Source organism: Plectropomus leopardus, chromosome 15 (assembly GCF_008729295.1).
Source record: "Plectropomus leopardus isolate mb chromosome 15, YSFRI_Pleo_2.0, whole genome shotgun sequence".
Lineage (NCBI taxonomy): Eukaryota > Metazoa > Chordata > Actinopteri > Perciformes > Serranidae > Plectropomus > Plectropomus leopardus.
In genome coordinates this window covers 26333309-26457717 of record NC_056477.1, presented here as the reverse complement: position 1 = coordinate 26457717, position 124409 = coordinate 26333309, and the positions used below count along the sequence as shown (strand labels likewise).

Genomic DNA, 124409 nt, shown 5'->3' with positions numbered 1-124409 from the left:
TCGTCACTTTGTTATTGGTCATTATTCTATCCAATATGGCTGTGACTTATTTGACAAAGCTGTGTGTGGAGGTTGTGTGTGTGTCTCAGGCAGCCATTAAAGTACAGTAAGTACTGAACACTTGACACCAGTTGCTCCCAACCCTCATATCATACACAGACAATGTTGTGATGCTCCGGCGTAACCAGAGCGACACACCTGGGTGCTCTGACATCACGATGACGCAGGCGCACAAACACAATAAGATTAGCTCATTGACACCAGGTGTATATACTGTATATATTTATGTGTGTGTGTGTGTGTGTGTGTGTGTGGTGACGCTCGGTCCAGTGAAAAGAGCTTCCTCTTGTCATTCTGAGAGGCTTTGCAGCAGGCTGCTTCCTCCATTAATCTGTCTCCTTTTACTAGAGCTGTCAAGACCGTGGCATGTGTGTGCGCGCACGAGTGTATTCAAGCATTTGTACTGTACCGCACAATGTGTTCATGTGTCTCTCATTGTCAGTGTGTGTGTGTGTGTGTATTAGTGCATGTGTGAGCACACCATGTAATATTTCACTCCTTACCCACAGGGATTAGACCATTCATCTCCCGAAGCCCCTGTGTAGGTGTCACACACAGCGCTAATGAGGAGAGGATGGAACAAGGGAGAGCCGGTGAGCAAGGAGGGAAAAAGTAAAAATAGATTTTTTTTTTCGGACGGCAGAAAAGAGGCGACAATGATCGATAATTCCTGCATGGAAATCGAAGTATTGACAAATGGGAGGGACTTTTTTAAATGCCTGGAGCGACAGGGACGTGGGCGACTGTGGAGTTTAAGGAAAAGACAGAGAAGGTAGGGATTAGTGTTTGTAGCCCTGCAGGGATAGAAAGGGTTAAGAACTGGGGCTTTTGCTGGGAGCAAAGACTCTTCCCATAACACAAATCAATTTACACCATCCTGAGACATTGATTATAGCTGGCTCATACCTCACATGGTAACAGCAGACATCAAACAGACACTGTCAAGCCTGTAAAACCACACAACGGGGGCATTATCTGCCGAGTGTGTGTGTCTGTGTGAGTGTTGTTCAGCAGACCAGATATCTCTCTGCTTCCCCAGTTACTCAAACAAGGGGATGGCTGCTAGGCAACCAAGCCACATCACATCACATCAGGCAAGCCGGGAGAGAGCGAGAGACATCGAGAGAAAGAGAGAGAGAGAGAGAGAGAGAGAGAGAGAGAGAGAGAGAGAGAGGAGGAGGCAGAAAAGTGTGCTGGCAGTATTACATAAGCCGGCAGCCCAGTCCCACTGCTCACATTAATGTGGTTAGGCACTCGGAAGTGATGTCCATTAGTCACAAGTGACAAGGCAGGTGAAGACGCGGCATCCAGCAGTGATTTTTAAAAGCCATTGTTGTTTATAATGGAGAGCATTACGAACAGATGAGTCAAAAAGGAATAACATACACACACACACACACACACACACACACACATTATGAGTGTATGAGTCGCCTACTGTACCGAACAAACAGAATAGCGACTAATAACACCCCAGAGGGATGGTTTAAAACAAACACGCATGAGTGAAGATACATAAAATGAAGACATACTGCATGCACAAACAGGCTTACACATAAAACAACGACATATGGAGTGATATTGTCCCTGCTCGAAAATATATGAGCTCTTATTTGAAGATGAGACAGTGGGGGTGTTTGTGTGTGTGTACATGAAAGCTGCGTCAATCAACATGATCATCAAAAATACATCAAGGGCTAAAATAAAGATGAAGTGGAGCTGCTGTTGTGACTGACAATAGCCATATATATATATATATATATATATATATATATATATATATATATAGAGAGAGAGAGAAGAGAGAGATATGTATATATATATATATATATATATAATCTTTGTGTCTGCATAACATTCTATGTTGTCAGGATGCAACCAGCACATCTCTGCTATTTATGAACCATTAAATTGCTATCACATCATTCTGATTATTACAAATATTACTCATTTGTCACAAAATTGCAAAAGAGCTATTACTTACGACTTATAACTCCATAGGAGATGTACATTGTTACAGTACTTACATCACAACATTATTCTATCTATACAGTACATCACTATGACATCTGAATGCCCCTGTTGCTTTTTCTGCACAAACAGTATTATTGTTCAATATTAATGTCATTGTTTTTGTGTAAATACATGAAGAAAAAAAAAAGTAATTTTCTGCGATTTTTCAACTGATAATTTGTTAACAGTGAATAATGGATGCTAGGACTGCTCATATATAGTATTTGGACAATAAGATTGATAATTGAGAGAATGACAATGAAATTCACAGAGACTGACAACAAACATTAAATAAATACTTGTTAAAGGAATGCCTTCAAATTTGGAAAATACACTTCAGTCACTTTCTTGCTGAAAGTTGTGTAAAAAGATTGATACCACATTCATATCTGCTCTCTAAATATGAAGCTAAATCCCGAGGTAATGATGTTAGCTTAGCGTAAAGACTGGAAATGGGGAAACAGCTAGCCTGGCTATGTCTAAATAATACAAGAGATCTGCATACCGTAACAATGGTATTTGTGGCCCAAAGTCAGTGATGACTTTTTAAAATAACAACGTAGCGTAGTGTATTAGTAGCCTATGTGTGGCATACTACGCTAGTGACGTTAGATTAGTAACAAAGGAAAGTACTTATTCAAAGCCAGACCATGCTTTTTCTAAACCTAAACACAAAGTTTTCAAGTAAACTTTGATCATTTCATTACTTACAGGAAATGTTTAAAACTGCATTATGACGATGATATATGTCGTTTCGGAAGTGGGTGGAAATGGACCTTTTATTTGTGAGAAAGTCTTGATTGGAACCCCTGTTATCACCCTCTGTCTTAGACGCTAAACTAAAGTTTGGGTAACATTCTCCATAAACGCCAAAGAATCTTAAAAATGTTTTGTTGTCGTTAACATATCATATAACAATCTAAATCTCAATCTCAAGCCTTAATAACATCCTGAAAACATTTTCTGATGTTGCTTTAAAAAGTGTTTTTCCTTTGTTCTCATGTAACATTGTGGGAACATTTTATAAAAGGGCATTCTATGATCTGTCACTTCTCAACATCAACAAAACATTACCAGAAGGTAAAGTTAAAACTTTATGTCTTGGTTGGCATTTGACCTTACAGGAAGATTATTTAAAATGATAAACATCCTGAATAGAGTCTTTGAAAATTACATCAAAATATTTCTTTGAAACATTATTACAACTTGGAGGTAATGTTTGCTAGTGTTGTGGGAATGTTCCCTGCTAACTGGGCAGCATGTCTCGAAAGCAGAAAAAAAAATTGTTGGAAACAGAATATACAGAACAGTTTTTTGAGTTTTTTGCTGACGGAGATTACTTTTACATATGTTTATCTCACTGTTTGAAACTTTGACCATGTATAACATGAACATCTGATATTGTAACATTTTCTATATTTGACAGAAAATCAGGAAAAGTATAATAGGCTGGCTGTTACATTATATTTAACTGGCAGATATGAGTGGTATTGATCTTCTCATTAAGTTTTTGGCAAGAAAGCTAAGAGCCCAAAATGTCAAACTTTTCATTCAAGGAATATTTTGTCCCCCCAGCACTACTTTTAAATGTATCTGCATTAGTGTATAATTATCCAACAACAGGTCATTTCCTTAACCCTATAACCCAAACCTCCACCCCAGCCCTGGCCCCTCAAAGCTCCCTGGGGATGATGGTGAAGGGGCGGATGGGGCAGGAAGCCTCCAGCTCAAGGGCAGTCAAGAAGCAGTCAGGGGCCTGGCTGGCTTCCCGAGACTGCAGGGCCTCGCCCAGGCCGCTCCATGCCTCATGGGAGGTACTGTGGACCTGAACAGCATCACGGAGGACCTTCTCTCCGAGGTGGACACGCCCGGTTTTCACCAGCAGCCGCCCCTGGATGGACAGAAGGATAAAAGGGGGAAATATAAGAAATTTAGGTTTGTAAGTAACTACAAAAAAGTCAGTAAGTAGATGACCGAAATGGAACAAAGTGTTTTTTTTTAGGTTTAGAGACAATCCACTTGCTGATAGACCCATTTCTGAGCTAAAAGTTGACCTGTGGCGTGCTCTCGTTTTCACAATACATAACGGTAATATTGCATTTAACTTCAGTAACTCCTCCCTGATGTTTTTTTTTCATCCTAAATGTCTACCATTAAAACATTTTTCATAGCATGATAAGCTCAAGTAAGCAGATGGTGGCTTTTTGCAGAAAAAAAAAAAAAAGCCAAATCTTGGATTATAATGCCTGCTGTCCTGTGCACTGGAAAAAAAGGAAAAAATGCAGCAACAACAGCCAACTGTACTACACTTTACTAGAGTCATATTTAACTGGGATTGTACAACTGAAGGGAGAAAATCCACAAATCGTGAGATTAGGAGCAGTTGTCTGCTGAGAGATGATGTTGGGAGTTGTGCACACAGACACGCTCACAGTAATGAAAGCTGATGCTGTGTTTAACCTTTTCAAGTTGGAGGACAGACTGCTGGTCAAAGGGAACATTTAAGTGCAATCTAATTATTTAGAAGTATAAACTGCATCATTGCATAACCAACATTTGCTGATCACCAGCAGCTAGTTTAACATTACCAATGGTAACTGCACATAGTCAGACTCCTAGGAAGAGTGGCAGGCTTTGAAGCAAATTTTTGTAGTGGCTAAACAGTGGAAAAGCAACTACCCAGTCTGTTACGTAATTTCATTGGGCCCAAAAAGACTTTTTTTTGTAACCCTTTTATTGTGAAAGAGACATCTTAAATTAGTGGACACATTTTTGAACTTCAAAACCCTGTGAAATGACTTTCACTATCAGAATTGGAAAGTCTGGAAGACCTGCACAGTTGATTGATTTTATCCCCATTCAAGTTAGCAAAGTGCTAAACTGGAAGTAGCTGGAAGTCTCTTGGGCATCTGCTGTATTGGCCACACAGTGCGGAAGCACTGCCAATCAACTGCGTAGTTTTATATATGGCAGCTGAACTTTTTTGGCTTCACATTTCAGTGAGCTACTTGTATAAAAATAAATGGGGGCCTGCCTCCAATAGGCTACTGTATCCAGTTCTCTTAATACGTCCATGGTTCCAAAACCCTCCAAGTTTGAATGAGACAAAACAATTCTAAAATGTAGGTTTACTAGTGGCTAACATTGGCAAGCCAGCTAAAACACACAAACATGTAAATAAGACAATTTTGTAGCTAACAAGCTAACAAGTAGCTACCAGACCAGTCTGTCCAATGCAGAGAGACCAAACTGATATCAGTGATTCATCAGTCTCTCAGTAAGAAAGTGAAAAAGCTGACACCCCTGTCAAAGTCGAAATGTGATGTATTAATTGAATTCCAAATTATAATGCCTTACACTACTCATTACTAACGAATGTAGCAGTGCCTAACACTGCTCATTACCAATCTTAAGAAAGTTTCTTACATATCAGAATGACTGAACTCTAGCTATATTGGAAGGCTGAAAAACTACTAAAATTGTATAAAAACGCTTGGAAATAATGAGTTTATTGCCCAAAACATTCAAAGACAGTGGCATGTTCCTTAAAAGGACACGTTATTCCAAAGTCTTCATTTGCAGTGGCGTGCTAGGCGATTACAACTTGCCCAGGGCTCTGCCAGGGAAAGTGGTGGGTATGCATGCAATCTCTACACTTGCTGATTTTATAGTGTATGAATGTACAGTACTGTATATATGTTGTTTAAAAAGCTACGAAAGAAAGCAACAAGAAGTGTGTCACTGGCACTATCATGTAAACTGTTTGGAAATGTGAGTTGGATAAATGCTTGTTAAAGCTGATGTGTAAGAAAAATAAGTGTCGCTATGAGGGTGTGTGCATGTGTGTGAAGGAGTATATAGTATGCAAGACAGAGAAGGAAATCATGGATGATATCTGCTGTCACCGCGTTAAAGGTCGTGCAGAACTTTGTGTGAATGTGAAAGACTGTTGTGTCTCTTCGGAGCTCAGCTCAGTTGGGGTGCGGTGTGTTAGAGAGCCCGGCAGAAGAGGCTGTCACGCAACTGACCAACAGCATGGAGTCAAACCCCCCCCCCCCCCCACACACACACACGTATACAAGCAATTGTGTCACATGCACACTCAAGGTGACAACAGGCAGCCTCTCTTGCACTATATCATCCTCTCCCTTACTTTGACTATCTGTATCACACACACACACACACACACACACACACACTGAGCTGGCCTGAGGTCAGACAGACGAGTCTTGTTATGCAGTCTCTGCTCACAAGCTCCAGATTAATTGGGCTGAAATTCACATAGCTGTCTAGGGGCTCTGATGCAACTTTCAATAAAAGCACACACACACAGCACACACACACAATATCACTCCGTTCTCCTTTTCCTCACTGCTGCTGTCAGGAAAACACAGAGGAAGATGGATTGAAACTCTTGGGTACGAAGAAAACCTGTCACAGGATGTGCAAACAGGGTTGCCAGCTTGTGTGTGTGCATCTATATGAGTGTGCATGCATGATAGTGTGTGGGTGTATGCTCGAGGAGGATGATGTATTCCTTGCCGCCGGTTTGGCCACTAGCTTCCACATCTTACTGTCTGTGCTCTTGTCTCCAGACTCACAGGGGTTACATTGTTCCAACATTTCTAGCATAAACAAGCCAGCTACTGGGATAACACAAACACACACCAACACTCCCACCCTTCCATCTGTGCCACATGTCAGTTATGCTGGTAACTATGGAAAAGTTGATCCTTCTAGGCCAGCAGCTCAATCAAATAAACACTACCGTACACTGTGGTCTGATTGAAACAGAGGAGAGGCCCAACAAGACAAGCTGACAGGAAGGCACACACACTCACCAGTGGCTGTCTGTAAATTGCTAAAAGGAAGAGTTCAACACTGTCTTTTTGAGAATGAAATTGAAAGAATGATATTTATCTCACATCTGTGCATTAAGTACAAAGCTTGCTAAAGGACATGGTTAGCCTAGCTTAGTATTGGGGAGACAGCCAGCCTTGTTCTTGTCTTAAACAATATTATCTTGTTTATTTTTTACATGAACAAAGATGTAAAAAGGAAAATTTGTGATTCAGGAGAAGTTATACATTGAAGCAATTTCTTGACAAACCAGAGTTCATCCACCATCCAAAAAGGCTACTCTCATTTAGGGTCTCTGACTATAATGTGGGTTGTGTGACTTTCAGTGGTCTGTATGTATGGCTCGGATGTACTGTATAGGTTTTGGTTTTAGCTTGGTCACACCAGCATTTAAAATGGCAAAATTATTAGCAACATACGAAATTCCAATGGAATCACTACAATAACTGGATTCACTTGTTGGGACTAAGCATTAGCAATTCTTTTTTAGTGACTTTGTTTAGTGATAATTGTTGCACCTTATATTCACCACTTTAACCAAAAGTAATCTGTCTCTGTCTCGGCCACACTGACATTTAAAGTAATTAAATGCCTGAATATCCGAAATGGAGGAAGCTGTCGTAGCTTCGCTGTGCTCTACCATTGCGTTTTATTTCACCTCATCTGTCAAAGTATAACCTCCCCCACCAAAGAGATATGGCTAACAGACAGATATAACACAGTAGTCGACAGTACAAATATGTCTTTTAAATGAACTGGATCAACTTATTATCCTTTTAGTGATCAAGCTGATGAGTGAGCAATTGGTGGAACCATTAGCTTGTTTCCCTCTTCAGTTAAATAATTGAATCAGATGATCATTCCTGTAAACAAAAGGGAGTAAACAGCACTGTATGGAGAAAATAAAAAGAAGCTCAGGGAGCTTTTGTGACTAACTCGGGGTGGACTGCCCATTGTTCCGACAGCCTATAATTCTGAAGACCCAATAGTCCAATAAATAAATGATCCACTGAGGAAAAAGAGGATGTGTCCAAAGGCCCATTATGCCAAAACAACTGTGCATTACTCCTAAGAATTTTTGTCTCAGCAAACAGACAACAGGCTCTCCCAAAGCACATGGCTCACTGTCATGCTGAATGACATCATAGGACCTTTCTACTAAGTTAAAGACATGGCCCGGCCTTCTCTGCACTCTGCTTCTGATTGGCTTGTACTCGTTGCCTTCAGTTGGTTGGGTTTAAGCACGAGGACTGATTTTGGTCTGGGTAAGGGTAAGAACACCAGGGTAAAGATCAGGTAGGTCCAGCGATGTCTCTCTGCATAGTAATTAGCCATGTGCTTTGGTCTGAGAGAGTGCTATTGGAGAAAAGGTCCTTCCAAGCAATGAACATTTGTTTTCAGGATACTGGGATGTTGGACTGGCCCTTTAGTCTGATTGGATTATAGGGGCCTCAAAATTATGAGTTGTCAGAACAATGACATGTTCTAATTTGTCCTGGTGTTGTGCTAGCCCTCTCACTGTCAGCAGTTAGTATGTCACTAATTTTCAAGAATGGAATATTCCGTGGCGATATGCAGATTTCTCTCACTGTGCTACTGTTTGGTAAGACAAGGCCTTTCTTGTGGTAAGACTGGGAAAGGGTTTGCGTTTTTTTTATTTGCATCTGCACACAAAGTTGTTGCATTTTTGTTTGTGTAGCGGCAAAATAAACTAAATATAACATGTAAGTACGCTTTAGAGGTTTTAGTTAGATGTTTTTTTTTCATTTTGGATGAAGCCTGGTTAGTGCCCTGCCTCCAGTCTTTATGCTAAACTTGGATAACAGTGTCCTGGTTTTAGCTCAGTATCTAACCCCATGGATCTTCTTATCTCAATCTTGGTAAAACAAGCAACTTAGCATTTTGCCAAAATGTTGAACTATTCCTATAAGTTTGACAGAAAAGGGTATTAGAGAACGTTGAACATGAACTGAAAATGAGTAGGAATGACAAAGTAGGGAGAAAAATGTCCAAGGGAGTGAGCTGATAGGAGAAGTGAGTGACCAAATGTGTGCTCAAGAACATTTAGTTTGCTACCAAGTGAGTCTGGCAATGCACTGATAAAACTGGTATCTATTGGTTTTTCTTTAATTACTCTCAGCCATCTGTCTCCAGTTTTACCTTAGCTGATCCCATGGTGCTTGGCAGCGCAGGTTTGTTTCTTGTCGTGCCATTAAAGCACAACTGAGCTGAGCTGAGCCAAACTGAGCGAGTGGGCAGTGGTGTTTTCATCCATCTTTCAAGCTACATTTAAGCAAACTTTTGAAATGCTGCAAACAATACACAACGTTTAATTAAGCGTATTTCCATCAGCTAGATTGAGGGGACTGAGAAAAGCTTCCTGAATGTCACAAACAAACACACCCAACAGAGATCTGATTATGGAATTGATTAGCATTGGGGAAATTAGTTTTTGTTCTTCAGTATCAGCTGATATTATTCATATTTCATACTGTGCAAAGACAAAAAGGACTACTTTGTAATATTCAAACGTACCAACTACAGCTAAGCAGTAACCACAGAGATTTATTTATGGGAAAAATATTTATTGGATAACTTCTTTATGACTAAAAACTTTTTTCTGCCTGAAGTCAGAATAAAAACTTTTCATTATAGTTTGCATTATTTAATACTTGGATGCAAATCCAGCAAATGCATAAAGGAACACACTCAAAGCTATAGCATCAGCTGTAAACAAATGTTTGAGTGGATCCAAATGTAATTAACGAGATACTGACCAAACCATTGGTTAGCTAGATACACGACATAACCACAAAATCAGTCAGTAACAAAATGGTCATATGGATTAGTTCCCAGAAATTAATGTCTTCTAGACAGTGTAGCGACAGCTGAACTCTAAATTTAGACTTGCAATCTGCTGTTTTCAGCCATGCTACTGACAGAGCTGAAGAGCTGTAGCTGTCGAGACAATTAGGACAATAAGAATAACAAGTTAGGTTTGGGTACATGGTATAACAGTTTTAGTCCAGAGAGGGTTAAGTGTGTGCTTGGCATGGTTCAGGTCATGAGGTCCATAATCATACAATATGGCAACCAGAGGACGTTATGTCATCCAAAAGCCGTCTCTTAAACCGCTGTAGGCTAACATCTAATACACATACACAGTGTAACCCAGTGGCCCATTGCCCCGCCACTGAACCAGGTCGAGGGCCTCTACCTGAACCTATAATCCCATCAGTGGTTAAGTCTGAGCTGGCAGGGAGAGGTGAACCAAGGCTGTTGTATTTACCTCTTACCTCATATTGACTTGAACTTTCCTTTCTTATTAACCCATTCATATACCAAAACCAAATCTGTTTTTTTAGTACAAAGATACAACAAGCAGCTTATTTAGCATAGACTAAATCAGAAAACAGCTGGTCGGGCACAGTACAAACTTAACTGGAGATCTTGAGAGATGTTCTTAAGGATATTAGACTATTCATAATGTGGTTATACAACTGGAATAATAATCTTATAACATCTGTCTGACATTGTCATATATTCTTGCTCGTTCAAACTCTCCATTGAAGCTTCATGTTGTTTGTACTAAGTGCAATCTTCAAAGCCCAGACTCTATGTTTCTTCTGCCTGAAACTTAAAAAAGAAAACCTCTTAACACTTTCATTGAATCTGCTGTCTACAGTATGTTTAACCCAACAGCCAGAAAAAACTGTCGAGGATACATTGAAACTCTACAGAGAAACAACACTATGCTTAATGTGGGGTTATAAATAGGCATAAAAACTTCTTGGTTATAGATAGGAAAAGATTGTTTTGCTTTAAAATACCTGTTTTTTCAAAGCACATCACCACTGGAAACACAGCGTGGTAAAAACAACTGTTTTTCATCCCTCTATCGCCCCGTGAAACACAGCTTTGTCTCAGTAAAAAAAAAAAACATTAAAAAAAACCCAACTACTTTTCATGCCACTATCCCCACAACAAAAAGCAGGGATGTCTCCCCTAAACTACCCCTTTTCATGCCACAATCCGGGCATGAAACAGTGATGTCTAGGTAAAAAACATTTGCTGTATGTAGCACTATCCAGCAGCGACAGTTACCTATGAAACACACATTCAGTGCGTAAAAGGCCACTGGAAACAGTTGGTCTCAAATAGTGGTCTGTAGCAAAAGAGGCATCTCACCTCGGTGACAGGCCATCCACCATCCCCTCCTTTCCTGAGGACAAAGTCATCTCATAACCGTCACTTTAGAAATGTTGATATGATATGTATGAAATGTGCCGATGTAACATATTCATGGTTTGCAGAAACGTACAATGCCAATATTTTCTTCTGGTGACTTGGCTGGTATTCTTTGTTTTTGTCAGCATATGATAAGGACCATGCTGACCTTTACATCTTAAGCATTTCCAGCATGTAACGTCAGCATGCACCTGAACGGCATGTTTACATGGCAGATAGGAGTGTGTATGTACGTATTCAGCGTGCATGAGACAAAATAAACAGCATACAATGTGTCTGGAATCGAGTTCTGCATTGCAAAGTGCATCCTTACCTTCCCTCAAATTAGAGCTGATATATAAATATACAGCAGTATAAATGCAACGCGGCACGCACACACTTGTATACACTCACGTGGGAATATAGCAACAGGAAGGGGAAGAAGAGGGAATGAAAGGAAGGGGTGATAGAGGAGCCACCGGAAAGGAAAAGGAAGAAAGCAAGGAAAGAAGAGTGTGAGCGAGCGAGAAAAGCTAAACTGGGAACAATGAACAGAGAGGGGGATGGAGAGAGAAAAAAAGAGAGAGGTGTCAAAGAAAACGGAAAAAATAAGTGAGCCCAGATGAGCCATACATAGCAACGGAGGCACCAGCCAACTCCCAATCGTCTCTCTGCCCCCCCCCCCCGATTTTCTCACTCCCTCACACACTCCTTCCTTCTCTCTCTCTCCCCTCCTCTCTCTCTCTCTCTCTCTCTCTCTCCCTTTCCGTGGTTATCAGAGGTCTTGCTCAATAGAATATATTTCCCTGGTTGCTAGGCAAATCCCATAAAGCGGCAAGAACGTGCAAAGTGTTATAAATAATGTATTTGCATTATCTAATCAGCTGACAACCACCCCCATCCACACAGAGAGAGGAGAGGAGAGAGGGCAGAAAAAGACAGAGAGAGGGAGAGAGAGAGATGGGGGGCATTTGATAATTGGACTGCGATTAATTAAATGAGCAAAAGTCCTTGTCCTTGAGAGTATACATGCATATGTGAAGCGGTGTATGAATATGCTTCAGCTAGAGAGGAGGAAAAGTAAAGGGTGTGTGTTAACTGTGTGTGTGTGTGAGGCTGACTCAGAGCAGGCTCAGCTTCAGAACAGGAGGGATGAGATGTGGAGGATGTTGGGAGTGGGTCAGATTAATTTCATGCCATCACCGGAAGCCAGGTTGGGCCGTGTTTCAGGATCAGCTACCCATCAGAACACACACACACACACACACACGCACACACCGCATGCCACACATACACACACGTCAACTATACACTTACCATAATGAGGTTAACAGCACAGACAGACAAATCTGTAAAAGCTGACATTGCTAATACTGTGATAGATGAACAAAATAGACTCCTGTGGACTAAAACAACCTGGCTGTGACATTAAACTATAAATCTGTAGGTAGCCATTAGCACAACCATATATCACACACACACACACACACACACACACACACACACACACACACACACATACACACACATACACACACATACAGCATGCCAACATCCTATACTGGTTCCCTTCACTACCACACCCTTATCCATCCAAAAATACTCTGAAACCAGCAGCTGACCAGAGCTGTGAGTCACTGTCTGATCACTGCATTTCTCTCTCACTCTTACGCACACTCCTACACACACACACACACACACACACACACACACTCAAAGACCATGTGGACATGGTTGATGCTAATATGTAGAGGTGGAGTGAGTAAAGTGGTGTGCGGTGAATAAGGGAAGATGGTGGTGGTGTGTTATTATGAACCGCACCGCAGGGGCTGCTGAGCTTCTGTATGGCTTCCAGTTATGGGTTTCCCTTACTCACATTTCCCTTTCCTCATCTGCTGTGGCGACTGTGGAGAAAATTACGACTTCCCTCCACTCTGGTTGGCTTGGGTGATGCTGTGCATAAACCTCAGGAAAAAAATCCTTTTACTTTATTTCTTGTTCTGCTTTTACAGGGGGAAATTTAGCTGTCAGTGTCAGTCAAAATGCTCTAAAATCTAAAGGAAATTTGGATTTTCCATTGTCAACGGCCATAAAAATGGCTGCTGTATTAAAAGAGAGAGCAGCAGGCTAATTGTCTAGTGGTGCACAGAGTGGTGCATATAATCTTTTTCTCTATATATTTTTTGTCTCTATCTACACTGTAAATGTTGAATAAAGACATTATGCTATAAAAATCTGAATAAAATGTTTAAAGTCTAAAGCTCTTGAGGCTTAATACTGTTTCATAATAATAATAATAGTCAAGATCTTGGGTTTTCTCTTATAGTGTGGACTTAATTTTGGGTTTTTATGTTTGTGTTTACCTTGTTATTTATGATATGTTCCTGTTTTTTTGTGGCATCACTCCTCATGGTTAATGTTTGGTTTTACTTCCTGTCTTTGTGTGTTTTCCTGCTTTAGCGTTTCCCTGATTAGTTTCACTTGTCCCTCACTAGATGTACAGTCCTAACCTGTTCTGACTGTCCCTTATGTTTTTCTGTGTCCTCTGTTGTCCCTGCCTTTGTCTGTTTCCCTCCTGCTTTCTATCGCACCTGTCTTTTATCAGTCTTGTTTGTCCTTCTCTGTTTTCAGTCCTCCCTACAAACCTGTTCTGTTTTAGTCTTGTTTGCTCCATGTTTGTGTTACCTGCTGCACCTTTGGTTGTTAGCCAGTCCCTGTTTTTCCCTCCTTTTCCCTGTGTCCACCTGCCCCAGCTGTGTCTCGTTCATGTGATTGGCTCCCTGTGTATATATATCAGTGTGTCTGCCTTTGTCTCAGTTTGTCTGTGGTCCTCCCTGTTGTGTCCCCCACATTTGCTGATGTCTTCACCCCTGAGTTTTTCCTTGTGATCCTTGTTGGTTTCAGTTTATTTTATTTCTGTGTTTACTTCTATTTTGGACATTTTCATCTGCCTTAAAGCTCGCTTGCTTTTTGTTTGTACACCTGTCTGCCCTTTTTGTTCTGCATGTGGGTCCTCATCTGAACGCCTATGTGACAAATAATACGTGTCCATAAAAAATATTCCACAAAGAAAATCAGAAGGATTTCATTGTGAAGCCACAACAGGAGCACATCTTGTTTTATGTGTGGCCTGAATCACGACAAAAAAAAAGATCTTAAGGACAGTCAAGGAAAGTACAGTATGTACTTTTGCAGAATAATAGCTCAAGTGTAAGAATACCAACCAAGAATATCACCAGAATTCCCCTTAAGGCAGAGCAGAATAAATGGGCCACCGGCACACAAAGTGTCCACAGCAGATACAGTGTAAAAATAAATGCATGAATCTAGAGCCACAGAGCGGCAGCAACTGTAGGTTGTATTCTGGCAGGCTGATGCGAGCCAGAAATATGGGGAGCGATCCAAATAAAAATGTCCCACACACTGTCCCACTTAGGCTCCATCACAATGCAAAGAAGTATTTACCCTACTGTTCCATTAGCATGTCTGATATGCTGTATAATCCACAACATGTAGTACTCAAGATAGCAGTGTTTCTGTATTTGGGCTGTTAGTACCTACTAAAATGTGGACTTTAATGCAGGTTCAAGTCAAAAAAAAGGTCCATATGTGCCAAATCCATGGTGGAAGGCACACGCACACACACACACACACACACACACACACACACACACACTTTCAGACTAAGAACACATCTGCCCTGTAAGAGACCCAGAGTATAGGACACTGCCAGCTGGCTTTGTTTCAACTTCTCACCCCCTGGGATTGGTTCTCCCACAGGCCAAATATGGAAGAGTAGCGTACCTCCGTCTACCCCAATGGGACTGCACTTCCACACACACGCAGACACACACACACATCCACATTAAAGTGCACAGTCGGAGCAAAAGCATTAGCCTTATGTGGTCACAAGGTGGCCAGCACTCAAGTCAAAGAGATATCAACCAGCACATCTATGGTCACTATGGAGACCACAGACATTGTGTGCATGTGTGGTTGTGAGCGTGTGTCCGGCATTGTCAGTGGATTTAGGAATATCCCTCTCTGGTCCTTTCACCATGACAACAGTGAGAGTTCAAAGGTCATAGCAGCTGTGGTTAATCCAGTGGATCATCTGGAAAACAGACTGGGAGAGAGCCGGAGCGAGGGAGTGGGTGGAAGTGGGCGAGAGAGGATCTCTTTAGTGCGGAAGTGAGAGAGAGAGGATCTGCTCGGATGAAAGAGATGTGGGGGAGTGATCAGGAGAGAGAAGGCGAGTCTTTGAGCCGAATTTATCATTTGTTGGTTATGGACCAAAGTCTGTTTGTTTCTATTTTGTGAAATTTGAAGTTTGCCCACAACAAATCAGCACCAGCGCCATAATGTGATAATTTGAACTATAATGACCACAATTCTGACACTGACACAGCACAGCACTGCACAAGTGACAAAAAGATTAATGATTATGAGCAGCTGCCATCGCTACTGCCAACTTGAGAGCTAATATTAACAGTTATTAGCGAGCTAGCCTAATCATTTCTGCTGAATTAAACAGGAAATATTCTAATTTTATCAGCCAACCTTTATGTTTCCCCTCAGAAAGGGATAATACTCATTACTACACACAGTGTAGCTGAGTATATGAGGCTAACTTACTCTGTAGCCTTGTGGAACTCAACTCTATTTTTTTAATGTGTTGATTATAAGCAGCTGCCATTGCTCTTGAGAGCTAATATTAGCAGCTGACAGCAAGCTAGCCTAATCATTTCTGCTGACTTACACAAGAAACATGCAAATTTAATCAGCCAACCTTTGTTTCCTCTCAGAAAGAGACAACACTTATCACTACATACAGTGTGGTTGAGTATATGAGGCTAGATTACTCTATAGTCTTTTGGAACTCAACAAATGTTTTTCCAAAAACGTAAGGATTTTGAGCAGCTGCCCATTGTTACTGCCAACTTTTTAGCTAATAGTAGCAGCTAATGGCAAGCTAGTCTAAAAATGTCTGCTGAATTACACATGTAAAATGCTAATTTTAGCTACTAATCTTGCTGTTTCTTTTCATGGGGACAAAGCCTACTTACTACTACATACAGTAGCTGAGTTTATAGGGCTGATAGACTTTTAAAAAAACAGAACAGATTTATTCAGTTCCAAAAGAGTAATGATTATGAGCAGCTGCCATTGCTACTGTCAACTTGTATTAACAGCTATTAGCAAGCCAAACTTGTTGTTCCTGCTGAATTGCACAAGATATAAGCCAACTTTATCAGTCAACCTTTCTGTTTCCTTTCAGAAAGTGAATACCACACAGATGAGTATATGAGGATAATTTGCTATAAATGACTATAGGTACTACAGCAGAGAAAAAAGTTGAGTATAGGAGGCTAACATTCTCTGTAACCTATTAAAAAAACAGAAGAATTCAAAGTTTGTTCAGGTTCAAAAGAGTAGGCTAATGAGTGGCTGTTTTTACTTCCATATTGGAAGCTAAAATAAGCAGCTAATAGCAACACAGCTTCAGCATTTTGATTGAATTGTGTTCCGCTCTTCCAACACACCTGATTCAGCCTAATGAAGTATTGATTAGATATTGATAAAACATGCCAGGATACATTAATGCTCTGATGAAGAATCACAGATATTCCAGCTGATATTGATTCGTCAACCCTTTCAAAGCAAAGACATTGTTATCCATGTGATTTATTCATATACTTGTTTAGTATTATCCTGTTTAAAATAAGGTTAGGTATTATGGTATTGATTTTCAACATTTTTACTGCAAGCAACCACTTTTTCCATCTTTTAAGGGAAGACTACTGCGGTAGACCACTTCTTTTTCTCTGCAATATTATAGCAATGCATCACTGCCTTCCACATAACAGTGGGGTGTCATTAATTTCTAAAGATGCCAGGTTTTTAGCCTACCTGTTGAGATGCAATCACTTGGCATGGAAAGAAAGATATTTCTCGAGATGACATCATGTGAAAGTACACCTTCTTAACCAACTGGCTGTGTGTTTGTGTACTGTTTGGTGGTGTGTTTGCAGTAGTAAAATGTAACATTTACTCAAGTACTTATGTACAATTTTGAAGCACCTGTAGTTTGCATGAGTAAGTCCATTTATATTATGTTACTTCATACTTCAACTCCTTTCCATCTTAGATGCTAATTTTGTACATTTTACAATACAACACTTAGTTGATAACTTTACTTTGTGGATTCAGAATATAAATACAAAATCTAAAAATATTTTCAAAAAAATATATAAATTATGATGTAATATTATAGTTGAAGCTAAGCAGCAGCATATAAAGTAAATAAAATTGTCCCAGCTTTTACCAGCTGCAACATTAAAGCGATGTAGTGGCATATTAGTGCATCATTGATCATAATTCAGTAATATAATATATATAATTCTGAAATCAGCCATTCTGCACAATGAGCACTTTTACTTTTGGTACTTTAATACTTCCTGACTTTTACTGATTGTGATTTTGAATGCTGTACTTCTACTTGTAATAGAGTATTGTTACATTGTAAGTATTTAAGTAACTTATTTTCTGAGTGCTTTCTCCCCCACTGTGTTTGTGTACAGTTACGAAGACCTGACAAAATGTATAATTTTGTCCAAGTTCTGATTGAATTAAGTGGATTTAAGAACAACATTTAAATGTTTGCATTCCTACATGACTGTGTGTGTGAAGATGACTTGATTCTGAAGTTCTTGTGCCAAAAACATTGTAATGCAATTCAGTGAAGTCAAATAAAGCATTAAAAATGTGTGCATGGATGTGTGTATGCACACACTCGGCCTGCATCTTACATCAGCGGTAATCTAATAGAGTCAAGTAATGCAATTAAAATCTGTTTGCGTATCCACGCATGTTGTGGGTGCGTCTGTATGTGCATACTGACCAATGAACACAGTGTTACATCAAATTCAATTTATCAGCCTCTAAAGCTTTCCCTGTCTCTCACCATGTGCACAAGTATGCGCTCTCCTGTGGGATGGATGGCTAGGGCCTCGTCGTACAGGCCTTTGGCTTCGTCCAGTTGGCCCCGGAGCTCAGCCAGACGGCCCCGCTGCAGCAGCACGGAGTACGAGTTGGGGAAGAGTGCGCTGGCCTCGGCTAAGCAGAACTGGGCTTCCTTTAGCCGACCGTCTGCCATGAACAACTCCCCTGGAGGAGAGGATGGGGACAGAGGAGGGAGGAAGAGGGGTGAGGATGGTGGGAGGTAGGGAGTTAGGATGTGAGAAAAAGGTGGCAAAAGAGAGAGAAAAAAGAGTGATGCGGGGAGGATGGGGCAGGATGGTAAGGGGCAGAAAAGAACAGAGAGCAAGGAAGAAGAGGGATGGGGAGGAAAAGAGGGTGAGAAAATGAAAGATGAAGAACGATGGAGAGAGGATCAGGGAGAGGGAGAAATGAGAGAAATGTATTAATCCCATCAGAAACATGTGAGAGTGACAGAGATGACTTAACTGTGAGTTCAGCGGCATGACATTAATGTAAACTGTGCAGTACTCAAATACAAACACAAAACACTACACTTGGATGGAACCCCCCACAAAACACACACACACACACACACACACACACAGACAGTGTGAAAGGGAGAGTGGGAGCAATGAAGTGTCTGGGAAGTCATGAAAGTCTTGCCTAAATATGGCCATCGCATACTAACGCTGCCTGCCTTCTTTCTTTGCCGCTGGGAAGATGAGGACAAACCCCAGGCACACACACACACACACACACACACACACACACACACACACACACACACACACAGACACACACAATCACGCCTACATGCAAGTCATTATCCAATAAGATTTGAACACAGAGCTGACCAAAGGACCCGCCCCTGGGACCTCAGCAAACCAATATCAGGATGGGATGCTGACGCAGGGAGCTGCCAGTCATCCTCCTGAGTGGACGCTGGGTCAACACCCAGAGAAACCCTGAGAAAGAAACTCTTCAGCTCTGACAGCAGTCACAGAGAGATAGTGAACTGTGTTGCGTAAATACATTGTACACGCCGTCTGCTCCTGAGCGCTGTGTGAACCCATGTGTGTGTTTGGTCGCGGATGTTTAGTTTGTTTACCTGTATCTCATAGATGCACAGATGGGAAATACTTAGTGCATGCATGCTACCATGGCGAGATGAAAAAGAGCCATTTCCCAGCCTCAGGGTTCCTTTTCATAGCTACACTTCGGGGAAAAAGGATTCAGTGAATGCTTTCTGGTTATGTAAGGCCGTTTCCTGCTCCTCACCTGAGCTCTCAGAGAAAATATTTCATTTCATGCAGCCTATTTACATGTTTGAAGGTATGTGCGCGTGTGTGTTTTGGCATGGATATATACAGCTAAATGTATTTAAAGTGGTTTTTTTTTTTTCTCCCTATGTGGCTGATGAGGAAGTCAGATTGTGAGAGGAAGTGACCGATGAGAAGAGGAATGTTGGGAAGGAGAGAGGGGGTAAAACTGGCTCGGCCCTGAGTAAAGAGACCCGACCCTGGTCACACACACACGTAATTTAGTTCAAATCAGCAACGATCAGATTCCATTTTGCCTGTTCTCAGCAGAGGAATAGCACAGTTCAAAGGTTGGACATAGAAAATAACCTTCGAATTACAGTAGGCCACAGGGGACTCAACCCCGCGCCCCCCCCAACCATCCCATCCTGCACTGTAACACGCTGGTATGCTGGTTGCATCACTGCCTTCGCTCGGCTGCTGTATGGATTCCCGTTCTCATGCCTCATACACTCCAGCTGAGTGGATGGATGGAGTGTTTGTTTGTGCGGAGCATCTCTGCACTCTCTCCCTTCATTTCCTGCTAACGCTCTGCTCCTGTAAACTTCCACAGGCAGACTGAGGCTGAAGGGGTGGAAGTAATAGTGGTATGCATCACTGCCATTCTGCCCTTAATAGAACAGTGGCCACGTGCATGCAGGTACGCACTCCTATAAGGTATGCACCCTTTAACAGGGCTGAAATGGTTCTACCCACTAAATTGTTAAACATGCCCTTGTATACTGTTGTTTGCAAAAGCAGAAAATGGCTGCAGTAATGACATTGAATTATGTCATTTTACACTATACACAAGTATATCATCTCTGGCCAAAATTGTTTTGTTGTACATATGTGACCCTTATTTATGCCACGGGATTTTACAGCCTTTCATTTATAGCTGACCTGAAGTAAATTTCTGTGTCTGCAGTGCTCAGAACATGATAAAATGTGTGCTCATGTTGTACTAAGTGAATAAACGATACCTCACTCCCTAGAGATTGAGATTCAACTGAGCTCGTAAGCAGGTCAGAACGCTGCGTAAGACAGTTACACAGTAGCATCTGCACAGTACAGGCTGTGTAGAGAAGATTCTCATTCAGAAGTTTCCATCTGATATTTTTATTTTAGACTGTAAAAAAAAAATGGATATAAGCACCATAACCATCACCTGTTGGTTTGTGGACTCGCCATCTTGGATTTTTAGAACCAGAAGTGACCACATTTGGACCAGAGGGTGGAGATATCTCTAATACTAGCTGCTAGCTTGGATAGCATATTACATTTATACTTAAGGTTAACTGTAATAATTCTAATGTTAATCTTCACTAACAAAAAAACAGGGTTAAAACCATTAAAACAATGTACTCACTGGAAAAACTAAGCATCTGACTCCTGAGGGTCTGTTAGTAAAACTAAATGCTGAACAAGACTTTTTAGGCGATCGAAATGTTACAATTAAACTTCATAAGCAACAGTCTATGTCAATTCAATTTGAATGTGGCCATTATTATTTAAAAGGCTTAATGGCAATGAGACCCACAAAACCGTGGAATCTGATTACTTTTAATTGCCAGTTTTCAAACAAACATTTCCGCATAGTCAACTTTTTACATTGCAACTAGTTGACTTGCACCGCAGACAAGAGTGAACATAAGAATATAAAATTCTTCCAAGAGATTCCAACTCTAAGGTTTGAAAAATTGTTGTTATACGGCAGCTGTGTATGCGGATGTCTTACCAGCTTGCAGCCAAATGCGTTCCAGGGTGTTCCAGATGTAGGTGGGTCCTTGGCGTCGGATGGAGCTGAGGTCTGATACCTCAGAGAGGGCTGCTTCCAGACGAGATGCTGCAACTGACGAAGGGCTCAATGAACCTGTGAGGGAAAGAGAAGGAATAAAAAACACTTACTTTTAGAGCTAAAAATGACTGTTTGTTTTTTTTTTAGGTTACTTGAATAGATTACAAATAATGAACAATAAAAACAATATTTTGTTGTAAAAACACTCAAAATCTATTCAAAAGCCTCAAAACATGACAATATGAATCATAAAATAAAACATTTGCCATCAGAAAATAATATAATGACAGTAGACAGCCATTCTGAGAAAAACAAACATTAATTATCTGCTCATTTTCAGAACATCAATAGATATCCTGTGGCTGAATGGCAAGTGAACAGATCCTTGACCCTGCTAGAAACACAGGTGTTAAGGTGAGTCGGATCACTGATATTTAATATTTCAGGCAAACATAGTTTCAATCCACAACAGGTCAGATGCTGACCCACACACTAATTTTCATTTACACAACACCAGAGAAAATGGAGGAGGTGTTTAACTTAAAATAATCGATTCAGCATGTTGAAATCCAAACATGTACAGTGACAGCTGCTTATTAGAAAGACTTTAACCAGGGAGAGAGCAGACCAGTGGAGGCGTCCTGGAAGTCAGGCAGGGTGAGGTGGATAGAGGGTTTCCTGGCTCCGGGGCTGACCTCTGCCCTCTCGGCCATTGGTATACTGCTACTGTCATCTGTCTCACTGCAACACACACACAAACAGTGCAGCACAAACATGATGAACAAACACACGCACAAGCACTGATGCACACACTGCATACACTGTGCTGACCTCAGAATCATAAGGTTCAGCAAATGCTTCATATTAAACTTTTCTTTCAAGTGTTGGAAGTTTAGTTTTAGATTTAAACATCGACAGCCAAACAATTAAAAAAGAATATGTTCTGTCCAAGCCACTCTCTAGCTTGGTTCAATGAAAACATTTAATAAAAAAATGAGTCCATATGGTTAAATAAATAAATACTTTAATTATTTAATTTAATTTTTTAATTTTTAATTCTTAAAAAAATGACTATTTTTATTTATTTCAGAGGACTTTTACTTTAAAATTCCATATTTGTTTATTTCATGGGACTTGTATATCCAAATGCCACATTTATTTCCCAGCTGTTTTTTTAATTTCATCTGTTTTGTTTAAATGAATGGTGTGAGCTTATCTCAAGATTAAGACCAAAGCAACAGCACCAGAGCAGCACTGAATCACAATCTCTTGCTCCACACTCATTCGGCATATTTATTTAATTATTTAATATTGACATGAATGGAATTCCATAAAACGCACATTTTGCTCGCACACACCCACCTGGAGCGGCTGACATCATAGCGGCTTTGCCACTGTTGCAGCATCTCCTCACAGGTCTGCAGGGCCACAGCAGGGCCAAAGAGGGCCTCCTGAAGCTTCACCTTTGTGAACAGCAGACTGGACCAGAAAACACACACACACACACACACACACACACACACACACACACACACACACACACACAACCGTCTTAATTAATTGTTATACTGCTTGTGCACCACAAACAGTATCAGCTGTTTTTATACCCGTATGGATTTTAACCTGCAAACTGAGTAAATCAGCGTGGAAGGATGATACTGTTGGCCTGAACCCAGTCAAACCTGTTCTTATTATCACTGATCACACTGGTTAAAGTATCAACATACAACATAACATTCAGTGAAATGAACTGTGCTATAATGAAGTAAGGCTTTCAGTACTTCTTACTGTCGACTTTTGATAAAAAATGCATCTAACCTGCAAACAGCTCTATATTATCCCATGCAGCTGACGGTTACAGATTTAGTTCTAAAAACAAAGAAGCATATGAATAAGCATGTATGTACATAGTCATGTTCATGAACAAGTGTTTGAGCTTCTACATTAGCTTTGTAAGTGCTTAGAACCCATCAACATCTCACTGATGCATGTGGTGAGAGGCACACGTGGATCGATACAAACAGAGGGGGTAAAGATAGTCATCAACAACAAGCTCTGAGAGTGCATAAGCCACAGTGTGTGTGTGTGTGTGTGTGTGTGTTTGTGTGTGTGTGTGTGTGTGTGTGTGTGTGTGTGTGTGTGTGCTGTAGTGTGTTGAGAGGTTGATGAGTACAGGCCATAGAGTGTTTCCGCTCTGCCCTTTTAGTTGAAGACAACTGGTTAAGTGATGCGGGAGTCTCTGATGTGAACATGTGTGTGTGTGTGAGTGCGTGTGTGTGTGTGTGTGTGTGTGGTAATTGCCAGAAGGGGCTCTCAGAGGATGCAGTCTGTCATGGGCATCACTCATCCATGAGTGTGAGGAGAGAGAGAGCCAGAGAGGCAGAGAGACTATGGTGTTGGGCCCACTGGACGCCCGCCTGCCTTGCCTGTCCACTGCCTCTCTGTTCTTGGAGGCTCCTCCAGAGGTCCAGGGGGAGTAGGGGAAAGGTAGAAAGGAGGAAGGGAGGGTACGCAAAAATGGATGAAGGGATGGAGAGAGGGCGAGGATCAATAGCAGAGCAAGACGAGATCGTGTCAGGGGAAAAAACTCTCAGTGAAATGTGCCTCGTTACGGACTCACGGGTCGGTGGACGATTGGGGGAAGGGTGTGTGTATGTGTGTGGAGGAGGGTGTGTGGGGAAGATGGAGGGATGTTGGAAAAGAAAAAAAATTGAAAGTGCATGTGTGTGTGGGAGGAAGGGGGTTGGATTTTCTGACGTGCGGCTGACAAGTGCTGCCGAGGGACGCTGTGTTAAGGATACGCCTGCCAGTAGGGGTCCACCAGAGTGTGTGATTGTGTGTGTGTGTCTCTAGGCTACCTATTACCAGTGTGGCAAAGCATTTAGAAGCACTGTGATGGTACAAATCCGTCCTAATGTTGAAATGTGAAAAAGTGTGTATGGGTTTGTAACATACGCACAAAGACCTGACTTCGCTGACTCTGTATCCTGCATGTGCAACACAAAAAGCCACTGAAATTGAGTGTACTACAAATTTCCAAAATAAAAGTTGTTGTTCAAGGAATGGCTGAGTTTTAAAAAAAAATGTATTGTGCCTGTTTTTTCACAAACACTGGTCTCATTCAAAGATGAATTCTAATTGTATCAGCTCTGTGTTGGTTTTTCTCTTAAGCTATCATCAGTGAAAGTCAGCACCTCCTGGTGAATTTTTTTCTTTCACAAAAAGTAGAGGGCACAAGCTTCTGTATGTCAACATTTCTAGGGAAGAAGTTAATTACAAAGCTACATATTATGCTGTTGAAAAACATACATTTGTAATCTGCATCTTAAATCACTTCACTTTTAAACTTGGGGTCAACTTTTGAGGCACTGTGTTTGCCTGGTTTCCTCCCCTTGGCAACAGCTCATGGGTATTATAGTTTTTAGAGCTGTCCGCCAAGCCAAAATTATGGATAGAACATGATTCACCAAAAAAAAAGTTGAAATAATTGAAACAACAAACATAGAAGTAATGGTTATCTTATCCAGAGGAGACCAGTGTATCTGGGATACTTTGCTGATTTCCAACCTGTTTTGTAAAATAGAAGTGTCAAACAAATCTTCCTGCTGATCTTCACTGACTTTAGGGCTGTTGCCTGAATTACAAATTGTACTTTTGCACTTTCATATTGCCCACCACCACAGACAACTAGAGTATAGAAGCGGATCAAGAGAGAAGCAAGTCTCTTTCTCTCAAACTCAAACAAAACTGAAATCAGACGGTTCAACTAAGCATTGCTTATTAAATACAAACCAAGACTGCGTTGACTATTTCTTTACAGAAACATATTTTAGCTCACTATTTGACTGTAATTTCAGATTGTTTGTTACCAGCCGGCTGCCATGTTATTTCCTTGAAAAAAAAACGGACAATCTGGCATCAACATAACTAAGCAGTGAGAGTGTTTATTGTCCACTGCGGCACAGTACAGTCTGGTACTTGTGAAGCAAATGCCACAGACCTTTTTCTTTGATTTCTCTGGTCACTGGTTTTTGTCTTTCTACTGTTTAGACAACCCCGTTTTATTCAAAGGCCATCTTTGGAGCAGTGAAATACTTCTTTAAGCATTGTTGAAAGACAAAATTAAAATGTTACAGAGCAAATGTGAAGGACGACTTAAGTTTGTATTGATAGTGAACAGTATTGTTGGGAAGTAAAGCAGAAAATGGGATAGACTGTACAAAAGTATTATAAGATATACTTATAAAAACTGGAAAAACTACTCATGAAACTCTTCTCTCATTTCAGGATATCTAAAAGCCCTTATTCAAAATGCAAAGCCACTATCTGAGAATTTAGACCTACCCATTGGCAGTTAAATTACATATTTAAAACTCCCTGAGTTTAAAAACTGTGCATATAACAGTATTATCAAACTGATCTCAATCATCCAAGTATAGAGTATTTTCCACCTTGTTATTCAACACTCGATCACAGCCAGTGTTTCCCTTGCAGCGTCACGAAAGATAGATTTCATCAAGATTACAGCATTCAAAACTACACATCAGATTACAAAGGCTGTCATTTCGAGGCTCCTGAGAGTGAGCCTGGTGTGTGCAGAGCATAGTGTTTGAGGACGGATGGCATCAAGCAGTGTAACTCTGTGTAAATGCTCGGCGGAGGCCAGCTAAGAGTGGTGAGTGCCAGCGTAAACTCCATATAAAAATAGCTAATAATGTTCCCTTGAAAAAGTGGTATATCTACAGTACTACTCATTCTGCACTCCCACAGATCAGAGAGTGTATTCTCTACACGCACATGGACGCATGCATGTAGTATATATATATATATATATATATATATATATATAGAGAGAGAGAGAGAGAGAGAGAGAGAGAGAGAGAGAGAGAGAGAGAGATAGATATATATAGAGATATAGATACAGCATATACAATGCATGCATAGAGATTAACACACACAAGCCTGTGCAGACATGCTTGCTTTGTGTAGCAGAGCAACAGCCAGGCATGCATGTGCACACTAATACACATGCTTGCACAGATGCACACGCATGCACAGCACACACACTTGCTCATACTGCAACATCCCGTTAGATGAATGCAGAATCAAAGGCTGGGATTAATCATTCTCTTTAGTACAAACTACGAGACCATGATCACTCTCTCTCTCTCTCTCTCTCTCCCTCTAACACTCACGCACACACGCACGCTCCCACACGCACACACACACACACACACACACACACACACACAACCCTCCCCCTCTCTCCCTCTCTCCCTCTCTCGCCTTAGCTCTCTCAATCTGCAGCAGAATCCCATTTCACATTGAAATGCATGCCTGTTTACTGGGTGATTAAAATTTCAAAGAAAGGGGAGAAACAGACGTAGAGATAAAAAAGATGAGAGGCAAGGAGAGACAGGGTGAGAAAGAAACAGAGAGTAAGGAAGAGAAGGAGAAAGAGAGACACAGGAGCCGGGGGTAGAGAATGTGGGAGAAAAGGAGAAAGGAGAAATTCAGTGTGCTACAGTGAGCTGACAGTTTGCTGTGGTGCAGAGAGGCAGTGGCTAACAAGAATCACACACATGCACGCACACACACACACACACACACACACACACACACACACACCCATACACACATACTCACATTCTGACACACAAACATGTATGTGCCAGATTACAATCTAGCACACACGTACGCCCACATCCCCACATCACTACACAAACACATACACGACTGTCGCGGCATGCCCAGCTCCATGCACGATGCAAGCTTTGATCTCTGATGCTTGCTCACAAATCCAAAGCAAATGATATTCAATGAGCTTGTTACTGAGAAAACACCTCCTTTCTCTCTTTCTCTTTCTCTCTCTCTCTCCCCATCTCTCTTTCTGTCTCAGTCTCTCATTTTGTGGCTCTGAGGTCTGCAGCTCGGCCTCAGTGCGATGATCCTAAGGGTTTTGATAAATGCTAACCGAGTTTCGATTCATTGTCATATACATATTGCAGGTTTCGGGTTCAAATACTGATGATAATTAAATGTTACAATCGAGTACTTGTCCAATTTTCACTGGGAACATTCTTCTCTTAACAGTGACCTACTATTAGTTGTAACTGATTAAGTTTACATTTTATGTACTAAACAATGTACACTAGCAATGTCAGTTACTGAGTCATTCTGGACAAGTACAAAGCAGACTAGACCTTGTGTTTGTTACACTGCCACCAGGGGCGTAGCGGTGGGAGGAAAAGTGAGACTGATTACTCAGGACCCCGATGGGAGGGGGCTCTTGAAAAGCCTATAATTAAAGTTTGGGTTTTTTTGGTGTTTTTTGCATTTTTAAAATGTTATAATAATATAATATTTACTGTCATAACTAAATAAAAATTGGCTCTGTGACTGATTTTTGTATAAGGCAAAATAGTGGAGGCTCTCTAAGGCCCCTCTTACCCCTTACAAGAGGTGCAAAATGCTTTGGTTAACCCCTTGAATGCATCTAGAGCCGACTGATTAAATTGCTTATGCAGCTAGAGCACCAACTAGCTAAAATATTTTAGATTCGATTATTATTTTGTATGCATCTTATAGCATATTTGCATTGTTACATAAACAGTGTCATAAATTAGCATCATAGCTACAATGTTGTATGATTTATAGCCTTTTTTTTGTACGTCATGTTATAAGCAGGTTGAAAAGGCTAATATCAATCATACATGTGTCATGCTTGAGTAATGTTGATTGCTAAATTATCTGTAAAAAAGAAATCAATTTTGAGGAGGGGTGGGGACACAGAGACTGCTAATGGATAGGGCCCATAATTTGGCGCTACGCTGCTGACTGCTACACTCAAACAAGCGGTCCTACTTTGAGAGAAAGATAAAGGGATGAAAAAGTGTGTTAGCTGTCAGTCCCAGGCCAGTTGGACCCAAATGAATTGGGCCAGGTCAGGCTAAGGCTAACATTTCAGGCCTGCGGATCTCTGCTGTCTGTCTCTCTTCAGCTTTCAGTAGTCTCCATGCTTAACAGGCATGATAGATTGGTGAAATTATGATTAGAAACACAGGTCAGTGCATCTTAGAAGTTATATTGAAGTTAATGGACACTCAGTAAGAATTAATTGTAATTCAGCTGTTTCATTCAGTGAACCAGCAGTTTATAGATTTGTATCTCTCTCTCGCTCTCTCTCTCTCTCTCTCTCTCTCTCTCTGACTCAATGTCTCTCTGTCGCTCCATAACAACAGTTTGGGAACAACAACTGATGCTGCCTGCTCTACCCATATGACCTCATGGTTACCGGGGCGATGGGGATTCCTGGCGCAGAGAGTGATGTGATTGGCTGGGCTCGGAAAAGAGCTCTTAAATGGGTCAAAGCAGTCAAGTGTCTCTATGGAGGAGGTGTGTGTGTGTGTGTCTACGTGTGTGTGCATCTAGATAGAAAGAGAACAGATTTCATCTTCTATTTGTACATACAGTACTGATCAGTAAAGCTTGTGTAATTATAAAGCCATCGTCTCTCCTGCATCCACCCACTCCGTCTCTGTGTTCTCTTCTTCCTGTCAGGCTCTTACATTCTTCCTTCCCTTCGTTGTTTCATCAATTTGCTTGTTTTTCTGCATTTCCTCTCTTTTCCTCGCCCTCCTGATGTATGGTCGTACCCCATCTGTCTGTGCTGGGACCGTGGAGGCCAACACTGACCCCAAATGGCTGCATTATGAAATGCTTTACTGGGCTTTGAAATGGAGAGAAAACACATCAGAAAGATGATGCAACACGCTTCCATATTATGGTTAGTGTGAAATAATTGGCCTGGATAGTTGATGTTATCCACGCATGGTGCCACGGAGCTTCCTCCTCTGCTAATGAATGTTTTGTGTTTGTTCAGGATGACGGACTGGAGTCCTTCCTATGAGATAATGGGAGCATTTTAAACCATGCTCGGGGCCTATACTGCTGCTGACCTGCTATTAACAATTTCATTTCAAGCTGGATTCTCATTTAAAAAATTGTGACATATGACTTAACTTCTTTGAGTCCTTTCAGCCGAGAAAAAAAATTCAATTTAGGAAAAAAATAATGCAATAATTTTCACTGTGATTGCATTTTTTGCCATTAAATCAAATACAAACGCAAGGTAATAAACCTCTATATAATAAAATTATCCCTTTCCTTTTTAGCAATTGTGATATACTTTAACGTATAACATGTATCTGCATTTTGAACTTTGGTCAAGTGTTACACTAAAGGGGATTATGCTGGTGAAATGGATGCATGGTAAGAAACGCCAACCTATATCCAAAAGGTCAAAGGTTCATTCAAACCCTGCAACATGTCTTTTCAAAGTGACCAAAGCAGATCTCTGAATCTCTACCTGCCCGAAAATAATTAAAGTTTAAATGTTGGGGTCAGTTTATGTGTGTTTTAAGCTTTTAGTGCAACAGACGGGTGGGTTTCTGTGTCAGATGACTCAGTTCTGTCGGAAAGGCTATGGCTCGGGTCAGAGCTGCAGTGTTAAAAGGGTAAGGGTGTATGACGGGCATAGGTACCGCAATGCAGGCCTCCACTCTGGCACGGCTAAATAAGGCGTCAAGTTTGTGTGTGTGTAAGTGTGTGTGCGTGTGTGTGTGTGTGTGTGTGAGTGTGTGTGCTTGGACTCCAACACAGTTGAGCTGAGACACCCTATCCCTATGGGGAGGACTAGTGTTAGGACAGGGCCTCACTGCACCACTCACTTGAGCTACTCTTACACAGACACACACACACACAGAAAAAACACCCTAGTCTAAAAGTCCATCTGTACAGCCATCGATCAGTGCCTCATCATCAATTCACCAACACTTCCACCAACATTTTCTGTTGCCTGTGTGAGTGGGACAGTTTAGTGGGTTTTACTTGAAGTTGCTGGGGTGCTGGCTGAGGGCCAAGCCCAGGGTGTCCAGGGCGTGACGGTGGTGTTTCTGGGCGCTCAGCAGCAGAGTCAGCAGGTGGAGGGAGTGTAAGTCGTCCCCACGGAGAGATAAAGCTGCCTGCAGGGGCTCTATGGCTGCCGATACCTGCCAGACGTACAGACCATCTCAGGTCTAACTTAAAATCTGAAATGTTTTCTAATCATTCATAATATTAACAAAAAAATTTAATAACTTTTCTATTTTTCTGCTTATACCTGGCGTACAAGGGCCAGCTGGAGAGCCAGGTACATGGCAATCTGAGCATCCTGGGGGTCTAACGAATGAGCTCTGTGGAGGAGAGAGAGAAAAGCCTTACAGCAAACTTGATCAATATATGAAACTTCAAAAACCTGGGTCTTAGTAGCATAAAATACGAACCAAATCTAAAGCCACAATAGCTGTTCTTTGAAGCTAAAATGCTCACAACAACAATGCTAACATGGCTATCCCATGCAGATCTCCTGCAAACATGTTAACCACCTTTGTCTATTTGGTAAGGCTGAAAATAAAATGCTACACATATGATATGAGCAAACTGTGAAACAATACAACATGATGGAGAAGAAAAGAAAATTAACCTACTTGCTTAAAGCTTGTAGTGCTCTTTTGTTGAATTCATTACGATCAGCTTTCAGAGGTGCTGAGGAGAGATGAAAGAAATGTTTATTTGCCACAGTGGTAAAACTATATGTCATATAAAGTATATAAAGTGACAGCAAAGTGGGGTCAACTAGTCCTCACACTTCAACAGAAAAAAGGTGCATGTTATGCCCTTCTAAAAAATGAATCCTTAAAAGAATAGTTTAAAATTTAATTGATTGCTCTCCATTTGTCAAACATGTAGCTATAGCCAGGAGACAGTTAGCTTAGCTTAGCATAAAAAGTGAACAAAGGGGCAAACTAGCATGGCTAGTTTGAATGTCCTCACCATCAGAGGCCTGTAAACTGCAGCAGAGTCCCAAGGACAGATAGGCTCGAGGTAGAAATTCTCCAGCTTCTTCCCCCATAGACACCACAGTCTGTGACAGAGCCTCAGCCTCCTCGAACTGGACACAAAAACATACACTTAATTAGCAAACAAAGAAACTTGACTTCTTATACTTCACTGGGCAGATGAAAATTAAATCAAAAATTAAATTAGAATAAAAAATTAAATCATCCCTTAGCATTACACCTTCATTTTGCACAATCAAAATGGAGTGTGAAGAGAAAACATTAACAAGATGGCTACACGCAACAAAAGAAACCGATGAATGTATTTTCTACATCAAAAAAGATCTAAAAATTACAATAACTATTGTATTTTTGCTGTTTTAATGTTATTCAATGTAATATGGCCTTTATAACAAGCATAACAAAAAAATAGCTAATAGTAGGCTGATGTCTCGGTAGCTAACTAACATTGTTATTTCTGATTTGTGTATAACAGTCCTGCATTTTGACATATTTCCATGTCATATTTATGTCCTCTCTTTGATGGTATATGATGCCTGAAATTTAACTAAAGTCCAGCAGCAACACTGCTTGTTACCGCTCCTCTAATATCAGTGCAGACATACTGGGTAGAAGCACAGGTTGCTAATGTTAGCCTACTGAACTAGTGATCTCTTTTATTTGAGGGCTCATTTGATCATCTGATAACATGAAACTTAATTTGTGAACAAATCGCGAGCGTCCATGCTTTCCTATCTCCATCAGATAAATGGCAAATGTAATTGTGAGTATACCAGAAGATTTCAACCACTACCCCTTGTTCTGAGGGGCAAAGGGGCACTTGAAAAGAAGGTGTAGGGATAAAAATGTGAATTCTGATTGGGCCAGTAACCAGTTATATTAAACAAATAAATCTCTTACGAGCAATTTGAGAAACTGTACTGTACACAGGACCTGCAACAACCTCTGATACATGACCGTGTGAGAGGAAAGACTTTGCTGCACTGAGCCGTAAATGTGGCTAAGGTGCAGCAGGGGAACGCAGTATTGATGGCTGAACCCCATGTGAGTTTAGTGTGAGGACAGTCCGAGTAGATTCAAGGACGACGCAGAGTTTGCTGAAGGACACACACAAACACACACACGCTCGCCCACACACGCAGCAGTCGACTGCAGGCGCTGTGTGGCCGAGCCGAGCCGAGGTGCTCTGAGCCGAAGAGAAAGTGTGTCACTCTGTGTGAGGTATGGCTGGTGCCGGGCGGGCAGGCAGTTGGGTAGGTGGGCGTAGGGGGGTAATGCCTTTGACGGCACGCCAGCACAACAGCAAGCCAACTGCTCTGACACCCTCCCCCTCCTCCTCCTCCTCCTCTTCTTCCTCTCTTCATCCTCCTCCTCTGCTCTCTCTGCCTCTCTCTCTGAATCCAGCCCTTGCGAGTTCAAAGCCTGCACACAATAGCCAGTCTTTTAAACACACAGCTCGTCCATGCACATCTTAGGAGGATTAAGTTTTTTTTTTTTGCCTCCCTTAAATGGTGTGAAAGAAGAATGTGTCGCTGTTGTCGGGTGAAAACCTTGCATCTGCAAAACTGCTCTTCAGGAATTTATAAAAGCAGCTTTGCTTTCAGTTCGCCGGCCCTGCAGTTTTTAGTGACGTCACGAGTTTGGAGAGGGTTGCATGTGCCCTGAGATCCTTTTTCACATGTGTGGGAGCGCGCTGAAAAATATGAAGAAATAATCACGAGTTCTGGTCTGTTCTGTGGGCTAGTGGACCAATGCAGTGAGCAAAAAGAAAATGTTGCTGGGTAGATAATAGTCCAAACTATCCAGTGGAGCTGATGGTGGATAATGGTGGCCCATTTTATGTAATGCCCCACTGCACTATGGCCATAGTGTCCCATTGTGATTAAGGCTGTAAGCTCCTTACTGTCTCCGGCCTGCCATGATCTCCAGCCACTGACAGATGTGCTCTCTCCGTTCGCCCCTGTTAGCTCCTCTTTTCTAATCTCTGACCCCTTTCTCTCTCTTCTCTCTCTGTCTCACTCATTCCCCCTCTCTCTCCGTCCACCATAAATACTGCTGCGGATTTGACTTTCCTCCTCCTGCACAGATCATGAACAGGACTATCCAAACTGGTTGGAGCTTCACGGTGATGTGTATCTCCCTGAGAGACCTCGGTGTCAATCCTGAAACATTAGCCACACACTGATGCTGTGTTGTGACTCTATGTACACATTAAACATTCTTTAAAGCTGCCGTCCGTGTGGTGCAGAATTATGTGACCCAACATCACCTTTCACCATATCATCTTATGAGTGTTCGCCGAAGCTGAGGGGGCAGGTGTAACTAAGCGAAAGTGAACATGCACGGATTATAGAACTGATCGTCTGCGATACTGCGTTCGTCTGCAGATTTATGATATCTCATTAGTTCCGGATAAAGAATGGATATGTGCCACTCTGTCTGTAATCCTGTGAAATTTGATCCTTTACATATATTTATCTGGATTTGTAATAAGTCATTCGCCTCTAATTTTAAGTCCTTATTTAGAATATTACTCAGATCTGCTACTGATGATAGAGCAGCATATAAAGTGGAATCATCCACAGACATAACAGCTCGAGCCCTTTTTAAAAACTAATGGAAGATAATTAACAAAGACAGAAACAATAGGGGTGCCCAACAAATGCCTTGAGGTACCCCACATGTAACCTGTCTGATCTTCGACAAACAGCCACACAGCTCTGCAGTTAGAAATCGCTGGAAAAAATATTTACATTGCTTTTATGTAAACCTCCTTTTATGTAAATTTCTCAACAATGTTGTGGTGAAAGTGTGGCTACGTTTAGGAACAAAAAAAGGGAAAAGATCACATTTTGGCTAAAACATCCACATTTGGTGGCACAAAAGTTGGTGGAAAAGCAGGGATGGTTTGGTGAAAAATCACTAGGGTTTGGTGGCTCAAATGCTTGGAAACGTTGCAAAGGATCAGTAACACTTGGTATCAGTTGCTCAAACAGTTTGGAAATTGAAACTAACTGTACTTTTGGAGAACCATGAATTCTGCACAATGGGCATTTATTTTTAGGATAGCGGGCTGTCAGAGAAATGGGCTTGAGGTCTGGTGGGACATTTTTCAGACTAATGGGACTTCAGAATTCTGGCCTGTTGCAACACTGGCATGGTGCTGACCAACTTTGCCATATGGCTCTGAGCTGCTAGCATGGCTAAACATGAGCAAATATTAGATAAAAGCCAGAAAAATAACCTGTCAGAATTTGATTTCTCCTTATTTTGTACCTGGTAATTATCTCATCACCCATGTAGGGATCCCGATTCTCACATTATTTCACGGATTTTCAGAATGCCGAAGAGGTTAATGTGTCCAAGGTTTCACAAGAAAAAAATAAAACATTAGCGAGTTGGAAAAAAAATAAACCTAATTTTGTGCTGCAGCAATGAATACTTTCTGTTTTTTCATTTTGATCGTCTCATGACCCCTCAGAATTATCTTGGGAGTCTTTTATGGGGATGTAAACATCTGCTACTGTGTATCTACTGTATCTACTCTCTAAATAGAGGTGTTAGCAGGAACGGTATAAGCCACCACATGACTAACTAGACAGGGAGAACAGCTCCACCTACAGACACTCATCCATAGAAAATTCAGAGGTATCACCGCAACAAGTATCTCTGGGAAATGTAGAGCACATACATCACAGCAACTAATGGCATGAAAGTACATTCATAGATCATCATTTTAATGTTAATTTCTGTACATGACTCATTCACATGGCTATGTGAATGTCAGTGTGTATTCACCCAATGCAGTTGACCAATGCAGACTTTAGCAGCCAATAGGGGCAATGAAGGATCCTCTGGTCTCATCCTGGCACACTCTTTAAATACAGACACAGCACCAACCCCCTGGAAGGAATACACACACACACACACACACATACAAAAATGTCAGTGACAAATGATTCATGTGCACACAGCAGCCAGTTATCATGCAGCCACAGATGACATGGATCGCTTTAAAGCGAGTGTATCAAACACACATCAACTGTCCTTACACAGCCCTAATAGACCCATTTAGACACACAGTCACTTAATACATGTAGGTCAATCATTAATGGACCACATGCACGCACACACGCACTCGCACACATGCACGCACACATATGCACGCACACACGGCTGGCCCTAAATAGAAAGCGGATCTGACGACACTGAGGCGGCCCCTTCTCCTTCTAGGGAGCAGCCTATTTCTAGAGCTCTCCATTGATCTGCAGTGTCACTTTATCCTGCAACCCAGATCAATTTTTCTGTCACACACACACACTAACACACACAGACACACACTGAGGGAGACAGAAAAAGAGAGAGGATTGTGACTTGTGCTGGCCTCGGACTCCCATTTGAAGAACGTGAAGTGTTTTTAACATTACAAGAGTATTCTCTTAATTTAGCAGCTAATGGTTTCAGAAGTGTTTCCCAATCATTTCAGTTTGATTTTTGAGGTAGCACATGGGAGTTGCCACGACAGACCACGTATGCTGTACTAAATGGGTTGGGGTAGTTGAATGCCCTTTCAGTGTCCTTGTTTTGCAATTAATTTACTTCTTAATATCACATCAAATAAATTTCAACCTATCTGCACCTCCAAGCAGATCGCACTTATCTGCGAATACTATGTGTTGCTGAACACGAGTTTGATGATGGAGCCCAGCAGTGTACAGGACAGAGGTATGGTGGAAGATGGATGTCGCCTTCGGGTGTGGCGTGACTGTTGCTGGTATATAAGAAGAAATGAGCTCACCTTCCCGGCTGCCATGAGTGACAGGCCCAGCTGGTGCCAGAGGTGGAACTCGTTAAATGAAAACTTCATGGCTCGCTCCAGACACTGCAGGGAGAAATGCAGCCACACACAAATGTTTTAGTGGCATAATTCATACAAGTGGGAATGCGTAGGCTCAGGCAGAGTGTGGCCAGGTAGACCCAGACTGAGCCCAAAAAAAAGATGTAAAATGCAAATGAAAAATGTGTGCTCAAACTGTCCTAAGCCATTAGGAGAGCAATCTTTAAGTCAGGAAAGCCAGGGTTAGGAACATTAAATTTATTCCCTCATTTTCCCTCATTTACATAGTCACTAAACTGAATGGCCACTCTTCCTGAATACATTTTTCTAGCTTGAAATGACTGTCAGTCACCACTCACCACCCACTCAGTGCTGTTCCAGTACATAATGATGTGATTGATGTGTGTGTGGACGAGCAGAGGATGGCGTGGAGCGCCGCTCAGTCAGATGTTGTCAGTCATGCAGAAGTGAGCTAAACCAGGAAAAAGGTCTGCCAAATATCCTGATTAAATAATGTGCGCTGATTATAAAGACTGCTGACCATTAACCATGCAGACAAATACGCCCTGCTGTATAGAGCTCAACAAAGCAAATTGCAATAATGAAAATACTGCTAATATTTATTTAATGATATAATGACTTAGCTCAGTGTCAATTAAACATACATGAAATTCTGCTAAACTTTCACTGCTGCTGCTGCAGACATTATAGTGCTATCCCTAGTTAACCCTGCTAAATTACACATAACAAATCCCAATTTAACCCCTGGTAATGAGGATGATATGCAGAGTCAGAGCAGACAAACTGGGAAACAGGAAACAGCTAGGCAAACTGACTAAAGTGCTGTGTTTAGTGTAAGTTCTTGACAGTTATACTACCAGTGTACCTGTCTACCTATTTTATAGTTTTAAATTTTAATCGCGGTCATGGTTCATTGACCCACAAGTACATAACGTAGCACTGCTAACAGGACCAGGAGTCTACCAGGCCCCCGGGAAGTGCACCATGCACTGAAGCCAATTTTCGTGAGACGTGTCTAGCTGCAGCCACATTCTGTTCAAAGCAATCCCAACATGTCACTGTAAACCACTTCAAACACCAGTAAAAAACAAGCCCACCGATTCAACAATTATTTTAACCCTGCAACGCGATAATGCATTTAATAAATATCAGACTAAATGTAGCAATAATTCACTTAATTCATCTACATGACTGTGTGTACCAAATTTCAAATTGTCAAGATATTTAACTCGGCAGCAAAATTCCAACCTCAAGGTGGCGCTAGATGGAAAGTCAATAGACCACAGATGCCATTAGGAGTCATTCACTGGGAACCTTGAATATATTTACCAAATTTCATGGCAATGTATCCAATGCACCAAAATGGTGGATCGGCTGTTTGACATTTCCATCCTTAAAGTGATGCTGCTAGCCTAGCTAAACTGTCCCCGTACCTCAACCAACTACTTTCACATTAATGCACTCATATTATTAATTCAGTGATTTAACATTTATAATAAGACATGACTCTGAAAATTGTCATAGAATGAACTTTTATTTAATACATTCATAAAAACAGGGCTTTTACTCATAATGGACTATTTTTATATTGTGGTTTACTGCTTTTATTTATTTACAAGGTTTGAATACTTCCATTATAACCATTAGCTCATTTTATTCAGCAAAAATGTCAAATAATTGTAATTTTGTTCGTACAAGCCTCCAGCCTTTTTTTAAAAAAGAATTATATTCCTTCATGGATGTAAGATGTACAGGATGCATCTGCGTTATTCAATCTTATAAAAATACATATTTGTGTATCCTCCTTCTGAAATTTGATATAAGAATCAGAACCTGCTGCAGACATCTCATGGATTGATTAATGCTTCAGTAAGTCTGCAATCAATCAATGTGAATCTTATTCATCACATCAGAGATGGATGGCACTGACTGGCTGACATCTAATTCTTAACAAATGGCCCATACTGGCCCCATATATCAGCAAACCGATCCACTGGTCCAAGTGGAACTACGTCGGGGTGTATGAGTGTATGTGTGTGTGGTCGCCCTTATAGGATGACTGATGCTATCTATGAATCAGTCAGACAGGTAGACAAACCTAATTTTAGACAGCTCCTCTAACCTCCGCCTCCCCAGCTTCCTACATCTGGGTAGAGGTCACATCAGGAGGGGATAATAGAGTTTGTGAAGAAAAAAAAGCAAGAGAGAGCAAATAGAAGAGGAATTTGGAGTGAGACACTGAAAGAAAAATTAGAGGAAAAAGTAGAAAAAGACACATAATCCCCTTGCTCAAAGTGATAAGGACATTCATTAAAAAGTTTGGCAAAGGCAAAGCTCTCACTAACACATCTCATCTCTCACGCCTTTGCGCTCCTCCCCTCAGACCTCCAGCATGGAAAGTGTGTGTGTGTGTGTGTGTGTGTGTGTGTGTGTGTGTGTGTGTGTGTGTGTGTGTGCGTGTGTGGCCGCACCTCAGAGAGCATGCCGTACTGCCCCCTCCTGGCCATGCCAATGGTGAGCAGGTCATAGACAGAGGTGGCATCCTGCAGGCTGGCCTGACGAGCTTCAGCCTGGTCTGGCAGACGACTGATGACCGCCTCGCCGCTGGCCTGGACGAACACAGATGCTGAGTGAGGAGGAGGAGGAGGAAGGAGGAAGAGGAGAACTAAGGAAGGGAAAAGTGATGCTGATGGTAAAGAAAGTGTAAATTCCTTATATGTCTTTTGAATGAAAAAAGGCTGAGAATGTGGAGAGAATGGGAAACACGAGAAAAGGCTGAGAATGTGGAGGCGTGTGTGTGTGTGTGTGTGTGTGTGTGTGTGTGTGTGTGTGTGTGTCTCACCATGGACTCTGTGATGAGCAGCAGCAACACAGCCTCCTCCACCACGTCCTGAGGACAGAAGCAACTGCCAGGACACAGGAAACAGGAAATAGTACCAATAACAGGAAGTCTATCCCTCACACACACACACACACACACACACACGCACACACGCACACACGGTTTTTCATGAGGTAGATTGTTAGATTGCTGCAAGTGTCCAGTTTCTGTCTCACTTGTGGTGCTGTAACACAATCCGGACCACCCTGGCTGTATCACTACACAGCTCTATCTCAGATGTCACACACTCTCTCTCTCACACACACACACACACACACACACAGAGACATATTGGCTGCTCATTTTCTTCCATCTCTACCTCTCCCATCCCTCTCATTCATCACTTTCTTTGCCTCTCCTCCCTCTCGGCTCGGCTACGTGTCCTATTAAAGGACACATTTACCAGACACCGTCATGGCCTTTTCAATAGAGGTAACTGGTGACAAAAGCCCTGAACAATACTCAAGTACAGCTATTCCTCGGGGTGAAGTCTCCTGTTCCTCCTCTCCTTCTAATCTCAGACATGGATTTAGATCTTCACTTATGATAGTGTGGGCAGGATTAGTCATGTGGTGGTGACTAAGTATGGCTCGCAGGGCCTGAGCAACGAGCACAGGATCCCTGCAAAGAGGGGAGTGCAGAACGGAGGCAACAACACGTTGATATAGTTTAGCGTGCCGATGCAGATAACCAGTTTGTCATGTTGGGATCGTGCGATACAATTTCATCCCTTGTGAATATTTTGTACCTTGATATGTCACTTCATGATATGCTATATTCTGCCATGTAATGGCATTTTATGCTGTTCATGGTCATGCTATAACACAGCTTTGCTCAATACTCGATTCTGATTGGTCAATTACAGCACTCCACAGTCTGTTACTCCTGTAATAAGTGAGACAATGTATGGCGAGCAGGTCATTATTGTGAAACAAGCCCCTTTAGGGAGAAGTAATCGTGTCAGGATCAACATGTTGGGGCTTATTTTGCAATAATGACTAGCTCACTATGCAAAATGTTATGTCATGTTATCTTGTTACAATATGGTATGTTATTTTGTCATGTCATGTCATGTCATGTCATGTCATGTCATGTCATGTCATGTCATGTCATGTCATTATGTCATGTCATTATGTCATGTCATGCTATCTTGATGCCATGTCATGTTCTGCTTAGTCATGTTATGCTATATTATGCTGTTATGTTATGCCATACTATGGTATGTCACTTTATCTTGTTATGTTATGTCATGTTGTTATGGTGTCATGTTATCTTGTTACATTATGATATGTTATCTTGTTATGTCATGCTATGTTATTGTGTCATGTTATGTTATCTTACAATGTTATGTTATCTTATGTTATGTTGTTATTTTATGTCGTGATATCTTGTTACGTTATGCTATGATCTTGATGCCATGCCATGTTTTGCTAAGTCGTGCTATGCTGTCCCATGCTGTTATGTTATGCCACGAATCACAATGACAGTTAATTAATAAGGAGGCTAGATTATCAATGTGTTTGTAGAGCCAAAATTTGCCAATGAATCCAACTCATTGCCCTATGCATATTCACAGGTATGAAGCAGGTGGGTGTAAAGGTGTGTAGTAGTTGCTTTTTGCTTATTTTTGATACAAGCACAGTCCTACATCACACTGATGAGAGGTGTGTGAGATTATTTGGGTGTGCTGGGATTCCTAACCTTGAATGACCCAGTGTTAACTGCTAGCCTACGAGCACTCTCAGGAAAGTCTGTTACCTGACTTTCCATGTGAACAGGCAAACTTTTACTTTGTAGAGACATGACTCAGATTCAAGCCTCCCTGATGATGACTCAGTTAGTACAAAAAAAAAACACTTGAACAAAGAGAATCGATGCCAACTGCCAAGTGCTATGATTTTTGGGAGGACACTATCTTGGACAAAGCTGATGGCACATTGGCTGAAAGTGCAACTTGGACAAAGGAACTTGACACCTAGAGATAACTGCTGTGGGGCTGACACAAAGAAGTAACAAAACACAATCCCAGGAGGCTTCACCCTTCTGAAATTTTGAACTTGGCTAAAGCATTTAGCACACAAACATCTGGATCACACAGACACAAGAAATAAGAGGATGAAAACAGGTAAAAAAAAAATTAAAAAAAAGGAAATGGAAAACAGTAGTAATATAGAAATGAAACAAACAAACCAGTCAGTGCTGTAACGTTGTGGCGGTTTAACAGTGGGGTAGATGGCGTCTTTGGAGGCTGCGGCTCCCTCTCTGTGGAGCCAGGCTGAAGGTGGGGGGCCCAGTGGGGGCCAGTAGCTGTCCTCACTCACAGAGCTCAGCAGCACCTCTGCTAGCTTCCTCGCCGCAGACTAATGGGAAACCACATTATATTACTTACATACTTCTTAATGCATATTCTGTGTTCAAAGCAGTGTATTATTTTCTCATCATATATTGTGTAGATTTTCCTATGATTCACTAAATTGCCTGCCGGGTTAACTTGTTCAAAGTGTAGGCACGCTGATCTGCACAACCCCTGATACACTATAGAATCATGAATGTTTAGCGGCTAGAAATGCAAACGACAGCAACTGTGTGTGTGTGTGTGTGTGTGTGTGTGTGTGTGTCTGTGTGTGAGAGACAGCTCACCTTCCTGAAGCTCTGAGACCCTCGTGACTCCACCACCCTGAGCACCCTACGCAGTTGGTGAGCACCCTGTGCAAGATGACTAATGAACACACACACACACACACACACACACACACACACACACACACACACACACAGTAGGCGTATATCTGTGTGATGTATAGATTGTGAAGGTGTACCTTTAAAAAAATAAATATATACGTAGAAGAAGAGGCTAACAGTAGATAAAAGAAAAAATAATAATACACTTCTGACATCAGACTTTTAACAGAGGTGTAGCTGTACAGAACGACGAGAGGCCACAAAGAATATCACTGATATTCTGACTGCAGGCTGCTTTATATTCCCCGGGTCTCAGCAAGCCATATAAACAACAGAGAAATTCTACAATGGGTACAATGAGAAGTTCACCCAAATGCTGGTGTTTTGTTATATTTGATCCACCCCATTTACATCAGTGATGGTAGAAGTATCTAAAAAACACATCTCTGTAACAATATTATAGAGGGTCCTGGATATTTTAGAATACATTTATTTATAATTTGTCATGCTGTTGTCTACATTAGCATATATTTACATTTTTTATGTTGTTACTATTACTATTATTATTATTAGTAGTAGTAGTAGCAGTAGTAGTAGTGGTAGTATAAATAATTATTTCATTTCATTTATTTATTTATTTATTTTTATGCCTTACTTCGGTCTCACTTACAAATAAGATAAATGACTTCCTCATTATATAAAATATTAGTATTTTAAAACCGAAACATTTTAATCTTCACAAAGGGATGTAATGTCATCTATTACTGGAGGGCTTTGTATCAGTTTTAGTGAGGAGTACCTAATAAACCAGAAACCAGTGCATGTTCAGACACTGCTTGGCTTTTCTGAGTCTAAGAGCAACACTTACACCTGCTGGCCACAAATCAAAGTGCATCTCTGCTGCACCTACGTCAACGGGTGTTTAAAAGCTTCTCCTAATTTATTCTCCTTGCAATTTAAAAAGCCTAGGGTTCCCTCCGTTACTGTTTAAGGTTAAGTAAGGAAAGACTGCAACCATTCATCACAGTGAATAACCAGTGATGTAATGTTAACACGGGAAGAGGAACTCCAGCCAAAAACCAACTATATAACAAAAATTTATTTAAGGAGATTTAGTATTTTATTATCACCAAATATGCATCCTTGCTATGTAAGGTCATGTTTGTTTTTTTTACCTGACATTGTTCAACCCCTGAATATCACGGCAAAATTATTTAAAAAAAACCAAAACAATAAATTAAATTTTTTAATAGCGCAGGCAAATAGTGGAAAAGAAGGCACACACTGTGAATGTGTATGTGTTGTGTGTGAATGTGTGTAGGAAAGTGGTGGAAAATGAAAATACCAATACAAATATACCATACTGTAAAAGACATTCTATAACAAGTAAAAGTACCACAAACTACAGGGAAAAGGTAGAAAAGTATTATGGGGAAGTATTATAAGGAAAAATCTAGGTATCACAAGTAAAAGTATTCCCTCTAAGCGATTAATGATACACTGTACAGTATATATACTTTATATTATTATTATATAGCACAATATTAGATTTATACTCATGTGTTATGTTAAAGTAGAATTTTTGTTGTAGATAGTGTAAGAAAAAAAATCTGTCTTTTAACTGTTTTATATTAAGCTGCAGTTAATGATTCTTTTATTGTGGATTAAGCTGCTGTTTTTGGTTTTTCTTTTTTTGTCATCAATAAATTAAATGTCTTAGCATCATTATTAAATAGAGTGCAAAGAGACACTTTCAAATGTCTTGTTTTGTGAACCAACATTCCAAACCTCAAAATGTTTCAGTTAACAGCAATTAAAGACAATAAAAATGCCGAGGTGTTTGGCCAGGGTAATGTTGACTCACCCTCTCTGCAGCAGACAGAGGTACGCACTCTGTAATGACGCCTGCAGGAAGTAGCCCAGGTCGATGTCCGCAGGTGGAGGAAGCAAACTGGCTTTTGCTGTCTTAGCGTGGGGTGTTGTTACCATCTGAAAAAACACACACAACCACATTTGCATTTCATTATATTGAAACCTCTAGGTAGCCTTGAAGGGACAGTTCACCTCAAATCAGTTCAGTATTTTTCAGTGGAAATAGTTTTGGTGTGAGTTGCAGAGTGTTGGAGATATCAGCTGAGAGATGTTGGCCTTCTCTCCAATGTAATGGAACTAGATGGCACAAAAGGAATACATCTTTCCAAAAATCAATACATGGTTACTAAAGATAATAAACAAACCACGTTGTGAGCAATTTCATGTAGGAACTATTTTATTTCTACCAAACTACACCCGCCTGCCGTATTACTTTTGCACAAAGAAGAAGGACAGTGATGAACACCGACATGCACTCTATAAAACTCCACCTTATCGAGCTCCTGCAGGAAGGATAGAGAAGCGTCGCAGGCCTTCAGGTAACAGGACAGACTCTCCTCCTCCCTCTCTGACAGACGGACACGAGACACTGCAGAAACTATCTGGTGGTCCAGAGACAGACCTGAAACGCCAGCAGAGACCATTAGACCAACACTGGTTAGAATTCATGAACAAAATTCTAGTTTCTATCTTCAGCTGGCAAAGTTAGCACTGAATACCTCGCTGACAAGTCATGCAGTTAACACAAAAAAAGACAGTGACAGGTATGATTTATTTTACAATATAAAAAACAACAACTTTCAGCTTGTAATTAGTTAGAAGTCAAAAGTAGCACAAGGATGACAACATCTGTATTTTGTATGATTGAAAAGTAAAGCAATTAATCAGTTGTCGTATTTGGAAATATCAAAATGAATGAGAAAAGAAGGTCTGATTTTGATGAGACTTCATCTTCAGATATTACAAATAGTAATAAGTCACAGTAAGTCATACATTTTACATTGAAACCTGATTTCTTTTGAAAACTTGGCTAAAAATGAGAAATGTTTCACCAAATGCAAGAAATTGGGAAAAGGTGACAAGAAAATAATCTGCAAATTAGTTTTAAAAGAGAGAGATGGAGAGTGAGAGATTAAGACATTATTATACGTTAATAATTATTAAATATATATATATATACAATATATATATATATATATTATATATATATATATATATAATATATATATATATATATATATAAACATATATACATATATACTAATATATATATGGAAAATGTCTGAAAACTACATTTAAAATAAAAATTAACTAATCATTCTTAACCATTACGTTTTTATTTTTTTAAAAAACACAAACACTTTTTTTTTTTTTAAACTCTTTTTGGGTCAAATTTCAGGTAATTTTTTTGTAATTCATATTTTTGTACCCTCTTCCTGTGTTTTTGAAGGAAATTTGCCAATTTGCTCAGGTTTTAAAGGGTTAAGACGCTGCATATGACACCACAGAGAATAAGCATAAGATTAATGGTTACGATTATTTTTTGGCATTTTAGCCTTTATTCGAAAGGACAGATCAATAATGTGAAAGGGGGAGAGAGAGAGGGGCCACGAGCAGAAGTCGAACGAATTCTTATTCTTAAAATAACATACATGAAGGCCGCAGTGGCCTCCGGGACACTGCCTTCATGTATGTTATTTTAAGAATCAAAGAGGTAGGAGTCTTTTTGGATTAATTTTTGGTACTGTGACCATCTCCCCTCATTTTGGAAATGTGATATTTTATCATTGTGCATACACTGTGATATACTGCTAAATCCTGGCATTAGTTTATTAGTAGAGACGACAGCAGTGGTGGAGTATTCATGTAAAGGCTCAGTCCATGACCCCACTTTTTCCTCGTGTTCCTTGCGTCTCCCTCATGTCTCCTCCTCCCCTGCGTGTCTCTGTGTTGTGGGCGTGCCTTTCCCTCACCTGGCTCCTGATTCAACTTACACTCCTGTCTTCAATCGTCTCATCACCATGCAGTATAAGAACCCAGGCGCATCTCTCACTCATCGCCACATTGTTCCTCCAGACTCAGTGGTACTAACTTTTTGGCTGCTCAGAAGCTTGAAACCAGAGGGTTTTTTTCCTTGTGTTTTTTGAGCCTGCTAATTGATAGTTTTCTCCTGAGCCTCTGAACCACAACACCCTGCCAAGCCCTTCCGCTCAGCTGCTGGCTTTACACAGCCCCAGCTAAGCACACTTAGTACATAAAAAAGCCCACTCAGTCCTAAACACACTTGGACTAAACCCGAGCCACGAGGCAAGAAATCTAGGAGTCATAAATCCAATTTTGATTTTAAACCACATATATGCTGGATCACAAAATCAGCATTTTATCATTTAAACAATATTTCCAAAGTCTCTACTTGCTCTACTTTCTGGTCGACCAAAGTTAAATACAATTAATCAGCTGCAAGTAATTCAGAATCCTGCAGCATGAGTTTTGCCTAAGACCAGAAGGAGAGCACACATTTTTGTAAAACATTTTTTTTACACTGGCTGCTTGTTAGTTTTCACATTGATTTTTTTTATAAACTTTTATGAGTTTATAAAGCACTGCATGACCTTGCAACAAAATACATCTCAGAGATGCTTTTAGATTATGAATCAGGAAAGCCCCTTCAATCCTCTGACTCTTCTTTTTTAGCTGCTCCACAGAGAAGAGCTAAAACATTTGGTGATTCTGCTTTTAGCCATTATGCTCCAAAATGCTAAAATAGCCTGCCGGTGGATCAGAGAGGTGCTGGAAATATTAATAACTTAAATCTAAACTAAAAATCTATCTATTTAGTCTGGCTCTTATATAGCATCTTACTATCACTATTTTATGGCTTATACTCATTCTATTTCTTAAGATCCGTTTTTGTTAATTTTCTTTGTTGTTCTTCTTTTTGTTTCCTCAATCAAACTATGAAGCACTTTGAATTGCATTCAGTTTGTTTGACAGGTGCTATATACATAACATTTGATTCACTGATTGATTAGTTACATTCAACCTCTGCAAGACAGGTGGAGTCCACATGATAAAACATATATTGATCTCTCACTATTGGCAGCCAGGAAGCAGTTTGTGCAGCAGATTGATGCCCTGCTGATCATAGACTGTATAGCTGCTAATGCATGAATATGGAGGAAGAAGTGAACAGGGTACTTCGGGTCCAGATGCCGGCTCTGATGTCTGTTATCGGACTTATTGGTACAAATATACAGAGCTTCCAGGAATATTACGAGACTGCAGCAGCCTTGGGCCAGACTCCAGGCCTAATCAAATAAGCAGACAGCTGCCGATAGACAAGACATCATCATCCAAATATTCACATCTGACTTCATGCCCACAACAATATGCAATATGTACACAAAACACCCCCCCCCCAAAAGGATCTGGTCTGTTTGCTCACTGCAGCATGTGAAAGTCCACTGTGAATATCTTTCCAACAATCAGAGGAAATCAAAATCTTCTCCTACAGCAATAAAAGTCTCCTCAATTCCATGAGGTCATGTCCGATTATCAGGAAACAGGGCGTGTAATGACATGATGATGATGATGATGATGATGAGCATAATAAGATTATCCAGAGCTCAAAGGACTAAAGACATTGTAATCTTGTGTGAATGTGACCTTTGACTTTTAATGATGCTGCTATTCAATGTATCAAAAGAGACAAAATGCTTGATTCTATCTGACAGGGGAAAAAGAAGCACACATTTAAAGTCAACCCGAAATAATCTGCAATAATAAAAACTACATTTTTGGACTTCAGACAGCTTGCGAGCATGTGTGACTGTGAGTAACACTTCCTCAACATATGACTCACATCGAAATCTGCTAGTTGCACTAAATATGTTCCCTGAAGGGCTTACTTCTTAATGTTTACTGAGCAAAAATGTAAATGCAACACTTTGGTTTTTGCACTCAACTGATATATTTCTCTAAGACTTTGGTTGCAAATTTGCTAATTAGTGAGCACTTCTCCTGTTCCAAGATAATCTATCAAAGTGACAGACTTGACACTAAAATGTGCAGTTTGATTACACAACACAATGCTGCAGATGTCTCGAGTTTTAAGGGAACGTGCCATTGGCTTACTGAGTGCAGAGCTGTTGCCTGTGAACTGAATGTGCATTTCTCTCTTTTTGTTCTTTTTTTTTAATAATAAAAATAATGTTTATTATATTATGTATATTTTTTTTTTACCTCATGTATTGCAGCTAAAACAAAACATAACATTTATAGCGACTTATCATCTTAATAAAACTGCTAAGACAGGAGATAACACTGAGTGCTTTTTAAGGTCTGACATAAATAGTCCACTGTAATAAATTTTCCTGTAAAATTACAGTATTACTGGTAGCTGTAGTTGCAGCCACCATACATTTATTTTACAGTGCCACTACCGTAAGTAGCATAAGCACTATAAGAACACAAATATTTTAGTACTATTTTAGCTTTAAATTTATAACAGTACTCTACAGTAGAATGTGAGGTTTACAGTATAATATTAGCTGAAAAAGGTTTCAAGATTTTTTTCTGTGTTTCACTGTATTTGGTAATACTACCCATTACTGTTCAAATTCAGCCGTATTTTTACAGCAATTTCACAGTTACAAATTATCCCTTAAAATGACGATAAACTACTGGAAGCTGGAGTGTCAGGCATCCTGACTAAATATTACTTGAACAGTTTTTTTACCATTCAATTTATTACAGTATTGTACAGTAGAATGTGAGGTTTACAGTGTAATATTGACTCCAAAAAGCATCATGATTTACAATGCTTTACTGTAGTTTTTTTTAAACTATATTAAGTTTGGGTACATTTTTCTTTTATTGCCTTCTCCCTATTTTTTAAGAAATCAAGCCACCTTCCTTACGTTTCAAAGGGTTACACATGTAAAAAAATGAGAACAAAAACATAATGCGTTTAAAGTTTTGTTCAGTACAGTTACTCTACTGTATATCCATCCCATTATAGACGTTATGACTTAAAGTGTCTTTAAGCAGCTTGGGAGAAAACACGAAAGTCTTCTTGTGGACCAAAGTTTCACATTTCTCCCTTTGCAGCATCAGTATCATCCACAAGCTGAGGTTAAGACTCTTGGGGTCACGAAAGAACTTTGCGTCCAACAGGCTGATGTTTTCCAGCCGTGTTACATTTATTTCCACAGATTTAATTTCATCAGTCTGCCCCGCTGCCTCACTTCCACATTCAAACCCCATACAAGGTCACTGTGATTTTAGTTGTGTGATAACTCCTAGCAAAGAGATTAGGAAGGGGATCGTCAAGGAAATGTATGCAGGCAGCTGTTGAGTCTCGCCTGCGGTGTTTTTCAGGGCATCATGCCAGACCACAGTGCTGCTTCAGCTTACAGAGGGCTCAGGGTGACAGGTAGGAGATCTGCTGTAAATGTAAACTGTTCAACACTATAATGGTCTGAAATCCCAGTGAGAGGTAACATAAGGTTTGTCTTTACATTCACTATTTCCTACCACAGCGCAATGTCTATTCCTCAGGTCTAGACGCGATTTTGGACGCATAATTGTAAGCAGCACACATCCGAGAGAAAGCTGTGAAGGTCATAGACACAGCACAACAAAAAAAAATACAACGCCAAGTGGACAAAGCTGGTTCCAGAGCAAGAGTGAAACTGGGTTTACTGGTGAGCACTGAAGGAGAGGATGGGGATGAAGAGCGATTTGGAGTTGGCCTGTTTTCCGTTGGACATTAAGGGTTCCTGACCAGCATCTCCTGTGTTCAATGATGTCAAATTTCTGTTTTTCTAAATGAAGTCTGGCTTTGAAGAGAGCGATACAACGGAAATGTATGTCTAGTTAAAGTGTTAATACTCTTAATATATACACTTAAACTGATGTTGGTTATTTTAAAATTGTATAAATATGTTTTTTCTGCTACCTCCATCCACAGCAGTACATTGCTTTTCTTCTGTGGTGACACTCCAGCCTGCTTGTCTAAACTGGGGGCTTGCTGACAAATATCTACTGTATATAATAGACTGACTTTGGATAAGTACCTCATACAACTCCACTTCAGAAAATCCAAGCTATCCCCTTAAAGTACTGTGAGTCAAACTGAACCTGGAGGTCCGTCTATAAACTGTGTTAAATGTTAACAACTCACGGTTTGGGGTAATAATTTGACTGTTTGCATTTTTTTTTCTCCTCAGAAGAAGTTTGGCTTACTTGAAGGTTAGTTTACAGTCTACATGATCACCTGACTGTGAGTGTTTTTTTTTGCCCCATCTCACTTTTTGTGACCATGTTTGCAGATTTCAGTAACCACTTAAGAAGTGCAATGCTTTTTCTCTCCGATGGCAATGATGGGAAAAAATGTAAAAGTAACCCAGGTTGTAAAAACCTGGATTTGCCTTTGATTCCCCAGAAGTATCAGGTACCTTTGATGACAAAAGCCTCAGCCAGCAGGCGGAGGTGGTAGGTCGGCTGCTCATCCCGCGTCAGCTCCTCCAGTCCCACCCTGGCACACATACCCTGGGCATCCCTGTAGCGACCCTGCACATAGTGCACCTTAGCCATCAGCAGCAGAGCCTCATTCAGGTACCTGGGCTGGAGGACAAGAGGAAATCAATAATTTGGCAATAAATGACACAAGGTATTTGTGTTAAAGCTTTCCGTGAGAGAGGAATCTACAAGTATCGAGTGACCTGAAGGAACCTGGATGATACTGACTGTGAGACGGCCTCGGCTGAGGATGGTGTTGAGGTGGCCTTTGGCCCGGGACAGTTTGGGCTGGGTCTTATCCATCAAAGGTGTTGAGCTGCGTAACAGGTCCATGTTTTCCTGCAGACACTCCTCCAGCAGCGCCTCGGCCATCAGCAGCATCCCATAGTCATCTAGAAAAGAAAAGTCAAAAGTGTTCTGAGTTTGTTGGGATAGGTCTGAGCTCAGGGGTCATAGGTCATTTGTTTCTGTAGCCAAAGCAAACCTCAGTCCATCCATAAAAAAAAGCATTTCCCAGCAGCTCATGGAGAAGAGTTCAAACATGCCACAGTCCTGACGGCTATTTAAAAGCTACAGTTTCCATTTCCCTCATATTTTCCTTAAATAGCTTTAACATTGTAATCATATGATAAGCAATCCAAGTCCACCTACTGTACACTAAAGATATTACTCAAACTCTGGTCTGACTTGCTTTCAGAGTCTAGTAGTAAACCTCAGTTTTTGTGTACACATTCACTCGATTAAAGCCTTCCTGTTTAGCTTTTCCTTTCTCAGTGCGTGTGTTCTGTCGCCAACTTTGTGAGCAGTGTTTACGTCCTGATATACTTGACATATTTGCCAGTTAGTTTTATCAGCACAGCCGAGGCTAAAGCTATCAGTGAGGGGAAGGTGAGGGATAAACAGCAGGACGTGTCTCAGCCCATAACCACAGCGAGAGCTATTTAATGATTTCACACAAGTTGGAACGTAGACTTTGAAATGAGTCTGTGTTGCAATAAATAACCAGGTAGTTACAGTGTTGTTGGAATAAACAGGTTGAAATAAAATATTCTTGTTTCCATGCAAGACGAAATAAAATCAAAGAAAATTATTCTTTAAACTGTGATCCTCTGTTGTCATTTTGTGATGTACTGTTGTGTGTATGTAGGTGGACAGAAGCAATAACCATATTTGTGCAAAAGCTCATCAATTGAGAAAAAAGTGTTAAGAGGCTACAGTCACAATTTTTACATTAGCAACGGAGCATGTGACTATTTGTGAAAGGGGTCACTAGCAGTCATAATCCCACGCAAGCATTAATACTTAAAAAAAAATACTTTTAGCATGTTTTGGATGATTCGTTTTACAGCCCACAAATGTATTTGTTTTGATTTAGTGGCATATCTCATCAAGTTCAGCAGCTGTTAATGTTAAACAGCTCTAAAACTCATTTTACACTTTACATGGAATTACATAGACAAAGTTAACAGCTAATGTAAATTAGCGGAGCATTTAGCGGCTAAATAGCCAGAAATTTCCTTCAGGAATTGGTGGAGAATAGAGCTAAAAGGAGAGTGAATATTGGACTGACATTCAGGTGGATGAAAAAACATCTCCAAACGAAAGCTAAAAAGGAATACTCCCTGTCTGCTGGTTATGTAAATAAGCAACTGTCTGCTAACATATTGGCTCCATCAACTGGAAAGTGACGAGTACGTTTTGTTTCTGCTGCCCCCCAGTGGCCAAAACTTTTTATTGCCGGTTTAGAGTTCACTGTGGAGAAATAGGTGCAGGGCTGATACCAGGATTTTAGGAATTCTGTGGTCAGGATTCCCCTATAAACACTCCTACCCTTAGATGATTTTGACCAGATGCTAAAAATGATTTCTTGAAGTTTATTCCTCAATCATATTTTCTGTAAAACATACTTCCCACTTCCCATTAAAGGTCCTATATGTGACATTCAGAGCATTTATATAGCATTGATTGTATTTCATTTGTTATTTACGACATCTATTATCCTGGAAGTGGCGAAATGGCTTCCTGAGCAGAGAATGAGGTCACACTAGCTCTTTGTGTGTGTTGGAATCTGAGCTTCTCTGTTCTTTGTTGTGGTAAACCAGTCCAGCCCAGTCTGCATGTTAGTGCATGTGTGTTTCCCACTGGTTAGCTCAATGCTGCTGCTGCTTTGCACCGCACACGTGGCTGTTTTGCTGCTATCGGGACGGCATAATTGCGAAAAGTGTAGCGCCCACCTTCTGGTTCCTCCCTGGTTCACACTGTTAGCTTTGTCAGCATTGTTGCTGCTGTTCAGCGCTGTGTATGGTGTTAGCATAGTTAGCTGCTAGCTGCTAGATTAGTCACTTCCATGTTGATAACCGTGATAAACTCCCACTCTCTGAATTTATAGAACCCCTTTAATAAAGAAAAAGCAATTTCAATGCCATGAAAACAATTCTTGTGCGGAAAACACTGAACCCTAAATTGTATGTATGAAGAAAACTGCTAGCAAACGTGAAAGTAAACTTCGCAAAGGTTTTGTGAGGGAGGAATTGCATTCAACATGTTTGTAAGACCTTAAGGACACACAAAATACTTTTTTTTTAGAAAAGAAACATTGTCACTTTTTTGTTTACAAGACAACTTGACAGAGAATCCTTAAATGCACTGAGTCTTAAAATACTGGAATCTGCCTATAAAATAGCCACCAAGTTCTTGAACTGTAGAATGTTATTTCCCACGGGAAGCTAACCCCAAATTCCCAAAACAAATACAGCGGACTGCCACGTATGACCTCAGTATCCTAAATGAGAGCTATGAATTGGTGTATTTGCAAGGACTAGGTCTATATTTGATTCATCCATGTGAGACTGTTGACTAGAGGGGCCAAATATCAACCGTGCTCTTTCCTTTTCTGACTTTGACTGACATCAAATTAGATTAATACATCTTCTCACTGTATCACCTAACTATAAATTATCTAAGGTAAAATACTTCAAACAACAACAGACCTAAGAATGTAGAGTAATCTTTACTGTTTTACAGCAAAGTGGATTTTACACCAAGTTTAACCCTTTAACAGACTTTGTAACTGCGCGTTTGACGTTTTTTTTGTGATCAAGCAGCTTCACGAAAAACTTTGCAAAACCCAGTTTCATTTCATACAGATGTTTTTATACGATGTAATTAAGTACTTTGATTATACTTTAATTCTATTCAGTCTTTTGGTATTTTTTCTTACTGGATTCATTATTATTTGTATTTATTTTTATTTCTTTATTATTTTATATTTTTTTGTTTGTGTGTTTACTTTATTTGCTTTTTAAATATTTTTATTACATAACACTGACATTTTTTAAGCATATATTCTATACAGATTTTTAAATATAAATTATTTTATTTGCATCTTTTTATTTTTGTTTATTTATTTTTTTCCTAATAAATTGATGCAACATATTCAACGGTCAATAATTTTGTAAAAATGTTTGCAAAGGTATTTCTTAGTGTGACTGTATAAGGGTTAATTCCTTATTACTTTACCCACCATGAAGTTCCTCTATTTCTAACTGAAAACCACCTCTTCTGTCTTGATGCAACATACCTTCCATGCACACTCATCGTCAGATCAGCTAATGTGACCCATGCATGCGCACAGTAATACCACATTGATTTAACACTTGAGTGCATGTGCAGGCAGGGAGAAAGTGCAGGTCGGCACTATCAGTCAGTTCTGGGCACGATAACAGCGGACATGCAGCCGAGTCACCTGAACCCATATTTACTCTGCTGAGGTGAGAGGTGGAGGCAGCTCCATTAGCGAGCTGGCAGAGCAATGCTTTATGAGGCACACAGTGATAAGTGTGTTTGCATTTCTTTGAGCGAATTTACAGTGTGGAACGATTTCAAGGTTGTGTACTGGAAAATCATGTTTGGTATAATCCATAGTTGGTGGTGCCAGGCAGGTATATCCTGTATGATGGCTGTTAACAATGTGCAGGGCCACAGAGTACCTTTGATCATGTACACACTCTTTCAGTGTGTGTACTGTAAACTTTCAGGGAGTGACATTTTATTGTTGGAGCAATCCTGCAACCCCTCTCTGACCCCTGCTCTCACCCAGTAAGACAGATGTAAGCAACGTATTATTGTGACCAGTGGTGGAAGAAGTAGATCCTTTACTTACGTAAAAGTACTAATACCACACTGTGAAAATACTCTGTTACAAGTAAAAGTCCTGCATTAAAAATGCTACTGATGTACATGCAGTTAAAATATACTTTAAGTACACTGTAAAAATTAACTATTTGTTTTAACTTAAAAAAAGCTCATGTCCAGGCTGCTGTAATCTTTTTTAAGTTGACTGAATTTGAAAAGACAAGTTCAATAATTACAAAATTACCTCAACTTTTCTTTTCATATTCAGTCACTTCAAACTTTAAGGCAGCCCAAACAGTAACTGTTTGAGCTAAAACAGTTTATTTTTTACAGTATATTGAAAAGTAACCACCTTTTTCATTATTATTATTATTAATATTATTTTTTTAATTTTATTTTGTTTTATTGTCTATGGACCTCCATATGAACTTAGTCCTTAATACAATTTTTGAATTGAGTTGAATTAAATCAAACTGAGTTTAAAGTAAAAGTACCCAATGCAGAAAAAAAATTCTTTGTCAATTGTCTAATATTTTCTTTGTTGTGTTTTTTTTTTTAAACAACTCTTTAGCTTTCAGATAAATACAGTAAACGTACCTCTTGAATGCAATGGAGTAAAAGTCTAAAGTGGCCTTAAATAAAATACTAAGGTAAATATCAAAGTACTTTAAATAGCCTATGTACTTAAGCACAGTAGGCTGCTTGGGTAAATGTACTTAAATATGATAATTATTGATACTTGTAGAATACATGTGCAGAGGAAACCTAAAGTACAGAAACCCACTCTCTCTTGTGAAGAGTCCAAAGTCCAACTAGTGTACTTGTGCACTGCAGAACATATCCTCTCTTGATAAACACTTTTGAGTCTTAAAATCATACTTTTTACAAATCAATTTGAAAGAAAAATACAAAACCCGTTGAGATGCAATAACTCATCATTGATCCCAGTGCAAATCAACTCATAAATAGCATTTTTGGTCAAGGTTTTCTTACATCTATCAGACTCAAAAAGCAATTTCCTGAAACTTCCAAGAAAAAGTGGACTTTACACAACTTCTGAAACTTACAGTAGACACGAGATTCATCCTGTGACTTTTTCTCCATAGTTACTTTTTTTTACAGTGTGCAGATCAGTCAAGCGACAGAGACACCTCAGCTTCACCCCCTCCAGGTGGTCACGAGTCCACTCACCGTCCTCGTGAATCCGCGCCACCTTCATCTGGTCGATGATCATCGGCATCTTGTCCCACTGGCACTCGGCCCGGTAGCGCTCCAACTCCGCTTCCAGGCGAACTTGGGTGAAGGAGACCCGGGCTGCCATCGCTGCTCTGTCCCGGTGGTGACTGTATTCCCCGGACACGATGGGAGTAACTGCAGACTAGCAGGAGAAATAAATGTGTAATCTTTGCAGTGCGGAGGGGTGGGGTGAGGGTTACTACAGGAGCAGCAGGTCATCACACATAACATACACACGAGTAAATACTGAAATACACGGTGGTTTATCCTCACTGTGAAAATATGTTTCACAGGGGCGTTTGTAGGATTTGAGGAGACTGGGGGCCCAGCCCGAATCTCAGAGGGGGGGGTTCCAGGGGGATCATCCCCGGGAAAGTTTTTGATGGACAATCTTTATTTTGGTGCTTTTTATATGCACTCTGGCAACTTATTTACCTTTAAAACAGTTGGGTTTTTTTTTTAAAACTTTACTGAATTGTGATGACAAAAGTATTAGTTTTCAGTAATGAGTAATGACTACTTGCCATTAATGAATATGTATGGCTGGAAAAATATTTAAATGTATGTGTTTATGTTAATGTTGGTAGAATAACTTAAGACATTTATTCAAGTTCAATTATGAATGGAATAACAAGTTATTTTATTCTTGGCTGTTAAAAAAATATTATTAAACCTATTCTTTTTCGGAAAAAAAAAATCTACAGATGCGGGGCTATTATTTTGATGTTAGTGTAATTACGGTAAATAATTAATTAATTTGTAGTAAATCTAAAGCAAAACTGAATCTTCATTTTTATTTACAATATTTAAAAAGTAAAGTCATTTTTTCAGCATGAACCCTATTAACTTGCCATTTCTTTACTGCCATCTTGCAGCACTTATTACAGTGCCTGCTATTAACTTATGCATAAATTGTCTGCTCTAGCATTTGGCAATGCATTAGTGACTCCTGTCAGTATTTCTTGAAATGAGTGTGGCATTTTGAGAGGGCTTGATCTGTGGCTGTTAGAAGGAAAATGAAGGGTGTCCTCCTCCCATGTCCTTAATCTATTCCGTTAACACTTTAACTGGATCAGGGAGGGCTTAAACAGTAATGCAAAGAAAGCAGTACTCTTCTGCAGCAGTGTGGATGTCAGTTGAGAGAGGATAGATGTGCATATATTTGTTGTTTTTTTTGTTTTAATAGTGTTCGTTTCATAATGACATCATTGGAAAAAATCAATTTGTAATTGCTTGGCTTGCTCCCTGATCTGTGTTCAGCAGCTCTTAACGGCTAAACCTCCTGGCTCAGATACAAAATAATACATATGTCAGCTATTGCATTGTGACATGTAATTACACTGTAGCAATGATGTAGGATATAAACCAGGCAGAAAAACTATGTTTTGCTACTAAATTGGGAGAAAGGCTGTGAACAAATTAGACAAGGGGAAAATTCACATTAATCCGCCAACAACAAGGGTGTAAATACAGGGGATGACAGGGGTCACTGACTACAGAGGGGGGTTCTGAGAGTCTATTTCAGCTACTTTATGACATAAAAAAAAAAAAAAAAAAAAACCTCAAGCCTCCTGAACAGAGATTTAGTAGCGTCATTTTCTCTCTGGAAACTTGACATCTGCTTGACACAAATCGACGTTTGTCCCCCTTCTCTGTGTGCTCCCCCATACAGCGTGCTCCTGTGCGGTACAGGTCTGACAGCTGAGCGGCGGCTATACTCCCCCCTGCTGACGTCATCAAAGATTCACCTCAAAGGTTTTCTTCTCTTCCAAGATAGTTCATATCGAAAAACACTCCGTCTCCTGGAAACTGACATGCGCACAATGCGCACAAACTACATCCCGAGAATGCGAATATTTTGTCAAAAAATGTAAAAGTTTGAATCAGTAATAGCTAATATACTGATAAGACTTCGCAATTTAAGGGTCTGTTTTTGTTTATTAGGGAAGGCTGGAGTGTGACTTTCTTTTTCTTTTTATGATTTTTATTTTGACCCTCGCCAAAGCTGCAAATATTTTTTTGAGCTCTTCTGAGTGACTGGCTGAAAAACTATGGCCCTCCCTCCACCATGAATTAATTATGGTGGAGGAAGGGTTCAGTCGGGAACAGGTATAACTACAAATGTCGGTGAACACGGTCGTTGGTGCAGGGAAACCTCTCACTTCAGCTATATACTCTTTGATTATTTCAACCAATCATAATGAGCTGTCGTGTCCAAGTGGAGCTACGGCAAGTCGCTTAGTCCATAAAGACTGTGACTGATGATTGCTGCCAGCCAGCTACTGAAACAACAGAACTGTCCACAGAGTCGAGAGAATCTAACGCTATTTTTCAGGTAAGTATCAAACTAGCCTGATAAATATTTGTATAACAGAAGGTCTTGTATGTTTTGTGCATTACATAGGTTATGGTATTTTAACGTGGTTCTGAAACGAAGCTTCATGCTAGCTGATGTTATTACAGCCTTTTTGCGAACGATACATTTCCGTTAACTTCTGCTAAGATAACGTTAGTTATTATGTAATCTCAGGGTACATCAACTGTTAAGCTCCATGTGGTATTTTTTACAGCTATTATATGTCAATATTTAGCCAATTGTTTCAAGTTCGTCTTTTAACGTTACTTGTTGACAAGGTTTCCATATGGATGAATGAATTTGCACAGTTTTGATTTACAGTTATGACTTCACTGATTGTCCGATAAGACAGCTCTCCTTATTAGTATGTAAATATAATGTAGTTAGAATATGACATTTAAAGGGGAAATAGACCTGTAACACTCTGTAAGTTAGAATATACATACGCTATAAGTGAAAACTGTGAGGTAAAACTGAATTAGGGACTGTGCTTTATTTATCAGAGTGTGGCTAGGGTGGACTTTTTATATCATGACCCTCCCTTGAGCTGCAAATATGTAACACTGGACCTTCCTGAGTGACTGCGGAAAATGCACGATCCTCCCTCCAACATTAATAACTATATTTTATAGTTTCTGGCTATAATAAATGGTGTGATTCTGGAGATGTTTTAAAGAAAACATGCCTTTAAAACCTATTTTGGGGTTTTGGGGTCTTGAGAATATTTAACCCTTAAGGACTTTTTGGCACATTATCTGTGCTTTTCATTCTTATTTATTTATTTTATAAATATAATTTTGGATGTGTTCATGCATATGGCAAACATTTTGCAAGACTGTGTATTTTTGTTTAATCTTGGAATTTCCAGCTCAGCTCCCACAATAAGTTTCAAATACATCATGTAAACAAAATTGTTACATTCATACTCATTCATTCATTCATTTTCTGTAACCGCTTGTCCTCGCAAGGGTTGCAGGGGGGCTGGAGCCAATCCCAGCTGTCATCACATTCATAAGCGTGATTGAAACCCTTTCAAACTTGCATTTTTTGATCCTACAGCCATCAAAGCATAAAAAATGCATTGTATTATTTCTGGTTGTCATTCTGGGCTTTTGTCTTGGAATTTGAAAATACATGCTATTTCCACTAATTGCACCATCACAGTCAATGTTGCTGCTAATCATTGACATATCCCAGGTTGTCATCATCAAAAAAATCTTTAAAAATCTACTTTGCGTGTAGTTTATCAAAATTAATTCATTTTTTGTGTTGTTTTTTTTTTTTTCTTAAATCCCAAAACATAGTAGCATCATGACAGAAACCTGGCATTTAAAGGGTTAAAATTCTGAAAATTATTGAATATTTGATATTTATGATTAGCACTGATGTTGGTTTAAAAAAAAACAAAACAAAACTTTAACTTTTTCTTCGCATTTTGTGTGCAGATCCATACGAGTGTGCGTAATACTAAAGCACCCTTAAGGGTTAAAATAAATACAAAAAATTTCAAGGTGAATATCCTCCTCTAAGCCAAATCAAAAACATAACCCCCTCCCGTGTGCTTAAAAAATATTTGAAGTGCCTCCGCTGCACCACCCCTTCCCCTCTCATGAATAACAAACAGTCCCTTACAAACTGGTGAAAAGTAGAAAGCAATATGCATAACCACTTTATATAAACAGGCTACTATACACAGCACAGTCTTTGGTTTAACTTTGTGTGTGTGTGTGTGCGTGTGTGTGTGTGTCCAGCAGAATGAGGAGTAGCAGGTGTAGTCTGCAGTGGGGGGGTCTGCTCCTCCTCCTGTCCTGCTGTCTGCTCTGTGTCCGCTCTCAGGTGGACCCACAGCAGCACCAGCAGCCCCCGCCGCCAGTCGTAGAGAGTGCAGCTCATGTAACCGGCCACGGTCACGGTCGCCTGGACAAAGACATGGTCCAGGACAAAGAGTGAGTGATATCTCCACGTTCAAACATGTTCTCTGCCAGGACTGTAGATGCACAATTCAGGACTCATTTGCACAAAACGGTGAACTTTGAACTCAGCAGCAGTGATCACATACTCTGTAACCACTGGATTTTTTTTTGCTTTTCTTGTGTCTGATAGCCACATCATGGAGCATTTAGAAGGAGTGATAGACAAACCAGAGAAAGACATGTCCCCCCAGGAGCTTCAGCTGCATTATTTCAAGATGCACGATTATGATGGTAATAACCTGCTGGATGGACTGGAGCTCGCCACAGCTATCACACATGTACACAAAGAGGTAGGCGTGTGTGTGTGCGTGTTTGTGTGTGTGTTCTGTTAGGTGTGAACATAATGCCTGTTAAGTACTCGTAACCACTTGTCAATGACTGCTAAAGGATGGAGTAAAGAGGGCATGTGAGGTAATGGCTTTTTATACTCTATATGTTTTAGTAAAAGCAGTCGCTCTTATATTTTGATATTTTTTATCACAAAGATTTGCTTGTACTACCCTTGAAACATGATTATTTTATTTTATTATTTGCACAATGCTGTGTGAACCCATTTGCAACAAGTACAGAAACTCTATACTGGGAATAAATGTGAAAAGAATGCTTTTCCAAAATAAAAATCTAAATTTACAAATATTGGATCTCATTGATATCTGTTGTTACACTTACAAACTGTTTTGTTTTTCACGATCTGGTTTCTGTCTCAGGAGAGAGGAGAGAACAGCCAGCCGATGAAAGAAGAGGACCTCATCACCCTCATCGATGACGTTCTGAAGGACGATGACAAAAATAATGACGGCTACATAGATTATGCAGAGTTTGCCAAATCCCTGGAGTAAGATGTCATCAGAGCGCTGACACTCTTCATGTCCCCAACAACAACAACAACAACAACAACAACAACAACAACAACAACAACAACAACAACAAGGAATCTACAGAGAAGAGAAGGCAAGCCGCCAAACTGTCTACAGAACCACCGGCTAATCTCACAGGTGATCAGTCAGGATTGTTAGTAATTTATGTCCAAGTTTTGGGAAAATGTGTGCTAAAAAAGCTCGAGATATGTCTTTTTAAGTGATGTCCAAGCTTGTAGCTCCAAAACTAATGATGCCAGTGATTAAATAAGCAAAAAACAGCAGAAAAAGAAACAGTTTTTAGTTGGACTCTGGTGTGTGCTCACACTTTGACATCTCTGCCTCACTCTCTGTTTCTGTAGGTTTCTTGAAATCACGCCTGTTTAAAGGGTCATTTCACTCAATATCACTAACAAAGACAGTTTTCATGGTGTCTAACCATAGAAATATACTTATAGTTCTGGTTGATGAGGTTTGAGAGATCTCTGCAGTGACTTCCTCCAAAACGTCTATAAACACAAAAGCCCAATACCTTAATTTGAAAGGAATAATTCAAATACACTGAGGTTAGTAGACTCATCAGCGTAACTTTATGTAATTTTTAGACGAAATAAATTTCAAACTATCTGCATTGCTACTGCTGGGGAAAGTTAGTAGATTAGTTGTAATTTTGTTATTTTTGGGTGAGATGGCCCTTTATACGTGCAGCTCAGTAGTGTGTGCTCTTCTTTTTAAAGGTGCTACACCTAATTCACTGTGTTAGACCGATAGCATCCAAACAGAATGTCATCACTTTAAATGGTACCCAGTTTCCGTTTGAAACTGGTTTCACTCTGTGCAGTGTGCACACTGGACTGGGACTCACACTACTTTACGTGAACACACTGTTTCTGTCTGATACTCGACATAGTGGACCAAATGATTCCTTCTGTGAATCTACTTCATTTGCTGCCTGTGATGAGGATGAGACGAACGGGTCGTTCTCATGACTTCAGAAAGTGGCCTTGACTTGCTCAGATGTACAGTAGCCTGATGTAGTGTGTGTGTGTGTGTGTGTGTGTGTGTGTGTGTGTGTGTGTGTGTGTATACAGTAGAAACCCTGCTGAACTGATGAGGTTGCAGGCCGAAGACAATATTGAATGTTGCCAGCAGAGCCTCTGTGCAGCCGTTGGCACGTTTCCTCCTGAGGTTGTATTCAGCATTGTTTCTATGACAACATGAGCCAATCAGCATCATCTTCACTGTACAGTCTGTGAGCCGGCTGATACTTGACATGAACTTAATGCTACAGAGTGAATGTTAACGCAGCACCGTACTGCTAATTCTTTATCACTGGATAATCTAGATTTACAGCACACTGGTCGATGCTGCTGCCGCTGCGTTGTTTAAAAGCTTCACAGGTTTCCAGTCAATTCTAGTTATAAACCGTTCAATTTAACAAGCGTTTGCTTCAATCATTAGCTGCCTTTCAAACAGACACGGATTAAACATGTCACGTCTGTGTGTGTGTGTGTGTGTGTGTGTGTGTGTGTGTGTGTGTGTGTGTGTGTGTGTGTGTGTGTGTTGACGTTTGTTGAATCCATCTGCGATTCTTTCTAAAGTGTGGATGAAATCTATATTTTTGCCATTCAGTATTGATTCTTCAATCAGTTCAGGTTGTTGATTATATTTAAAAGATAAACCTAAAAGCATAACAGTTGCAACTGTGTTGTCTCTGGAATGTGAAATATTAAAAGCTGTAATCTAGAGACATGTGATGTCTTTTTTTTTTTTTTAAGAAATGGATTGTGTGTGGATTTCATTCACAAAGTCACATTTAGAAGATAAAAAAAGATTATAAATCTTTATTTGTCAGATGTACTGAAAAGTAATTGCATAGATGAACATTGGCCCTTAAATGTGCAAGATAGTGCACAGTACAACACATGCAGTAGATATAAAAACAAAAGCATTTTTTTCCTAAATTGCAGTATAGAAATGTAGGTGCATAGTTAACTCTTTCAAACCTGGATTGACGTCACTTTTCTTGCTTCTCACAATTATTCAAACCTTGAACCCTGAGCAAATTATTTTGATTCCTATTGAAAATATGGTTAAAAAAAAACAAAAAACTAGCAACTAGTTTTGATTTCTATGGAAAATGTGGTATATAAAAAGAAGATCAGCAAATTGCAAGAAATTAGTAGATTTAGAAAATGAACAGAGAACTGTATTTATAACTATTATAATTATATGCTTAAAATGAGTTTTACTGTATTATTTTAATCATTTAAGATTTTTTTTTCAGGTATTTTCCTCTTTTTTTGTTTTTATGCTGTTTTTTTGGTCATTTTCTTATACTTTTTTTAAATCACAGATTTCTTGCTTATTTGTTAGTCCTTTCTTTTTTCATTGCTTATTGCCTTCATCCCATGTTTCTGAACAACGTCAAGCCAATTTGCCCAGGTTTCAAAGGGTTAACTTATAATAGTAGACGAGTATGACCAACCCACAGTGCACTCGCAGTAGCTCTTGCCCCAGCAGTGGCTGTTGAGGAAAGGTTCAAATCAGAATGAATAAGAGTTTGGGCTTGTCAAATGATATTCGGCAATAATTTAAACACCTTTGGAAAACTGGAAGTTCAGCACTCAAAGATCCCACACTATGTATGAAACTGAAGATACTTTTACAGCCAAAATCAAGGCCAGACTTTCTACTTGTAACTAATATGTGTCTGCAGTTTAATCACGATGTTGAAGCTTTGCGTGCTGAGTTTCACACTCAGTTTTCTGCTTTAAATCTGCACTCAGATACACATCAGTCTGTGGAGCCTCGCCGCTGGTATCATTTTTGCACAAAACTGGATTATAATTCTTTTCGGCACATCAATAAATCTGAATTTATTCTCGAGTTCTTTCACTTCAAAAAGGCTGACTTGCAACCACGGCCTAAAGCTTCAGACTCTGTGGGGAAATAAAACTGAAATGAGTTAACTCTGCTTAAATGAGTACGAGCGTGCATGTGAATACAAAACGAGCTGAGAAGGACTGTTCATGATCACTCAATATTCTGCAGCTGAAAACAAAGGAATAAAATCATTTTAATGTATATTTGGCTTTTTTAAACTGGCTTCTGTAACTTCTTAGCTCCAGTGTGAGGCGGGGTCCAGAGGCTGCATGGAGGCCAGGGAGAACATGTTGGAGGTGAGGTTGCTCCTCAGCGGGTTGTACCAGTCGTCGTGCTGCCGCTGGCTGGCTGGTTGTGGTGGGATGCTGGGGCAGGGGCACTGGCCCGCTGGGGCCGAGTGGCGGGAGTACGCCCCAGAGGGCAGCATGGGAGGGAGGCGGGGGATATGAGCCAGAGGTTGGGTGAAGTACTGTCTAGCCATGTTGGGCGGCTGGACGTGCACGCCTCCCAGCAGCGCCCTGTGACCCGGCATCACACCGACTGGGAGAAGTTTCTGTGAGGCGCGCTCCTGCTTCCGCTGTTTGGCCCTTCTGTTCTGAAACCAGACCTGCTGAGACAAGGACAGATAAGGGACAAGTCCAGGTTAGAGACATGTCCAGGTTAGCTGGCCTGCACACAGTGGTACATGTAATACTGACAGTATAATGCATTTCAATAGGGTGGGTTCAGCAAAAGTGGGACATTTAAACATTTATTTTACCACTGAAGCACAACAACACTGCCATGTGTTCAGGGAAAGTGAGCCTTCAAATGAATTAAACCACAAGTATTTTAAATAGCAATGTTTTATCAAAAATGCATGTGTTTGGGAAGTACCAAGCATACGACTGGAAAAATGAGACTTGGATTATATTGCACGTGTGTGAGAGTGTAAATGGATAATTTGATAGAGTTTTGCTGCTCTTTAATGTGGCACCCACTTCAAGTCATCAAGAATTTTCTCAGTTTTTTCAGTCTTTGTTCACTCTGGAGGTTTGCCAGAACAACAAAATGTTCTTCACAAATTCAGCATAACAGGGTGACTAAACAAGCATTTTTGGGTGAAGTATTCCTTTTAGGTGTTAGCCATAGACAGAATAAATAATGGACATATCCACTTGTTTGATTGTCTCCCATTTGAAGCCTTGAGTTTGGCATTTTTACTTTTGCCAAATTGTGTTTTTGGAGCCAGAAGTGACCATTTTTTGGACGAGAGGGTGGAGCTTACCCTAATGCTAGCTGCTATCATGCTTGGCACAGTGCATTTCAAGTCTAGGTTTAATTGTGAAAATGCCAATGCTTTTTTTCACATGTGAAAAACAGCCTTAAAACCCTTGAATAAAAACTTTTTTAACAGAAAAACTGAACATCTGACTCCTTAGAGGGTCTTTTAGTACAACCAAATGCTAAACAAGACTTTCTGGGACAACTAAAATATCATAATAAACTTCTATGAGCTAAAAAACACACTAAATTAAAGACATCTACGGCTACGCCTTTGCCAGCACCTCGCTGGCAAGTGGACTATTGTACTTTATCTAAATGTAATAAAGAAAAAATAAACGGAATCATTCTTCAGTATTGGGAGTCCTCTGGAAACAAATAACAGTTGTATTATAACAACTGAATTAGAGGAGTAGTTTGGTATTATTCCATCAAAATATGAGAGTGACTTCATAAAGCTGCGGCTGCTCGTCATCACTGCTGGAGAGTTTAAGTTGTGGGAGAAACATCCCACCTGTATGCGAGCCTCATTGAGCTTGGTGACGCGAGCCAGCTCCTCTCTGCAGTAGATGTCAGGATACTGGTTTTGTCCAAAGGCCACCTCCAGCTGTTCCAGCTGCTTGTGGCTGAAGGTGGTGCGGTGTCTCCTCCTGGCCGGAGAAGGGTAGACCCTGCCCCGCCTGCCAAGGCTGACACCCACAGAGGTCTCACACAGTGACCCTTTCCTCACCGACTCTCCTATATCTGTTTTCAGGAGGAAGAGAAAGAGTTTGCTGAAAAGACATTAGCGCTTTTGCGGACAGTTCTACAGCTCCTGTTTCTTTAGTTACTTGGCACGATACAAAAAAATGGCCTAAACCTGTAAGGGCGCATTTCACCAATGACTGTCTCAAAAAAGAGGGATTAAGCTGACTGGATGGTTCCCACTGCTGCAGGCAACCTGAGAGCCACAGAGCTTTAGCTGCTAAAGACAAGCTCGTGAGAAAAAGATACCAGAAACTGGAGGATTTGACCAAGATTATAACCACAAAGTGACTAATCTGACAAATTGGTGTGTGGAGCTGACCTTGTCTGTGCACATGGCAGTGAGAGAAGACACAGAGGAGGCTGATTTGATGGGGGGTATTAAAATTGTCCTGTTCCTCCTCACAAATATGTTTATTCTCTTCATTATTTTTTCCAAACCTGGTACTTTGAATACTGTTATCGCAGTAAACATTTCTATTTGGCTGCTAGACTATCATACCAATAGAAAATTATTTTTTTATGGCTAAAAAGTTTCACATTAACCCATTGAAACCTGGGTAAATTGGCTTGATTGCTCTAAAATAATGGAGAATACGGCAATGAGCAATTTAAAAAAATGACCCAGAAATTAAAAAGAATTTTTTAAAAACAAAACAAAATAAAACGAACATACACACCAGAAAATTAACTGAAAATTAAAAACAAGAAAAAATGAAGAAAAAAAAGAAAGGGTTAGTAAAATAAAAAATTAAAAAAAAAAAAAAACAAACAAAAAGACATTAAGACATAAAAACATTAAAAACTGATTTAAAATCATTATAATCCTATTAGACATGAAAAAGATATAATTATGGTATATTTAGATGTAGTTCTCTGGGAATTTTTAATTAGATTTTTTAAAATGATTTTTTAAATCTACTAATTCCTCGAAATTTCTTCCCTCAGTTGATCAGTGCCTTTTTCCCCATTACTTTTTTTCTTAAACAACTCAAACCAATTTGCTCGGGGTCCAAAGGTTTAGATACTTGTGAATGACATGTAAAAGTAGCACAAAAAAGTGATGTCGATCCAGGTTCGAAGGGTATGAGCAGACTCAGAAGGCAACATGTTGTGCCAGTTTCAAAACTGACATTTAATTTAACAAGTTTGATATTAAAGACATTCCATGTGGTTTAAAATCCTCAGAAACAGCTATTAGACCATCACACAGACACAGATACATGAAAGTAACTTAAATAATTATTGAGAAATAATACTAAAAACATGCAAAAACTGGCAAGATTTTTTTAAAAACGTGTTATTGTAGAAGAAAGTACATCATTGCTTGATGATATGATGTACTGATAATAATATACAGATGACAATAAAATTTAAATGTGTTTTTTTGACTCACCTGCAGTGGAGCTGACAGTAGCCATATCAGAGTAAAGCTCTGCACAGTCCTGATGACTCCTCACTGCGTCTCCTGCTACCTTCCCCTGGGCCATACCTGCAGCTCTGCTCACTGACGGGACGATGTGCACACGTCTGAACCCCCACTCAGACACAACTGACCATAAAGTCACATGTCGTGCCCCATGTCCCGCCCTGCTGCTTTACCTTGACCTGTGTGAGTGTCTGTGCCAGGTTAATTAGTGGGACTTCCTACAGTTCTTACATTTTGCAGAACATCTTTCTAAAACACTGCTTTCAGACGATGCTGCGGGTATATGTATAGAAATTCATATATCTGGACAAGTCAGTGAAACATTGGTAGGTGCTGATGATTTCAGCGGCAAACTTCACTGTGTATTCCATAAGGATATTTTTCTGCGTGCTGCTGTAAATGTCACCACCAAATTCTTCTATTTCTCCCTGTAAGATTCAATACAATATGACACAAATTTAAAATTTTTTTTAAAAAAAATAAAAAGAGAAGAAAAAAAAGAAATATAATGAAATAATAAAATAAGCAAGAAATGAAATTGAATAAGATACATAAGTAAAATTAAATTAATAAATAAATAAAATTGCTCCTTGACCTCAAGGGACTGTGTTTGGATGTTTCAGATGTTTATGTTTGCTTTGTTTAATCCATTTTCCATGTAAAAGTGTAATGTCATATATAAAAACATAGACCAAGTCATGATGAATAGCAGCTATTTTAAAGATGGTTTTAGTGTAGACTTTCTCTGTTTTATTATAGAGATATTGATATAGAAATTTTATGTATTCCTTTTTTTATAATTACCAAGGACAAATTTGCATCCCTTTTCTGGTCAACCTTTTAAATTCAGTCAGAAAGAAACAAATAAATAAAAAATGTAAGCTAAAAAACTAAACAAAAACTGAATAGACAAACCTCTGAATGTAAATGCCTGTGTGTGGCATATCTGTCTGCATTTGCACTTACACATGTGTTAAGACGTGTTAGAGAGTGTGGCTCTGTATATATCACATATTAAAGATTTAAATTGTCATTGCATTTTAATTCAGGTGATAAAGGCAAGACAGTGTTTGCGGTCCTGTTACAAAAATAATAACCGTGTGAAAACAGTTTTTTGTATTTTTTAGTAGTGTAGTTTTTTTAACTCATAAATTTCTGCTTTTGCTGTTATATGTTTGTTCACGGCTGGTTTTTGTTGAGCTGCAGCTGCCTGTGTGACCACCAGGTGGCTCTGTGATGTCACTCAGAGATCAACTGAATGACAAAACCTCATAAGACCGGATCCTCATCTGTCCTTTTTTTTTTGGCGGGGGGTGTGAGCGTGGAGACCTCCCAGCTGAGTACACACCCCAGTCTTCCACAAACACAACCCCTCTCAGGTCAGACTCTGCGTTGGGTCCACCGTACCTTGACTGACAGGGCACCCTGTCGGCTGGATTAACTCAGCTGAACTCCCGTGCGACCTCTCAGGACCCCCGGCTGCTATCAGTGGTTCCCATGATGCTAAACTCAGTCCGGGGCCAATACACAGAGGAATGGCCCTCTTGCACCGCGCTGGATACTAGGAAGAGACCCATTAATGTCCCACTCAGCACTGAGTCATGACAGGACATGGAAAGCAGCTCACATAGTTGTAGCGCAGCAGCTGGCCTTTTTATCAGGGCTCAAACAAGACAGTAATTCATCCACCACTATATTTGTATAACAATGCTATTTGCTTCTGTGTGTTTATTTATATCTATATCCATATGGTGGCAGTAACTTGTACTTTAAAAAACTCTTTTAATGTGTGTTGGGCACATGCAGCTTATACAAGGAGGTCAGATCATATTTCTGATTTGATCTAATTTCTAACACTAGGCTGTGTTTGCTTCTAAGTAGCTGCAATCCTTCTTGTGTAACAAATCATCAGCCATTTGACCTGAGCGATACATGCGACTCCCAAGAACCAGTAAATCACAAGTTCAAACGCGGACAGGAGATGTGTCACACTGATACAGTAGATTGTCCAGGAACTTTGCCAGGAAAGTGTTATAGACAAAATGCGGTGATTTAATGGGCCGCTGCAGAGGCAGTCCTGCAGCAGCGTCTCTAACATATGAGTTCTCATGTTGAGATGACAAATGATCCTTGAGATTGAATCAGCTTTACTGTAGATTCCATGAGAAAAATCCCTGGCCTTGTCCTGGCCGCTCTGCATAGCAACGTCTAATTTGATTCCTTGTGACACGTCGTCTGCAAGGGCCAAGTCAGGCCTGTGTGTCCTGGAAGAGCTTCTATCTTTCCAGTACTGTGTGTGTGTGTATCACAACACCCCCACACCCCCCAGCACAGCATACTGTCTGTGTTTTCTGTCTGCAACTCCACTTGTGTTTATCTCCTTAATAAATACCACATACAACTAAAGTCAGTCATTTACCAACCTTGAAATGTAGGATCTTCTCATGCTTTTCTCTCATAACGCTTTGAAGGAGGTTGATTTTATATCATATGAAGTTATCTCATCTCGCTGGGAGATTTTTGCTTGCGTCTTCGAGGAAAAACTAGGTTGGATCAATATATAGAAGTTTTATATCCCCCAAAAAATGAAGACCATATTTTGCAGACACTCCAGACTTCCCGTCTCAAAAAAAGGATGTTACCATATGTCCTCTTCTTCATCCCAGATGTGGGTCCACAGGAATTTGGTTGAAAGCACACAGAGCATAAGATGAACATTTGGCATTACAGTAGTGGAACTGAGGTAAAGTTTTAGATTGGTGGCTGAGTAAAATCAATTTAGTGTTGTAAAGTGGTTCTCCTTTGTGCTGAGCTATATAGCAGCACAGAAGTTTCCCCAGAGAAAAAACCTTGTTGTATAATCAAAGACAGTGATGAGGCTTTTTAAAAATCATCCTGTGTTTGCGGCAAGCCTCCTGTCCCAGAATTTACCTGGTATCACATGTTGCTTTAAAGCTGCCATAATCAATATATAATAATATATCAACACTGACTTACTATTCCATTGTGGCACTTAGCCCTTTGAAACCTGGATTGACATCACCTTTCTTGTTCTGCATTGAGATGCTTTTCACAAGCATTTTAACCTTAAAAACATGTTTAAGTTTGTTTAATTTCTTTTGAAAACGTGAACAAAAGGCAATGAGCAAGATATTGGTCAAATGTGAAGAGAAATTGACCTGAAATTTGTTTATTTTTTAAAGAGAGATAAAGAGAGAATTCATTATATTAAAAAAAATGGGGGGAGGGTGGGGCATTCAAAAACCTACGTTTATGATTATTATCGTTATATGTTTAAAATGATGTTAGAGGAAATATGTACATTATATATTTATATATATATGTTAGCATTTTTTCCCAGGTCATTTCCTTTTTTTATTTTTTAATTTTGTTTTCTACTTTTCTTGTATTGGTAATTTTCAGGTAATTTACTTGTAACTTTTAACAATTTTTTGTATTGGGTGATTTAATGCTAGGTTACACATCGCCTTCTTCCCATGATTTTGAAAGAGATCAAGCCAATTTGCTCAGGTTTCAAAGGGTTAAAGCCACTGAGGGGCTGCACAGACAGGCTACTGACTGACACGCTCTCCTGCTTTATCCGACTACTGTTTGTCTGGTGAAAACAAAGAGTCCAACTTCCTCATGTTGTCTTTGATGCAATTTATTTCACCATTATGATCTTCAATGAAACAGGCAAGCATCCATGAATCTGTGTCCACAAACATCATGCAAAACAATACCAATATGTCAGGCATACATTTGTGTTGATATGACTCAGTGATGTGGTCAAAAACCTGTATGTGGTCCTTCAACTAGCAGCAACTGTCCCTGAACGAGTCTCACTGAACTGATGCAGCCAGGCCACAACAGTGACCCCTACAGGACAGGTTCGTATCCTACATGCATTTTACCAGGAATGGCTCCTATACACACTGAGTCATTTCCCATCATTGAAAGTGTGCAGCCTAATACACCAAAAACCAACAACACGCTCAACAGACAGACGATCCAGAAGATTCCCGCAAGTCTATCTTTCCATCTTTCTATTATTAGGCTGCAGCGGGGGCGAGACGACCTGGAATCTTCTGGATCGTCTGTCTGTTGAGCGTGGTGAGGAAGTGATGAACGGGACAGGGGACAGAGTGATGTGATTTCCTTTCACAGGAATTGCAATAAGTATACAGCAATTGATCTTGCTTTCATCGGCGTCAATGAAACCGTGTCATTACAGAGATCACCAGAGGTCACAGGTTTGATCAATGTTGCAGCCAGTGCGTCCGATAGAAAAGTCATTGACCTGGGAGATGAAAGCTTCCACATTGTTATTCAATCTGCATAAAAATCGGTAAAATGTGAACATAGCAAATTTGTTGGAAAGAACTGTCTCACCCTCTCAGTTTCACTTCCTGTCTTATACATACAAAGACACACACATGCCCACACAATACAGTACACACACTCACACACCCCACATCTCCTACAGTGTACTTGTAAAAAAAAAACATGCAAGTCATATTACACAGGGTGCTCAGTTTCAAGCATCAAACACACACACACACACACACACACATGTGCCCCTGGTGCACACAGGCCTCTGTGTGGTTGTGGCCGTGTCCAGTATGGACACATAGAGGAAATTCTTCCCTCCCAATTTCCCGGGACTGAACTGGGAGTGACTGGTTGGCAGACACACAGCCCCGATGGAAGGAATGTAACTCAACTCCCCCCGCCTCACCCTCAGCACCCCCCTCATCCATCCAGCAGTCTGCTGGCCCAGCTGTGTGTGGACAGAGAGAGAAACATAATGCACCGTAGGGCGAGAAGGACGTCTTTCATCTCTTACCAGAAACTCCTCACAATACTTGTGAATATTCATAATAGTGGAGTCTGGCAAGTGTCCGTTGTGTCAAAGATCCATTTCTGTTCGACATCAGGTCTCTGGGCGTCACTGAGGCGCTAACAGACAGTCCAAAACATATGTTTTTTTTTTTCTTATGCAACTCAGAAAATACTTCCAGTCCCAACAAAACAACAACCAATTGCAACAGAAACACGGAGCAAAAGGGAGCGACACAAGTTGAAGAGTGAAAGCACAGGGAGCAGTAACACAAGGCAAGAAAAGAAACCTCGCAATAAAACCAGAGAAAACAAAAACACAAAAGCCACCACATAATCATTCATAAATCCTAACAGCAACAAACAACAGTGGAAACAGTAACAGAAATAGCATGTCAAACTAATGTTTAAAGCCTAATGTCTTGTTCACTTCATTTTAAAGTTATAAACAATTTGACTTGCAAATGCATCCTCATCCAAGTGGTAATTATGACTGGAAATATAGCTTATACATGAGCTTTAAAAGAGGCGCTAATACCTAAATTTAAAGCTTATTTGGTAAAGAGACACTATTTCTATCAGCACATGACCAGAGCTGTCTTTAGTCTTGAAGTTTGTTGCCTCCAAATTCCTCACAAGCGGCTTCATCACGTTCTCCGTCACGGCTGCCAGAGATGATCCACTGCCATTCGACTTGGTGGCCAATTTCAATTGGGAGCATCTCAGGCTGCTCCCAGACCAGCTCATGTCTCTGCTTATAAATATATACGAATGCCTTTATCTATTCACAAGTAGTATTAAATTAAAGTACCCCTTCAGCCAAGTTTTTTTTTGGGTGGGGGGGGTACAGATGATCCCGGCTGGAGTGGGTGTGATGAGGGGCCCACTTTGGAAAATGTTGCCCCCCCGTTTATAATTTCTAATGGCGGGCCTGCCTCTAGACGTGGACAGTAGGGTCCATGTTGGCGTTACCTAGCAGTGGTGCTCTCACCACTTAACACTTGAACAACAAGCACGATGTGTCCACAGCTTCCCCATATCGTTACTACGAATCACGAGTTACATTTGAACGCAGCATTTACACTGTGATGACGTCACATATTTCAAAATCGTTTTTTCGGCTCCAGGAAAGTTTGACAAATATAAAACCAGCATGGTTCAAAAACACTCTGAATGGTGAGATTCAAATTTGCCCTTGTTTGCAGTTGGAGGGGTCCTGTCAACAGACCACTGGGAAAAATTTGCTGGCAGCTTTCCAGCAAATTTTCGGGTTAACAACACGGAAGTGTCGTAGCTAATCATAACGCGGGATCCGCAAAGGTAAAGCCAGGTGACTGCACGCGCTGGGTAGACGCTGCCTGACACTGTCGGAGTGGATCCGCCGATGAACGGTAAAAATGTAACACGGATTCAACAGTAAAAACACCAAATAATGTTGTCAAAACAAAACGGTAACAGTCTGTACAATGATGTAAACTCGTAGGTGTGTGTAAGAGCCCTGCTCAGAGAAACCCAACCAGACACACGAATTTGGTGAGTCGCGGAAATAAATAAACACATAAATAAATGCTGCGTCACGCGGTGCTAGGCTAACCTAGTGAGTTCAAGTGAATGGACCCAGAGCTAACAAAATGATGCTAACTGACGAACCCTGCATTTAGCCCACTGTTGTAGAGCTCAGCTAAAGCGAAACTGTTCTACAGTTCACCTGAGAAGACTATAAATGTGACATTTGGAGTAATTAATTGTTCAGTGTTTTGTTTGGCTAACAAACAATCTATGTTTTTTTGTTCAGGTATTTTATTTATATTTTATATTTATTTCATTGTTATGACGAGTCTGGTTAAAAAATAAACTGAAGATAACAACATGTGTTAAGTTTACATTGAATAGCTGTAATTCACGTGACACTGTGGTTATGTAGTCTAAAAAAAAGTGTCTACAATGTTAATTTAAAATAGAAATGGAATTTTTCCTGATGCATTCAATTACTGTTCATGTCATTTAAAATATATTGACTGTACAGTTTACATTAATGCATGTTTTGTTGAAGTTAAAGGAATTCACAATTCCTGACAAACCAGAGAGCTTACTGATTTATGAACCCTTGTGGTCATGTCAATAACTGCAGGTCAGGTTTTCTGAGTTGATTTGGAGTTTGATGTTGAGCCAACCCAGACGAGACCTCCAGATCCCTGGACTGAAGAACCGGCAGCCAGATACTGCCAACCTTACTCCTCTTCTGCCACTACGGTAGGACAAGCATCATATACTGCACCAGGCCAGCACCTCACTTACATTCACCTCTCAGCACCACTTGCACAACCCCAAATCCTAGACTGTGAACCCCCTTTTTTCTGTGACTTAGCTCAGATAAGATATTTAAATTCCTTCCTAATATTTGACGCATCTCTGTGCCCATGGAAGAACTGAATCGTAAACATCACTGATCTAAGTGAATGGACTGAGTATAATATTTACTGTGCCTTGGTTACGATGAGTTGTTGTCTAAATGGTGAATAGTGAACTATTTTAAGGTCGAGGCGGGTTGTAAATGTATAATATCGAACTGAGTATTGCTTTAATAGTTCTTCTTAGCTTATGTTGGATCCAAGGAGTGGAGTTTGAAATTTGCAACTACATTTAAAGGGTACCCCCTGAAAGACAGCAAAGTTGTTGCTGAACAGAAACTTAGATATCTTCGAAGAATTATTTTGTACATTAAAGTTTTGTTTGTAATAATTATATTCAATGTCGAGCATGCATAGTACCAGTTCACAGCTCCTTGTCTTGTGTGGTCACTGAATACTGCAAGTTGCCTTTTCTGCCTCCTGTTTGGGTATGTTATCTTCTGATTCTGGTCCAGTGTGAAACATTGTTTATTACTGCAGTACTTTTACTGCCAGCAGTGATAAGAGCTGTGTGCTACAGATGGGTTACTGAAAAACCAGTCAAATTGGAGGTAAAAAAAAGTGGTCTTGAATATTGTTCTGCAGTGGCCTGCAGCTTTGCAGGTGTTTTGCCTACGGGTCACGCTATCCACCATCCCCTCCACCTCCTGCCAAAGCTCATACACTGTACATGTGGCTAGAGCTTTGCATTTTAGAAATGTTATTACAATACATAGAAAACAAACAAATATAGCCTATTAGTGATTTGCAGAAATGTATAATGCTAACAATTCCTTCAGGTATCTGGGCTTTCATTTTTCATCACCTTTGGTTTCACATTACATGTATGCAATATAAGCACAGTGAGGCTAACAAAACACTGATTTGAATAAGACATTTAAGTAACATTACTGCATTTCTTCTTGGCGCCACCCTTAGGCCAAACTTTTGGTCTGTTGCCTCCCAAGTGAAACTTAAGTGTAGAAAAGTTTTGGGTACATTCCGAATCGCATCTTAATTAATTTTACTTTTAGTAGGTCCTATGGCTGCCCTTACATAGTGTACTGTTAAATACATTATGCACAAAATCGCGACATACTACTTCTTAACTGCGCCCTGAACTCTGACCCTCTTGCTCATGTATCCATTACCATGGAGAAAAGACCATTTGAGGAGCTTGTGAGAAACGGAGATCAACCCAGAGAGCTCTGCTGATGTTACTATGCAATATATGTAGTTTAACCCTTAAGTCATAACTGCGTACACTGTGGGTTCAAACATTTTCTATTACTAAAATTAGCCTACATATGCATTTCTATCACTGTTTTATTTTTTTCTTCGGTGGTAATCTCTGAATATTTTGTTCGCTTAAACAATTTTTTATATTATATAATTAAATTACTATTCGACTGTCATCGGTCACTTTAATGTGTTGTTATCTGTCACTATGGCTTCTGTCAACTCTCAATCAGCTGTCATCTGTTTGCGGCTTAGTTGATGTGACGTATCTTACGCTGCGCAGAGAATTGTGGGTCAGAAGAGCCAGAAAAGCATGCTGGCTGCAAAAAAAACGTGAATATCCTGGTATTTCTGGCATACTGCATCTATCATACTATGTACTGGGACGTACTGAATCTTTTTCTGGCATACTAAACAGTATGGTAGCATGTCTGTCTCATTTTAATTTTCTGATTATTAGAGACTTATTAGTGTGGACTCTAGTACTTTGAGTGTTGTTGTTTTAGAGCTTTTCAGCTTAAATCGTTTTTATTTTCCATTTTATTCAGACAGATTTGCAGTTTGTTGAGCTTGGACAGTACAGATGGTTTCTGCAAAGTATAGCTGTTCATCCCAATACAGTTACAACCTGAATCATTTGGTTATAGGTCTGTCTTTCTGACAGCTGGGTCAGGGTGAAGTGGGAACCACTGCGCCCATTATGACTCAGCAGACAGTGCGGTATGCAGCACCACCCTCAGAGCCCATGTGCCTGCAGCAGTACACTGCGTATGACATTTAACTCATCTAGGCCGTCATATCACCCCGCGCCGTGGGAATCTCATCTTTCCCAGCTCCAGATATAAAGCCAAGAATGCCAGGTTTGAACTGGACAGGTTGTTCTGGGCACTGCGAAGGTGTCTCATTCACCAAGCTACACAATGCAGCTTTGATTCCTGCAGCCTCAAATGTTGTTAAAGTACAATATGTTTTTGATTTTAGCTTTAAATGTAATTCTGCAATTTTTTGCCGTTTTTGTCACACTTCCATGAAAGTGTCAGCTTTGTTGAGGAGTGATGGAGATAATGGTGGCGTGTGGCAGCTCGCCCTGTGTGAGGTTTTCGAGGTTCAGCTGTTTGGCAGGGAGGGCCGGTGGATTTGCAGAGCTGTTGTCTGGATGCCGCCTCATGCTCCAGAATCCCTTGGTGGTGTCCTCTTTCTCCCCCTCAGACAGCCTTTTATTGGCTCCTCAGGCCTCCTGTGGTCCTCAAAGGCACTCCCCAAACTCAGGCATGACACTCTGTCCCCAACACTGCCCTTATCCGCTGCCACAAGGGAGGAAATGTCCTGGAGGAGCTTGAGAGTGGCATGGTATAATTATCTATCTACATCTCTTTCTTCACCTTGGTTTCCTCCCATGACACCTCTATGGCTCAACCTTGTACCAGGGTCAGTATATCGACATCTGCTCAATAAACTCTAAGCTATGGCAAAGACGAAGTATAATTACCCCCGTGAAAGCTGCTTATATCAAATTATCCATAGACAAATTAAAGCAATGACTGATTGATAGGGTGTTATTACTTTGTTGCTGTTACAATATTTTATTGTTTTCTATGCCATAGCTACAGTTGCTACACCAACCATACTTTGCTAAAAAATTCATATATACATTTTCGAAACAATGGGGCCCTTAATATTAGACGCAGGACTGTTGGTTTTGTTGACCAAAATGACAACTGTGACATGTAGACCGCGTCAGCTGTGGCAATCTAGCTACTAAAACTAGCACTGGATGTAAATATGGCTTCAGAAAGACTCCAGACTCTCACATTGGTCAGATGTAAAAATGTTTGTTGGAATGAAAATCGCCTTGAGGATGTTTTAAATGTCTGACAACATTAGAATTTCACATTGCGTGGACGTCAACATTATGACGTCCTGCAGACGTTGGGTTTTGTTTTTCCATACCTTACAACTAAATGTTATTCTACGTCAAAAAGACTTTGGAATGAGATGTTTGGAAGGATTTTGTTACCTAAAGCTAGTGTTAGCTTCATGAGTTCCTTAACACACAGTCTCTGCTGATTTTTCTATTTTTCAAATTGATCATTTCAAGAGTGAGAACCCTGTACTGATCTTAAATAAACCATCGATGGCTTTTTTCCTGATATCATGCTAGAGGACTGAGGCTAAAGCTGCATGTGGCCTACCAGGCAAAATGTTAACCAGTTGATGATATATGAAGAAGACATGGAGGAAGGCTATTAAAAACATTGCATATATTACATTTGTAGAGCTACTTTATCTACTAATTTATCATGAGAGATAACAAAAAATGTTCGTTGTAATATAACATAACACACACATTACATACTTTGACAAGCATCACAGGTTTGATTTAAGCTACAGGCTGTTGTTTGAATTTCCAAATAGTGAATTTAATTTTTAATATGAAAAGAGTAACAGTTTAAAAAGGAAAGGCTTGAGGACAAATTGGATTTGTGAACGTTACACTTAAGTAATGACATAAAAACTACACAGGTAAAGTTAGCTGCATAAAATAAAGGCTCTCAGCTTACATTAGGGCGACAAACACGCTGTATATTAGTGTTTACACTTTCTCATCCTCAAACTCTATAAATGGAGTATCTTGGTATCTACACCTGAGTGCATCATACTTTCGCTGACAGGCCAGCCTTGCCCATGGTTTCTTAGCTATGATTGGACTTGGGGAAGAGTTTAGCCAATGGTGATTCACAAAACTGTCAGCTAAAGTGATCTGTAAAAAAACAAGAAAAAAATAATGGATGTTATAAAGATTTAATCTACAACTCATTCCATACATGCACATTTTGGACTGACTGCATCCCAAATAACATTCCTCCACGGCCCTCTGGTTATGTCTTTTCTGCTTGTGCAATCCTTGTTTATGAGCATCTATTTGCATTGATTGTTAGGCGCTTCCTCTTGGCCAACAACTTGCTTTTCATAGTTGGGGTGTGTCAGCATCTTGCTGGTCGTAACCATGGTGATGGCAGCCGGTCTGAAAACGCTGCTTGCTGCCTCTCCTACATGTCTGCACTCCACTCATGCTGTTATGTCACGGTCATCTGTGCTTAGTCCTGCTCTGACCCCCGGCACGCTACACTAACCCCACGGAGCAGATCGCCATGCATCACCAGCCAATCATATACTGCAACACCACACATGCACACACTTGTACTCATGTAGACATGCATGCTTCCCGAGTTATCACACGTGTAGACTATATTTTGCCTCGCAAACTCATATGTGCTCACTCAAGTCAGATCATCAGCAGTTACTTTTATGACCTCTGGTCTTGTGGGCTATAGGATTTCTGCTGCTGTTACAGTGCAGATTGTAGTCTAGTCTGCACGCTATTCTTAGCACAGCTATAAGTGAAAACATGAGCTGGATATATGCTGCATATTTCAACAAGTCAACTTAAACATCTGATGAACAAGGACAGACATATTCATATGCTGTCTTATTCTGTTTCTACATGTTTTTGTCAAAGATTTACTGAGGGTTTGCAGCTTTTGACTAAAGTAATTCCAAGTCAAAGGCAGATATAACTTTGTTTCCAGCACTGCATACTAGCCTCTGTACGGTTATTATAGCGCAAAAAATGATATCTCTTAAACTAGCTACATCACACACATCAAACCACAATTAAAAACACTCAAATCTTGAAACAACACATCCAGGATGCAAAAAGTAATGGCCATGAAAGGGAGGAGTGGAAGTTTGCAGTATAAAGGGAATTGGCCATTTCCAAGTTGGGACACAAAAGGGGAAACTCCAAAAATAAAAAAGAACACAATAAAAAAAGAAGCCCATTAATGCCATTTATCTGACCTTGTATCAAATTTGACTGCAAACCATGCCACTACTCTTTTTACTCAGCCAGCGGAGAATCATATAAAACCGAATAAGCTGGATAGCTTCAAGCATTTTGGATCCAGTTTGACCACCCATTATGTGGTTGACACAGCAGCTCTGCTATTGGTCATACATTTGCATGTAAAAAGTTCACTAAAGTTGAACTCCACTTGAAAGCAATACTGCAATTCCATTTCAATAATTGCATCCAGTTTCAGATATTGCCGTCATAAATTCTGGTACGATGGGTCCTAAATATAATCTTCTGTCCTCGTGTCACCCTGCAACTCCTGTATTTTTTTCTCATTCACATAGGTGAATCACATATGTAGGGCTGGATATCGAATTCCAATAATTTTTGGACACCAACCAAAATTTCAAAGACTGCAGAGTACCAAAGGTTGGCATTGTCAAACTTGTCAGAGTGAGTATTGTCATTCAGGAATAGAGGGTACTCAACTTACTTGACCCGGGGCCACTTTTGCAAAATGACAGGAGGCCAGGGGCTAGTAAGTAAGCAAACTTTACTAATATTTGTCAAATAAAATGAGTGATTAATGTCCTTACTCATCTTTGCCAGGAGCCAAATCCAGTCACAGCAGCCCTGCTCTTTGTGGATGCTTTTTAAGCACTCTAGCCATGAGCGTACTATAAAACAACGGGCCTCTGGGCAAAGATATGCAAAGGGGCCCACCACTCCTGCACAGGAGCAAGACACAAAGGAGGTGGTCTTGGTTTTGTGTCTCTTTGTAGTCATTCTGCCTCCTTGTGGTAGTTTTGCATTTTGTAGTTGCATCTCTTTGAGGTAATTTTGTGTCTCTTTGAGGCAAGCGTACATATGGGCTCTTTCAGTAATCCATCCATGACTCTGGCAAAATAGACTCTAGAAAATAGTTGGTGGGCCAGCTGGCACCCAGTTGTGGGCCAGATTTGGTCCATGTGCCTTTAAGTATCACTGGATTAGATGTTTTCATTTTTTAAGTAGTCATTTTGCTAATTGTAGACTGAAAATATTTCAGCAAATTCAGATGCAAACTATGCATTTTGGAAGTTTTTTCCTTTTTGTTTTGTGGGATTCAGCCCCCCCCCCCCCGAAAAAAAAACAAAAAACAAAAACAACAACAACACATGTGCACAGAGCAATATTAGCATTCATTTGGAATTGTGTTTGTGTCACATTTATTTATTTAAGTCCAATATTAACTTTGCTTTTAGCTCTGTTTTGTATTCCAACAGCTCTTGATAAAAATACCATACTCTGTAGCTGCTGAGTGCCTCACTGTGTCAGCCAACAATATGCTGGCTTTGTCTGCTGTTTGGTGCGCGTGTGGCACTTAGGTTGGTTTATATGTTATTGTAGCTTCGAGCTGCTACTGCAAACAAGGCTGATGAGAATGCTAAGCATGAACCAAAACCAAAACAATGAGCTGAAAGAAGTTAAAATGCACTGCAGGGCTGAGGGGAACTGTAGAGTGATAATGCTCTGTGAGATGATCACTACCAACAAAACCATTTACATTACACTTAGTCATTTGACCCAGATTAGTGCAGCTTGAAATACCATTATCCTTATTCAATTGTCATCAGTTTGACATGTAGTGTTTACATGTGTTGGTACTTTGCTGAACTTTAATTGTTGTAAGTTATCACCCTTCACCTCGCAGCAGTAGATTACAATCTAAAGTACACATGAGCTCCCTGATCCTAATCATTGTGTTAATATGCACACAATATCACAGACATATGCGGCCTATAAGTCTATCTGCAGCCTGCCTCCCCTCTCGCGGCCTCATCTCCAGCAGTCAATTAATGAGCACAACTTCCCCTGAGTTTGTGGAGGTTTCTAATGGTGCCAGCAGCAGCCACACCCGAACAGCTGGAACGAGGACAGAAGCACACAGCTGGGAGGGAGAGAAAGAGAGGGAGATGAGTGTCAGTGCAGCTTAACACCGCTAACGCCGACAGCAGAAACACAGGGAGAGGAAAACATACAGTACACAGGCTGAGCAGCTAAAATGCAACGCTAATGCCCCATGCTAGTGAGTGTGCACTTTTAACAGCAGATTTGAGGGCACATTACGAGTGATTCAGAATAGTTATGGCATAAAAAGCCTCAGTGTATGCGCATGTGTATGTGTGAACGGGAACAATGAGGCCATTTATGAGGTGAATACCGCAGCCTTTAACAAGGGCCCTTAACATATTAACCATGTGACCTGCTTGAGCTCAGAAAATGTCTTGAGAGCCCCAGCTTCACCCCTACATCAAAGAAGATACAAAAGTACAGTTAATACAGTGCTGCATGTTTTAGGATTTGTTTTTTCAACTGCAGGTTATTCTTCCCTAAAATCCTGTTCTTAACCTTGAAGGGATCTTTTGAAGTGGGGTTGTAGATGTTGTTGGGCATGCCCCCAGTTTGGAGAAGCAGACAGGAGTACTGACATGGAAGATAAGCAATGTATTGCTGTGGATAAGGATCATTAACAAAACGTATTGTCCCACCTAAAAAAAGTCTACACTATATTGAGAATATTTTCATTGCTTTGCCTTTCTGTCAGTCAGCCCGTTCTGATAGGAAAGCAGTTAACAGCTTCAGGTCACAATTTATACTCTTGTGAAAGCCACCAGACTCCATTGACAAAAACAGTTATTTTATCTTGGTTAGCACGAGAGCTGATGGTTTTGCCACTGCTTTGATCAGTTAGTTTATTTGTGTTATTGTGTGACTTTTGTGAATCCAAACTAACCTTTATAAATGCAAACGTCTCACAATAACACAAACAAGCTAAGTGATTGAGGCAGTGGTGGGCCAGCAGATCCTGAGTTCAGCAGTGTTAAATTACTGTTTTTCTCAATGGTTTCTGGCTTCGTAGAGAGCGATAAAAGAGTTTCATTTTACTGCTGAAAATCAGCGTCTGATAGTAAGATAAGGCAGTGAAAATGCTCTTAATATAGCGTACAGCAGCAATATAGCGATGTCAAAAGCCACCTTTCGCATCTGCATGATACGCCTCAACTGATCGGTATCAGTTGAGAACGCGGCCGGACACGACCTATCACAGTGCTATTATACGCCACCAGATGGTCTGATGGTCTGACAGCTGGACCATACGGGCCACAGCAGCCTGATATGCAGATGGGTGGCGTCAATTGAGAACACGGACGGAAGGAAACTGTCGCGTCCGCATGATATGCTACAGAATGGCATTAGGTTAAAACTCTGCCGGTAACATAACCATGCCTAAACATAACCGTGTGCAGTGTAATACCATTATGTGCATTTGTTGACATCAAAGTAGTGGCATCCTGGAACGTAAATAGCAGATGCAGAAGGATACCTAGAGCTTAATATGTAGACGCAGAAGTTCACTGATAAGCGGCAACATGTGATGACTAAAATACAATTTGTTACTGAGCCCTCCACAGCAGGACATTGCCTTGCTTCAATGTCAGACTCTGGCCTGCTTCTCCAAACTGGTGGTGAACCAGCTGACATCTACTGTATTTTATATACTGTCAACGGCTAAGCACCTCATACAGCCCCACTTCAACAAATGTGAACTATCCCTTTTAAATGACTGCAGCTATTTGAGGACATGCGGCTAATTTCATTATCCTGTGCAAAAGTGTTTCATAAAATTACATCAGGTCTAATGCGAGCACAAACAGGAATTAAGTATGTGTGAAGGAGTGGGAGCAGCCCTGACCTCTGACCTATAGAGTATACGAGCCGGGCCGCCTTTGCCCCATCGAGGCTGTGATGTCACCCCCGAGTACAGAACAGGCAGTGCTGGAAAAGAAGCCCTGAAAAAAGAAGTGATGAACATGGTCCAGCAGAATAATTATATGAGAGAGGGAGTGAATCAGGAAATAGCTTTTGGTTTGGGAAACTCAAGAGTTTGAGGGAGCGCTGCCATGTGCTAAATGAAAACAGGATTTGAAAAAAATGGGAGAAAGAGAGGAGAGCACAAAAGGAGTGGGTTTTTTTTTTTTCTCGCAGAGAGGTGGCAGGGTATCCAGTGGTCAACGAGGAGTGCATCCCTTAACCTCCCCTCCCTGATCCTTCTCTTCCTCTAACTTTTCTGTACAAGACTCCCCCCTTTCCACCAACTTCTCCTCCTCCTTGTCTTTGCTTTCTCATTCTTTGCTGGCTGGCAGTCTCTCGCCGCTTTCCTCACACATTTTAATGGGTATCTTCCCAATCACGTTTTTTATTGCAGGAAATTTCTGCACACCACATTGCGTGAGCCGAAGGAGTGCTCCATTCTTAGCTCGGCACCGCTGAGTGCCAGGGTGTGTTGAGCTTGCCAGTGTGTGTGTGTGTGTGTGTGTGTGTGTGTGTGTGAGTGGGGTTAGGAAAGGGGGAGGTGAATTGGAGTGGCGTTAGTGTCAGTTTGATGCCAACATTACAGCCCTCGATGCCCCCTCCTCCTCCCTCTCTTTGTAACAATAGTGAAGTCAGGGAAGGAGGTGCTGGGAGTCATTGCGAAAAGAAAAAAAAAAGCGTGTTGTCCTCTCTGAGTCAGTATTGTGTGGAATAATATCACAGGAATTTTACTTTTACTAACCCCTTTTACCCCACCCATCATCACCCTAACAAACCTTTGACTTCATTTGCGAGCGCTTCACCTCCTCACCTCACCCCCTCCTCACTTGATTTTTTTTCTCCCCCTGGCAGCCACCTGGCTTTTTCTCTGAAAAGAAGGCCGTGGTTTTTGGTCCTGCGGTTTAATTGAAATAATATTTGCTGTACTCCGCTGCCTCCCCAGCTCTATTCTCCCTTAACAACGGGCATTATTTTTAGCCTCTGCGCCGAGTTCTGTCATTTCCTGTTGCAGGGCTTGCTGCTGCTTTCGACCACAAGCAGACTCAAAACGCTCTGTGCTTCGCTTCCACCGTCACACCATTCCTCACACACCCCGAGCACAGCGGGCCCCCAGTGAGCTGTCTGTGTCTACACCTCCACCGCAGAGATAAACCATGATACGCTCGGGCTGTGTTTCGCTGCTGCATTTAATTTAGGACTGACACCTAAAATCGTCTTGTAAAACAAGTGAAAAAAGCTGTTTAAACAATGTCACATGTTCCTATAACAAATCAGCAATTCAGCCAATAATAAAGCACTAATTTAACAAAGAATGTTACTTTTGAAATCTGCAAACCATTAAAAAAATTTCAACCAGGGAGTTACACACTGCTAAATTCAGAATCAATGTAATCACTGCACAGAAATGACAAGAATTTATGGTGAAAAATTCAGGTGGTAGAGAGACTCGAGGACCTCACATGCAGTGCAAGACAAAGTTCTGGACAGTAGACTATACAGATCACTCCACAAATATACATTCAACAGGCAGAGGAACGCCTGCCTGCATTTGTGGCTCTCGGCACGGCTGCAGCTGCAGAGGGAAGTGCAGTGACTGACCGACCTGTGCTCAGATCCATCAGATCATCAGGGACTGAATACAATACAGTGAAATACATGGAGAGAGTTCCACATTTATGTAGTGTATGTATGGTTATAGTATGAGAGGGAACACTGCGGAGAGAGCTAAAGAATCTTAGCTCATGTTCATAGAAATACATGTCCTACATTCACACTGATAATTTTACTTCATCTACTACAGTAGATGAAGTAAGTACATTAAAAGTGTACATTAACCATACTTTGGGTAGTTTGATCCTGTTTTCACTGCCTTGCAGGAAGTGATGCTTTTAATGTTTCAGATTTTTTGGGAATATACAGCATATGTAATGGGTAATTATCTGTAAGTGGGTTTCCATTACAGTTTTGTGCTTCCAGTGAGTGATGTTATGTGGCTTTTCTTGCGATATTATGCACCTTCTCTTCTCGCTATAACATTCCAAGACGCATGGCAATGGATGTTCAAAACATTAGCAGGTTTATTTCTATTGCAGCCATCACACTAGCCGTCATTATTTCCAATCAAAAGTGGCGTAGGTGTGTCATGCAAGTGATAATGGAAAGGCAAGCCCCTTATACGTGGGAGCGGCCACGTATGAGGGATTTCTGGGAGGTGATAGTCCATGATTTCACAGAGGAATTGTGGATTCAAAACTTGCGGATGATCCTCTCAACTTTTGAAGAGTTATGCGATGCAGTAACACCTCTTGTTGAGCCTGCTGCATCATGAGGGAGCCAGTTCCTACCGACAAGTGTGCAACCTTACCATCATGTGACCTAAAATAGCAAAAAAAAAAAAAGTATTTCCATTGCAGTTTTGCAAAATATGGCTTTTTCGAATTGCTTGAATTACTACCTCATGCAAGTGTAAAAACTTTTTTGTGATAAATGGGATTTTTTCCCATTTTATATTCAGAATTTCAATTTGCGCATTTTGAGGGTTAATGGAAACCAGCCGTGTCATGATTGGTTCTTTTCATTTCTTTGGTTAAATGAAATTGTACCTATCATAGTAATTGCTGAGATCTGGGAATGTAGTGATATAGCCCTAATGAGGTCAGGCAGTGCTTAATATGATGTAATTTTATTTTATTTAGACTGGGACAGTGCACAATGAAATTATATAAAACAAGGAGAGCTTGCATAACATAAATATATGTTACATAACTGTTTTCCATCTGGTAGGTTAACCAGATTATGTGAATAACTTAATTTGAAGGTAAAACTGAACATGGGCACCCCTCTATATCAGTTATTATCCCGCGTTGCACAGGTAAAGTGTTAGTGAGCACGATTATGGTAAGGACAGAGGGCCGGAGTTGAAATATGAAGTCAGTCTGTAAGCTATAATGGATATTTAAAATGGACAGTTTGGGTAATAATGTTATTGTGTGTAAGCCAAATCAACGAAAATTCAGCCAAACACGCTAAGCTGGGGCTTTGTAAGGCTGGCACCGTTTTTGTCACTTTCAACAAAAATTTTGGAAAGATCCAAACCAATGACGTTTTAGTTAATGTCTCAGTGCTCACAGTCCCTGAGCCCAGTCATTCCTACTGAAGACACAAATCTTAAAAACTCAAGTAACATAAATATACTGTATAGCCTCATATTTTAAAAAGGCTACATCATTTTCTGAAACTGCAGGTTGCTGTAGTTTTTAGCAAACGTTACTCAAATAGGAGTAAATAGTGCATTTGTTGGGGACTATTTTCAGCTGTGTATTATTACACATTTGGTGCTCTGGTGAGTATTTAGGGCAGCAGGACGGTGAATGTGGGATTGACTTAAAATAAACTACAGTGTGTGTGTGTTCATGGCAATAAAGGAACATGTCAGCCACTGCAACAATGTGGATCACTGACAGTTTTTGGGCAACAATGTAATGTTATGGCAGAGGGACTTTGGGCACATAGACAGTATTTGTTAAAAGGATACACTCATTGATTATTAGTAATGAAACATTTTTTGTATGATCACCTGCCTGCTTCTGTTTCCTGCTCTTCTGGATTTTTTTGTTTTGTTTTTAGTGACAAGTTCATAAATCTCAGCATTTACCGTAACTTAGTGTCCAGGTTGTTATTGATAGGAATACTTCTAATAGGGGCAACCAAATGGGGTCACTGAAAATCTTGGGATGGCACACCAAAAGCAAAAGTCATGACTAAATTTCAGGAATTTAGTCATACTGTGGTAGTTTACAGGTTAGTCAAAAATATATCAGTATGGAGAGTTAAGCAATCGCATACTGATATTCTTTGATTTCCTATATTGTAGTTAATGTGAGAAATTATTTGACGTGCAAAGATCCAATCCAATCATTGTGTTGTGTATCTGTAAAGACAGCTAACCAGTTTTATTTTGAAGTCCATTGATTGAAAAGAGCCAAAGATTGACTTGGAACAAGTTTAAAAACACCAAACAGAGGTCTCCAATTCCTGTTGATCAAGTAATGTATCAGACTCACTATGGCCGCCCTGGTCCCAATGATCCAAAACTATGCTTTATTGTTATGGTTTAAATTATGGGTGCTCAATGTTTTGATGATTGTTAGGGGTGCCAGCAAAAAAGTGCAGTTCTATGTTGTTCACCAAAATTGATAATTTTAGGGAGTGTACTTTATTAGGGTAGGGGAGTAGTGGAATCACTGGGGTGCGTGTTTTTTTTATTTCATTTTTATTTTTTTTAATATCATGACCTCCCTGAGTGACTGACTGCATGACCTTCCCTCCACCATTAATAACCACATTTCACAGATTCTGGCCATGATAAATTGTGTGATTATAAATGTTTTTTATTTTTTAAAGGAGAACATACTTTCAAAAACATGCTACGTTCTGATGATATTTAAAATAAATACAAAATACAACCATTTAAAGTTGAATGTCTGGGGTGGCCAGAAGCTCACCTGGTAGCACAGGTGCCCTATGTACAGAGGCTGTGTCATTGCCACGGTAACTGTGGGTTAGACTCCAATCTGCAGCCCTTTAATGCATTTCATCCCCTCTCTCACTGTCCTATCCGAACAAAGGCAAAAGCCAATTTTTTTTTCCTCTCCAGTGCTAAAAAAAATATCCAAAGTGCCTCCCCCATTTTGCACTTCCGCTCCCTTCTTATAAATAACAAACAGTCCCTTGGCTAACAGCACTAGATTGATGGGAGGTGCAGTTTCATGCAGTGTCCTAGTGGTGTATTTCATGTAAGCCACAGAGATTACATTGTACATTGTACTACATTGCAAAGCTTGAGAGAAATAGCACGAAATCTGAAAATTTGCTTACAGCATCAGACAGATACCTGAGTCAGATTTCCTTGGTATAAGTGGGTGTGCACAGAGGAGTTTTGACCAGAGGCCGCAGGTTCAGATCCGCAGATGCCCTTGAGCAACAGCCCACAACACAACAAGCAAAAGCTCCAGTGGAGTTGCTCAATGACCTGTGGTTGATTTGGGCAGCTCCCATGCAGGATTCTGAAGCCGAGCGTTGCTGAGAAAAGAGCAGAGAGCTCCAAGAAGCATTTCTGAGGACACAAAAATTACAAGAAAAAGCATCTAAAACAGCTCTGTTCATTTTTCACTGAAGCTGAAACTATTGCCATGCTTGATGATAAAGGTTGTGTGGTCTACAGTGTGGAGTCATGGTGAAAATATTCACTGAAAGTAGCGTGAAACTGCAGCTTGGCACAGTGCTTGACTTAAAGTAATGTAAGCATTCCTTTACAACATCCCTTTTATATCCCATCCCATTTATAGTATGTCAAAGAAGATCATTCAACACGGCAGACGCTCATATATTATGCTTCTATCCCTGGAGCAGAGTTACATGTGTCAAAATTGCCAGACAAAATAAAACATGTCAGCAGCATGTAAGCAGCATATAAAGACTCAGGACCAGATCGTCCAGAGAAAATACGTCAATACATTAAGAAAACAAGAGAGCCTTCCACAACCTGGGTGGGTTGTGGTCATATAGCTGGTACCCAGCATTGTGACAACAGCTGTGTGAGTCACTGGGAAACAGAGTGAGGGGCCACTGTGACACTTCTCCCCCCTTTACTCCTCCTGGAAAAGACCCTGGGGTCTGGATGAAGGGCCTCTGGGCTCCTTTGTGGTCACCCTTAGCTGATTCACTCTTCTGGGAAAGGAAAACTCAAAACAGCCTTGTTTCTCAATGTCTTCCTGACCCCCTCTCATTCTCTTGTGTCTTTTTATTTCTCATTGTTTCCCTCTATGCCTTGCAGACACCATGACAGGAAAGAGTTGCTGATGCTATACACTGTGCAGGCTGTACAGGATATTTTTGCATTTTCTTACTATGGTTACTGTTATTAACAAATAATCAGTTGCATTTTTTTTAGCACTGCCATGTAAGCGAGGCTTTAAAATGGCATTCACTTGGTTATTCATTTAGTTTAAAGCTGCTGTAAACAGTACTTTTATATTTCTAATGGGTCAGATGACTTTGACTTATATTAAAGGTGTCACCTGACTGCAGTTCCCCTTAGCTCTACAGAGCTGTTTAGTGTCTTTCAGCTCATTGTTTTGGTTTATGGCCTGTGACTTTAATGCACATTCTATCTTATGCATGTGTTTGTTGTCTGGATGTGATGGATCATGAATGAGGAAAACAGCGCATGGTGTCAACACAGTCGCCCCTTGAAAGCATTTATGGTGTTGGTTGTACACATTAAAAGTGATTGGAGTAGTTATGTGAGGGAATTAAAAGAAGAAATTTTGACAGAAAGCGAGTACAATCCCTGCAGACTTTCACAGTTCTGCACACTTGGTCACTTACTCCTTAAAGGAGTACTTGATCCACAAAATAATCATTTGTATATCAGTTCCTCACCCCATGTTATATTCAATTTGTTAGGAAAACTATGTTTTTCTTGCATGCTTCCACATTTAAAACACGTCTACACATAAGTAATGCATCTGGATAAGTTTGAACTCTTCTTGTTTGTGTCTTAGAGTTTCGGTTTAGTGAAAATGTATGTTTGTACTGTACATGTTTGAAAACGTACTTGAGCATACAATTTCTTAAATGAGACTTGGATTATTCTGCATGAGTTTTGTAAGAGTTTGTAAACAGATGTTTTCATGTAGTTATGCTTGTTTTGATGTAAATGCTGGACCCCTATGACTTTAAGTCATTTCTATTTTTGTCTGTTTTTGGATCCTTCGTTCACCATGGAGGCGTGCAATGAAACAAAATTTTCTTCCATGCATATCAGATTGTCTGCCAGGAAAAGTTTCCAAAGCAGCTCCACCAGATTATCCTCCTGAATTGGGGTTTTAGATGCTGTTAGATAATCTAGCAGGCACTTTGTTTTAAACTTACTGACGCTCATACTCTTGTTGCAAACATTTTATTTTGTTGCTTTACAGAAGTCGTGTGACATCTTTGAACCCAAGATGGCGAATAACTGATGCAGTGCTTAAAGTGTTTTTGCAACTGTAATTTGCAAAACTGTCTACAAACAGAGTTGTTATGGCAATGAGTTATACTTAGAGCATCATATGTGGTATACCATTATGTGTGGTAACTTTATTATGCATTTTTATGTTTGACTTTAGCTGTAATGTGGCTCAGTAGCATAAGGTCTAGTTAACACAAAAGCACGCACAGACCCTGGTGTTTTTTCAGTGTCTGCTGGAGAACCTAATACTCAGTGGTGCTTAATCATAATTCAATTAATTAAAGAGTGACCAGTATTCCCAATGCCAATGACCCTGGCAGCAACCTGCCATAAGAAAATACAGCTCCACCACATATCCCATAGCTCCACCACAAGGCCTATCTAAACCCATCGCTCGCCTGTCCTGCTGCCTCCATAATGGTGCACCAGCCACCGCAGAGGCCATCGCTTCAGCTCCAGGCCCCATAGCTCCTCCACCACACTGCCTCTGCCTGCACGGGGAATGAGGGATTAAATATAATGCTCGCATGTCAAGTCTGCGACGCAAGAGAGGGGAGCAAGGAGGAAGGAATTTGTCAGAACTCCATAAACACATACATGGATTCGGCTCCTGGTGCCAGAGCTCCGAGCTCCGAGAACTTTCCGGTGGCTCGCTGGAGCGACGGGGAGGCCGAGGGTGAGAGTAAGCAGGACTGCCGAATGAGCCCAGGGTTTACGCAGAGGCCAGCCAACCAGCAATGATACACTGCGCTGGAGGAGAAGGACACACGGGAATGGGGAGAGAAGAAAAGTGGTGGAAATGAGAGCAGAGAGGCAGAATGAAAGGGGAAGAAGAGGATAGATGGGACATGCTAAAACCCTGCAATCTGAGCTGGATATAGGTTGACGATCAAAACACCCCCCTGATATGTATGTGTGTACATACATAGTACATCCATCTAGAAATAGACTGAGATAGGATCAGGGAGGGAGACGGTAATGGAGAACGAGAAAGAGTGAAGGGGGGGGAATTAAAAAGACATGCCCACTGAAATTTTCCAGTGTCTCTGCCAGAGAACAACAAAAAAAGAGAGGTCAGTCCAGATGCCGTTCACTGACTGTTCACATGTGGTCCAACTTCCCCACAGCGGAGGGGTGGAGAGTTGACAAAGAAGAGGGGTGTCGAAGAACGAGGCTCAGTGTGGTTGGGTTATAGATGGGGGTTTGGCTTTAATCAGATTATGTGAAGCAGAACCTGGACTTCATTTGGCGAGCAGATGTTGGACAGGTGGGGAGTCAACTCTCCAGGAGGTCTGCAGGGGGCATAGCCAAGGTCACGAGGTGAAGCTACCGCGTACTTTTGAGAAGCCTCCCAGATCCAGCAGTATCAGGTCCAGTCAGGACTGAGTTATTGATCAATTAATTTGACAAGTAGAGCGGCAAGACAAAGCTGGACTCGTGGATCTTCCTCTTTAAGTCTCTGCTTTGACTCTCCTGCTCCAGATGATTGGCCGTGTTGCTCTTGGCTCAGCCGGTGGAAGAGGAGCAGCCTCCAGGCCCGGCCCTCCGCGGCCCTCTCAGCCACTGGGAGGTGAGCTCCGCAGTGGGTGTAAAATACTGTCGGGCGGATATATTTCTGCAATGAAATATGGATGTAAGCGTTGTGTGAGCGCGCACTCCGGCTGTGTACGTGAATCCGCCTAAGGTTAACTGGAGGTCAACGCTCACTTTGCCGCCACAGACTTGGCGGCACTCCAACATTGGAGAAGCAGTGGCAGTGTCTCTAACCCGCACACTGTCCTATCCCTGTCTCTGTGCGCTCTTCCTCCCTGTCCTCTTCTTCAGTGTTGCTGTAGTTTGCGTGCAGATAACATGCAGGGAGCCATGTGGTGTGTATCTGCGCTGAGCTCTGGGCTTAGCACCGTGGGTGTGGAGAGAAATGTGGGCTCAGAGCAGGAACAGTGAAGGAAATGAAAAGCCTGACTAGTTCACAAGTGAGACAGGAGTCAGATAAGTCCAAGAAGGAAAGTTCCCCCCACACACTGATGCTGATTTGAGAAAACAGGACTGTAAAGCAGCTGTCCTAAAAACACAAAATAATGCTAAGCTTGATTACTTGCAACGTAAAATAACAGTAAAAATAAAAGAAATGTTTTTTTTCTTGCCAAGAGTTAAATGAAAAGCTCGATACCACTTCCACATCTGTGCGCTAAACATAAAGCTTTAGCCAGCAGCAGATTAGCTTAGTTTAGCATTAAGACTGGAAACAGCTAGCCTGGCTCTGTCTCTACACTCTCGCTAGCTCATCTCCCAGTTATAACACCTCCTATATACTTAATTAAATCTGTGCAAAACCTGCGTTGGGTAGTAAGGCACATAACCCCAACGTTTACACTGCCTGTTCAAGGCAGGAATATGGTGCCGTTATGCCACCACCTTGCTGTTCTGAATAAAAGGTACCATAACAGAAGAGGACAGTTACTGTGTGACCAGGACAGGACCATGGGTGGGATTGGTGGGATGTTTTGATGATGTGTTGTGTGTGTGACCCATCAAAGGAGATTTAAATAGCAGTTAGCGGCTAACTCAAAGACAAAGAACAGCAGTTGGACAGATTGGGAAAACATTGAGTTTTGGGAGCTTCTTACCTGCAGAAGACAAGATCAACCGATATTCAACAGGAAGGCTAAATGATTGCTATTGCCATTTTAATGCCATTGTTATTTTATGTCACACCAGACACACACTGTTGTATGAAATGTCATACCTGTCACGCCTCTTTTGCTTCTGCAATGTCAGCATGTTGTCTAAAATCACACACTTGAGCAGCATGATGCCACCTTTGTTTAAAGAAAATACAAATGTGCCATAAAGAGGGGACTTCGCAGTGGCCTTATAGTGTGGTCTCTGTGTAAAAAGGGCTTCTGACAGAGCTGGCTGGCTGTTATTCCTTATATGCAGTCTTTGCACTCGTTTCCGTTAGCTTGTATTGTTGTGCCTGAGCATGTTTTTGGTGAACTGAGCATATCCGTTTGCAACTGATAAAAATGAACATGAGCGTCATTCGCTCTTGCGACAGCAAACAATGCTTGAGCGCAGTATTTTACAACACCCGTCATGATGCTGTTGTGTCAAAGAGAGTTTCCCCATTTATATGCGTTTTCCCCAACCTAAATCGAAACCAAACCTTTTCCATTACACAACCACGGAGGGGGACGCTACACATTTAGACTGGAGGAAACACTATTTGATGGGATCAGAGTTAAACACAACACCTGCATGGCTGCTGCAACCAGGATTTCAGACAAAGCAGCTACACATACTATTGAAGTCAGTTCATATGACTATTTGAAGGAGTTTTATGGACAAATAAGTACAGATTCCAACAGATCTGGTCTGAAAAACAGGTCAGCCAGATTGGCAAAGAATTTAAAATAACAAATTGAGTTCAAGCATCCAACAAGTCTGAGGAAATATCTTTGAGTGAATGATGATCAGTGTTTTATTTTATTTTTAAAAAACGAAAGAAATGAACTTAGGTCATTTATTAAGGCTGTGAATTAAGTTCAAAATCCAAATTGTTAGCAAGGTGAAGTAGTTCATTTTAATCTGTCTAAACTGAACTTTGAGATTGCTCTTGTGAAGTGGAAACGTGCACAGCACTGCTAACTGACTGCCGGCTCTCTTTATACTGAGAGCCAATGTCATGACTACATGTCCAGGCATGCCCCTGATCCAGTAGCTTCTGTAGATCAATGCCATTTCTTATTGAACATCTTGCTTTCGTCTTTTTTTTCTGAAGAAATGAAGAGTATTCTGAGTACTCTTCATATAAGACAAAAGATTTTAAAAAAAGTGATTTTAACAAATGTAAACAATAATACATTTGTGAGAATTCAAAACTGCAGCTTTAGTGAAAATTTACTAACAGCGTAGGTTCTTGATTTTGTCTATTTTATTCACCAGCACGTTCTCTTGTCTTGTTTTTTTTTTGTCTGACCTCACCCTAAACCCTTAACTTGATCATGGACACTCCTATTTTAGTCAAGCTGTTACTTAATATCGATATTATTATGTATGTATGTATTGGAGGATGGGAACCTCGTGTGAGTATGTATGCATGGGACCACACAAGGTGCCAGTGCGCATCTTTGCTCATGTATTGATGTCTCTGACTCTCATACATGGACTGAACCAGAGGACTGTTGAGCTCTGTTACGAGGCTCGAGTTTTAGTTATTTATTTATGATATTACAAATTTGGATTTTGCATGGATTTTTTTCATGTTTCTGGAAAAGAACCTGGAAGTTCTTTGGCCGTTTTTAATGCATAAATGAGCTATAAATGTGCAGTGAGGCAGATTTTGTTACCTTTGCACATAACCAAGCTAGCTATTTTCCCACTTCCAGTCTTCATGCTAAGCTAATATAAGCTAAAAGGCTGCTGGCTGTAGCCTTTTTCCATAGACAGACATGAGAGTGGCATCGACCTTCTCATCTATCTTCAGGCAAGAAAGCAAATTACTATTTTACCCAAAGTGTCAAACTGACTGTATTGATGAATTAACTACAGCACTGGACATTTATGAGACATCTAACTGTACCACAGTATTTTGCACTTTCCCACACATAAAAGAAAAAAAAATTCAGACAAGAGGGCACATTGCATGTGAGAACACTTATGTGGAACAAGGCTATTTAAGTGTGTCTTACCAAAAAAAACATTTTTTTTTGAGTGAGCCCTCATTATCAAATGGCATAAAAACCATAAAATAACATTCTTGGCAAGAAGCGCCAGACAAAAAAACCTTTTTAACTTGATAGCGGTGTGATAGTTCTCACCCTTGCCGTGCCTTTTGATGCTGCTGCCAACAACAACTGCTTATTGCAGCTCAATGTGCCAAGCAGAGATAGAGCGCAGCGTACAGAGGAGGCCGGCACGCCGCGCTGATAAGGAGGCGTCTCAGACAGAGCTGACTGGGCCACACTCAGATGAAATCTGGAGGGTTTGGCCTGCTGATAAACTGACAAGAACTTCATCATCTGCACTTTCATCCTCCTCCTCCTCCTGTTGTCAGTGACCCACATCCAACTCCAGATTCCACAACTTATTGCTGCAGAGTTATTGCTCACTTTCTATTATGGCTCGCCAGAGGATTTAACAGGAGACTTGAGGGTGTGTTTGGAGAGCATCGACACGAGTGTGCTGAAGTATACGAGTTTGTTCCTCAGTTTTGTTGGGTTCTTGTCCTCCCTTTGAGCTCACAAAAAGTTTCCTGCCCTGTATGGTAGCTTCCCCTTCCCCTCACCCTCTCCCTCCTCCTGAGTGAGCGTCAATTATTCATAAGCCTTGGGTAGCTAACTTGAAACCGATAACCCACATGCTATTTATACTTCATTTCAAATGAACAAATACTTAACTGTGAAGTTCCAGGCAGCTTGGTCGTGTCTGTCTGCATAGCTGCTGCCGGGCACACTGAGGGGAGTTGGAGTGTGGGTATGGCCGAGCGGGCGGCTGGGTGGAGCGCGGGGGTCATCTGTCCATCGTGGAGAAAGGCTGAACCAGCAGCTGCACAGTGTGGATGAGACTACAGGACAGGACTCAGGAGATACTAAGGCTGGGAAATATTGCCTTTAAAATAATATCACAACATTTTTAGGCAGTATCATGATACACAACATATATCGTGATATTTTGAAGTCTCCCTTAAACTACTGTAAACTCCTAAAATAAAAAATATTAATTAACTACAGTTACAGTAAAGTTACATAAACTACTATTATAATAAAGTTTAAAAAATACTGTTATGTTAATTAACATAAAGTATGAAATTCAAGTACCGTTTTAGTAAAGTTAAAGAATCATAAAAAATTAAATAAATCAAAGCAGAACCCATGGTACTTTTATTTTGAAGGACCTGACTTGTCTGGCTGGAAGAATCCAATTCATATATCAGTTGTATTTACAAGACATAGTGGTGCTCTGTGGTCCCATAATGTGACTAAATAGTCACAGTCTGGAGCTCTGCAAAAGCCCTGCTTTTTGTGTGTGTGCCTGTGAGAGGCAGAGAGCTGTTAGAGAGAGAGGGACAATCAAAATGCTGCTGACTGTTTTATTCTGATTCCACACGTTCAGTATTACTTTCCAGCTCCTCCGTGTCTGTGTTTCTTTTTTTTAGTGCTGTGCATTATGTAAATGCCCTTTTGGCCACGCAGATAGACGCAGTGTTATTAGAAGATGTAAATGAAATAAATGATAGAGCACAATACCAAAGGATAGAATAAAAATTTTCAGATGATATATTATCATATGACACAACCCTAGGAGATACTTTACGACCTGTGACTCTCAAGATATTGTAATTCTTTAGTATGCTAGATATAATATAATGAATTTTATTGCTCTAAATGAATGATGAAAGCTGTTTGAAAGCTGTTTATTTAAAAAAAAAAAATGTTTACTGTGTCCTGTTGGTTCCTGATGCAAAGACTTTGTAAACAGAACAAAATAAAACATGACAAAAGTAGGTCTGTTTTAAATACTAATTTAACTACTTTTACCTATTTGTAGTAACTCTCTAAATTGCAGTTTTGTAGACCACCTAAACCAAGACTAAGCTATGACCAAGACCAAAGTGTATTGAGACTGAGACAAGACCAAGACCAGACCAGTGAGTCCCACACTGCAGGACATACTTGATCTAAAAGATGCAAATTATTGTAAAAATATCCACAGGAAACAAATAAATTCCTCTTTAACTCTTTTATTGCTATACTGTATATATGTTTGTATGTATTTTGTATACTGAGAAATGTCTTGATAAAATAATCAAAAGGCATGGCAGAGATTATTTTAGTGTGGGAATTTTGCATTGTTTTCTATGAGCAAACAGATAAAGACTAACAAACTGAAATCAGATTAACCATTTTTATTCACTACTTCTTTTTTGCACCTGCAATTCAGTATTATCCCTGTGGTTGTGGTCTTGACCATTCTTGAAATAAAATCCAGAATCCTCTTTGTCTTAGAGTAAAAATACGGTCGAGTACAAGAGGAGCTTCAAAAAGTGTTCTTGAGGCCGATCTTGAGTACTATAATGCTTCTAAATTGTAGACAATTTTATTTTTATTTTTTGATATTTTTCTGGTTCTGGATCTGCCCATGGACCTGATTCAGGCAGGTGGGAGTCATCCCACCATCCTCCGGGTCAGCACCTCACTGGCTGGCAATGAAGGCTTTTTTTTTCAGTTTACAGCTAGAAGCTGCCCACCAGTGAAGCTGTTTTTGGGATACACAGATTGAGATCCCCAAGCCTTATTTTGGAAGCTTGCTTTGATAGGGCTTTATTCCCAATGGCCACAAAGCCATGACTCAGGCCGGCAGCAGTGTTTTTATTTTAGCTGTAGAATGAGTGTATTCAGGTGTACAGATCCGTTAAAGCTTGGAATTTTCTTGTTAACGATTTATCTTTTTGATTTTTAGCGATATTGCTTTTTAAAAACCACCACGTTTATGTTATTGCATCAGTTGATATGTTTACATGCACACTAATATTCCCTTATTGTTCTAAATATGACAAAATACAGAATTTGATATGGGTCATGTAAACAGCATATTCCGTTTGGATTTTCCAAATGTAGCATTTTCCGAACAAGACGTGGCATAGGTCAGTATTATTCAGGTTTTAAAAGCATTATTTGGATATGTATACAGTGTATTAAGAATGTTTAACTCAATTGGGGTTTTTTATTGCAGTTTGCGACACACAGTCTCTTGCCTGTTTATGGGCGGCTCGGTGTGTTTTCATGGATATGTTGTACATAAACCAACTCGCCAATAGATTGCAAGTCTGGATAGAAATGAATGCCCAAGAGAAAAGCCCCTATTTTTGGTCTTAAGAGGGAAACACACCTACTTTTAACCTAATCAAAGACTAGATTATCAACAGGTTTTGGGATATGTAAAAATATCACAACACCAACCTTTAAAGAGGGTGGTTGAAGCAATAACAGAGGCAGTCTGTGTAAGCACGGTTCAACAAGTCCACTTCCAGTAGGAAACTCTATTTTGATTTAAAGAAGCAGAATGACAAGTGGCTCTAGCTGTTTGCTTTTCCATATTTTTCTGACGTGATAAACTCCATGCATGTTAATTGGAGACTGTGTGTTGAAGGGGATATTGTAAGAATACATATTTTCAGTAGCTATTTTACAGAAATATTGTCTTTTTGAAAATAAGGGCATAAATCGGAATGTTTTGTGCATGTTAACACAGTGAGTGTCAATCGATCATTTCATGATCTAAATGTGACATTAACAACATGTTAGGTGAGCAACTTGAACACACTCCTGGCACCGTTTAGAAAGAGATATGTGGTATGTACTGAATGCTGAGCCTTTGGTTTCAGTGATCCACCACCATTGTCTCTTGAACATTAACTGAAATCAAACACCCATGTGTCACCCTAAACTCTGACCAATTCACACCCTGACTCACTGCTACGACACTTCAAGGCATGTATTACAGCGTGATAAAGAACAAACAAACTCAACATTATATCATGGGCCAGTGTGGATTACACTTAACAGTTTTATTTGGAATATTAAGACAATGAAGCATAAGCCAAGCACCAAGAGTGACAGCTACAAGTGTCGCATCATACGGCTCTTAAAAATGAACAGGTTATACTGGAAAACAACTGTTTTTTTCTCTCTTTGAATGGTGAAGCAGATACACAGAACAGACAGTGAAATGTGAACATGATTATGCCATTTACACGCTCCAAATCCTACCTGACCGGAAGAAATTTTTTTAAAAAAAAGGAAAGAAAAAGGAAAAGCGAGGAAAAGCAGAAGAAAATGGAACGGCAATATTCGTCTGACGGCAGCTTGGTCAGCCTGTGGCAGTGGCTGCGGCCCGGGACTTAAAGGGGCTCTTGTGATTGGTCAGAACGAATAAGGCAGTCTGGGAACACGGGCGGTGCTGCAGAGTGACAACCATTAGTTCCCATCATTGTCAAGTCCTGTTGCCTCGGCACCCACATCCACACAGCAACCAATGTGCACATACAGCATTAAAGTGACAGAGGATTGCAACCATTGTTACACTACACTCCATTGCATATTAGGGAGAAGTAATAATGGAAAATAATTCTTTCATACATCTTTTTCTGTTTGCATATAGCACTTAACCCAGCTTTCTAAAATATATATGGGAAAAAATGTTTAAAATATCTTTTTGTTTGTCCTCTTAAGAGCTGAAACCATGAGTCGTACCGAGGTGGGGGGGTTTAGATGTCCTTCATCCAGGGGTGTTTAGTGGGACAGCTAGTGACACAGCCAGCCTGTCTCTCATCTAGACCAGACCCAGTGGTTTCTTGCCACAAATGAGGCTCTCATAGTGCAGCTAAATAGTGTCATACTAATGACAATATAAGGTCAAAATAGTTCAATTCACGGCATTTTTGTTTTAAGAACATAGAATACACACATAAACACCCATCTTTGCTTTCCCTTTTTTGGGGGGAGTAACACAGAAAGGTGGTGCTGGCTAAATGTGGTCCATGTTTACACATCCCTGGCTTTAGGGGTGGGGTGGTGGTGGTGGGAGGGTTTGTGTCAATACCTGGGGGTAGTGCAGGTGTCAGAAGAAGTGTGATAGCAAGTGTGTGCAAAATGTATGTGTTCCAGACAGTTAATGCACCACAGAAGAATAAAATATCTTTTCATCAGGCTCCTATTACATCATTCATCATACATACGTTGTTTTTTCGTTTTTTTTTAAATCTCTCCTAAATCTACGGGCTATATGGCAAACATGTGCTACGGTTAATGTCTGATATTTCCCATGGGGAAAACTGGGTTGAGAGGGTCCTGGGACTCTCCTTGCAACGGGGCCTGCCTGAGAATAAGAGAGGGGTGGTGGGATGGGGGGCAGAGAGGCATTGTTCATAGGAGTCACTGTCATCACCCCTCACAGTCGTGTCGACTCTGCATCCCCTCCACTAGAACCCTCCGTGTGGCTCTGTCCATACACTAATATACTCCCGCGCAACACACACGCATGCACCGAGTCTGCAGCATGGGGGAGAATCCATCGACACAGCTTACAACGCCTGAATATCAGCGAAATATTTCAGGATCGCTGGTATTTTTTCTAAACACTCAGACAAGTTTCGCCATTTTGAGCTAAAACACACACAGTGCTGCCGTTAAGTATTTTGACAGGGAGGAAATTATAGTTTTGGCTCTGCAGTGCAGCATATTGGTAACGTAATGTTGACTATAAGGTGACAGTGACAAAGCTCTTTTCATATGAAACCCCCAAAGTTGAGTGAAAGCAGGCCAACAATGGCTTTTAACATGAAGACAAGACAACCAATGAGGGCCAAAACAGAATGTTTTAATCCAACTGTGGATCAGAGAGTCAAAAAAGCAAGAATAGAATAGCTATCAGAGCTAAAATAGAATTCAGCTTTGATTGGTTGCAAATGATGTTCAGCCAAATACTAAATATTAGGGTTGGGTGATATGACGGTATATACCATGCAGCAGGACAAATGTATCAATCTGGAGCATCCAGTAGCTCATCTGGGAGAGTGAGTGCTCCATGTACAAAGACTATATCCTTGCACAGCTGCTGCTATTCAGTTCCAACCTGTGGCCCTTTGCTACATGTCATCTCCTTTCTCACCCCTTGTCATGCTAATGCCATCCAATCATAAAGGGAAAAAAGCCACAAAAATAAATCTTTACAACAAGAAATGCATCCACCGGTAGAGATTCGGCAATGCTGTTTCTATTGTGAGAGCTATCCGGCTATGTAGCAAATACGGGCTGGAGACTCGATTGATCTTATGATTCCCAGCGTGATATCGTGAATCCAGCTGCTTCGCAATTAATTTGGGTAGCCACACAGGAGAAAAGTGAAGTTTTAACTACAGAAACCTGGATCACCTTAAACTATTGTTCTCAGGAACCTTTAAGCTTTTACTGTTAAAACTGTGTAACTGTTTTAGGCTTGTTTATAACTTAAGTGTTGTCTCATGAGAAAGTTTTTTGTTTGTATGGAAGTTCTAAATAAAAGTTTAGAAGATAGAAGATTAGGTTAATTACATTATGTTTATTTTAAACCATTTTAAAATTAAATTTAGGGAACAGTTACATACAACTGTATTGTGATAAATACCTTTACCAGAATTGGGAATTAGCACCAACCACATCCTGGTAAAAAATGCAAGGAACTGCTAGATTTGCTTCACTTACCATCTCAAAAACAATAGCAATTTATGAGTAGCTGGTAGATTTTTGAATCCAACAGTCAGGTGAAAAAAAAGTTTATAAATGAGCATATATCATACTGGTAGATTGTGGCCATATAGCCCACCCCTAATAAATATGATTTTAGTTTCTAAAAGTTGGGGCCTTTGTACAAAAGGCAGTGCAACTCCTATCACCCAGTAAGGATGCAAAGTAAAGCCTTCAGTTGTCACTATGCCCAACTGTCATTTCAAATCCAATATGCTGCAGTAAAGAACCAACACAAAGAAAAACCTGCCACTGTCCTTATACCTGCAGACTGCACTGTAGAACAAAAATACACAATTAAAGTGCTATTTACTTCAACGAATCCCAAACCCTCTCTGTGAGCAAGCCGCTACCACAACAGGAAGCCAGCTCCATCTCTCCTCCTCCTGGGCCTGGGCTCCTTAAAGTTAACTTTAGGGTAACTCGCCCTAGCAGGGTCGGATAGAGAGTGGAGGGGGAGGACAAACAGGCCTTAGTTCGGTCTCCACCGCAGTCACCTCCACATCAGCACAGTGATGTTAGGGATGTGGCCAGATGGAGAGAGAGCAGTTGGATATAATAATAAAAAAGGCCTCCCTCAGCCACACAGCAGCCATAAGGCAACACAGAGTGGCCCTTTTAGTACCCAGTAAATTTATATCCCAACATGGTAAAATTAGCCTGTGATTAGTGCCTGTGAGTGGGGTGGGGCGTTGTAAGGAGTTGTATGCTATTGCTAGGCACTGGCAGTAGCATGGTAGACAGGTGACCATGAGCAAGATAGTATTGATGTGTGTGGGTTTTCAAATAGATATATTTCTCCTATTTGACAGTGTGGATGCTAAAAATCCTGAATCATGAAAGTGCACATAAAAGCAACTCAAATGTTTTTCCACTTTTGCCACTTTAACACATTCAAGCTTTCTGGGAACAAAGTGCAGGGCAGTGGAAAATGTTTTGGACTTGAAGAGATGTAATTCTGATTGATTTGCACTGCGGTAGTGAAAGTGAAAATTGGCCTCTGAGATATGACAAATGATAACCCTTATACCTTCACCAATTATCTTTTACCACCTGCATAAAAATGTGTAATTTCCTGCCTGACAGATAAGTGAAAATATGATAACAGTTTGGCGGAGAAGGTGCTGAGCATTGAATTTCAGGGTAGAGGTGAGCTTGACAGGGCCATGTCTAACCCCATGAATTTATATATAAAGAAGAGCAGTCAAACATACTGTATTATGGATCTAGCTTCCATTTGCTTGCATTTGAATTATAATTTAGCAGAACACCACTGAGCACACTGATAAGCTTTAGCCTACTAGTTATTACACATAGGTGTGTACAAGAGCTTTGGTCACGGGCTCAGATATTCAGGGGGCAAAAAAACACACCGACATTTGTTCATGGTTCATCCGTACTAATGAGAACTAAAGTAACCTTGAGCACATGAGCGCAAGCACACAAACTAAAATATGAACTAGTTTGAGAACTCTGTGTATTAAGCTTTCTGATGTTAATGATCTTGTGTGTTTTACTTTTAACATTTTAGTTTTACACATTACTTGCTGGGTTTTCATCTACATACTTTCAAGTCAGTTCCTTTTTTAAAAAAGCCTGGTAATATGCAATTTTATTTTTTTACTGCTAAGAGTTAGAACAAACACTGTTGCTAATGGCTAACTTGGGCAATGTCATCAGAGGTTCAAAACTCACTGTAGAGAGTTAACCTTCATGCTCAAGCTGCAGACTACGACCCAGACGTGTGAGGGCTGGACATTGATATCTTGCTCTGAAATATGCTACAGTAGGGCTGACATTGGACCCACTAACAACCTAATACTACCATTCGGGCCATAATGTGGCGAGAGACTAATACATGCATTATTGAGTGAGAACAGATGTAACTAATGTGCAACTCATCATTTTAATAATCTGTCATAGCTTAAGCAACATAGCACCACCGATATTTTAGCTGTTATAAAAACTTTAACATGCACCACATGTAAGTGAGCTTGAAGCTCATGCACCTCTATACTCTTATTATAATCCTCTTCAGTCTCATTTGATGGCATCTGAGTGGACTGTGTTGAAGCACCTCCTGTTGCAGGTTTTGACTACAAAGCAACTGATTATGGAACAGGATAAATGGCTCTATAAAAAGGCACATAGGTTACACTTATTTTCTCTTCACACAATGAGAACAAAACAGAAATGGCCGGCTAGCCAGCAGTGTTTTTGTTTCAAGTAACATAGCTAAAATCATTCAGGTTACATAACTAAAGCTCTCAAAGATATGTCGACCTCTCGAGAGTTGAGTGTTGCCTGCACTCGGTGCTATCACTATGACTATAAATGCAACTGGGCAATGAGGGGATTTGTTGGGGTTGAGACCTTTTAGTTTTAAGTTGTAAAGTGGGGGACATCAATACCCAAAAAGGCTACACTGGCTCTTTCCTGTTGGTGACACAGTGCTCTTTGTAAAAACAGCTCAACACATGTTAACATGATTTTATAAGAGAAATTATGGAGGAAGGGGTACTGCAATCTAATCCTGCAGTTTACAGTTTTAACAAGCAGATTATTATTATGTCTTAAAAGTATCGTAAGAGGTTAGCTGTTTTCCCCATTTATGATCTTTGACTACATGAAGTCTCCCATGAAACAGCCTTTTAATGTTTACATGGATGCTAGCATTTCGATTTTTCATCATCTGAGAAGCCTTGTTAGCATTTCTGTCTGTAACCAAAGTTAAAAACTATCTACAACAGGGTTACAAGTGTAGTGAAGAAAAATAACAATTAAGGAAATGCAGGGTTGAAGCTCTCTGTATACCAGATGCCACCAAAAGATGTCAACTGAAGGAAGCAGGTGTAAAACTAAACACTATCAAGTCATAACAGAATTCCATGAAGACACCCTGCTGCTCAAATGTTACCCTAGGAGCTCAATTTCATACAGGATGAAATGGCCTGTGTGCATACATGCACAACAGAGTGCAATGAGCTGAAGTGTCTGTGGCCGATGAAGAACTGTCGCACTGCTGTGACAACTGTAACAATGGTCCTTAGAAAGCACTTCATTTCCCTGATGTGCTGTCCTGAACTTTCTGGACCCTCTCAGAATCTGTCCCTGGCTTAGCGGATGCTCATGCGTGCAAAGAGATGGCAAAGAATGTGCCTTATGTAGCTCGATCCATGGGACAAGCTCTGACTGCAATATAACAATAGCATCTCCAGATGCCCTCTCAACCCACACACACACATTAAAACCCTCTTGGGAAGGTGCTCCACTAGGTGCTTTGACAAGCTAAGGAAGAAAAAAAATAGAGAAAGCACTAAGTGAACTGTACAATTTAGCCATGTGGGCCTAAATAGCAATTTGGGATGAATAAGGGAGACATGCAGGCAGGTCTACAGGCAGGGTGATGTTGTGAGATCAGGCAGACATTTAGCACAAAGCAGGAGAGAAAAGACACAAAGCGCTGATATTTGCGCCTTCCCTCCCTGTCAAAACAACCTGTTCAACACAAAAACATGTGCTTGCCAGACAGCGTTATACTGAATATAATCATATGTATTTTCTGTGATGTAAGTAATAACTAAAACAAAGATTAGAATGAATCTTGTATAGCTTGTTACATTTAATTTCCATCCCCCACCAGAAAGAGAGCCACGTCAGTATAGCCTCTAAATTGGCTAATGAGGAATTTTTTAAGTTCTGTAATCCTCCTGCAGTGTGTGTGTACAGGCGATGGAGAAGCCCACCCTATTTGACCTTGAGTGGTGGTTCCCTCTCCAGCCAGCGAACTCGTACTTTCTGTTTATAGTGATACTCCTTGAGGAAGTCCTGCAAGGCAGGCGGCAGCGGCAGAGAGCCTATACCATCGTAAGTGGTCCAGCGGCAGATGGCGGCTCGTGCCAGGTGCTGCAGGCCGAAGGGAAAGGTCCGATGGAGAGGTGCCGTAAGCAGCGGTTCAAAAAACATGCAGGCGCTGGGATCCTTGTAGTGTTCCAGCAGTCCTGTGACGGTGGAAGAGTGGAAAACACAAGGGTCGTGTGCGTCGAAGCTGAAGTTGTGGTTCCACTGCTCGATGCGGGCGTGCAGTGAGCGGTTGTAACGTCGGAAGCTAACGGAGAAGAGGTAGTCCTCCTGGGCTGAGTCACGCAGCAGGAAGGTGCCCTCTGGCCTTCCATCCAGCAGCGCCTCAGCCTCATAGCGGTCCATCACGCCCCAGTAGCAGGGCAGAGCTGTGATCTGCAATAGGTCCGGCACCAGGCAGTGGATGTAGTCTATCTGGGTGTGAACCTTCCAGGGCCCAGGCTGCTGCCGACTCAGATGACCGTCCCCAGAGGCGTGCCTCTGTTTAGGCCTCCTGGCCTGCAGACAGAGGGTGGTCGAGTCCTCCTCAGAGTCACAGTCCTGGGCTGACGCTGCAGCCCCCAACACCTGCCCACAGGCCCCTGATAATCCAGCACCTACAGAGCTGCCAGCGCCTGAAGCCCGGCCATCCCCAGAGGCCTCTCCCATGCCGGGAGCCATCTTTGGTCCCAGTTTGTAGAGAGAGGAGCCCGGCACTGAGGCCTCCAGGGTGTGGATCTGTGCATTAGGTGGTGGGTCCACACCTTCCTCGATGCTGAGTCTGCGGCGCTCACGTAGACGTTCCTCCTCATCCTCAGGAGAGGGGTGGGCCGGGTCAAAGGCATCCAGCAGGGCAGTGGAGGAATGCGGGCTGACCGGTGCTGTGTGTTGCTTGATCAAGTGCCACTTGTGAGCGAGGTCTGAACCTGGTGGGAAGGGGCAGGTCTCCAGCATGAGCTCTGTCAGGTGAATCTTACGTTTGGAGGTGACGGGGTTCTTAGATGAGCGGGAGCGTCTGCGCGCGGGCAGGGGTAAGCACAGTCCTACTGTATCACTTAGACGCTGGCGCAAAGACCGAGCAGTCAGACTGCGTCCTCCAGATACAGAGTCGCTCATCTCCTGGATGGAGCTGACTCCGTAACGCCTGTCCCTACGGTTCCCACTCCCCCGTAAGCGCCCAGACCGCCTGTCTGCCTCCAGAGAACTCTGGGTTTTGGTGGAACATGAGTGTTTTTTCTTGCCCCCCCATGGAGCATGACGGGAATAGGAGTCTCTCCGGGCCAGGGGAACACCCCCTGATCCCCCCCGCACATCCTCAGTGTCCTTATCGATTGTAATCTCTACTATCTGAGGGATGTCCGACACACAGTTATGATGGCGACGTCCTGCTGTTACCATTGGCACTGGCAGGAGGCTCCGGGACGGGCTTGAGGCTCCTGATGCCTGAGCCTCACCTGAGCTGCCTTGGCCGAGATCCACCACACAGTGGACGGCATCGGCATCAACCCTGCTTTCACTGGGTCCTGAACTGTGAAACAGCGTCTGGCATTTGCTCTTCAGGTTGCTCCACATGTTGCCCACTTTCTTCATCAATAGGAGCCCCTGGGACCTGTGGGCGACAAGAGATAAAACTGATTAAGTCACAGGTGGAGAACTCTTCCAACAGCAGTGGTGCCTACATTTAACACGGAGGCACGAGCTACATAAAGAATGTCCTACATTTAAATTCCCCAGACTGCTGTGTATCTAGTAATTAGACATGGTGAGAGTATAACGGGGCCAAAGTGTCTGAGAGGTGGGTGAGCTTGAGTAGTTGGAACAGCAGAGTTAGGAGTTGCCAGGCAGACGTGCAGGGACACAAGGCCACAGCTATAAATGAACCCAGGATCTGCTCACAGCTGATCTGCTGGTATGTACTGTATTACAGAGCCAGTCTAGACCTGACCAAAAACTTTCCCTGTAACAGCAGCAGACAGGGCACATGTACATGCACATACACACTTGCATATGCTGTTGATTTATCACTCTACTAGACTGTGACAGGGATTTGGAAGTAGTAGCAATGAACCGCATACAAATGGTGCAAATCTTACTGTTTGCAGTGGCCACGGGTAGGTGGCCTGCCAAACACAAAACATGGAAGGATTTTAAAAATTCAGTATTTCTGTCATGGTTTTCAGACACTGGACTTAATGGATTTATTATGATTCACATTTTGGTGTTTCCAGTGTATCCAAATCACTGTGGAGAACAGGGTTATGTTCGCAATGGTATGGGATTTTCACAGTACAATTAACGTCTCAGAAAATCTCACGTTTTTGAAGTATCATGATATTACACAATTTTCGACCCTTAAAGAAATAAAAACAGATTTACTACTTGATACATATTTTGATATTTGATATATTGCGAGAAATGTGGAACTCAATAACATAATCCTGATTTATATTCGATCAGCACTGCCTAGTTTTACCGCATGATCACATTTCATTCTGAGTTTGTGTGTGTGTATGAGAGAGAGAGAGGTGGCGGTCTGAATCTCGATTTCCTATACTTCGTGTCCGTGGTGGAGGCGTGGGTGGTGGGCAGTACAAAAATACAGAAGCACAGCCTGTAGTTCGGGCCATAGCCCGAGAGCTAGCAAAATTATGTAAATTACGTCATTTTACGGATTTTCACAACTGGTTAGATGTAGGGAAGTTTGTCAGAGTTCACATATACATACCATTCACATTGATTTGCTACAAAGCTTGTAAAAATTGGCAACATATCCCTTTAAATATCATGCCAATATGCAAGTCTTTGCACTAATGTTTTAGGTTTTTGTTCCTAAAAGTGAATAACATTCACTGAGTGAACATTTATGACTTGGTTGAAAGTAGTTTTATTCCAATTTGGACGGAAATTGAAGTATATTGTAACCGATAACATTATTTAACATTGACTTTACCCATGAGTACAAGCTGCAGGCAGTACTGATTAGGACATACACTTGTAATTGCTTTTGCTATTTACTAAGCTACAGGCACACAAAAAAGGATGCTGGGCCCTTTGTAGTGTCCCTCTCACCTCTTTTGTTTTCTGTCCGTCTCTGGGCTAAAAGAGGCTATTTAACTACCAGGCATTGTGTCGACCTACCTACAAAGTGTACCTCGTAACATTGATAAAGACATTATGGCTTTGCACAGTCAGCTGTGATGGAAACAGGTTCTGTGATGCACAAAAAACATAGGCTAGTTCTCAACACATGACTGATTTAGTTGATTTGCTGAGGGCAGGTCCAATGCTATCACTAACAAATGATGTCAGTGTCATCCCTCTTATTGACTTGATCTAAACTCACTAAGATGACGTCTCTCCACTTGACAGTCATTCCATGTTTGCAATACATACGCCCACAAAACAGCCTGCAATAAATTTGTTGCTATGAAAAAATTCTCTTATTCGCACAGTGAAGCTACATCACCAAATGACTCACTCTCTGCGGTTTATCTCCTGTTCTGTACTCCATGTGCATCTGCACAATAAGCTGTCAGGTCTGTTGGACGTCTTTCTTTAATTTTCTCAAGTACAAAAATCCACCAGAACTGACTGTGCTCCCAACCTGATCACCACTGGCTTGAGATGGAGCTTCAGTGATAAACTAGACTTAGTAACTTACCAATAATTTATCAACTCATCAAACAACATCCAAAGCAAAGCACCCAAATGCTTTTTAACACCAGATGCCAAGTCAGCAAACTCATTTAGTGTAGTAACATCGTAGTAATGTGTATGTGGCAATTTTAAGTAAATTACACTTATAACAATTAGTCCGGTAAAATTTAAAATCAACAATCTTGCTTTAAAATTACTGTTTCAAAGCTGTGTTTAAAACCTCATCTCTGCTATAAACAATGAGCTCAGTGTAATCACTACAACACATACTGTCTCAGAATATTTCTCAGTAAGGTGTTTAGTGCTGAAACCCGTGGTCCAGAAGTTTTTTTGCAACTGCATTACAAAATTATTATCATGTTTGATAGATATGAATTTGATTTTCATCTCCTGCATGAAAAAAAAAGTCTCAGATGAAGTTCCTTACATTTTAAATCACATCAGTTTCCAAGGACCAGTTCACCTCTACATCAGAGCAGTTTCATGTAGGAACTATTTTTCTTTCTACAGAACTACACCTGCCAACCGTATCACCATGCAGAAGGAAGCGTGCACCTACTCATGGACGAGAGACTCATTCTTGTGACAGCGCAAGACGTAAACATAAATCACGTCCTTCTCGGTTGAGCTTAATGTTAACTTGCTCAGCGATGCTAGGTGAGCTAGCAGTAGATGCATGCCTCCCTCTGAGCAGTGATCTGGTTGGCGGGTGTAGTTTGTAAGAGGAAAAATAGTCCCTTTATCAAACTGCTCTCAACAAGGTCTTTGGATTATCTTGAATAACCAGGTCATGATTTCTGGAAAGAGACATTGCTGTTGAAATTTTCAAATGTATTTATAAGCGATTCAAGCACCACAAGCAGAGTGCCATCTAGTCCTTTTATACTGGAGAGAAGGCAGACACCGCTACGGCCGATTTTTCCAACACTCTGAAACTCACAGCAAAGCAATCGAGACTGTTAAGTAGCACTACAGGTAAGACTAAAAATATGTTTTGATTTTAGGGTGAAGTGTCACTATAAGTGTGTTGTTATTGCTGTTGCCATCGCATATAGTGTCATATTAACAGTATACAGAATCTCATCTCTAACATCTGCAACATCAGGCAAAAACTCACATTTTCAATGATAGTTTGCTGTCGTACAGCTTTATTAACAAAACTTACCACGTATTACGCAGTTGTTTAATTAAATTAATGACATGGGCTGTTTTCAGGTTCAGTTTGTAGGATTTCAGGAATTATTGTTAGAAAGGAAATAATATTCTTGACAGTGTTTTCATTAAGGTATAATAATCTAAAAAGTAAGAATTGTTGTGTTTATTTAGCTTAGAATGAGCCGTTCATATCTAGGAAGCAGATCCTCTTACATGAAGTTTGCCATGTTGCACCGCCATGTTTCTACAGCAGACCAGAACAGACAAACAGGACACTGGCTCCAGAGAGGATCTCTTGCAGTTGTATATTACCTAAAGGCCTTTGTAGGTTCCCTGTAAGCAGGTGTGGCATTTTAAAAGTTGTATGCATATTTTGATGATTGTTGGCATAATATCATAAACTACAATCATTTTGGCCCGGACAATCTTAACATGAAATAATACCTTTAAATGCATTTTTTAGGGATAAAAAAATAAATAAAACTGATGCCCTGATGTCCAACTAACAGGCTTTCTTCTAATATAAGAATTTGAGAATATTTACATTGGGAAATGTAAATCATTGTACACTATTACCCGTGTTATGAAAACTTGGATACCGAGCAAATGTAAAAGCAGCAGTCACTTTAAACTGGTTAGATAAAGTGCTGCAGGTAAGAGAAGCTGACACCAGTATGGCTAAACTCAGACCTGCAGCACGTCACTGAGTAAGCAACACCTTTTATTGTGCCATATAGAAAAACAACTAACAGTGTGCCCACAGCAAAGGCTCTGGTCATAGTTCCTCACATTATGACAAGTACCCACACTATATTGAACATAAACTATCTTCGAGATGCAAAATAATGTTGTAGCAACTGAGTACATCTTAAATGAGCTAAGGTTATCAAAGATGCAACTTAACTTGAGCTGCAAAATGTAGTCAGTCAATTAGGCACTGAAAACTAATCGCCAACTATTTAAATGAAAAAAAAAAAGTAATTTGATAGCTCTCAAACTGTAAGAAATTGCTGCTCCTTTACACTTTTAAATTACAGTACATTCAATAATGTAATATACAGTACAATGACATTACCACTCTGCTCTATATTGTTGTCAAAAACACTTATCGATAGATATCGATTCTGAATATCTGAAATGGTTTTCACAGCATAGTTACACATGTACCAGCCACGCTCTCACTCTTTCTTACAGTTAATGTTTGCTACAGTCATTCTGCTTTTCACTGCTACTAACAAAGAAAAGTCATTGTCATTTTACAGCATTGTCATATTTACCTTTTAATAGAAATAATATCTTTTATGCCCTAAATGCCAAATCTTCCTCAATAGTATCAAAATGATATTGAATATTAATTATTTTAAAAAGGTGTTGTCCTGAAGTTAGAAATTACAGTATCTTGACAAAACTAGTGCTGTATGATGTTGTGGATTTTTCTCATTATTTTCTGATGTTTAAATCAAACAGTTAATTGAAAAATAATCTGCAAATTAACTGATAAAGACAATAATCATTAGTTGCAGCCCTATTTGCAACAGTGATTGGAAATTAATTACCATTCCTAGAGGTTATAAAGTATTGTAAGGGACATTACTACAATGACTAAAAGGTGTAAGAGAGATTATTTACTTTTCTTAACATATATTTTTTAACTGCCAGTACAATAAGTATAGTATGCTTCTTAGTTGTTGTTATTGTAGGTGTATACCAGTACAATTTAATGAACCATGTAGCATATTATTACTAAAATGACATAAAATAAAACTAAAGCAGTGCTTCCACTACAATACCACACAATGCAGATTAACTGCAATGTTACTACCGTTAATTAAGTATAAATTTCAGGATGGTGACTCAATGGCATACTAATACTCAACAATTCCTCGTAACAACCTTTGGGTTCAAACTGCCTAACTTGGACAGGCAATCAAAGGTTTCACCAAAAGAGCAACATGTCTCAAAATGTAGTTGAACTATTTGTCCAGCCAATTCGATTTTAGAAAGCAAAACATGCAAACAACTGTCTCTCATTCGTCAAAGTTTTTGTTGGAGCACAAAGTCTTACCAGCCACAACCTAAATTTGCCATTTGTCTTGTTTCTATGATTGTACAGCCAACATGAAAACACTGATCTACAAGCTAAAACTGCATGTTCACACCCTGCTGTCTTTCCTCGAAGATGAACTGGAATAGTGAGGCTAATGTTATATCAGCTACATCTTGAGAGGCTGCATTTTCCATCCGGGTTGGTGTGTTTTATCCGTCAGCTTGCTAATCGCCTCAAAAATACAAACAGTGAAAAGTTTCAGTGACTTATGCAAGGCTAAAAGAGGCCAGGATCTCCAAAACATTGTTAATTTTGCCCTTGATTATTTTAAAACATATGTACAGCTTAATTCTGTGACTGTTGCCACAATTTAAATATGGCATATAGGAAATAATAGAGGTCCCTAAACAGGAAAAAACATGTTTGCAAACATACTCCTGTGCACCACACGCTGGATCACCACAGACTTATACTTACATTGGAAAAAATTAACGTATTTGTTCGACACATTTAGATAGCCTCACTGTCAAGTGATGATAAATATCAAGGATTCAGAATATTAGCCTTACAAGCAAAGAGACAGAATACTAGGAGTTGTACAATGAAGACAGTCATTTATGAATAACTACAGATGTAAGGAAATTACTACAGAGAGCCAAAAAAACTGTGCTAGTGTGTTTGATAGCTAATCTGCCCTGTGTCCTCCTTTGCTTGGCTTTAATGTTATTACATGTAAAAAAAATAAATAAAAAAGATATCTCAGAGCTACCCAAAAAGAGACAACTATAACAGTATCATAGTGATCAGATTTGTCACTACATGATTGCATGTCCTTTTTTAGTACTTCCCTTCAAAATTTCCAAGTTATAATCAAGTTTAATTCCTGCTCTAATCATTTCAGCAACATTAAAACCTAGAGGTTTAATCAGATTTGTCATAACATGGTTGCATGCTCTTTTTAGTGCTTTGCTGCAGAATGTCAAAGTTATAATCAAGTTTAATGCTTGCTCTAATCATTCATGCAACATTGTAACCCAGAAGTTGTAATTAATGTCTATAACAGGACACAAAACGTCTACTTCAAGATGGATTATTTTAAAGTATAGTCGTCCTATATAACTTTCAACAACTATTGCCATTGATGACAATGGCAACACCAAAAGTGCGATCCAGTCTACAACCATTCAAAGCCGCCCTGAAACAGAACTAGGCTACTTCTGCTCTCCGGCAGCCCAACACACCCATTCTCCTGGGATCATACTGATCTAGAGAGGACTGTAAAGAAGACAAGATTAAGGGAGAATGCCTTCTCTGCTCAGACCAGACCAGAGTTAATGAGATATTTGCAGCGTTTTGCATTCTGTAAGATATGTGGGTTGGCAGGAAGCCATACACGATCTGTAGATGACTCATAAATTGAACTGATTCTTCCGATCACTTAAATCTCAGGAAATATTAAAACTTTCAGTGGACATTTTGATATATCCATATTCAGCATTTTCATCCTCTATAATGCATTTTTGAATAAAAATAAGCCATTCAAATCAAAACATGATGTGCAGGATAAACTTATTCTTGCAACCCAATGTTGCATTGTTATTCAGATTGACAATGCAATATTGTTAGTAAGAAAAATGATTCTGCCCTTTGTTAGTAGATTGCACTCAGTAATTATTCAAAAAATTCATTCAAGTCAGACAAAACAAAAAGCAACATTAACTCAGTTTAGATATGGCAAGTTAAATAAAAAAAAACACACCTTAACTAGCAAGACAAACGCTCTTCAGAGGCAATGTTAACTGCATTAAACAGTCCCTTCTACAATATGTAAACTGTCTTCTTTGGGTATGATCTTGTCATACAGATTGACGTGGCCAGTAAAGTTTTATTATGCTAACGATTACCACTTTGACCGAATATAGGTATGTTTAAACACTAACTTAATGTCGATAGAAGACCCACGACTATCGAGTAATAACGTTATTATTGCTGGTGTACATAAATGGTTGTAAGGCCTTTACATTTCTAGAGGCCCCACTTTTCCCTGGTCCCAGCCAAGTTAGCAGACTTGCTAACACGTTAACCATCCACAGACAGTCCCAGTACACCGCTAAATGTTGCTACAGCCCGGTCGATAATGTTAGCTGGGTTCATACTTGCCAAGACAGGTTAGTGAGTTCACTCATATGTGTAATGTTTTTAAGAAACAACTCAGAAACTGTCCTCTGTTGGTTAGTAACATGTATGAGCTAGCTTAGCGCAGACTGCTTCGCTAACTTGCGGTTCAGGCTTACGAGCTGTCAAAAATGCTAGCTGTTAGCATTTCCTAGAACGGGAATTTCTAGCATTTTGGCTAGCATTGGCTAACCATCCAGCTAGCGGGGTTAGCGTGTTAGCTTGTGAAAAGACGACACAAAAAAATTGCACAAATACGTCAAGCGGTGTTATGCCGCTCAGAGATGTTGAGTAGACAAATGTGACATGCTTGAGAAGTAGTGGGTTGTTTCTTGAAGTCATATCTTACCCGTGTGCTTTTTGAAAGCCCTATTCAACAGCTCTCTTTGTCTGCAAAAAATGGCTATTAAGAGAAGTCAGGCATACATCCCCCTTGCGGACCACGGTGTCGGATGAAAGCACTAAAGATACGCGGATACTTGATGGTATCATCCCGAATATTTTAAAATTAATTCGTTAAATACTATTCAGAATTACTTAAGAAGCTAAATTAGTCTTTAAGCGCCGCGAAAACCCGTTCTTCATCATGGTGGGGGTCTTCTATTCTGCCGTGGTCGCTGCTGCCCCTAGCAGCCAATATGACGGCGGTCTCAGCAGACAGAGAACCGGAGAGGCGGACGGTGTTGAGCGTGAGGGAAACCGACTGACGGCAGATCAGTCCAATGGAGGAAAGGGAAAAGAGGGCAATTTCCGACCGAGCACGCGCACAGGGAATACCCTGGAGCTGGCTCCGCGTGATGGGCGTCTCGTGTCACCAATGAGCGAAAGAGGAGGATGAGGCTCTCCACAGGCAGCTACTTGGAAACGTGGAGAGGTGAAGTGATGCTGGTGGTGTCACAGCTAGGCCGGACCACGGACTCACTGATGTCATCCAGGTATTAGAACCAGGAGCAGGGCTCAGCATCAGAGGAGAGGGGAACCCCAGAAGGAGGAAAACCAGGTTTAATATCAAAATATTTTTATTTTGTACAGATACAAAAGTAAAGAATGAGTAAGAATAATTACAATAATCACATTATTCTCACTACATGCCCTCCACCCCCACCCCCATAAGGATCATGCCCAGGGGCGTAACTCCAAATTCTGGGCCCTATGAATCCACATTGTTGGTGGGCCTCTCCGCTCTTCCTTTCTTTATCCATAGCTGCTTTTACACAGAGATCATGCTATAGGGCTACAGCAAAGTCCCCCCTTTATCATCCCCACGCTTTTTTGTTAACCAAACGATGGTGGCATCATTTTGCTCCAGTGTGTGATTATGCACTGCATCGCTGCATACTGCAATCAAAAGAGGCATGAAGGGCGTGATGTTTATCGCAGATGGGTCTGCCTCTATCATGACATGTAATAAATGCGTCGGCAGCACTTTCTAGACAATAACAAAATGTCATTGTTTTCCCAGTTTCTTGACAGTTACACATGCTGTTTTTTGAATTAGCCACTTTGCCTATAGCTGCTTTTTATAGCTGTGTTTTTTCAGGCCTTTTGAAGGCCCACCTCCCATTCGGACCCTAAATAATCAGTCCTTCTTGCCCCCCCCACTACAACAACCCATTAACCCAAGGCTAAAGTGCCAGTTAGGCAACATAGGCAACTTCTCTGAGTCTCAAAAAACTCTGGGGCCACTGAAAGCTCCAGGCTTACTGTTTATCAAGTAGTTTCTACTTATTTAATTGAAAATGTGTTTAGGATTTCACATGACTAAAGCACAATATTGGGCCCTGAGACAGAAGCACTGTCTAGAGGAAGGTCCTTGTGTTATTTTGTTCCCTCAATGTTTCATAATTGTAAAATCATTGGTATTTTATCAAGTTACTTTAAATTACTAGCAAACCTTGGGCCAGGCACAGATGGCTCACTGAACAGACCCACAGGGGCCCAGAGTGTCAGGGTGCCTGCTGGCCTTGACTTGCAAAAATACAAATGTCAAATGAACACATTTTGGATAGGAGAGAGACTCAAAATGACCAAAAAGCTGTAAAGAAACTGCATTGAGGCAAAAAATAACTTTTAAACAGGCAAAACAACCACAAAGAGACACAAAGCTGCTACAAAGAGACATCAAATAACCACAAAGAGGCGTAAAACAACCACAAGAAGACACAACATAACTACAAAGCAATAAACAAATGACCAAAAGACACAAAATTACCTTAAAAAGACCCAGAGAACTTTAAAGAAACACAAAACACGAAGAGAAACAAAACCAAAAGGACACAAAGTGACTAAAAAGCAATAGAAAAATGACTGCAAAAGTCACAAAATTACCTGAAAGAGACCCAAATGACTACAAAGAGGCACAAAACAACCACAGAGTCATAAAACAGCCACCAAAAATGCACAAAACAACAACGAAAAGACACAATACAACCACAAGCCGACACAAAACAACTACAAAGAGACATAAAACAACCACAAGGAGAGGAAAACCAACCACAAAAAGATGCAAAACAACCACATGGAGACACTAAATGACTGCAAAGCAACAAAATGACCAAAAAAAGTCACACATTTATCTTAAAAAGGTCCACACAACTACATAGAGACACAAAACAACCACAAAGATGCACAAAACAAACAAAGAGACATAGGATGACCACAAGGAGGGGTCCTTTGCATATCTGTGGTCAGGGCGCCCAGTGTCTCATAATACGCCCATAGGGCCAGGCAATATTCCAGCACAAACAAAACTTTACACAGTTGCCCCAGGGCATGTTTATGCCCCTTAACTATCCTTACAATATTGAATACATTTAGAGTACACACTAAACTTGTTTATCAATGCAGACAATGTTATGCATGCACTTATTTGCAGAAATCACAGGATGGTAAAAGCTAGTGTCCCTCTAAATTAAACAAAGTCAGGCACTTTATAAAGCCAGACACCCTCTTAGGGCCACAAGTGCCATAGAATTATATGTGGCATTATGTTGTCCAGAGCAGTGTGTCATAGCTTGCACAAAAGTAAATCTTAGAACAATCAAAACGCCTCAAAGTCACTCGCACCCACACATGAGGTCATCTCCCGGAGTGGGATCATTCATGAGCACATGACACGGGGCGTAATGGGATGTGGAAGTGGTGTGAGTAATGTAGTAGTTAGCCGGGGCTGAGGGTGAGTTCAGGGGGAAATCACCAGCAGTCCGAACACATTAGCTTTTACATCTCCGAGACACTGATCTAATTTGTGCTTATGAGAGGAAATGAAAGAGAATTGCATTAGCACTGATTCGTCTGCCAGGAGTGATTCACACTATTTTAGTCAACATGGACCTCTCCTACCAGGTCGATGCTGTGTCATCTGCAAACAATCCACACTGAGGAGATGATAACTTACTACTGTGTCCAGGGTGACTGAGTGTGATTCACTTGGCTCTGAAAGACAATGGTCTGATGACAATAGGATCACACCAGTTCTGCTATAAATGAGAAACATGTTTCTAACTAAATAGAGTTTAGTCTCAGTGATTTCATTTAGAATATGACGAGGATTGTTCACATTTTAAAACAATACTTTGACCACTAATTTTCAAGATTGAAGCAGCAAGCGGTGGAGTTTTCTTCACTGGGATCATTGTAAAAGTTTCAATTGAAGTCTCAATCACAAATAAAAATGACTTTAAAGTATATAGTAAACTTTAATCTAAAGCTACAGTTTGCTGTTTAGTTTGCCTATGTTCTTTCATTTTATTGCTCTTTATGGACATTGTTACATTTATGCCTCTAAAAATAAAAATGTAACAAATTCAAAACAAAGCTGATGCACTGTTTAATGCCATTGATATTAATAATTAGAAAGCAATGTCTTTTATTCTGCACATTTAGAAAGAAAGACATAAAATTCAAAATATTTTGAATGTGTTGTATGAATATATGGACATGTCAGTTTCTTTGAGTTATTCATGTAGGGATTAAGATGAGGTTGCCATCTTGTGGCAGAAGGGTGGAAACAAAATTGCATCAACATCCATGTAACATTTATTAATCCCAAGTAAGTGTCTAAAGTGAATAACAATAACAATAGTGGGGGTCTTCTAATCATAAATATATAAAGTAATAGGTAATATTATTATTACGATTACTATTATTATTATTATTAGTAAAGGAGACATACAACAAGCACAATGAGACATGAAATCTCCACAAAGCAATAAAAAAAAACTAAAAGTCACAAACTTATGTCAAAGAGACAAAATTATCTCAAAACGGCCCAAGCGACAACAAAAAGACACAAAACAACCACAAAGAGACAAAATGACCACAAACAGCCAGGTGCAAACAGGTGCATCATGACTAGAGGTTATTTTTATAGTCAAATCTGTCTTTAGAGGTTCATTGTGCTGATTTGGCTTCTCGGACATGATGTGATCTCTCGTTTTTCAGGGTGAAGACTTGAAAAGCCAAGTAATGTTAGTATTATGGAGGAGGAATATTTACTAATCAGGTATTATTGCATACAGGTCTCATCACGGCTTAAAATACATGCTTGTTTTGTTGCAGCACATTATTTAAAACTGTAATCAATGCAATGATGATTTAGCACTCATATTCTGTATATTTTATGAATAGCTCAGTCATCAGTAATATCAGGCTAGATAAACAAAAATTTTTAGATATATAAAGGATACCTTACACTGTCACACCTTTTAACATACACTTATGGAAGAACCGGAATCATGACCATTCAGAGAAATTAGTCTACTTTTTATAGTCAAATCTGTCTTTAGAGGTTCATTGTGCTGATTTGACTTCTCGGACATGATGTGATCTCTCGTTTTTCAGGGTGAAGACTTGAAAAGCCAAGTAATGCTCAGTGACATTAATTATCAAGTAAACTTACAGTTTTGATGTAACTGTTGTGCATCCAATCAATGCAGAGTCAGTGTTGCAGTCATTCTGACCTGTGGGTGATGGTCGAAAGCTTAATCATATAGGATGTTAGTCTGAAGAATGGTTAGCTCATTTCATGTCCTGCCAACTTCCCCCAGTGCAGCTCAAATGAGTCTTTGTTGAATCATACTGCCCAACCCAAATGGAAATGAGCAAATTAATCTCTGCTGTCCAGAACACATGAATAAGTGTTGCTTCATTGATATCATGTGGAAAGTTTGGATTCTTTGACCAGTAAGACGGCCTTTGTTCAGTTGGCTGTTCTACTTCAGAAAAACTGTAAACTGTTATACTCTGCCTCAAAAAGATACTCAAATGACTACAAAGAGACACAAAACAACACAAAGTGACAGAAAATGACCACAGAGAGACACAAAACATTGACAAGGAGGTACAAAATGACTACAGAGCGACAAAAAATGACCAAAAAAGTCACAAAAGTACTTCACGATTACCTTTCTTAAACACCAATGAGTCGGGACTTAATTTGGGCATATAAATTGACTTAAATTAGATAGGGACACTAAACAAGTGCTCATGACTTTTGTAGGTTTATTATATTATTATTCTGTTGTTAAAATGGAATTACATTTGTTGAAGACCGCATTGTGACTTGTTAGGGACTCAAAACACAAAGTTTAGGACTTAGGACTTGAGTGCAAAGACTTGAGACTTGCAAAATGCTGATGTGGTCCCACCTCTGGTTTTAGTAACTGTGGCCCTGGTATGACTTTGTATTAGATCAAAACCACATTTTATGGTATTGCCTTTCCCTTATGCAAGTTAAATAACTAAATATGCCTTAAATTTTGTTATTAATATGCATTTTTAACAATTAATTTTTTTTAAAAAGTCAAGTCAGCTTCATTTATAAAGTGCCAAATCACAACAAAAGCTATGTCATTACACTTTTCATATTGAGCAGGTCTTGGCCATCTGCCTTGACTATAATTAAACTGTGAAACAAGGGCAGCTGACTAAACCCCTAATAGCATTAGTATCCAGTGGTTGGGGTACTTTCAGATGGAAAACTGAGTAAAAGACTAGATGGCATGTTGACATGCCCTCTAATATCTTAGTAAAAAGCAGAAATGTAAGGGATATTCTATACCAAAAACTAGCCAGCAGGTGGCGCTCAAGCTCCGGAGATCAACACAACTCATCCTTGTTCAGACTGAGCAGTGGCATTAAGAATAAATTTATGAAATATCACCAACTTTAAGAGGTTGGCAAGAAAAAGCACACTTTATAAACAAAGGGTATCAAAGCATACTCAGACAAACATAAAAGATTTTTGTGTATTCATTCAAACACACCTCAAAGCTTGATACCGTGAAAATGCTTGTCAAGTCAACCCAATGATGTCAGACCAAAAACGAACACGAATGCCCTTAGTTCCAAGAATAAACACTGTGAAAGGTTATTTTTCAAATGCTTTCTGCAGCACCTCTGATGCTGTCAAAGTTAAACCCTCCAAGTCGGTTTATTAACACAGTAAACACATTTATTGAGAAGAGAGGAGCATCAATGGGAGAATGCATTGGTGGCTGCGGCACTTAGGTCCTGGATCCTGAGGGTGGACCTTCACACAACGAAAGCAAGCAAAACTGTCCGAGTGAGAAGGCTGTTCACCCTGCGATCCACTCTGCTGCTCAGAAAGACAGTTATACAACGCAGGCTGGGACAGAGAGGAGCACCATTTACATTAAAGCTTTAATCAATCATCATATCTGACTCTCAACACAAAATTAATACAAGTCATTTAGCAAGAGTTGGCACCTTTGATTAATATCTTAAATTATAGTTAGAAAAAGCCAATAACAAATGCATAAAAAGAAGGGTTGATTTTTGGGATGTTTGACTTGCAAGAAAATTTCAGTCACAATCTCAAGGTATTACCTACAGTACAATAGACATGTAGGCTGGAAACCTGTGTTGCATACAGTTGGTGTGGGAGCTCATAGGTATTTTGACTAATTTCTAAATCCTGGTAAACTTCACCTGTTATCTCAATTTATATTTGTAATGTTATTACTTGCTAACATGGATTAATGAATGCTTATAGGACATATTTCTATGTGGGTGCTAAAAAGAAGTGATTGGTAGCCTATATGGGTGGAAGTTGAACTAATGTTGTTTCTGTAGCTTATATAAAACTCTTTGCAGTTGTCGTGAAAGTATCTATTGATTTGCGATTTGGTTATTCAAACACTATTGAAGGATTGACTTCTGCAGACAAGGTTTCACCTGCAATGTGTTAATCCATCACTAAGTTTGTGTGTTAAGTCCTTTATGTGCTTGTGACTACGAGCTAGTTAAAAATGAGAGATTTACATTGGTTTACACCATGAAAATTTAAGAAATATCTTATCTAGGCAACACTGATACATTGATAATTATCCTTAGGGGTAAATTCCCAGTCACTGTAGCATCAAGTGTCAACAGTTTAAGGTGGCCAAGTCATACATTAAACTTAAGTGCTGATCATTTTGTAATTTTGTAATGGTCCAACTTGTCTTCTCAAATTCAGTCAGTTCAAAAATAAGATGCCGCCCGGATACTTACTATTTTAAGTTCAAACAAATGGTTTGGTTTTTTTTCTGATGGCTCGAACTCACAAAGTCCCATTTGGCCAAAAAAATGTCCATTTGAAACGAAAGCCTGTTTCTCCAACACTTCGCTGCATTTCCCAGCTGTGTTTGAACCAACGATCCACGGTGTTTTTCACCAACCCGTCCTTGCTTTACCAGTGGTTTTTGTGCTTCCAAACATGGATGTTTTAAGCCAAGACATGGTCTCTTGTGCCTAAACCTAACCATGCATCCACCACATGTTTAGAAATGTAAAGTATACAAAATAATGAACAAATGTAACATATCTGTGAATTACAGAAACCAAATGCAAAAAAATGTTGCCGATAAGGTTCTAACTGTAGGGACTGTGTATTTCGGAGGATTGAACTTTGGTGTAATGAGTGTCTGTTTTTGGAATCAAGGGCTGTCAGAGGTATGGGCTTTTTGTCTAGTGGGACATTTTTTGGACCAAGAGAATGTCAGAAATTTGGGCCGTCGGAAAAACGGGCAGTCCCAAATTATGTTTACTGATGTTATTTAATATTAGTTAGCCATTTAGTCTAACATTATTAGCATAACATATTGTAGTTTGAGGTATATGGTATTGTTTTGGTTAAACAGAACAGAATTTGAAGTTTGGCTAACGCTATGAAACAGCTATGCCTGACAGATACTGTGTGTAAATAATAGCAATCAACAACTAATCTGAAAGTAAGAACAAGTTTGTTTGGTGCAACTTGTTTTAAATTAGTGATGTGTAGATCTCCACTTAGTTAGGCTAACACTTTTATTAAGATGGGTCAAGGTTGAACAAATGAACAGCTGCTGCAACCCCTTCCTATACCCTTTCCAAAAAGTTCACATTAACTTATTTTCGGTATTTTCAGAGAATCGATATGTGTGATTATTTTAGAGACTTGATGGACTACAATTGTGCGTGGTAAGCTAGTGTGCTATGCTCATACTTGTGCCTGATGGACCAGTGTGCATCCTCTGTGCTTCAATCGGCCATTTCTGGGAGAGGGACTGTGTTTGAAAGCAGAGGAATGTGCTTTGTTGTGCCGGCAAATGAAGTGGCGCTGACTGTGCTTCATGTTGTGCATTAGATGTACAATATTGGGTCGCTTTAGCCACCTGATTTTGATGAAAGTGTGCATTTGATTCTTTGGACGCTGGATATGAATCAGCGTTTCATTTCTAAAATGAGATTCCTTTTCTTTTTGTCTCTTCTATATGGAAGCCAAGAACAGCAGTCCTTCCAATTATTTTTTTATTTCCTTTATCTTAAAATTATGAGTTAATTATTTTGTTATCGCCGAAAAAAACAGCTTTAATATCATGAGATCGCAGGTTAATTATTTTTGTTTTCATGAGAAAATGAGCCTTGTTATCTTGTGATCTTGAGATAATTAACTCATTATCTTGAGAAAACAAAGGACCGATTTCTCGAGATAACAACATGATTTGGCATGGCACTAATAAACATTAGCCTGTAAGTATTAAGGGGAAACAGCCTTTTGTTTACGTGCGATTACAGGATGATTATCTTGTGATCTCAAGATAACAAATCTCGTTTTCTCAAAGTAACAAAATAATTATTTTGCGATCTCCAGATAACGGAATTAAAAAAATAATTGGAAGAACAGCCAGTTTGGCCCTCCTTACTTCTAAACCCTCTTTTAGGTGATAAAAAGATGACACATTATTGCAGGAAAGCAAAACAAAAAAAAACATACAAAGTAAGCCATAAGCTGACAAAATAACATTTGCACAGACTAGATCATCTCTATTTTAGAGATATAGAATCATAAACTCTTGATAATATATATTTTAGAAATGGATAATAGACCTCTCCAGTTCCTGATAAATACCTCAGCCCCGAAACTTACAGTATGTTTTGGCATGCCACACTATAAAATAATGGGGTTTTCATAAGGCAAAAACAAGACTGTAAAACTTGAAAATAATACAGTTCTAGGTCCAAAACTTGTTGTCTGAACATCATCACACTCGTCATTGATTTGTGTTGTCCACCACACAATGCAAAGCACTTTATGTGGTTTCATTTGCAGATTCTTAACTGACAAATAATTGGAGACAGACTTTATGGGCCAATAGATACTTTGTAGCACAAGTTTTAAATTGGAGAAAAAAAAACTGGGCCCTTGTGTCCAGGAATGTATCCTGGACACTGTCACAGTGTCAATTAAGTCAGCCTCTCATTATTTATCAGTCGCAGGCTTTCTCTGCTCTTGTCTTGAGAAATGCACAAATCAATAATGTAGCTTTCAAAACCATAAAAAATGATATGAAGTCTTTAAAATGTAGCATATTTCTTAAAACTGAATTTTTGTTTTTTTGTTTTTTCTCTGCATGACAGCTTACAACAATTTTGTACAGGAAAAATGATTAAAAATGGTTATAAAAGATGGTACTTTTGAGGCAAAAAGTCTTTTTGAAGAAGAGACTGACTTGGGTTTTGTGCTCCTTTGGTAGTAAACTGCATCTTCAACCTGTCTTGGACAGCAGAAGAGAGTTATGGCCTTTCAAGAGCCCTGCAGCTTAAAAGTAGCTCTTGTTTTGTCCTTTTCAGTCCTCACTCTCTCTTGTCTCACTCTGCTGTCTGTGCATTTTTCTTTTGTCTGTCTTTTGCCTTCAGTCCAGGTTTGGTTTATGGTTGCTTGCTGAATGATCTCTGGGTTTA

The 124409-nt window shown here is 40.3% G+C and overlaps 5 protein-coding genes across 6 annotated transcripts in view; 1 reads left to right on the top strand and 4 right to left on the bottom strand.

Moving 5' to 3' along the window:
* Positions 1–3273: 3273 nt before the first annotated feature.
* On the bottom strand, positions 3274–55406 carry ttc7a (tetratricopeptide repeat domain 7A). The gene is made up of 20 exons (XM_042502243.1): positions 55277–55406; positions 50180–50343; positions 49888–50056; positions 43921–44051; positions 43422–43546; positions 41516–41594; positions 41066–41235; positions 38837–38900; positions 38466–38603; positions 35935–36018; positions 34935–35039; positions 31111–31228; positions 30765–30822; positions 30398–30470; positions 30127–30287; positions 22600–22716; positions 21866–21978; positions 21178–21312; positions 18125–18327; positions 3274–3964 (listed from the first exon to the last, which is right to left on the bottom strand). The coding sequence occupies exons 1-20, from the start codon at positions 55404–55406 to the stop codon at positions 3746–3748; spliced, it is 2556 nt and encodes an 851-aa protein (XP_042358177.1). The 3' UTR covers positions 3274–3745.
* A 2173-nt stretch (positions 55407–57579) lies between these two features.
* On the top strand, positions 57580–62255 carry mcfd2 (multiple coagulation factor deficiency 2, ER cargo receptor complex subunit). Of its 2 annotated transcripts, none has more exons than XM_042502119.1 (4): positions 57580–57656; positions 59432–59623; positions 59781–59940; positions 60358–62255. In XM_042502119.1, the coding sequence occupies exons 1-4, from the start codon at positions 57583–57585 to the stop codon at positions 60487–60489; spliced, it is 558 nt and encodes a 185-aa protein (XP_042358053.1). In that variant the 5' UTR covers positions 57580–57582; the 3' UTR covers positions 60490–62255. The 2 variants fall into 2 exon arrangements, with proteins under 2 accessions (XP_042358053.1, XP_042358051.1); XM_042502117.1 differs by having other exon boundaries at positions 57582–57656; positions 59429–59623.
* Positions 62256–62895: 640 nt separating this feature from the next.
* prop1 (PROP paired-like homeobox 1) lies at positions 62896–66945 on the bottom strand. Its single transcript, XM_042502459.1, has 3 exons — positions 66797–66945; positions 65171–65400; positions 62896–64000 (listed from the first exon to the last, which is right to left on the bottom strand). The coding sequence occupies exons 1-3, from the start codon at positions 66888–66890 to the stop codon at positions 63629–63631; spliced, it is 696 nt and encodes a 231-aa protein (XP_042358393.1). The 5' UTR covers positions 66891–66945; the 3' UTR covers positions 62896–63628.
* A 31615-nt stretch (positions 66946–98560) lies between these two features.
* On the bottom strand, positions 98561–114983 carry socs5b (suppressor of cytokine signaling 5b). The gene is made up of 2 exons (XM_042501685.1): positions 114532–114983; positions 98561–106757 (listed from the first exon to the last, which is right to left on the bottom strand). The coding sequence occupies exon 2, from the start codon at positions 106736–106738 to the stop codon at positions 105056–105058; it is 1683 nt and encodes a 560-aa protein (XP_042357619.1). The 5' UTR covers positions 106739–106757; positions 114532–114983; the 3' UTR covers positions 98561–105055.
* A 5631-nt stretch (positions 114984–120614) lies between these two features.
* Positions 120615–124409, bottom strand: part of rhoq (ras homolog family member Q) — a 19231-nt gene continuing 15436 nt past the window's right edge. Inside the window, exon 5 of the mRNA XM_042501611.1 lies at positions 120615–124409. This exon is cut by the window's right edge and continues 166 nt beyond it. The gene's annotated coding sequence lies outside the window, so the exon portion shown is untranslated.

Coding starts and splice junctions, on each gene's coding strand:
- mcfd2 (XM_042502117.1), top strand. CDS start 57,583: ATGATTGCTGCCAGCCAGCTACTGAAACAACAGAACTGTCCACAGAGT. Junction 57,657..59,428: donor AATCTAACGCTATTTTTCAG/GTAAGTATCAAA, acceptor GTGTGTGTCCAG/CAGAATGAGGAGTAGCAGGT. Junction 59,941..60,357: donor TCACACATGTACACAAAGAG/GTAGGCGTGTGT, acceptor TTTCTGTCTCAG/GAGAGAGGAGAGAACAGCCA.
- prop1 (XM_042502459.1), bottom strand. CDS start 66,890: ATGGCCCAGGGGAAGGTAGCAGGAGACGCAGTGAGGAGTCATCAGGAC. Junction 65,401..66,796: donor TACTGTCAGCTCCACTGCAG/GTGAGTCAAAAA, acceptor TCCTGAAAACAG/ATATAGGAGAGTCGGTGAGG. Junction 64,001..65,170: donor TCAATGAGGCTCGCATACAG/GTGGGATGTTTC, acceptor TTGTCTCAGCAG/GTCTGGTTTCAGAACAGAAG.
- socs5b (XM_042501685.1), bottom strand. CDS start 106,738: ATGAAGAAAGTGGGCAACATGTGGAGCAACCTGAAGAGCAAATGCCAG.
- ttc7a (XM_042502243.1), bottom strand. CDS start 55,406: ATGGCAGCCCGGGTCTCCTTCACCCAAGTTCGCCTGGAAGCGGAGTTG. Junction 38,901..41,065: donor CAACGTTACAGCACTGACTG/GTTTGTTTGTTT, acceptor GTGTCCTGGCAG/TTGCTTCTGTCCTCAGGACG. Junction 36,019..38,465: donor AGTACGGCATGCTCTCTGAG/GTGCGGCCACAC, acceptor TTCTCCCTGCAG/TGTCTGGAGCGAGCCATGAA.